The sequence below is a fragment of the Nelumbo nucifera genome, chromosome 4, assembly GCF_055504915.1.
Source record: "Nelumbo nucifera cultivar China Antique chromosome 4, China Antique-T2T, whole genome shotgun sequence".
Lineage (NCBI taxonomy): Eukaryota > Viridiplantae > Streptophyta > Magnoliopsida > Proteales > Nelumbonaceae > Nelumbo > Nelumbo nucifera.
Genome location: NC_142652.1, coordinates 24,859,273 through 24,981,168, shown reverse-complemented (window position 1 = coordinate 24,981,168; position 121,896 = coordinate 24,859,273). Strand labels below are relative to the sequence as shown.

The 121,896-nt window shown below is 36.3% G+C and overlaps 2 protein-coding genes and 2 pseudogenes across 34 annotated transcripts; 2 read left to right on the top strand and 2 right to left on the bottom strand.

Moving 5' to 3' along the window:
* Positions 1–24,767: 24,767 nt before the first annotated feature.
* On the top strand, positions 24,768–63,580 carry HDA15 (histone deacetylase 15). 27 transcript variants are annotated; one of them, XM_088902532.1, is made up of 19 exons: positions 24,838–24,976; positions 25,191–25,402; positions 25,526–25,711; positions 25,806–25,920; positions 28,568–28,644; positions 30,954–31,029; positions 31,181–31,245; positions 31,481–31,536; positions 34,457–34,580; positions 34,683–34,808; positions 34,913–34,963; positions 36,337–36,405; positions 40,275–40,383; positions 43,385–43,464; positions 43,712–43,794; positions 43,883–43,928; positions 52,479–52,650; positions 63,010–63,174; positions 63,364–63,580. In XM_088902532.1, the coding sequence occupies exons 2-18, from the start codon at positions 25,202–25,204 to the stop codon at positions 63,144–63,146; spliced, it is 1,773 nt and encodes a 590-aa protein (XP_088758658.1). In that variant the 5' UTR covers positions 24,838–24,976; positions 25,191–25,201; the 3' UTR covers positions 63,147–63,174; positions 63,364–63,580. The 27 variants fall into 27 exon arrangements, 24 of the variants coding, with proteins under 24 accessions (XP_088758663.1, XP_088758653.1, XP_088758647.1 ...); XM_088902533.1 differs by having other exon boundaries at positions 24,970–25,092; XM_088902537.1 differs by lacking the exon at positions 63,364–63,580 and having other exon boundaries at positions 24,768–24,976; positions 25,087–25,402; positions 52,479–52,665; positions 63,010–63,282.
* A 2,524-nt stretch (positions 63,581–66,104) lies between these two features.
* Positions 66,105–67,894, bottom strand: LOC104603045 (transcription factor MYBS1-like). The gene is made up of 2 exons (XM_010266970.3): positions 67,086–67,894; positions 66,105–66,983 (listed from the first exon to the last, which is right to left on the bottom strand). Exons 1-2 carry the CDS (start codon positions 67,502–67,504, stop codon positions 66,527–66,529), a joined length of 876 nt encoding a protein of 291 aa, XP_010265272.1. The 5' UTR covers positions 67,505–67,894; the 3' UTR covers positions 66,105–66,526.
* An 8,994-nt stretch (positions 67,895–76,888) lies between these two features.
* Positions 76,889–81,085, top strand: LOC104603046 (ESCRT-related protein CHMP1B pseudogene; annotated as a pseudogene). 5 transcript variants are annotated; one of them, XR_016068667.1, is made up of 2 exons: positions 76,889–78,087; positions 80,005–81,085. The product of XR_016068667.1 is annotated as an ESCRT-related protein CHMP1B pseudogene, transcript variant X5 (transcript). The 5 variants fall into 5 exon arrangements; XR_016068666.1 differs by having other exon boundaries at positions 79,197–81,085; XR_016068665.1 differs by having other exon boundaries at positions 79,183–81,085.
* A 4,422-nt stretch (positions 81,086–85,507) lies between these two features.
* Positions 85,508–89,406, bottom strand: LOC104603121 (SUPPRESSOR OF GAMMA RESPONSE 1-like; annotated as a pseudogene). Its single transcript, XR_016085648.1, has 7 exons — positions 89,393–89,406; positions 89,164–89,305; positions 87,384–87,569; positions 86,806–87,292; positions 86,488–86,640; positions 85,924–86,325; positions 85,508–85,807 (listed from the first exon to the last, which is right to left on the bottom strand). The product of XR_016085648.1 is annotated as an SUPPRESSOR OF GAMMA RESPONSE 1-like (transcript).
* Between the last annotated feature and the right edge of the window lie 32,490 nt (positions 89,407–121,896).

The window sequence follows — 121,896 nt, the reverse complement described above, 5'->3', positions numbered from 1 at the left end:
TTTATGATTTTCTACATTTTTCTAATTTTTTTTGCATATTTCTTTGTTTTTTGTAATTTGGATTATTTTCTTTAGTTTATGTGTTTTTTCATAATTATTTTGTAATTTTTATTTTTTCTTTAATTTATGTTATTTTTCTACATTTCATATTTTTATTTATATAGGTATATTTTTTCTAGAATTTATGTATTATGTGAAAAAATAATGGGTTGGGCAGGTTAGGTTGGGTTATGGTAGGTTTGGGTTGAACCCAAAATGGGTCCTTAGTGAGTTGATGGGTCCGGTGGGTTGGGTTAAAGCTCAACCCAAACCTAAGCACCTAACCCACCCAATTTCTTTTTAGAAAAGACAATTTTTTTTTTGCCAACAACTATCATGCACCCTCATATAGAATCGGGATATGTCAGAATAACCAAAAAACTAAGGGGTAGAATTAGTATAAAAAATCAGGGTCTTTCGACCACACTAACTAAATCATTCTCATTTTTTATATATGGTAGTAGATATAAATTTTTATTTTATTCTACAATTTTTGTTCATTTTTTCTATAATTTATGGCCTTTCTTTCTTTTTTGTAATTTGTGTTTTTTCTTCAATTTTTATGATTTCTATATTTTTCTGTAAATTTTCTATTTGTTTATTTGTTTTTTTTTGTATTTTATATTATTTTCTTCGTTTTATGTGTTTTTTCATAATGATTTTGTAATGACATATATATATATATATATATATATATATATATACAATGGGAAAAAATAGAAAGTTGAGGGTAAAGTTGGAAAGTAAAATCAATGTGTTTTGATCAAACCAATTGCAACATTCTCATTTTTTAGTATGTTATAGAAATTTCTATGATTTTCTATATTTTTTTGTAAAATTTCTATGTATTTCTATGCTTTTTTGTAATATATATTGTTTTCTTCATTTTTATGTTTTTCATTATTATTTTGCAATGACAATATATACAATAGGGAAAAATATAAAGTTGAGGGTGAAGTTGGAAAGTAACATTAGGGTGTTTTGACCAAACCAATTGCAACATTCTCATTTTTTAGTATGGTATAGATATAGAAATTTTTATGATTTTCTATATTTTTTGTAAATTTTTGTCTTTTTTTTGTAATTTATATTGTTTTCTTCATTTTGAGGAGAAATGTGTGTAGGATAAGAGAGACGCCATTTATTCTTCCTCCTTCCTACTGTAAAGTAGGGGGAATGGATAAGATATACATTATGCAAAGAGGGGTTTAAAGGAGAGAACTGGGGTTTTAGAATTTATATCTTCGCTTTATGTGTGAATGATGACATTTGGGCTTTTTGCCTTCTGTCATTCTACTTGTCAATGTGGGGTTATTATTTGCATATCTAACAGTTAGCACCAAGATATAGGTTGATCTTGATTCGTTTATATTCGGATTCGAATCGAACATACGTTCGATTTATATAGAAGAGTCTGGATCTCCTGCCAACAAAATGCATTCCAAACCCCGTATGACCGTACCAAATATTACTCCTATGGTATTACGTTGGGAGGGTGTCAGATTACTGGATTGGCCCGATGATCGTCAAGAAAGAAATACCCTAAAACGAATCACTATAATGAACTTAAGAGCACTTCTTGATCCAATACATCTGATTACATTAATTGGAGACAATTGAAAAAAAAATGGAGAAAGAAAAAAAAAGCTTCATTTAATTATCTAATTGATTGTTCCGTGATGAAAAGAGAGAGGTTGAAAAAATACATTACTCCCTTCAATTCAAATTCGTGGTTTGGGCAAACCATCCGATACTTGACACGTGTTGGCTCTAATCAATGAAGAGGTTCGTCGGGTAGGTGCTTCGGGAGAAGATCAGATAAGGCAAGGAATAGGTTCCATAACACTCTTATAATAATAATAATAATTATTATTATTATTTATTTGCTTTTTCTAATTACAAGTGTTAACCGTTAATTAAATAAATTTGAAAAAAAAACATAACAAAGGGTAAAAATAGAAAGTGAAAATCAAGCTTTAAAATAAACAACATGATAAAGGGTAAAAAGGGAAAGTGAAAATTAGACTTTTTTATGAAACATTGTCACCATCCTCATTTAAATGGTATAGAGATTATCCGATTACAAGTGTTAACGGTTAATTAAATAAAATTGGAAAAATAAAAAACATAATAAAGAGTAAAAAATTGAAAGTGACAATCAAGCTTTAAAATTCAAAAAAAAAACACGATAAAGGGTAAAAATGGAAAGTGAAAATTCAGGCTTTTTGACGAAATGTTGTCACCACCATCATTTTTATAAATGGTATGGATATGGATTTATGAAATTTTAGTGTTCTTAAATGTTTTGATGTATTAGTAAATATACGTGCTTTGCACGTGGCAATTTTAGACGACGACGATGATGATGTGTACAGGTACTTCTATAAAATTTATGTATTTTTTATTTTTTATTATTCAAATATAACATCACGGATTGACCCATTTGACTCGGATAGATAAATTGTTTACCCACCATGTGGATCAAAGAAGGTTTCGTTTTTTGCTCAATTAAAAAAAACACGGGTTTTATATTATTAAAAATATTGGATATAGATGTAATTAATGGAATTTATTGATGAGAAAAAAATGCCTTAAATAGAGGATATAATGAGAGAAAATGAAAGTTAATGTCTTAAATGTAAGATTTAATAAGAGATAATTGAATGAAGTGAATAGTATAGTTCAAACTTCAAATTATACTTTTGCCCTCGTGGTTAAATGGGGAAAGAAAGTTTCACAAGCTAATTCATACTTTTAATAGTAGTGTAGATATGTGTGTGTAAAATTTTCTATAATTTTTCATAACATTTATTTTTTGTTTAGTATGATGAATATACAATATTAGACTTGCACCCAAATGTTTTATACACGTATCTTTTCTCTTTTTTTTGGTGTTTTTATCCTTTAATGGTTTTTAATATTTAATTATGACACGAACGTTAATACATTTGACCCAAAAACTAAACTATTGACTCACCACCGAATAAGAAAACTATTTCGTTTTTGATCAATTTTAAATTTTGTATCTCATGTTCATCGTCAATAAAAGCAATTACTGTTTATCACACACATATCTTTCTTTAATTTTATTAATATAGAATACAAAAAATGTGCCTAATTTTTTTTTACATTTTTATAATTTGCTATATTTATTTGTATTTTAAAAATATATTTATTTGGCAATGATATAATGGATTCATGGGTTGATAGATTTTTTATTTTGATGGTTGAATTTCATAGTCATCACCACTTGGACATAAGAATTAAAGGTTTTGTTTTCTAGTATGTCATGTGTTTTACATTCGTAAAAGCAATGAGCATAAATCTAATTATTGTGATTTATTAGTGAAAAAATAAGTTAAATACATGATTTAATGAGAAGGAGAATAGGAGTTAATACGCTAAATATAAGATTTAATGAAAGGGGATTAAATGAAGTGAAAAATAATAGTTGAAATTACATTTTCAGTCCTCACAATTAGATACAAACTAAATTCATAAATATGGGTATTGTAGTCAACAAATCCATACGTTTATTGGTACTTTTAATTTAATAATAGTTTAGATAAAAATATAGATTAGTGAATACTTATGCAGCTTTAGTTTTAATGATACTTGAGAATGTCATTCCATAAAAGCATCATTTTGATTTTTGTCATGCACTAGTAATTAAGTAAATGCGTTGCACATGGAAAAATTTTCTCTATATTAATTATTTAAATTTTAGATATATCATAGTTAAGGTAGAAATTGAAAATTAACAAAAGTAACAATATGATTAAAAATATAATTAAATGCTTGTAGCAAATAACAATTATTATTATTATTATTATTGTTGTTGTTGTTGTTGTTGTTGTTATTAAATTTTGTATTACATTTTTATCATAAATAGAAAATAACTTTTATTTTAACAATTATGTTATTTAATATGATGAATATATAATATGAGAAATGTTCTCAAATGTTTTCAACAAAATTCTACATTTTCATTTTTGGTGTTTTATCATTTTTTAAATATTTATTACTCAATTATGGCATCATGAGTTTATTTGAAAAGTTGGATCATTGACCCACCATCTAGATAAGAAAAATTGTTTTACTTTGGGATTAGTTTTAAATTAGAGAAAAATGTAGCCCGAGCCAGTTTTACATTTAAAATTGGGCTATAAGTTGGTCCATAAAGCACAAAACTCTGACACCCGGCTCTACATTTCAAATTATAAAAACCCTCACCATGTCACCGGAGGCTTATGTGGTTGTAGCCAATATGAGACTCTTAATCCATATTAGACACAACAAAAAGCTTATATTGAAACTGCCATTTAATGTTGGGTGACTGGAAAAATAAAAAATAAAAAGGTTTTTAGTCTCTCTCTCTCTCTCTCTCTCTCTCTTAATTTCCCTCACACTCTCTCACACCCAGAGTCATCTTTATGTGCTCAACAACTATGTGATTTGAAAATAAATAAAAATGGTTTTTGGTTTCTATATTTATGTTATCTATATCAATTTCTCTCATTCTCTTTCTCCGTCAATCTCTCTTTCTTCTTTAATTTATATCGTTCCCCCTCAGTTTATCTCCCTCTCCCTCTCTCATTATTTTTTCTATTTTTCTTACACACTTATATGGTATTAATCAGATTGTATAAAAGAACATGAGAGCAACTTGGAATGGTTTAAAAATCATTACACCAATTTGATAAAACTTCACAAAAAACTCTTGGGTATGAAATTTACACCAACTGGAGAATGATAGAGATTGAAGGAGAAGGAGATATAGATTGAGAGGGAGAATGAGGGAGAATAAAATGAAATATTGAGGGAGAACGATATAAAGAGAAAGAGAGAGATGTTCTGATTTGGTTACAGACCAAATTTGAAAGAGTGAGAGAGATAGAGGGAGTGGAAGATTGAGAAATAACTATGAGAGTGATATAGAAGGGTGGGAGATCAAGAGAGAGATGGAGTTAGAGATAAACTATAAACATATTTTCGGTATAGGTTTTTTGTTGTGTCTAACATGGACTAAAAGTCCCTTGTTGGCAACAACAACATAAGCCTTCGATGACATGGTGGGCGATTTTTTATAATTAGATTTGTAGAACCGCTTGTCAGAGTTTTGTTGGTTTATGGACCAACATACAACATAATTTTAAATGTACAACCAACTTTGACTATAAATTTCCCTTTAAATTATATATTTTATTTACATTATATAAAATATTTTTTACTTATCGCACTTAATGTTTGTGTGCCTATGGTACCATTTGACTCAATACACTAACCCACCATTTAAAAATAAAATTAGTTTGATTTCTAGGTTGACATTAAATTTTATATTACATTTTCATCATTGATAAAATTATTTCTTATGTATAAAACTTATTTTTCTTCAATATAATGAATGCATAATATTAGAGATGTACCCAATATTTTATTTTTTATAAATATATGTTTATATATTTAACATTAGATATGTGCCAAAAATTTCTTTATATATATGTATATATATATAATTTTTGTGATTCTTTGTATTTTTTTATTATTTTACTATGACATCTTTTCATTTCTAGTTAGATTTTAAATTTATCATTCCATTTTCATTATTAATAAAAATACTTATTTCCATTCATAATTATTTATTTTAATCGTTTATTATTTAATTATATCATTATTTATTAATCCATTTGACCCCAAATGGAAGAATTGCTTGCCCACCACCGAAATGGAAGAAAATGGTTTTGTTTTGGTTTTAAATTTGTATTCCATTTCCATCATTAATAAAAACATTTCTTATTTATCATACTTATTATTGTTCAATATGTATGTTAAAAATGTTCTATTTTTTTATTTCTATATTTTCATTTTATTATTTAATCGTGTCAACATGGATTGACCCATTTTACCCAAAATGATTTAATTTTTTACCATCACCTAGATGAGCACACTATTTTTGTTAGGTAGACTTTAAAAGTATAAGCTTTTATGTTATTGGAATTATTAATTTATTAAGTATGGATTTAATTATAAAACTCAATGATGATAAGAAACAAAAATGACTTAAATATATGATTCAATGAACATGAATGAAAGTTAATAACCTAAATGTTTTTTGATTTAATGAGAGAGGATTGAATTCATTGAATATCTTAAAATTACATCTTTTAAACTCATTTAATATCAATAACCAATTACCTTATTTTCCATCATTTTTTTATCAATAAATTTAAATATAAAGGGATAAATTTTGTCCTTAGAAAATTTCAGATATATTCTTGAGACCATTGGTGCTTTGTAAAGCAGTATAGATGTATTGGGCTCATCTAACCTTTTGGGCTAGGCCCATTCAAATTTTGACAAAGCCAAGCCCAAATCTGGCCCATGAATAGGTCTAATCCAGCCTACTTACGAAAGTTGTATCACCCAGTTAAATCAGGGTAACATTTTAAGGTGATGTTATGGTGTTATGCTTGTTGAGTTGAGGGTTCGGTCAAGTTCAGCTTAAGATACCCTTTGTCTTGGGTTCATTTGGTATCATAGTTTATGGTACTCTTTCTACAATTGTAGCTCAAGACCAACCCTCTATTGATGCATATTATTGTGTAATATTTTTCTTTTATCTATCTACTACTATGTAAAGTGAATACCTAAATTGGGGTTCATGTAGATCATAAAAGTTAAAACCAAACACAATGCATTGTAAATAGTTATTACTTATTTGCACATGCACATATAGCATGTGTTCTTACATACACTGTTCAAAAAATAAAATACCCCCCAAAAAAAATCAAGACTTGAGATATAGTGGATAAAGTGGAATACTCCTCCATTCAACTATATAAAGATTCAAGATAAATTTTGAAGCCCTAGATAATGTCCAAGAATCCTATAGTATAGGATGCATAGCAAGGGACTTTATGGTAACATAATAGAGATTGTAGCCAAATAAATAGGTTTGGCATCAATAGTTATCGTTGAGTCACAGGCAATAAAGTAAGAAGAATAAAAAAGTTATGGGGGGAACTAAGGGCTGTTTGGATCGAGGGAGAAACAGAGATAATGATAAATTGCCTAAATGATCAAAGAACCCTTCCTCATAGAACAAAGAATTAATGTAATTGGAGCGAGACTGCAATAAGATGATTCAGGATAGTGGTTTGGTTGTGAAATATAACCACACCCGAGTGGGCAACAAACTAGCAAGGACTAGTGAAATAAACAAATGCCATAGTTCTAACTATTCATTAAGGAAACAATTTTTCCTTTGGAGCTTGTGTGTATCATTGTCTTTTAATATAGGGAAGGGAGAGCTCCCTCCTCCTTTGCTCCCTTCTCCTCTGTAAAAAAAAAAAAAAAAAAAAAAAAAAAAAACATAAATAAATATCTAGAAATTATTGTTTATACTCCACTTCTTTAAAATGCTTCAAAATACAAAAAAAAAAAATCATGACGACGATTAATACTAAAACTCACCCAATGGTTTCTATATTATTAAAACACCCCTATGGTTGCAATTATCAGTTACATGACAGAAATACAAACAGTTCCTGACAAATGGTCAATTAGATAAAAGAGTTGCAAATATCTTACCAATATGCATATGATAGGGTAAGTACATATATTACTAAATATGTGATACATAGTATAGGGGAAAGATCAGTTGCAAATATCTTACCATGCATATGATAAGGTAGGCACATATATTACTAAATATGTGATACATAGTATAGGGGGTGTCCAAATTAAGCAGATCTCTTATCTTTTCCATGCACTATTAGGGTGTGTTTGATTTGGAAATAAGGGAAGAAAAAAAATAGGGATTCTCCATACCAAGTTTCCCATGCATTAAAGTCAGTACGTGCAATATTACAAATCAAAAAGTGGGGGAAAGAGGGGGTTAACTTTGGCTGTTGGGGCCCAACAGCATAGATTGTTGACACAGTTTCTAGGTTGGGCAGGTTATGAGCAGTTCACACCTATTCACGCCTATGCCTTGGTTTGTAGTTAAAATAAATTAAGATGTAATTACTAATTTACCCATTCTCATGGCAACGTGGCATTTCCATAAATTCTCTCAACAACATAGGTTGTTGGCCCCAACAGCTAAAGTTTTTCTAGTCGGTGGAGAGACATATAGTAGAGATATAAGTAGGGAAAAACTTCATCCAATAAATTTTTAATAACATTTATAACTTATCCATGGAACAATACATACAAATGACAGTCAAATATCATCATTATTATTACCATAAGAAGGTAGTAATTCTCTTATAATTTCTATTTTTTTGTTGGATATAAAACCACCCATCACTCTTGCTAATTATTGTATACTGAACGAGGGCAAATAAGATATTTCAGAATGTATTTTTTATAACATAATATAATATAACAAAATCTTGTCAAATTTCACCATTGAATTATAACTGGTTACACCTGGAAAAACCTTGCATCTATTTTCTCCCCTCAAAATTTTGACTTTCCTGGCATTTACGTCGAAACAAAACCAGATGTACCAAAAAGCAAAGGAATTAATAACCGAAATATTTCTTTCTGAAATTTTCAAACATATGTATAATTGTAGGTAAATTTAAGTTGAAAAGCCCATGGATTGGCTTAGATTTAGGCTGCACTTGGCATTCCTTATATTTTAACTATTTATCTCCTTTTTACAATTAAAATGCCCTTAAGAATACTGAGTTTTTAACAGCAAAAAAAAAACAAAAAAAAAAACAAATAAGCCCCTTAAAATAAGGAATGCTAGATGCAACTTTTGTAAAAAAAATGTAGGGCCTATTTAGGAGCACCTCTATCTTTGTTGAGTAGCCCAACCTTAAATGTATTTTGTGTATTATATATAATATTTCCAAATTATATAAAACTAAACCAAGTAATTTCAATTACTTGTCTTTGTTGCATGGATTATGATATATATTGGGATTGATACGCCTTATGACTCATCCATGACGATAATAATCCTAAATTACAAGTAATTAAGCACGTGATAATTTTTTATATTAATTACTTGAATTTTAGATATATCATAGTTAAGATAAAAATTGAAATTTGACATAAGTAACAATATGATTAAAAATAAACTCAAATGCTTATAGTAAATGTGCACATGCATTGCATGTGGAAATTTTAAATTACAATAACAATTATTATTATTATTATTATTATTATTATTATTATTATTATTACTATTACTATTACTATTATTATTATTATTATTAAATTTGGTATTCCATTTTTGTCATAAATAAAAATAGTTTTTATTTGAACAATTATTTTTATTTATTATAATGCATATATAACACTATAAATGTTCTCAAATGCAACAAAATTCTATGCATATTCATTGTTTGTGTTCTATATTTTTTAAATATTTATTATTCAATTATGGCATCATGATTTTTTTTTTGAAAATGAAGGGATGGGATATCCATCACATGGACGCCCAAGTCTTGCGGAATGGACTGGGCGAATTTCAAAAAAAATTTCTCCCATCTTTGTAGGGAATCGAATTCCCTATTTTAGAAAACATATTTTCAATGATCAATCTTGAACCATGAACCAAACTAGATCTGAACCAAAAGGAGTAGGAGGGAGGATGTACTTGATACGGAGAAACAGTATCTCCCAATGGAGGTGTTCACGCCCAAGGAAAGATCCAAAATCTACTCCTACTGAAGATGGCGCAATGCAGGATGAAGAGAATCAGCAATGTTCTTCCAAAAGAACTTGACCCTTCGCAATAATCAACTGGATGGCTTGTGAATACAGCTCCAACCAATCTTTTCCGAAAAGATTGGAATCAAGATCAGATCTTGATTTCTCCCAAGAACTGGAGATCGAACTGAAGGTAATGGCGGCGGCAGGAAGGAGGCGGCAAGAGAGTATTCGCAGGGTGCAGAATTCTCTCTTCTTGTGATTTCAGCTCTTAAGAGAATTGGACATCAATCACTAACCGTTTTCGCCCCTTTCTCCTTTCATAATCTTAAAGGGATCAGCTCCTAATCCCATTAGGAGTTGCTAATCCAAATCATATTTGGATTAGAAGTCTCTTTAAGTGATAAGGGATAACCCTTATCTTATCTGCAGATCAGATCAGTCATCTCCTAATCTAATTAGGAGGCTTCCAGATCTAAATCTCATTCAGATCTTGGACTCTCTAAGTGGATAGGGTCTAGGCCCAATCCTATCAACAGACCCATCTCAGAATTCGCCCCTTTTAATTGACTGATCAAATCAGCTCAGTTTGAAATGGGCTTAAGGCCCATTTAAGGTTATGTACTCACTTAGCCTTCCAAACTGCTGCCCAGTTGGGATTCTTTGTATGGTGTGAGACCCAAACATTGATCTACACATCAGCCACATGGGTTCAGCCCAGCCTTTGTTACAAGGCCTGGCCGAATACACTGTTATGGACAGTGCACCCCTTGAAACCCATCTTATGGGCTCTATGGGCCCAACACTTACCCTAAGTGGTCCCTGGGCCAAGCCACCTTGTAACACCCAGGGATTGTGGGCAGATGCAAGATTAGCCCATCAGGTATTATCCTCAATGGTCTTACACTTAACCTCTCAGCCCATAATGATCAAACACTGCCCGACAAGGGAGGACCTCTCCCTCGACTACAAGGAACAGTGTTGCACTCTCTGCTTACATGGATCCCGGGAATTAAAACCTTTTGCAAATCATTTCGAAACATAACATATATATATATATATATATATATATATATATATATATATCTTTATATAAATATATTTTGCAAAACAAAATCTCAACAATTGAAATCAGCTGCCGGTAGTCTTGGTTTCCATCAGAGAGAGTGCATCCCCGATCATTACCTTTGTCCGACAAAGGGGTTGATCCTGTTACTATGATCATCCACTCAGATGAATTCTTAGACTGTCCCAACATACCCAGGTTTTGACCCTCGCTAAGGATCTCACTAATTGGTACATCAAAAACAACCCAATCCGACATCTAGTGTAGTATCATAATCGAGTCTAGGGATTAGGTGTAACTTTCTAGTTTTGCCCATCTATCTCCAAGGTCCAGGGCAATACTGAAAATCTGGTCCAGTTCTAAGGTTCTATTAATCCTACACTGCATGTGCTTCGAGTCTCACCTTGGTAGCTGAGACAAGCCACCCCAACAATTTCCCGCACACCAGTGTCAGCCTTGGCAGGATAAATCTTCCCAGACTTACCCAATGGCTGCGAACATTCTAAACTAACACAAGTCTCATTAAGTGTCCAGTTTAAGGGTATTACACAGAAACACACCACAGGAACATGAATCAAATGTGTACTTTATTCATTTACAATAAATTCATAATGTACATAATTCTGATTGAAGCTAAGGGCATACAACTGTCTAACAAAAATGTTAGATCATTGACCCACCATCTAGATAAGAAAATAGCTTTGCTTTTGGATAAGTTTTCAATTACATATCATCTACATTATATAAATAATTTTTACTTATCACACTTAAGTTTTAAATTACATATCATCTACATGATTTCTTATGTATGATACTTATTTTTGTTCAATATAATGAATGTATAATATTAGAGATGTACTCAATATTCTTTTCTATGAATATATAAAATTTGATATGTGCCCAACTTTTTTTCTATTTTTTATTTGTGTTATTCTTTAAATTTTCTATTTTAAAAAAAAATTATTATTTGACAATGACTTCATTTCAATTATAGGTTGATTTTAAATTTGGCTTTTCATTTTCATCATTAATGAAATTACTTCTTACATTTCTAATGTATTTTTATTTAGTATAATGAATATACAATATTATGAGATTTAATGAAAGAGAATGGAAAATTAGTTTTATTTCTAATAGGTTTTAAATTTTACATTCCATTTCCGTCATTAATAAAAAACATTTCTTATTTATCATACTTATTATTGTTTAATATATCAAATATATGATGTTGAAAATGTTCCCCATTCTTAAATTTCAATATTTTTTGCATTTTATCTATTTTGAATTTTATTATTTAATTATGGCAACATGGATTGACCCATTTGACCTAACACGGTTTAATTTCTTACCACCACCTAGATGAAAACACTATTTTTTTAAGTAGTTTTTAAAAAGTATGTTTTTTTTGTTATTGGAATTATTAATTTATTATGCATTGATTTAATTAATAGAATTTAATGACGAGAAGAAACAAAATGCCTTAAATATATGATTCAATGAGGGTGAATGCAAATTAATACATTAATTGTTGGATTTAATGAGAGGGAATTTAATGCATTGAATATCTTATAATTGCCTCTTCTCAACTCATTTAATATCAATAATTGATTAGTATTTTACCCTCATTTTTATCAATAAATTCAAATATGGAAGGGTAAATTTTGTGCTCAAAAAATCCAGAAATAGTCCTAAGGTTATTCGTGCTTTTTAAAGTAGTATAGATTTCTATTATGATGTATTTTATTTTGCACTCACCCTTTTCTCATTTAAGCCCATTGTTTCTAAAGTTTTGACTCCAAGGAATTTTATATTTTAAAAATGTGTTTATCTCATTGAAAACAAATATCTTATTCCATTCATCGGATTATTTATTTTAGAATTCGAATTAGTGATGCAGCTTGATCATACTTTGAATTTTGTCAAAATTTGAATGGGCCCAATGCAAAACCTGAATCCAAAGCAGTGCAAAATGTTAGGTCGGGCATTTGAGCTGCACCCCTTGTCCGAATGTTGAAACTTTATCAAACATCAATTTATATAATTAGTTTTTAATTAATGTTTTCTCCAAATAGTAACAAATCCATATAATCAGTCATGTTTTTAGAATATATGTGACTTTAATAGCATTTTCCATCCATGATATCATTGATGTTAACTATAGGAATTGATCTAAGACAAAAATAGATTGTTTCCAATCACATTCCTCTGAGATCGTGGTCAATGGTTGCTTGTTGGGTAACTTGGTTAGTTGTTGCTTACTTGCTTCAATCCATGCATGTTTCTTCTTCTTCTTCAAATTAAATCAAATCAAATACCTTTAAGAATGCCAACTAAATGGCTGTTTAAGTCATAAACTTCAGTCACTTCAACTGTTCTCAAATGGCCCCTAACTAAATGTTCATTCATTGTATATGGAATTAGTAATATCATTCAAAGTTATAAATTGTGAAATTTCACCCTCCAAATTGATCAATCCCCCATCCCTCCCAATTCCTTTTGTTGAGATCCTTTGTAAGGATGGAATAAGTCAGCCAGGTTCTGGCTCTTAATGGAAGTGCTTTTACCAGATAAAAAGTATATAAATCTTTTCACCTTATTCACACCCAAACTCTATGTTGAAATTGGGATCTTCTCCTCATAGAGTGAGTCTCTCATAGACCTTACAAACTCACAAGCACATCCCACCCTGTATGGGAACATCTCCTCATAAATAATAAATATATGTATAGGAGATGTTCCCGATGTGCAACAAGGATATGCTGTGAGGTCAGTGTGAGGGTCGCTTTGTGAGGAGCAGATCCAAACTCAACAATGACTGCTACAAGAAAAAAAATGTGAACTACTGACATTTAATAAAATATAATTAATAATCAATCTCTCATTTTTCTTACTCACATTTAGCATGCATATTATTTACATTTCTTTGAAACCCTTGTATAAATTACCTTGTAAAACTTATTTGCACCAGCATGGCAGCACTTTTGTTTTTTGCCTTTGTCCTAATTATATAATAGTTGTGTTTGATTGCACATGAGAGAAGGGAAATAAATGGTTTTTCTCAAAATAATTTTATTCGTTAAGGAAATAAATTATTTTTCCTAATTTTCTAGTTGATTCACATTTCTTGAAAAAATAAACCTAGATGTATGTGGGTGTCGTGACATTTTAACCAAAAGGATCAAGACATTTTTTTATTTGAAAAAAGGGGTATAACAAAAGTAATGACCACTATTTGAAGAAATAAATTTGTTCTATTGAAAGTGATGTTGGCAAAGGAAACATGAACCTTTTTTCTCAACATGAATCAATTTAGGTAGTGGCAGGTTTGTTATTTAGGTTATCTGGTTGTAATGCAAATAACTTTGCATCGATGCAAAACTATGGCAGTGCAAATGATTTGAGTGTAAATTATGACCTGCCTTTGTTTTAAATTTTAGCTTATTTTGTTTGATTGCAGTACAAATAAAGTCAATTAAGACATGAAGCAGGATAAAGCAAAACCCAAGATACAATTAAACTAGAATTTGCATTTTCTTCATTTGCACTCCCATTCATTTGTACTAATGCAAATAAAATTGCACAGCAACCAAACACAGCCTTAAAATTCAAACCAATAAGCATAGCAACTAAGCTGAATTGAGTGAATGGGAGAATAGTTTAGTATACATATTAGTTATATTTGTCTCAATTGTCCTCGTAATTAACATAATACCGAAATGCAAACGAATGATGTTATCAAAAACATACCCAACAACAAATGCAATTGCACATGAGACAACTATTTTATCGAACATAAAAGTAATTTATATATCCTACTGGATCCTAAAGGCATATATTATCCAACATCCATAACCATTTTGTGTGAAAATCAAACACCGAAAAATGCAGAGTAGAAAAATAGTTTTCAATTTGTGATGTCCTACTAAAAGTATCGTTTATCATTGGACTGATTTTGTGTGGACCTTGTTCAGGCCTAATATAAACCTTGATCCTGTACTAGCTAAGAGTTGACTGAGAGGTGTTTTAGTATTGTGGAAATATCACAGATTACTTGGTTCTAATCCATGTCATATTATCCATACATTAGTTTAACGATGTAGCTAAAGTTCAAATCATACTAAAGTGTTGATTGAACCATGTTATATTGCAATTTATTGTCAATGGTTAAATCTTGTGGATCAATCTACATCACATTAGATTCAATCATGATTATAAAGTTGGGAAAATTCTCGATTAGTACCTTGTACTTTAGGTCTAGTGCTACTTTGGTTGCCGAATTTTAAAAGGCGACAATTTAGTACCCAAAATTTTAAAACGTGACAATCTAATACTTGCCATTAACTAGCTATTAACTAATCATTAAGTGACATTTGAAAATGACACATACCATTCAAGTGTTATTTAATTTTCTTTATCAACCATCTAAACATTGATAAAAAATTAATAGCCCCAAATCCTTGCCTTTTTCATTCAAGAAAGTTGGGGTCATGTTTGAGTGGGCATTATAGTGACCCCAACTTTCTTGGATAGAAAGGCAAGGATTTGAGTTTGTTAGTTTTTTATTAATGTTTGGATGGTTGATAAAGAAAATTAGATGACAATCGAATGGCATTTGTGTATTTTTCAAATGCCACTTAACAGCTAGTTAACAACAGGTATTGGATTGTCATGTTTTGAAAATTCGGGAACTTAATTGTCACATTTTAAAGTTTGGGGTCCGAAGTGGCACTAGGCCCAAAGTACAAGGTACTAATTGAGAATTTTCCTATAAAGTTTTGCAATAAATGATCATAGATATTTTGTTCAACATCTTACCACCAATATATTCATACCATCTACACCATAGTTAGTAACACACTATAGAGCTTGATGTCCACACTATATTGGGCCTCAACGAATTCAAATACATCATGCTTTATCTTTATCTAGTCCACAATACCAAACTCCCCAATATCCATTCATGAGGAAAGTTAATTGGAGGAATTTTATGAAGCTAGTTTATGCAACTCTCGAGTGATTCACCTTATTAATACCCCCCCCCCCAAAAAAAAATCACCTTTAACAAGAGAAGAGGGTGCAAGTCGGGCTAGGTTTATGGTCAAACCAGGCCTAATTCTAAAATTTTGGTCTTAAGGCCTGAGTCCGAGGTTAAGCCTGGTTTTCACAACCGAACCTAACCTACACTGTAATTTAATGTACTTGGCTTGGATTCAAGCCTGGGATGGGCTCAAGTTGGTCAATGAACCCGTTCTAAAATTATATATGTTTGTATACAATTATATAAACATGTTTATATATGTATATATGTAAATATATATGCACGTAGGTAAATATGTACACACATGCATGTGTGTGTAAGCAAATATAAAAACTTGAATTCTTGGGCCCAAGCCCAACTCAAAGACCGAAAATCAAAGCCCAACCCATATAAAACTTCAAATTGGGTCTATTCGGACTTGGGCGGAGCTCGCCCAAATTGCACACTACAAATTAGTTGAATTTGATAACTATTTTACTCGGTTATGGAACCAGCGAATTTATTCCACAAACAATAAAATGATTGGTCCCAAAACCAACTAAACAATAATCAATTTACCATTTTCCTTTGTCATTAACTCATTATTAACATATTTCATTGGATTGTCAAAATATACCATATAAAAAAGGCAAATTTCTTAAATTCCCCAATGGTTTATGAACTTAACTAACTATACCCCCATTGTTTCAGTATTGTCTTAAAGTACCCCTACTAGTTCTAACAATTAACTAAATCTTCCTTACCGCCAGTGTCCGTTAACGGAAGGATTAAAAAGACTAGTTTGCTCATCACTTGGAAAACTCAAACTCATGGTTCAACGGAAGACATCGTCGATGATCTTTAAGCTCTTTGGTTCCGATAAATGTTGAGGATCAACCGGCTTTGAAATCTCAGGGGATGTGATCAGAGGTGTAGAACAAATTGAGGTGGAGGGGGCCGAGCAACAAAGGTGGTGCTCAAGAATGGAGGCTAGGTCTTGGGGGCAATTGGGTGTTTGAAGGACTTAGGTGAAGTTAGAGAGATTAGACTATCTCATATTGAATTGAACCATTCTCTCTCTCATTTTTTTCTTCACTATTCTTATTATTTTCACGGTATCAAAGCAACATTTATAACCTGAATCCGTTTCTTTTTTTTTCTAATATTTCTCATATTGGCAAAAAGGAACACAACTAGTGCTGGTGTAACTGATCAAATAAGGGAAAAATAGTCTTTTTATGCCTTAGATTGGTTCATATTGTATGAGCCAGGTGGTGGATTAAGTCCCTCTGTGTAATGGTTAGTTTAGGTATGCTTTCTACATATTATTTATTACTTTTATTAGTGGGTACGATGTGCTTGAGAAAACTAATATAACAGGGGTTGTTCTTGATTATATGAACATTTGCAATGGCGGTGGCAGAGATGGGATAATATAGGGGAATTGGAGAGAGATGAGTAGGCACGTACCCACCTTGAATCTAGCACAAATACATATTTCTGAAGAAGATCCTACTTATTCCTTTTCTAACTAGAGGGTTCGACAAGAGCATCCTTGGATTTGGAGGTGGGTTGTTTAAATAGTTTGAGGAAATATCTTCGCAAACTTATGAGTTTTGGCCCTCATATTCATGTTGGAAATCTACGAAATTCTCTCGCTCTTCACAAATTCTCTCTCTTTCATACAACTTTCTTCCTCCACTACGAAATTCTCATCGCCTTGTGCTACTGGCACCCATCATCTCCCTTTTTTTTGTCATTCAAACTAAATCATTGTCATCATTGCAACTTCCGACGGGGTGGCCCTCCTTCCTCCGCACCCCCTTTTTCCTCTGTTTGTTTTTCAATTGACCAAAATTGTCATCGTCGATACTTCTACAAGTTGTTGACTTGTAAGAATGGACTCAAAATTGCTAGGTTGGGTAAGCGAAAAAGGGTATTTTGGGTATAATTTAAAATGAAATCAAACACGTAAATTCACATGTAAATGGTCTGTGACAGAGACTTAACGGGAAGGAATTGTACGTCAATTGTCATAAATAATAGGGGTACTTTAAGGCAATACCAAAAACAGTTGGGGTATAATTAGTTAATTTCTAAAATTTTAGGGGTAATTTAAGAATTTTGCCCAACTTTAACTCAAGGTTTTTCTAAAAAAACCTTTACTCAAGGGCGAGGCATTGAGAATTGCATGCAGTCGTTGTTTTATGCATTTTAGCATGCACCCATTGTCCCAATTGGCACAGATTCGATTGACACGTTTTAAGTTTGTAAGCAAACTCACTCAGCCTCGACTCGTAAGTCGAATGCTTGTCGACTCGCTTTTTTGAAGCTGTAAATGATGATCTTCAAAGACAAGCTAAATGAGTTGGATGCGAAGGCACTGCTGATTGCTTAAGTGTTTAAAACTATGCTAATGGAATAGTGTATTCAAGCATAACAAACACACAAGTATATAAAATTTAACATGCATAACTCATAGAGTAGAGAAATGGAAGAGAGATGGAGAGAGCACACCAGGTTTGCATGGTTTGATACTATGGCCTACGTGAGGACAAGAAATCCACTATAGAAGTTTCTAATAGATTTACAATGGCTCTCCTTCTATAGCCATTCTTGCTTTTACATTGATGTCCTATTTTTCTCTATCTCCTTTTTTTCACACACATTTTCTCAAAAAACAAAAGATAATAATAAGGAAAACATAAGAGATACCAGCCCTTGGATCTTTGTTATCTCCAATGACTGAGATTACAAGACATAACACAACACTTCCCACCTTGATGAAACCCCATAAACCCAACACTCTCCACCTTGGCTTGTAATCGAAGTAAAGTAAAGAGGTCCTTCATGTCAAGTAACCTTCTTATCCATTCACAGGTCACCAGTGAACTCACACCTCAAAAACCATGAGGTGCCATTCTTGCTTCATAGGAGCATCTCCTCTTATCTCATATTTGAGACAAACTGCCCAATGCCTAAACTTGTTTGTTGTAGTAGGCTTGGTAAGAATATCAACTATATTTTCATGTGTACTCACCTTATCCAAGTGTACTTTGTCGTTGGAAACTATCTCTTGAATCCAATGAAACTTCACATCTATATGCTTTGTTCTTCCATGGTGCACTTGATTCTTTGCTAGGTGAATTGCGCTTTGACTATCACACAACAAAATTGATTTATTTTGTTGCAAACCCAATTCATTAACAAAACCTATTAACCAATTAGTCTCTTTAGCACCCTCAATTGTTGCCATATATTTAGCCTCAGTAGTGGACAAGGCAACAACAGGCTGCAGCATTGCCTTCCAACTAATGGGACCTCCCGTTAGAAGAAATATGTATCACATCATTGAACGACAACTATCCAAGTCTCTAGCATAATCAGCATCAACAAAACCGACCAAACGATTTTTGTAAGACCCTTTGTCAAACAATAAACCCACATCAGCAGTACCTCTTAGATATCGAAAAATCCATTTTACTGAATGCCAATGTTGTTTCCCTAGATTCTCCATATACCTACTCACAACACTAACTGCGTGAGCAATATCAGGCCTAGTGCATACCATTGCATACATAAGGCTCCCAACAATACTACTATATGGTATGTGTGACATATGCTCTTTATCTTCATCAGTTCTTGGTGACAATTCTGCTGACAACTTGAAATGTTGTGCAAGTGGTGTCTGAACTGGTTTAGCATTTGACATCCTAAACCTTTCCAAAATCTTTAGGATATACTTCCTTTGAGAAACCCATAGCTTGCCTTTGTTTATGTCTCCGGTAATTTCCATCCCACGAATCTTCTTGGCCCTTCCAAGATCCTTCATATCAAATTCAACACCAAGCTTGGTCTTCAATTCCAATACATTCTCCATGTTTTTACCACCTACAAGCATATCATCAACATATAACAATAGAATAATGGGTGAACCATCTTCTAGAATTTTTGTAGTAAACACAACAGTCATAAGAACTTCGCTTGTAATCTAAATTAACCATAAAAGCATAAACATACTTGTACCACTGCCTAGGTGATTGCTTTAAACCATAAAGTGATATTTTTAATTTGCACACTAAACCCTCATTTCCAAGCACTTTAAAGCCTTCTGATTGCTCTATATAGATGTCTTCCTCCAACTCACCAATGAAGGAAGGTTGTCTTAACGTCAAGTTGTTCAAGTTCTAAGTCGAGTTTAGCTACCATGGAAAACACAGTGCAAATAGATGAGTGTTTTACTACTGGAGAGAAAATCTCATTATAGTCCACACCCTCCTTCTGGTTGTGCCCCTTTGATACTAATCTAGCTTTGTACTTCACCTCTTCATTATTAGTTGTTCATTCTTTCTTGCGGAATACCCACTTGCAACCTATCACCTTTTTGTTCTTAGGTGGTTCAACCAAGTCCCAAGTATGATTTCTGTTAAGTGACTCAATTTCTTCTTGCATTGCAGTTAGCCACTTATCTCTGTCATCTTGGTTGAGTGCACCCTTATAATCATAAGGGTCACCATCACCACATATGAGAGCAAATGCCACAATGTCTTCAAATCCGTATCTCACAAGTTGTTTGATAGACCTTCTTTCTCTATCCCTGACCAATTGGTAGTCAGTCTTTTTTGCTCCACCTGCTCATATTGACTTTCTTCTAGGCCCAATGATCCCTCTAGTGATGAATGTAATGAACTATTGTTCTCGTCATTAGAGGAAACATCATTAGATGTAGGCTTATGTACTTGTTCTACAAATAGCTTTTCATCTTCTTTGCTGATTTCTTTCACCATGGATTGCTCATAAAAAACCACATATCTACTATATAGCACACGTTGGGCTGTTGGATCCCCATAACTTGTACCCGTTAATTCCCTTATCATACCCAATGAAGATACAAGGTTCAAACTTTGCATCCAACTTGGATCTTTCCCCTTCATGTACATGAACATATGCAGGACATCCAAAAACTCTCAACTTTCTATAATCAACTAGTTTTCCATTAATCCAAACATCTTCAAGAATTTTGCATCCAATTGCTGAATTTGGTGATTTGTTCACTAGATAGCAAGCTGTATTTATTGCTTTTGCCCAAAATACCTTAGGTAATCCAACATGCAGCCTCACACACTTAGCTCTTTCTGTCAATGTTCTATTCATTCTCTTTGCCACTCCATTTTGTTGGGGTGTTTTTGGAGTTGAAAAATGCCTTCTAATTCCATGGCTTTTATAGGATTTTAGGAACTCTCCATCATTGTATTCCATCCCATTATCAATCTTTAGGCATTTCACCTTTTTTCCTGTTTGTAATACCACCTCGGCCTTCCATTCCTTAAATTTAGCAAATACCTCGGATTTGTGCTTCAAGAAATACACCCAAACCCTCTCGGAGTAGTTGTCAATGAAAGTTACAAAGTAATGAGCTCCACCCTTAGATGGGACAGGGTCTGGACCCCACACATCAAAGTGAACATACTCCAAGACTTCTTTGCATGCATGTTGTCCTATCTTGAAAGACACTTTATGTTGCTTTCCATACGCACAATACTTGTAGAATTTTAGCCTATAAGTCTTTACTCCACTTACTACCTTCATCTTGTGGAATTCTAACAAGCCTTTCTAACTCATATGGCCTAGTCTCATATGCCACAAATCTGTATCATCTACATCTGCATCAACTGGGGTAGTAATCGCAGCTCCACCTGTCACTGTATTCCCTTCCAGGATGTAGAGATTGCCTTCTCTTCTACCTTTCATTATAGTCATGGATCCTCTCTTAACCTTAAGAGCGCCACCTATCCCTGTAAATGAACAACCATTTGCTTCAAGTGTACCTAAGGAGATAATATTTGTCTTCAATGTTGGGACATGTCAAACACCACTAATTGTCCTTACACATCCATAAAACATTTTTATTTTGATGGTACCAATCTCTACAGTTTTTCAAGCTGCATAATTTCCCATGAGAACAACACTACCAACATGTGGTTCATAGTTGTCAAATCAGTCCTTATGTGGACCCATGTGATAGGAGCATCCAGAGTCAAGTAACCAAGTTCCTACAAATTCCCTTTCCTTATCAGAAACCATAAGTACATCTACATCTTGTTCTGCTGCAATACTTGCTTGCTCTGTTTTATGTACTTCTTTGTCCCTTTTTCTTTGTTTACAGTCCTTCTTCATATGCCCCTCCTTATGACAATAAAAACACTTGGATTCTTTGGCCTTGGATTTTGATATTGACATTTCTTCATTCCTTTTTCCTCTTTCTCTAGACCTTCCACTTCCTTTCCCCTTTTCTCTCACCACTAATCATTCTCCATGGGAATCCTCAGTATGTTTCTTTCTCAACTCATTTTCCAATAGTGCTACTGTAATTTCATCATACTTGAGCTTGTCTTTCCCATATACCAAAGTGGTGACAACGTTATCATAGGACTCTGAAAGTGAAGCCAAAAGTATGATGGCTTTGTCGGTATCATCAACCTTAACTTCTACTCTCAAGAGTTGGGAAATAATTTGATTAAATTCATTTATATGGTCAAGTAAGTTTGCTCCCTCCTCCATGCGAAGTCCATAAAATTGTTCATTTAAGAATAATATGTTTGTCATTGACTTTGACATGTATAAGGATTCCAACTTCTTCCAAATTTCTGATGTTGTCTTCAAGCCCGATACATGATCCAAAGCTACTAAAATATATTGTCCTGCAAAGAAATCCTCCACTCTTGTTTGCCACAAGCTGAACCGAATAGTAGAAGAGCTTCCCTTCGAGCTCATGGTGTGTTCTTTCGATATGTATGTTCAAATTTAGTAAAACAGCCTCAAACACATCCTTTTAAAATAACCCATAAATTTAACAAACACCTGGAGTGTTAAAAGAATATCGTAATGTTTGTGACATAACCTTTATGGGTTTAGAGTTACTATAAGTGTTTGAAACCTACATAAAACTACTCCACCTTCTTAACAACGAACCCAAAACCAAAAAATATGTAACTCACGAATTAACAGGGCTGCCAACTCCCCTCTGTGATCCAACAATACATACATCAAGACATTCCATAGCAATAAAGAAAACCAATAGCTCTGATACCAGTTCTAAGTATTTAAAACTATGCTAATGGAATAGTGTATTCAAGCATAACAACACACACAAGTACAGAAAATTTAACATGCATAACTCATATAGTAGAAAAATGGAAGAGAGATGGAGAGAGCACACCAGGTTTACGTGGTTCAGCCCTACGACCTACATCCACAACGTTTAAGAACAAGAAATCCATTATAGAAGCTTCTAATAGAGTTACAGTGGCTCTCCTTCTACAGCCATTCTTGCTTTCACGTTCATGTCCTTTTTTTTCTTTGTCTCCTTCTCTTTTTTCACACATTTTTCTCAAAAGACAAAAGACAACAATAAGGAAAACCTAAGAGATACCAGCCCTTGGATCTTAGTTATTTCCAATGGTTGAGATTACAAGACATAACACAACTTACATTTACAAGATTTCCAATAATACCCTTGATGAAACCCCATAAACTCAACAATACCCCTTTTATTTCTAACAATTAACTAAATCTTCATCACCGTCAGTGTCCGTTAACGGAAGGATTAAAAGGACTAGTTTGCTCATCACTTGGAAAACTCAAACTCATGGTTCAACAGAAGACATCGTCGATGATCTTCAAGCTCTTTGGTTCTGATAAATGTTGAGGACCGATTGGCCTTGAAATCTCAGGGGATGTGATCAGTGATGTAGAACAAATTGAGGTGGAGGGGGCCGAGCAACAAAGGCGGTGCTCAATAATGGAGGCTAGGTCTTGGGGGCAATTGGGAATTTGAAGGGACTTTGGTGAAGTTAGAGAGATTAGACTGATCTCATACTGAACTGAACCATTATCTCTCTCATTTTTTTCTCCACTATTCTTATTATTGTTTATACTACCATTTCTTTCTCTCCATTTTCCCTTTGAATATCGATTTTAGATTATTTTCATGGTATCAAAGCACCATTTATAACCTGAATCCGTTTCTCTTTTTTTTTTCTATTTTTTTTTCTAATATTTCTCATATTGGCATAAAGGAACACGATTAGTGTTGGTGTGACTGATCAGATAAGGGAAAAGTAGTCTTTTTATGCCTTAGATTGGTTCGTATTGTATGAGCCGAATGGTAGATTAAGTCGCTCTGTGTAATGGTTAGTTTAGGTATGCTTTCTACAGATTATTTGTTACTTTTATTAGTGGGTATGATGTGCTTGAGAAACCTAATATAACTGGGGTTGTTATTGATTAGAGGAACATTTGCAATGGCGGTGGCGAAGATGGGATAATATAGGGGAATGGGAGAGAGATGGGTGGGCATGTACCCACCATGAATCTAGCACAAATACATGTTTTTGAAGAAGATCCTACGTATTCCTTTGTTAACTGGAGGGTTCGACAGGAGCATCATAGGGTTTGGAGGCGGGTTGTTTAATTAGCTTAAGGGAATATCTTCACAAACTTATGAGTTTTGGCCCTTAGATTCATGTTGGAAATATGGGGCTTACATAACAGTATTCTAGGTCATCGTTCCTGTTCATCTTTGACCTAAAGAGTAGTGGCAACGATCTCTCTCTCTCTCTCCCCCCCCCTCCTACAGCTTTCTTCCTCCACTACGAAATTCTCATCGCCTTGTCCTACTCGCACCCATCGTCTCCCTTCTTTTTGTTTTTCAATTGATCAAAATCTTCACCGTCGATATTTCTAAAAGTTGCTGACTTGTAAGAATAGAATCAAAATTGCTAGGGTAGATAAGCCAAAAAAGATATTTTTGGTATAATTTAAAATTAAATCAAACACCAAACGGTCTTGATGGGAAGGAGTTGTATGTCAATTATCATAGAGAATAAGCGTACTTTAAGACAATACCAAAACAATAAGGGTAATTTAAGAATTTTGCCCAACTTTAACTTAAGGTTTTGCTAAAAAAAACCTTTTACGCAAGGGCGAGGCATTGAGAGTTTCATGCAGTGGTTGTTTTATGCATTTTAGCACGCACCCATTGTCCCAATCGGCACGGATTTGATTGACACGTTTTAAGTTTGTTAAGCGACCTCGCTCAGCCTCAACTCGTAAGCCGAATGCTTGTCGACTCGCTTTTCCGCTTGGCGGAATAAGGAGCTTCTTTTCATTCAGCCCCTTTCGTGGTAAGTGTTCTGCTCCCTTCCTCGTTCACACTCTCCAATCCCTCCAACCTGCCTGCTGTCTGATATAATCTTTTTCTCTTTTGTCTTCTGATATATTCTTATTCAAGCAGAAGATCGTAAAACCTCTGACCTACACTCCTTTTTCGGGGATTTCATTTCTTCTGTTCTACTGTAATTTCTCATGGATTTCTCCGCCGTTTGATGGCGTTTTTAGGGTTATATAGGATGGACTCTGAAACCGAGCAAACCAGTTATTTTAAGAGCGGCGAAGCTGCGAATGGTGATCTTCAAAGACAAGCTGAACAAGTTGGATGCGAAGGCACTGCTGATTGCTTAAGTAATGGAAGCCATGGAAACGCCCAGCCTGAAGGAACCACCACCACCACTAGAGATGCAGATTTCGATGCGGATAATCACAATGGGACTGTACGACCTGATACTTTATCTATAAAGAGGCATAACGGATTAGCTCTATTAGAAAGGGTTATTAAGAAATTTGGCTTCTGACAAGCAGTAATGGTTTGATTTGGTTTCATACTTTCTTTGCAGAAAAAGAGGCCTAGGCAGCGGAGGGAAATGACATTGCAAGACATGTATAACCAGCAAGCGGACTACGACGACGACGACGACGACGACGATAGTGACTGGGAACCCGTGCAGAAGCATGTAGTGAGCGAGAAGTGGTTTTGTGTTAACTGTACAATGGTTAACTTCGATGATGTTGTCTATTGTGATGTACGGTTATGTATTGAGCCTCTTGCTTTGAGTTCAGTGTGCGTTTGTTTGTGGTTTATGGAGATATGAAGTGACGCCCTTTGGGTTTCTGCAGATCTGTGGAGAATATAAGGAGTCTGGAATAGTTAAGCATGGTTTTTTTGCGCCTAATGATGCACAAGAAGCAGCTCCTGCTCAGGTTGAAACAGTGGCGACCAGTAAGGGCCAAGGTATTTGCTTACAGATTGCTGATTGTTAGATTTTATTCGAGTCGTTTGACATGCTTGTCCTTGGGTTGTATCCCCAATGTGATCTTTGTGGAGTGTTCTATGGAAATGGCCTTGTTGCTGGTTGCAGAATACAATGCACGATGTTGTTTATATCAGATAATGAAGTAGTACAATTCTTTTTTTTTTGGTGATAAGGCCTATTTTTTTTCCTGTCACTGTAGGCATTACTTTTAACGAGACTATAACTTGTACCTGTAGCATAGATATGGATTTAATTTGGTATAGCAGCAGGTTGTTCTTAGCATCTCCTCCATTATACCATGCCATCAAAATACCTTGTTTTCTATATTCTGTGTCTTGAGGAATAGCAATTCCTTTTTATGTGGTGGGAAGGATTTAACAATCCTTTGATAACTTTTAGTTGTTTATCATTAGAAAGAAACCAAACAATAAAAGACCTCTTGCAAGTTTCTTATCCATACAACCAAAAGTTCCTAAAGAAACTTAATAGTCTAAAAGGCAAATATTCATTTACCAATTCAACCTTCTGCTTGCAATGTTCTTAACAGATCTAACGGCATCTAGATTTAATAATAAGCTAATGCTATGATGTATGATTCATTTGTTAACGTGAAGCCACCAGTTCTATTTTCCATAGGATCTATATATATATAATTTTCCTGTCACCAATTTGTCAAGTCTATTATTGGTTATTTCTGCTTGATTTTGACCTCTAACCACCCAATGTTAAAGGCTCATTGCTTAGGTCCATTAGAAATAGGTATTTCAAAAGTGTTTAATTTTGCTATTGATATACTTTCATCTAAAACTTTAACCAGCAAAAAAGTTAATCCATAAATATCTTTTAAGTGTTTAAGTGTGTTTTCAAGATATTTACATTTTTTTTTTTGGTTATGATGTTAAAAATCTTCATATATCTTATATTAGGGTGCATTTCAAGGTCCCAACAATTCTGCATTTGACTCTACGTTTGCCTGAGAGTCTTTGCTTTGAATGCTCATGTTTTGCTTGAAGAAACTTCTCCTTCATTTTCTCTCTTTGAAACCTAGGTTTTCAGTATAATGAAGGTCATTTTCTACCCCAGTGTTCAGGGAGTCGGTTTTTCCACTACTTACTATAACCATAAGGAGCTGGATCTAAGCACAAACATGCGAAGTAAATGCCTTTATACCCTTATGCCCAGTGTTTTAAAAGCGAAAGGCGCAAGGGAGGCGCATGCCTTTTCGAGGCAAGGCGCACAATTTAAAAAAAGCTAAAAAATAAAAAAGTAAAAAAAATCAAAAAATTATAAAACATAATATTAATAAAAATATAAACTTAAGTTTTAAAATAAGTGTTTTAAAAAACCTATTATCTAAAATTAAAATTCATAGACATAATATGTAAAGCATATTCAAATGAGAATTTACAAAATGAAATCAAACATATAAAACATTTTCAAGCATATAAAACCCACAAATCTCTTTTTTTCTCAATTGCATCAAGTAGCTAATGTGACATATTACATTCCTAATTCTACGAGCCACCTTTGTGCCATGCCCCTCAAGGCAAAGCCCAAACAAGTCCATGTTAGGGTCTTAAATTCTGAGTTTCACACAAAAATAATGATTTTATAGTTTTAATTGCTTTTAATAAGATATTTTATTAGGATGAATGAATGGGCAGCATTACCAAATAGGGATTCTCGAAGCTTCGGTTGGGCTTGCCTTGAGGGGCGTGGCACGGGGGTCCGGGGGCGGAGTCCCAGCCCCGCTGCCAAACTCAAAAAAAAGGAAAAAACGACAAATTTTCAAAAGGCACATTCCTGGGCTAAGGCACAAGGCGCACGCCTAGGACCTGGGCGAGGCGCCTACCCTAAAGTGCTCCTAGGCGCGCCTTTTAAATCATTGCTTATGCCTATAGTAGTTCCTTTGAGTTGCAATGAAATCAATAATTTGGTGACTTGTTGCATCTCAAATTTAGTTTTATAGTAAGAAAGCTGGCATTTTTATCAATACCTGGAACCTTGCAGTGTATATCCTCTTTGGGAAATCATTTTATGATGGTGATGATAATCATTCTCATGATTAATGATTGTGTTATTACAGTATTTAGAACAAGCTTGAGATGAATTTCTTGTACTTGATTTTTCTATCAACACATCAATGTTGAAGTCCTATGATCTTTCTTTTCTGCTTTTTTTCCCTTTCCTTTTTTATTTATTTTGAATCAATAACATGAAATCCTACAATTTTGCATATGAACTTATTCTTGTTTAGAAGCTTGCATATGTACATTCATAATGTATCTCATGTATTTTCCTGTTGCTATGACTCATTTGCTTACATGATGTTTTTAAAGGAACAATATTGAGTTGCTTAGTATTATGGATATGCAAGTATGGATAAGGTTTTGCCCCACATATAGGATCTTATGGGATGCTTGTTATCAAATTTAATCACTTCCAAATGATTACTACAATTGTTAACAATATCGTAATAGGTTACTGGTTGGTTGTATTTTTTTTTTTTGAGTAATAAGGTAATGTGTAAATTTTGATTGGCAACAAGATCAAAATATTTTGATAATTGAAGATTATTATAATGTAGTTGTGGGCTCATAACTTTTTGTTTTAAAATCGATGTAGAGTCATGTGAACAGAAATCAGCATTGGAGAACTTCACTGCAGTTGGTTTTGATGAGAGAATGTTGCTTCACTCAGAAGTATGTTTCTGCACTGTTTCCCTATTATTTCTTTTTGTTAACTGCTTATGGCCTTCAGAACCAACCCGAGTTATGGGTGTGAGGTATTGTTGAGTTGAGTTGACTAGAACTGTGTTCTTATTATATTTTCTTATGGTTAATTTCTTTTATCATTTAATTTTCTCAAAGGTTAAACACACCGATTTTGCATTTTATATCTGTGGAGGGTGGACACATCACACATGGTGGTTGTTTTCTCAAGGGAAAATAAAAAACATATTTTAGTGTGCCAACTTTTAATCATCAGTGCTTGCGAGTTCTTTTAATGGGTGTTTGTCGTATAGTCTCATGTTGTTCCCTTTTTTTCCCCTGAAAACATGAGGCGTTGAAATATTGCTGCCAAAAAATTATTTCAGCACCCATGCACACCAAGGCACTCTACAATGGGAATGTACAAAATGAAAGAAGCATAAAAAAACGTTGCTGCTTATGAAAAAGGTTTTCAACATTTGTATCAAAATAACCCCTACTGTACAATGGGATTTTTTTTTGAGAAAGAAGTAAGGTATTGTATTGAAGTTATACTGTAACGAACAAAAAAATAGGAAATTTACAAAAAGAAAGAAGCATCAAACAATATTGCTGCTTACTAAAAAGGTTTTCAAAATATGTCTCAAAATAAGTGCTCTATGGTACCCCTTTTAAACATTTTTGTGAACTGCCAATCATGCCCATAAATTTTCTATGGTTCTCCTTACTATTGATTCCTCAAAGCTTACATAGTTTTCAAAGATTCATGATTCATGATTCATGAATTCCTTTTGCTCCATACAGACCGAAATATTGCAGCTGGAACCACCCCAAATTAGTAAGATAGTTGGCAGACATGGAAGCATGTTTTTAACCTCTGACAAACTTTTCAGCATTTCTATGATTTCATTCCATTTCTGCAGATGGAACTGCCCTAAATTAGTATGATTGTTCACAGACACAGGAACAAGTTTTTTAACCTCTGACAAAAATTTTGGAGTTTCAATGATTTCATTCCATTCTGTGGATTGCCTGAACAAAGTATAGCTTGGCTCTGAAAATTGTATTACATGGAATGCAAGAAGAAGTGGAATTTCGCCGCTTGTCCATCAATTTACTGGATTCTGGAATCCAATAAATTGTGGATTCCACTCCATGTTTTCAACTTGTTGACCTGACAGGTCAGACTGGTCAACCCATCACCCGAACCAGGATTATGTCTTATTTGCTTGCGGTACAAATGTTGAAATTTGGTTTTTAAATTGTTTTGTTTGTGTCAGACGTGCATGCACTGATGCACATGTTGCTCAAGTGTCATACCTTAGACAGCAGGACTGCGTGAAAGGACATAAATTGATTTAATGTGCACTTTCAGAACTCAAGAATTGTATTTTAAATGTCCTGACTCACAGTTTACTTTTCATGAACTTCTTAACTGAGAATTTAAGATCCATATATTTTTCCATTTTAAGCCTTTCACATTAGTTTGTTTTGAATTATCTTACATCTCTCTCTCTCTCTCTCTCACACACACATGACACATCTCTCCTGCTCTGTTTTTCAGCACAGTCAAATGAGTATATAGGAGCACACCCAGGAGCTTGCACCTATTTATTTAGTACAATTTATTTTAATGAGATTTTGTACTTGTTACTGATAGGAAGGTAAATAGAAAAATGAAAAACACTAGATTAATTATCTTATCATCACACAAGCTTCTTGGTTTGTTGATATCATATCATATTGGCTAAATTGTTGATCACCTTTAATACAATTTTATGATGTTGTGGGTCTCTTGAAGTGTTTATATTATGAAAAGATCTATCTAGGCTGGGTTTAGAAAATGGTTGTGAGAGGTTATGGTGTTTTCATTTATTATATTTTCCTTTTCTTTCTGTTTGTGTTTTTGTCTTTGGAGTTCTTCTGGCAACTAATAATCTTGGTTTGCACCTTCCATAATTTTTCTTGTCTTGTTTCTTCCCTGTAAGAACATTGGCTTATGCTGATCAGAGAAGTTCCATATAATTGCCTTGTTAAGAAAAAAAGATAATTTCTGTATAATCATGTTCCAATTTCATAGCATGGTGAATTTTCTAACAGTGTCAAGCTGTTTAGAGTATTTTTCTATGGTTAGTTCGCTGTATAACTATTGCAGCACTTGAGTATGATGATGTTGTTTGGGATCCAATTTATACTAATCCATCTGTTCTTGTTATATTGGAAATTCTATTATCTGTTTCCATTCTTTATGGTTATGAAAAACTTCCATTTTTTTAATGGTTCTGCCTGTGCTAGAATAGGTTGATATGAAGTCCCATCCACATCCAGAAAGACCAGATCGCCTTCGAGCAATTGCTGCTAGCCTTGCTACTGCAGGTTTGTTGTCTAAATTTTCCCATCTGTTTAAAATTGTTAATGCTTCAGTGTTGGTTTGCTATGCTATTGTTTTAATTTTCTAAAACGTTCTTTTTAAAATTGTTAATGCTTTGCCATCTCCCCCTCTTTCCCCTCCTTTTGGGATTTGCAGGTATTTTTCCTGGAAGATGTTTATCAATTCCTGCTAGGGAAATTACTCAAGAAGAGCTCCTGCCAGTGAGTTCACACTACACACTCGTGCTATTTCGAATTCAATTCATGCATCTAGATCCATGTTTAGGTGCAGGAACGTGCATGGATCTAAGGCCCATTACTTGAGGGTCTTGGACATTCACTAAATATGCCTGAGAATAATTCTGATTTTCTTGTATTTTGTGTAATTTTTCCTCTGATCAGATCATCCAAATCCTCTGTTGCCTCCATTTGTTGATTTATGACTATGAATCTTCAGGTCCACTCCCTGGAGCACATTGAAGCTGTTGAAATTACAAGTTGCATGCTGTCTAGGTATGCCATTTGGCTTCTCTCTCTTTCTCTCTCTCACTCTCACTTTCACTCTCATTCATGTGTACACTTGCACAACTTGTTTGTGTTGTTTTAAATCATAAAGTTGTTTTGATTTTGGCTTGTAGTGCACAGAAACTAATAGTATTTTGCTGAAGGGCTTGCTGAAGAGACGTTTAAGCTCAGTTTGGTGGACAATCTCATTGTAGATAATATGGAAAACCTTGCTCTTCTCTAGGTGTACCAGGATTAAATTGTTTTTCCCGGGAAGAGAGAATGGATTTATTATAAAGTTTGTTAGAATCAGAAGCCTGATGCATAGGGAATATCTTTCTAGTTTCTACATCGGTGAAGCTTGAGAGATATATCTTTACATCAGTAAAATCATTAATGGAACAGAATTTTCTATTTGTTCTCTGTGAAACTGTCCCAATTAGACAAAGGGGGATAATCTCCATGCTAAGAGAAATTTCAAAACAACAACAGTGACAACACAAAAGAAATTTACATGTCTTGACAAAGTTGTTCTCCCTTGTGAAAATAATCCTGATTGAGATCTTTGAATTCATTTGAAATATTGGATGATTCAAAGATTCCATGTCTGTACATATTCCAGGTCTTGATACCCCAAAGAAGAACAAAATGGAGAATCTTTTGGAAAATGATCTGTGGTACAGAATGATCTGTGGGTCAACATAAGTAAACATTCTTATGCTCTGTTGAACTTGTCAAATTCTTATCATAAAGGGAAATGAGGGAGACCATCTTGAGAATATGGCAATGAATGAATTAATGGATATTCTCTCTGTTGATATCCTTGACTTGGAACTTATAAAAATTCATATCAGAAAGGGAAAGGAAGGAGGCCATCTTAGTAACATGGCAATAAATGAATTAATTGTGCTGCTCTTCATTATCCTTGGACATGATTGGCTTGGGTTTGCATGGGATAAGATGATATAACTTGTAGGCATTGTAGACTGTACCTTTTTCTTTTTTACCCTAGAGTATGCTATCTTTCTATTATAACAGTAGTTCTATTGCTAGAACTGACGAAAAGGAAGGGAAGGAAAAATGGATTTAGGTGGTGACCAGGTATAAAAACGGAAGGAAAATAAGAATCCAGGAAGGTGAGGAAGACAATAAGACATTGACAAGTTTGGTGGTGGAAGATCAAACTCAGAAACAAGGAACAGAGGAGAAATCAACAAGGGCAGAAAGAAGCTGCAATGGTGTTGAAGTTCAGAAAGTTGTAGGAGACCATTTCTCTCAGTCGAGTATCAGGGAGTCTGAACTGCGCTCAGAAACTGATAGCAACAAGAAAGAGACCATCCCAGGTGGCGACGGAGAGCAGCAGCTCAGTTTAGAGGAGCAGAATGTTACGATCCATTTGTCCCATGTTGGTAGTATGGCATGCTAATGTGAGGTATCCCACATCGGTAGTCTGGGATGCTGTTGTGGGGTATACATTGTGCTTGGGTTCCCTCCCTGTAACAGCTAGCTTTTAGGGGTTAGTTCTCCTAAGGCACATAACACAGAATCCTGTCAAACCAACTCCCACATTTAAGGAGAACACAACAGAGGAAGCGGAACCCGAAAAGATTGAAAGAAGCAAGAGAGGATTAGTGAAGAGATCCGGTTCTAATATCCTACAGCTTTCTCCCAGATCTGAAGAGGTAAGTCAAGTTGTTTTGCTGAACACCCCCTCTTCGGAAGGACTGAACAGGAGGGAGTGGGAGCAAGGAGAGAGGATAGAAGAGGAAGTAGGGGAAAAAACAAAAGAAAAAGGAAAGCAGCAGGAGGGGGAGGAAGGAGGAGAGCTACAAAACAGGGCGGGCATATAAAAGAAAAATCAGGCAATCAGGCCTTCTTCAGAGACCAGAAGAGGAGAAGGGAAGGGAGGGGAACGAAGTTGGAGAAACAGGGGACAAGGTTAGAGAGGAAGAAAGAGCACAGAAATTTCAAAATGCCCAAAACATCTCGGAGCTAGTATAAAATGGAGAGGTGAATATCAATAAATTGGTGGAAAGGGAGGTTGAGATAGGGAAATCCCTCACCTTAGTGTTCTGGGGAGGGGAAGGCTTTGTGAAGATAGCATTTGAGAAATTTGAAAGAAAGAAGAGAGAAGAGGAGGGAGATTCTAGAAAAAAAGGAGTGGGACAAGGAAGGGGGAGAAGAGGAGGGTCTGGACCAGAACGAGTGAAGGAAGGGAGTTGGGGGGTAGATGGTGGGAGGGGGATAGGGATGAAGATTAGTAGGTGGAATGTGAGGAGTCTGAAGGAAAGAAGAAGGGAGATAGTGAGAAATCTGCTTAGAAATCTCAAACCAGAAGTGCTGTTGTTACAAGAAACAAAACTGGAAAACTTTGACTTAAAAATGAAGAATGAAACCTTGGGAAAGGATGGAGGAGAATAACTGGAGCTGAAAGCTTCAGGACTTTCAGGAGGAGCTGTATTATTTGGAATTCATGGGTGTTCAAAATTTTGGGAAGGAAGTGGAACATTCTCGGTATCAGTTTGTTTGTAAGAAGTAAACGGGGAGTTGAAATGGGGTTTATCAGATTGGGTGCTTAGACTTCCAGTCTTGACCAAGTATCCAAAGATGATTTCTTGGAAAGGTTCTGGTGTACCCTTGATTTACAGCCTTGTAATGAAGACTCTTCTTCAGTTTGATTTCTAGTGTGTATCTGGTGTGTCAACTTGACAACCATTGGTGTTGAGGTGTACATCCCTTTTTTCAATTTAATGAAATTTCTTTTTGATTCTTCAAAAAAAATCTTTCTATTATAATACCATGCTTATTGCTTATGGATATGATATTGGAATTTCTGGGGCCAATAGATTGTTATGGTTGATTTTTGCATTGGTTCATTGTTTTTTGTCAACAGCGATTTTGACATCAGTTCATTGCATTTGATCAACAGCTATTTCACTCCAGACACATATGCTAATCAACACTCAGCATGTGCTGCAAGGGTTGCGGCAGGGTTGTGTGCAGATCTTGCTTCAGCAATTATGTCAGGGCGAACCAAGAACGGTTTTGCTTTGGTAAGGGACTTCCTTTATTTTCCCCAGTCAAACCTCTTTTAGATACCTTTCAATTGACATTGAACACTTACTAATATTTACTTCCTTGTTTTTGTAAGTCAGGTTAGGCCTCCTGGACATCATGCGGGTGTAGGACAATCGATGGGCTTCTGTCTCCACAATAATGCAGCAATTGCTGCATTGGCAGCTCAGCGTTCAGGTGCCAAGAAAGTATTAATTGTTGATTGGGTAATGACAGAGAGTTCCTATTAATCTGGTCTCTGATTTCGTTTCTTGGTCTATGCAATGTTTCCAAATAATACACAATAAAGTTATATGCATTCTATTTGCAGGATGTACATCATGGAAATGGCACACAAGAAATATTTGAGGGAAACAAATCGGTAAGCTCTATGATGAGCACAACCGAGCTTATATGTATTGACATGTATGTGTGTGTATTGTGGCCATTCTGGATCGTGCACCAGATGAGCTATGGCTTGATTCCTGCAGTCCACACCAACTCTATGCTAATTTGGGTGGCTGCCTCCTGGAATGGGAGATTGTAATATGTAAACAAAAAGATGGAGTTAGTTGGGTGGGTGGTAGGAGCTTGTCCTTGCCTAAAAGGGTGTTTTTTTGCAAATTTATGATTGTCTTTATCATTTTTTTAAACTCACAAGTTAATACAATCTCTGAAGAGCTACTAATAAATAAACATTGCATTAGAGTTTTACCCTATTAATACTATGCATCCAATTTTTAATTTTTTATTATTGATACATGACAAGGTCTTTTTGGCCGAAATTTATTCCCTGAGTGTGAGGAGATGAACACTGAGTATCCTTGTTGTCCCAAACTAAGTTGCCATGCGGAGGATACCTGTCTCATTTGGACTTCTTCACTAGGGGCCAACTGGCAAACCTGTTCCCATATGTTATGTTTTGGCAGGGGGAAATGAAATGAAAGTTGTCCTGGCTGGATTGGACCATTTTCTTCTTGGATTGAGGACAGAGTTTCAATGCCAGTTCTCTAATTGGCAGCTAATGGCAATTCTGTAGGTCTATAGTTCTGAGGTTTCACTACATTAAAACAAGTAGATTCTCAATTATTATCTTTTCTTGGACCACTTCCATTTTGTTTACCGTGCATAACAATGTTGAATGTTCACTTAGAAAATGGGTTTTTATTTCTCTGAAAAGATTTGCTATCCTGAATAATGTTTTTAACCTGTGGTTGAACATGGCAGTCAGGTTGGTTAACCTATCACCCAGCCAGATTTCTGGGTTTGTTTCACCCCTGAACTGCTTTTTTTTTTTCTTTTTTTTTTTTGTATTTCAGCCATTTCTATCATTAATAATGACAAATGTGATTTGTCATACTTATTTTTGTTTAATATGATGAATATATAATATTAGAGACATACCTAATTTTTCTGTAAATTGTTTGAAAAATTTTGTACTCTTTCCTGTAAACTTATCTATTTTATATTTTTATTATTTAATTTATGATATCAAAGGTTAATTTGTTTGATCTATAAGGCTGAACCGCTAACCTGCCACCTGGATGGAAAAGCACTTCTGTTTCTGAGTTGGTTTTTAAAATACTAATCCTGAATGATGTCAATATTTATTTTTATTGAGTGGTAGATGAGCTTTAACTGTGTTATTTTGAAGTTTGTGATTGCTATTGTTTGCTTTCTGACATGTTTATACTATGGAAAATATTGGGTTTTTTGTATCAAATTGCTTGCTGAATGAATTGGATTGTTCTTTAGGTATTGTATATTTCCTTGCATAGGCATGAAGGAGGGAGGTTCTATCCAGGCACTGGAGCAGCAGATGAGGTACTCTGGAATTTTCTGTTGTTTGAATTTGGAGATCACCTGCTAATTATAAAAAAAAAGGAAATTACATGCTGAACAGTTCAGCAGATGATTTTTACATCTGATGCGCATCTAGGATCTGCCACCTATACAAGGGTGGTGGGCTGCTTATCTTTGGGGATGGCTGGAATCGAAGTGTTGAATACTATAGTGGTACCCTGAGCCAATTGGGTCATGAAGCTTTGTCCGTTATTTGACAAATTCTTCTTATATGATGTTTTATATGGGTTTTTCAGCATACTCTTATTTTCCAGTTTTTTATGTCAATGAATTCTTTATTGCTGTTTTAGAAATTTGTTCATTAAAGTATTCAATTGTTTGAGTCTCACTCCATCTGGTATGAAGAATTCTGACTAAGACAAAGTTGCACGTGTTTTGGGAGTTTTGTTTTGCTTTATTGGGTTATGGGAGTTTTGATCCAACAAATAGAGGAAGGAATGTGATAATTGTTTGCTATTTCCTTTTTCTGGATGATTTCTTATCACCTATACCGTGTCCTGTATCCCTTTCTTTCTTCATACGTTTTCTTTTTGATTTATCTTAAAAAAAATGCACAAATCAAATCCAGTCAGACCCATCCCTCTAATGAATGCTCTGAATTTGTCACATCATCCCTCTATATGGCTGACAGGAGAGGTTCATTTGTGGATTCATGTATCTTGCTGTATTTGTGATTGATGTATGCACATTTCTATTGTTGTTTTTATGTATTTGCATATAGCAAATGCAAAGGTGTGAGGTGAAGTGCTAGGATTGTCCAATGTGGCAATGTGTAGGTTATAATCCTCATGACATCTCATATTTTTTGATAAGTAACTTCAATTTTATTAGAAGATTCAGTATATATACCAGTACAAGTTCCCAAAGAGAGGTGTCAGATGCACCTCTCATAATAGAAAAAATAAGAAAATAGATTACAACATAGCCCAATATAACTGATCCCTATTAACCCCTTGCTTAGTTAAGAAATCAGCCATCCCATTGGCAACCTTCTCTCGCACTATATCCTCATTGTCATGTTGCTAGTAAGCCTTTTGAACTTTTTTATGTCATCCTTATACTCTCAAAAAACAATCTTTTGGCTTTTTTAACCATCCCACCACTATCTTTGAGTCAGCTTCAATTACAAATTTACAACCAATTTGTCTGAGTTTAGATCTTTTGCTATCTGCACTCTTGAATTACTACTGCCAAGAACTCAACCCTAATTGAATTTCCTGTACCCAAGGATCAAAATATCGATATACTCGACACCAAAAGTTGGGTACTGGTGTGTATTGATATGACTGATACTGTTATTTTTATTTTTTATTTTTTACCTTTTTATTTTATAAACATTAGAGGGATGAAGTCCATCATCTTGAAGTATTAAATATCTTAAAATACTTGTGTATTAGTGTATCCATACATATTTAAGTGGATCGATATGGATATGATATACCCAATATGGGGTGCATTGTATTGATATTTTGATCCTTGGCCATACCCAATGGTACCAAGAACAAAGTGACAATTATCCATGTTTATTTCTAAACACACCTCTTATGCCAAATGGGCCTAGATTTCCTTGGCTGCTTCCATCACAGTTTAGTTTGATGAAGTCTTTAGTCAGAGGCAATGATTTAAAAGGTGCGCCTAGGCGCATTTTAGGGTATGCGCCTTGCTTAGGTCCTAGGCGCAGTCCTTTCACATGCGCCTTGTGCCTCAGCCCAGGTGTGTGCCTTTTTAAAACTCTATGCTTTTTTTTTGCTTTATTTTTTGAGCCTAGCGGCTGGGCCGGGGGCTTTACCCCTGGATCCCTGACCACACCTCTTGAGGCAAGCCCAAACAAGACCATGTTAGGGTCTTAAATTCTTAATTCTCACATAAAAAATAATGAATTTATAACTTTAATTGCCTTTTAAGAAGATATTTTGTTAAAACGAATGAATGAACATCATTTTTTTTCTGTGAGAATAAATGATTTAAGACCTTAACATGGACTTGTTTGGGCTTGCCTCGAGGGGCGTGGTACAAAGGCGGCTCATAGAATTAGGAATGCATTATGTTTTACATCACTTTCGCTACTTGAAGTAATGCAATTGAAGAAAAAAAGAGATTGTGGGTTTTACATGCTTGAAAATACTTTATATGTTGCATTTTATTTTTAAAATTTTCATATGAATACTCTTTACATGTTATGTTATGTATTTTAATTTTAGATAATAGGTTTTATAAAACATTTATTTGAAAATTTAAGTTTATATTTTTTATTACTATTATGTTTGATATTTATTTTTGTTTTTTGGCATTTTTTGAATTTTCTGACATTTTTTTTTATTTTTAGCATTTTTTTTTTGCATTTTTGCGCCTTGCTTCAAAAAGGCGTGCATCTCGCATTGTGCCTCGGGCGCAAATTGGCCCTTGTGCTTTTTTTGTGCCTTGCACTTTTAAAACAATGGTGACGAAAGAAGTCAAACTTGCTCCTTTTTTGGAGGGCTCTTTGTTACCTCACCCAAATTCCTCCATATATTATCAAAGGATAGGTGTGGGAAGATGTCCATGGTTCTGACCCATTGTATCACCCTAGTCATTACACATTCCTTCACAGCCTCCCTCCTTCCTTTCTTTTTCAAGAAAAAATCTTGCATTCCTCTCTTCCCCGATAGTCCATAATACTGCTGCCCTTGTGCATCTCAACAAAACTCTTCCCCTTCTCTTGAGCCGCTAAAATGTAGCTATACTGCTGCCCTTGTGCATCTCCACTAAACTCTTCCCCTTCTCCTGAGTCATTGAAATGTAGCTTGATCAAAGAATCTGGTCATCTCCATAGACAAGTTTCACCTACACCCAAAGAAAAGAAACATTCCAAAGGTCTGCAACAAATGCATAGGAGGTTAGTAGGTGGTTACAGTCATCATTAGATGTCATGAATATAAGTAAAATGTTTAAGTGAACTAATCATCATGCATTGTTTTCAAGGCGCCAAGACGAGGCTAGGCGACAGGGGGCGCCTTGTCACCTAGACGCCTAGGCGATGGATTTATGTTAAAAACATAGGTCCTAAGGTAGTTCTCTAGGTACCATAACCATATTTCCTTAATAATTATTCGTAAGAAAAGTATAAAGTTCAAAGTATAGAAAATCAACATATTCATGAGAAGAAAAAAGAGGAAAATAAAATTCAAAAAATATAGGGGCTGAACCCTTAGAAGAAGAAGAATTTGGTATATAGACACACAAAATGATTATTTTAGTTTGATAATGTCTATTTTATAATTATAATTTCAAAAAAGAATGAACAAAAATGTATTTTATAGTAGGAAGTAAAAAACTGCTTGGCGATTAGGTGAGACGAGCCTTAAAGGGTGCCTTGTCGCCTAGGTGTCTCATTGACAACTATGTCATCATATAAACAGGGACTATAAGTATTAAGAGCGCAAAAGAACTAATTTCATTGCTAGAAATCCTTCAAGGCTACTAGAAATATTTTAATGTAAAATAAAATAAAATAAATTCTTAAACGGGTGCTAAAGACACTATATATTAAATAGGGTGCATATAAACTTATGCAAAAAGCTTAGAGTTGTTTCTAAGTTCAATCTTGAAACAAGAGCCCTTCTTACGGGTGATGTATGAAACACTTGTTCTTGACATATGGCATCTTGATGCATGGGCATATCTCTTAAACTTGGTATGCCCATCAAGGTTGAGCCTCCAATACTTGGGGTGATCCTGAAACATAAGCTTCATATTTCTTTCTAAAAGATTAGCACATAGCTTTCTGGTTTTCTATTCTAATTTGTTGGTTTAGTGTTTATGTACTCTATTAAATGATATCTGTTATGCAGGTAGGGATTTTGGGCGCAGAAGGATATTGTGTGAATGTTCCATGGAAGTGTGGGGGAGTTGGAGACAATGATTATATTTTTACGTTCCAACATATTGTGATTCCTATAGGTTAGTCTCTTATCTTTGACATGGAAAGGACCTTTTTTATTTGAATTTTTTTGATAATCGAAGAGGAATTTTATTAACAAAAGATGAGAATTATTACAAGCATATCATTCTCTAGAGTTAAATAAATTTCTTAGAACTTGCTTATATTTTTTGATATTGCCAAGAGCAATGAAGTTTGTGGCAAATTGTATCACCCTTGGCAAACAATGTCCCCTTTACACTATTCTCTCATCATAGCGAGAAGCTCACCATGGTTGTAGAAAAAAATTGTTACTTTTCTTGCATTATCAATGGTGGTCTTCATTATTTTTTCTCTTTCTAATATCTTCTAGTATCAACTCACTGTAATGTGTAGCACATGGAATCCAAAATATGTTATACCTGTTCATCATTCTTTTTCCTACCTTCTAGTAATTACTTCCATTGTCTATCACAATCTGCACCTCATTTTCAGGTCCTACCTCATTAACAACACATCAACACTCGTAAAAAACAATACATGCCATCAATTTATAAATATATGGTGAATCTTTTTTTTTTTTAAAGAAAAAAAATCTCTCAATGCATCAATGGATGTGTGAAACATTGTCTTGCCATTGCAATACATCATAAAATTGATAATAGACAGCCTTATAGGACCTGTCTAACCATCACACTTAATTGTTACGCTATATTTGGGCTAATTTAGCTTAAGTGATACTGTATACATTTTTATTTCATATTCTTCTTCATCCAAATAAGGGCTCATTATCTCAAAAGGGGTAGGTGGCTTTATACTTGAGCCAAGTTTTGCCACTTCATTACACATTGTCTTATAAACAAGTGAGTTGGCAGCATTAGCAGAAATATGATTGAAATGAAAGAATCTTGCCAATGCTTTTTCCATTTTTTTCCTCAAATCTTCACCACTAAGCGTTGATTTCAATTTCTTTTGACCTACATCTTTGTATCGATATAGGTGTGCGTCTATAGGCATTTCTGCGTCTCGTACATTGTATCATTGTATGAACAATGCATTCTACTCTGCCCTTGTTTACTATTACCATTGATACTAGATCCTTGATTACTATCACTTGGTCTACTTAAGTTAATTCTTTGTAATTGATCACTGTTCCATCTATTTGCATTTTGCAAGAGACTCTCTAACAACTTTTTTGTATGCTATTCTATTTTTTTTGTCACACAATCATTTGGGTACGTTATGTATTGCATCTTGAAACTCTTTTGCACATGTTGCTTTGTCCTGCTTAGATGCTTTTTGTTCCCATAGTACTATGTGCATAGCCAAGCTCACATCTCTTGGGCATTTTTGGCATTAGGCTACATTTTTAAAACTACCTGTCTAAACCAACCGTGGGCTGGCTCGTTGGTGTATGCTAGGTTTGTTCCAGCAATGATGCAGAATCAAATTCTGCAACCAGCATTATGGGGAAAAGGGTCAGGGGGGAAGTTATTAATGGTGCATAGCACCGAATACAAAAAAACCCACCTGTCTAATGCTATTTCATTCTAGGAACACCACTACTACCAATTATTTTGCCACAATAATTATAGATAGACTTATTCGTCTTACCTTTTTATAGGTTTTCCATGTTGCCATCCAATATCATCCAGTATTGGCATTTTATATGTCTATGAGTCTGCATAAAGAAAACAAAATATTACAATACAAGCTTTACTTACAACAAAACAAGCATACTGTATTAATTTTACTATTAAAATATTACATTTTTGCTATATTTATTATGTTTATACACATTTTCATTAAAATATCATTATTTTTTTAGACAAGCATTACTGTTTGCAGTAATTACTATGGATTTTTAGATAAAATATTTCAATTTTCTAAATTTATAATGAATTTTGACATTCCTATAAGGCTATACTAACGCTCTTATATACTTATAATGGATTTTAATAAGTTTATTATAAATATTAATTGTTTATTTATTTAAATAATATACTGATTCATTTTAATAAATTTTAAACTATATACTGATTTATAATGAATTTTTTCATATTACAAGGTTATCCTATTTTTGATTTTGTTTAATTCTGATTTATTGTAAAATTTAATCAATAATAAGAATTAAATCATATATTAACCATTTAATATTTTTACTTTTATTAGTGACTTTAAGAGTAATGTATAATAGTATACTAGATATTAATACTTTTATAATTAATATACATACATACATACATACATATATATATATATATATATTATGTGTGTGTGTGTGACATGGAATAAGATTTTCAGATGTCTCTCTCTTTTTCTCTGTTTTGACATGGAATAAGATTCTGTACTTAGTTGACATTTCTGAAATATAGGAAATGTTTATGGACGTATTGTATTTTTTATATCCACCCCAAGTTTATGTTGGTAAGTCCCGACACTGACATATGTTGGGCAACATTACCAAAATTTTGCGACGTCTGAAACCATGGGTGGACTTGGGAGCTGATTAATTTGTTAAGTAGGTTGGCTTGTAAAAAATGTGACGATAACCAAGATTTTTACAATCTGTTTTGATTTTTCCAGAGAGGTTCCAACTTTATAGTGACTAATCAAGCAGAAGATTGCAATATAATGAACAGTCTAGTGTCACATTTTCTTAATGTGTTGGAAGAGAAGTCATGTATACTTGATTTTGATGAGTACAGTTCCATGTAATATGAAAAGAGTGTAGTTCCTAGTTTCTAGGGCCATCTTTTAAGGGCTTGTTCTGGCATGCACTTGGCACAAAATGATGTGGACTATCTAGCTGGATGTGGGTTTGGAGGGAAGTTAATGCAAACAGACTTGGCCTTGCTTGTGTTTTTCAGATTCACTTTTGTTTGTTCTTTACGTCCTGTATTCTTGCAAAATTTGTATCATTTATTTCTTGTGAAATGTCCAGTTGTGGAATGTGATCATACTACATTCGTTAATAGGTACGATCATCCTTGTTAATGGGTTTGAGCCATCTAATGATGTTTAAATTGTGTCTACTTTCAGCTTTGGAGTTTTCCCCTGACATCACCATTATTTCAGCAGGTTTTGATGCTGCAAGGGGTGATCCCCTTGGATGCTGTGATGTAAGAGTTTTCTTTCTTGGTTAAAAATCCTTTTTTCTTGATCCTCATGTTCTTCAGAGCATAGTTTCAATTTCCAAACTCATACTTCAATTTAGAACAGTTGTATATGTTCAACAACTTGAATATATGGAGAGCATATAAAAGTGCTGTAACTTTTTGATAAGCCTAACATTCCCAAGGTTTATGGTGTGCACCCTGTGTCAGATTTCTTGTCCCTTTACATCTTGGTGATATTATCCTTGCACAGGTAACTCCTACTGGTTATGCACAGATGACACATATGTTGAGTGTACTTTCTGGTGGAAAGTTGCTTGTTGTTCTTGAGGGCGGGTTGGTGGTTTACTTCCACATCTTTGGTTTACAAGTAATTATTAATCCTTTCCTGAAAGTTTAACCAAACATATATATTTATTTCCAGCTACAATCTTCGGTCGATATCATCATCAGCTACAGCTGTTGTAAAGGTTAGCATCTGCCAAATAATGTCCTTCTAACATCCTTTGTTGTATTATTCATTGATCTATTGCTTGACAACTTTTTTTGTTTTGTTTTTGTTTTTCGAAAAAGGTAAAGTAGTTCAATAAACTGAGTAATGGTAGTTTTTTTTCTTATTTACTGCAGATGCTGAACTAAATTATTGCATTGGTGGTTTCATCTGATTTGATTATTTGATCATGATTTTAAGGGATTTTAAAGCCACAAAAGTGTAAAAGTTTCATTGTGTAAACATTGCATCAGATATAACACATTTCAAATTAAAAGTCCAAAAGAATTGATGAAAAAATAAAAAATAAAGGGTCTGCTGTCAAAGAGAAAAAATGTTGAGAAAATTTAGCACAGAGGGTAGGAAGTATAATGATAATTGGAATGGGTTTGTAGGCCAAAGAAGGCAAATGGATTGGGATTTTAGGTTTGTGTTCAATGACAAGATTCTCCAGGGGAAATCTATCAGGGAAAAAAGGTTCTCCATGGGAAGTGGTTATGGAAATTAAATCTATGCACCTTATCTGGGTTACTAAGTTTTAAATATGGTGTAGTTTGCTTTGGGTGGGATTTTAGAGCAGCCTCTTCTACTTATAGGGTATGTGCATAAAAGGGAATAGTGGAGTTTTGACATGACTTCATCTCCAATGAAAGCATTTTTGAATAGCGGAGGAGTTTGACATTAGTCCTTTTTATTTGTACTGGTCATAGATGACTTGAGTAAATATATTCAAGAGGTTCCATGGTGCTTGATGTTTTCTGATGACATAGTATTAATTGATGAAACTAACAAAGGATTAAATGCAAAATTAGGTCTATGGACAACCATATTGGAAACAAGAAGTTTTAAAATAAGTTGGACTAAAACAGAGTATATGCAATGTGAATTCAATAAGAATAGTAGTGCAAACCAGGGTACATTTAGGATTGGAGACCAAGAGATAGCTTAATGTAACCTCTTACGTTACCTTGGTTCAATAATTCATAACAAAGGAGAGATTGAGGAGGTGTTTCTCAGAATTAGAGCAGGGGGCAAAATGGTGTGGTGCATCTGGAGCTTTATGTGATAGGTGAATACCACTTTAACTAAAAGGAAGGTTCTATAAAATAGTTGTTAGGCCAGCTATGTTGTATGCCCAGAAAATGAGTGTAGCAGTGATGGCTGGTCAGTTTTTGTTCTATTGGGATTCTTATGAGTTATGAGTAACAGTTTGATTACCAGGATTCTTATGAATATAGAGTCTATGCATATGTATGGACTTTTTACACAAAGGTCAATGAAGTTCATTGAGTTTTCTTGAGCTTGTTCCAATTATGGTGAATGATTTCCATACCCTAGAGTTATTATATAGGTACCTGTGAGTGATTTTGGGTATTCTCTCTATTTCTTTTCTTATTTATTTAAGAAGCCACTGCAATCATCAAGAGCCATATGTATATTTTTTAATCGAAGGACTAATATTGAATCGTTTTTCTTTCCGGTTCTTTCCTGTGGTTTTGCTGGCCTTTTTGGGCTGGGTTTCTGTGTACTTTTTTTTTCCTTTTTAATAACTTTTTTCTTTATCACTTATCAATTTTTTTTTCTTTATCTTTCAAAAAAGAAATAGAAAACTAAAAAAGGATGGTGTGAGAAAGGAAATCATATGAAAGAACCTGTGGGTAGCTCTAATAGGTGATACAATGAGAGGAAACTTGGTCACATGCATAGAAGCCCATCTACAAAACTTGTTAGATGAAGTGATCAATACAAGTTGAAGGTGCTAGAAGAGCTAGGGCCGATCGGAAAGGACTTGTGCGGATGTAGTAAGAAATGATTTAGCTGTCCATAAATTAAGAATGGATACAGAATTGAGCAGAATGGAATGGTGAAACAAGATTGATGCATCTGATCCCATATGGTTGGGACAAAACTTAGATGATGTTTATGAACACTATGTGAGCTATGCCCTAGACAATACCAGCTTAGTTCTAGATACCTTACTATTGATGTTTCAAGGTTCAGTATGAAGCTATCTGGTTTCATGTTCTATTTTCTGAAAGTTCATTCCTTGATATAGAGGCAGATGAAAAGATTAGACTTCATAACTTGGTAGATGACAATGTAAGGTTGGTTGAAAAGATCCATGAGTGGTGGTGAAAATAGTATTTTGAAGCCTCAAACATTGATAATTGTAGCACAGGAGGTAAGATGGAAGTTTCTCATGTAAAAGGCATATGGTGCAACCTAGTGCCTCCAATATATGGTCTTTGAGCGTTGGCCACCTCAAGAAGGGACGTTATAGTATGGTAAGCAGATGTTCTGTTTTCAAAGAGAAGAGTAGAATGCTATTTTAGTTGGTAGGGGCATTAGTTGGATTTGTGTTTCCCAACTATTAGCACACGATTCAATTTGGCTAGGTATAAGTTTGGTTCTTGAGTTTTTGCTTTTTTTCCCTCTCTTTTAGTATTTTTGGTAGTTTTGGGGCATTTTTTTTGTCATTTTGCATTCTTTCTTGAGTTCAAAAAGAAAGAAATTTGAGAATATTTGAAGGTAAGAAGGGTGCAATCAAAGGGTGAGGCATCTCAGCCTTAGCTATGTGCAGCTTCCGCTCCTTGCACAGAATGCAGTGCTTAGAAGGGACACAAAGAAGGTGATTGGGTTATCTCACACAGTCTTTCACTTGGTGCTTTGTGTTAATATGGTTCTTTTATCCCTACTTGGCTTTAGGCCTAATTTGGAATCAGTGTTTTAAAACACGGAGGTGTGATGCGAGGCATTCTACTACCTAGAGGCGTGAGGCGTAGTTCAGAACGCAAGAGGCGTAAGCGTCCTTAAGAGGAGGGGGGTTAGGATGAGGATGAAGAGGAAGGGGGGATTTCATTTTTTCTTTATTTTTAATAAAAATCTTTTACATTAAGAAGAACAAATATACATAACATTAGTTGAAAGGCAGGGGGGTGCAAACTACTTTCTTTCCCCCTATCTTTTCTTCCCTTCCCTTTCCTTTTCTTTCCTTTTTTCTTTTTTTTTCTTCTCTTTCTTTTTCTCTTCTTTTCCTTTCATTTCCTTTTTTTTCTTTTTCTTTTTTTTTCTGTCTTTTTATTTAAGATGTGCACGAGGCATACGCTTCATGAAAAAGCGCAAGAGGCATACACCTCTTGCACCTGAGGCGTACGCCTCAAAGGTGTTAGCGCCTTTGGCATACGCCTTAGTGTCACGGGGGTAATCGTTGGCCCCGTGCGGCACTCGAAATGGGCGAGTAAGCCTACGAAACAAAGCAAACACACACACAAAAGCAACAAGATGGCACACGAATTAGCAAAAGGCTACTTGTATTGCATTAATCAGTGGTAAGCACAAGCACACAGTACAGTGTCGAGGGGATCTCGTGCTTAACCTTTACACGCTTATGAGCTCACTCGACTACCTACCTCCCCTCAAAGAGTACGTTAAGCTTTTGGGGGAGTGATAATAGGAAACATCAAAATGATGGAAAAGCATACTAAGTAATTACAATAACGCCATTGGCGGTCCCCCTTACAAAATACAAGCAAAGCCCACCCATGACACCCATGTTGACACCATGAAGGCACGCGGTTGGCACTCGGGTGGCTCACTGTAGGTGCTTGATGGCGCGATGAAGGAGTCACCTGTGACATTAGGGCGTTTTGGGAGCGCCTCGCCTGGAGGGGGAGGCGCGCCTCCAAGCGTATGCCTCCCACGCCTTTTGAAACACTGTTTGGAATGGATATCATCTTCTTGCTTTGACTATTAGGATTGCTTGGAGGTTGTCAATTAAACTATTGATCATAGTTGTCAAGGCGACACCTAGGTGATGCCTAGGTGGGGTATGACAATCAAGAAATGCCAAGGTAGCCTAACATGTGTTATGATGTTTCCATATTGTCACAATGCTTTCTTGTGACATTCTAATAAAACACTAAAATGCTATCAATCAAAAGAAAAACCAAATCATCCAGTGAGGGCATGCCTAGGTGATTTGATTTCAATGAGTTCATGTAGTCACAACACTTTCTTGTGATCCTTCAATAAGTCACTAACATGCTAACAGTCAAATTTAAATCCGAACCACCTTGTGAGTGCCTAGGCGATTTGGTTTTGATTTGCCCACATGGTCACAAGATGTTTTTGCAACCCTCAAATGAAGACATTCTATCAATCAAATGAAAGATGAAATTACTCAGTGAGTGCATGTTTGTTGTTGCTACCCCAAGTGATACACTACCTGCTATCATATGATAAAATGGAGGCGATCTCTAGGATCCACTACCGTAATAGGAATATTAAGAAATGATACTTTCATGTGGTCTTTAAAAGACCTAGACATGCTATAAGTCAAAGGATAACTCAAATCACCTAGTAGTGTTGGGTGATTTGGTTTTCCAGGGTTCAAATAGTCACAACAATTCAATCATCCAATAAAATACATACATGTTGCTTTCAATCAAATGAAAAACCAAATAACCAACCGAAGGCATGCCATCTATTGTTACACCCAACGATACAAGAATAATCCACTATAAAATATTGACTACCTCTAGTATGTACTACCTAACTATGACAATCAGGTAATACCAAGGTGACCCAGCGAAGACATGTCTTCTATTAATTGTAGGGATATTTTTACATGGTGCTCTTGGGTACTTTTATATTCTTAATTTTTTAGATTATAATAATAAATAACAAATTGTTAAACTAAATTATTTAGTTTGAGTTAATATACTAGTTTCTTTTTATTATTTTCCTTATTTGTTAGGGTTCAACCAAGATGTATACTATCCCGAACCCTTGAAGACTTAATAAATATAGAAGAACTCAAAATATTGTCCAATCAAGACATATTGATCTTCTTCTTCTTCTTTCTTCATTTCTTTTCTTTCTTCTCTTCCTAGGACAAGAATAGAGGCTCAGTCCCTCTATTTTTTGAAATTTCTTTTATTTTTTCCATTTTTTCATGAATATATTAATTTTTTTTTTATGTTTTAAATGAAGTTTATGCATTTTTATGAAGATTATAGACCATTAATTGTGAAAGATGGTTATTGATTGTTATGCAACCTAGGGAATTACCCTTGGATTCACGGTTTTTATTAAAAACATTCCATCACCTAGGTGATGCCTAGGTGCCTCCGCCCCCCTCCCCCTCGGCAATCATCTATCATCATCTCAACACTTTGCAAACCATGTTAATGATGCAGGATGGGTGGTCCTACAAGAGTTAGGTGGGCTGATTAAAGGAATGACTCGAAAAGGTTGGAACTCCATAATATACACAACTGATCCATAAAGGTTTCTGTCAGATTCAACAATGTCAATTTCTCTCTTAGATCGATGAAATTCGTCAAAACCAAGAAAATAGGTTTAGGAATAGATTTTGTGTGCAGACCTAAAATGTGGAGATGCATGGGTCAATTTAGGGGGTGTTTGCTAATGTGGTCTTTATCTCCTGTTCTGTGTTTGAACCTACATGGCCGCACTATGGTGCAGTTGAAACCACATGATTTGAACTACACTACACTCTGTAGTTATTCTGGACTGTGGTATGTATGTATTGACATTAAAATTTTAAATAAAATATCTTAATCATTTATGGCACTATAGTAATAATTTAATCCATTGTGGTGTGGAGTAATCCATGTGGTCTTTATCTCCTGTTCTGTGTTTGAACCTACATGGCCGCACTATGGTGCAGTTGAAACCACATGATTTGAACTACACTACACTCTGTAGTTATTCTGGACTGTGGTATGTATGTATTGACATTAAAATTTTAAATAAAATATCTTAATCATTTATGGCACTATAGTAATAATTTAATCCATTGTGGTGTGGAGTAATCCATGAGGTTTAACCGTGGGATGAGAAATTGCAATATTAGCCCAGTTCAATCCACGCTTGTGACAGTGGCATGGATTGAAACCAGGTATGCTATTTCCACAGTACTGAATACCCCCTTATATTGAGGAGGTTCTGCATAGTTGGAGTGTTGAATTGAAATTTGGTACGAAGAATTATAATGGAGAATAATGAGGAAGAGCTAAATTTGAGAGGAATCTGAACTGATCTTGCATAGGAAGATGAAAACTTTCCAAGGAGAAAACTAAAGGACCAGGATAAATTGATACCAAGGAAATTGAAAAAGATAATGGGAAACTTAATTAGGTTGTAATATGGAGTGTCATAAGGAGTGATTTGAAGCCTTGTTGAGAGCTAAAAGAGGTTCTTACCAATAAATCTTAATTAAACTTGTAATTAAGGTTCAAAATTTCAATACGATACACCGATACAGGGTATATCGTATCTTTTGGGTCCCGATATACCTGTTTACAGGTTTTTCGAGACCCCACTCTTTTTATTGAAAAATACGTGTATTTAACTCCCCAAAAACCAAATTTTGAATAAAACTAAAAAGAAACATGTTTCCGCCTGAATCTAAGTACCGATATGCCTTCGCCGATACACAGAGGCGTATCAATACTTTGAACCATGCTTGTAATAGAGAATTATAAGAGGAGAGAGGATATAGAAATAAGGAGAAAAAAGAGAACTAAAAGCAGGAATAAAGGTTTACATTGAGAAGAAATAGATGAGACTTGCACCACTTCAAAAAAAAAAAAAACTCTTTCAATTCATTCTCTTGTTCTAAGTCCAAAATATGGCTTATGAGGTGTATTTATAGAGATGGTGGAAGGAATGCAAGGATGGAAAATTTACAGTCAAGTCAATGTACTCCATTCTGATCAGAAACCTGGTGGAAGCTGATTCAATCAAGGGGAGTGTGGGGGAAACCAGTGCCCCCAATGGTGGAAGCCTTTGCCCGGCTAATAGCCAGGGGGTACTTAATGACTCACTCAGGACATCCTAAAGGGTAGAGGATTTCAATTTCCAACTAGATGTGCTCTTTGCTTGTCTGGAGCGGAAAACATTATTCATCTATTCTACCAATGCAGATTCAGATCCCCAATATGGTTCTACTTTTTCAAGCTGTTTAAGGTGGATATGTGGTCAATTTCAGATAAGTCTGAAATCTTTGGTTGCTGGCCAAGAATTCAGGGTGGTACTAAAGTCAAATTGATGTGGAGTTGCAGTCCATTTGCCGTGTGTTGTGAAGTATGGGAGGAAAGAAATAGAAGAGTATTCGAGAATAAGAAGAAAAGAGTGGAAGAGGTGGTGGCTCGGATCAGCTCTTCAGTGATTTGTTGGGTGTTGATTCTCTGCCAGAATTTCATGGATTAAAGAAAAAGAGTTGGGTGCAATTTTTTATATTTGTTGGGTGTTTTAAAAATCTGTATTTTTTGTATTGTTTTCTTTGAAGTTTGCTATGTTTTTATCTTGTTTCTTTCTTCTTTTGGGGGCGACCTCTTGTCACCATATTTAAGCTGTAATTTTTTATCTTAGCAATAAATTTTTTTTCTTTATTTATCTTAAAAAAGATGCATTTATAGAGAAATAATAGAGCTTGGGTTACTGTTCACCCAAATTATAAATTGAGCCCAAAGAAAAATGTAATTCCTATTCTATTACCCTATGATCATAAAATGATAAAGACAACTCAAGTAAGGCACAAATGACATAACTATCAAGCTAGACCCCATTTACCTATAAAACAGAAAACTATTCAATAAACAGAAAAAAAGGAAGGATACTTCTCGATTTATTCTACAACCATTTTGCTGACCACATCAATTAGATGTGGTCTTATTTTGCATATAAATTCTTCTGTTAATACTGCAACTTGTACATTTTCTTTGCCAATAGCTAATCTTTATTGATTATAGAGAAAGAAAACAGAAAATACAAATAAACAAGTCAGAATATAGTGCCAAATGCACCTTTTTACAATGTCAAGTTCTAGCTCTTGGGCTACCCTCCATACTATGATATTTCTATAGAATATAAATTACAGATTCCCTGGGGAAATCTCCGTATATCTCTTTTTTGTTATTACCTGTTATGAGAAAGTGTTTGCTGATAATGTGTACCCAGCAGAATGTGTTTTAGGTTTCTTGCTAGATATCTACCTTCTTTATGTTGACTGCTGCGATGCCAGGGTGCCTGGACTATTACTAAGCAACCATCCTACAGCCACCTGAGAATCCCTTTCCACATTGTAGTTGCTTTACCCAAATGAACTTCCCACTGTCTTTAAAGTAGGGATAAGCTCATCTTGGATGATTCCTCATGACCTATTTAACCTGTGTAGAGTACCTTTGTGGTCTATAAAAACTCCTTCAATTTTACATCTTCACACTTGTACATTATTTTTTTTTTCTTTTTAATATTTTTTCTATAAAAAATTGGAAGAAAAATGGAAAACTGCTTTATATGCACCAGGATTTTGGTTTCTCATATAAATTTGGTTTTCTAGTTTTTTCATTCAATGCTTGTTGCATCTTTTTAATTATGTAGATTGTTTGCACCTTTTAAATTTGTTTTGCCATATTTTATCCATGTTAGAAGATCAGTTCCATAATGCAAACATTGGTCATGAATTTTGGTTTATAATATTGATCAAGTTTTTTGTTTAAAGGTGCTTCTTGGTGAAAGTACTGGATGTGAATTGGATCGTGTTGTACCTTCCAAAGCTGGCATGGAAACTGTTTTGGAAGTATTGAAAATTCAGAAGAACTTTTGGCCTACCCTGCAGGCCAGCTTTGCTCAGTTACAATCACAATGGGGATCATTTCCTTTCCAAAACAGAAGTGCGTGCCCTTTCTGTATGAACTCTTGTCCTTATGCCATGTTCTTACAAATTAAGTGTAGAGTTTTTCAGCCTTTTTCTTTAACTGTTCAATGTAGTTGTAAGTGTAAATGTACAAAATTAGATGGGGGGGGGATCCAAGAGCCACAATATGAGAAGTTAGCATGAATCACTGACCATGGATCATAGTTTTCAAGGCGCCAAGGCGAGTTTAGGCGATTGGGGGGCGCCTTGTCACCTAGGCAATGGATTTTTTATGTTAAAAACATAGATCCTAGGGTAGTTCCTTAGGTACCATAACCATATTTCTTTAATTATTATTCATGATTTTCATAAGAAAAGTGTAAATTTCATATTAAAGTATAGAAAATCAGCATATTCATGAGAAGAAAAGGAGGAATGAAAATAAAATTAAAAAAATATAGGGGTTGAACCCTTGTTTTTGTTATAGGAAAAGAGGAAAATAAAAAGCATTGGTAGTAGTAGTAGTAGTAATACAACATTTAGCAATACTACATTTAGCAATGTTTGAGGGTTCAATACTTATTGGTTCAGGTTAACAATGTTTGTGTTGATTAAACCCTTGTGAATAAGAAAATAATAAAAAGAAATTAGTATATAAACACACAAAATGATTATTTTAGTTTAATAATGTCTATTTTATAATTATAGTCTCAAAAAAGAATGAATAAAAAAGTATATTGTAGTATGAAGTAGAAAATTGCTTGACGATTAGGCGAGGTGAGCCTCAAAGGGCGCCTTGTCGCCTAGGTGCCCGCCTAGGCGTCACCTTGACGACTATGCCATGGATTTTGCATTTTGTGGATATATACTCAAAATATTTCTCAATCAGGGAATTTTGGGAGCTTACCTAGAATCCCTACATGTCCTAGTTTATTTCTTCAATGTGGATCCTTGATGTGGCTAATCTAAACCATCCATCCAATAGGGGACCCTTTGGATCATTTTTGTGCTTAATGATAATCTACAAAGAACATGTTGTAGCCAAATAGTAGTGTACGACCTCATATAGCAAATGGCTTTTCTCCTTGATGGAGGACAAGCGTGGATAGGGTCTTGGTGGTATTGCATCTCTTTGCTATTAATTCTTGATGGTGCATGATCTGGTAGTTCCTTGTTGGAGGACAGATCGGACGTCAGGCTGTTGAGGTCGGTAGGCCGAGTTGCAAGAGAACAGTCAGAGTATTTGCGGTGCTTTACCCGGGGTGGGCTATCTGCTCGCTCCCTTATGTCAGTGATTGGGCCCAAACCAAGTTATGATCTAGCAATGCCGAGCTATATTGCCGAGCTGGAAACTGTAGGTCCGAGCTGAAAGGGACTGTAAAGAGAGAAGGATTAGAGTGCCTGGGTAGGTTTTACCCAGGAGGACACTTCGATGCTTAAGTCAGTAAGGAGATTTTAGTAAGAATATGTGAGAGAGTTCAAGGGATGAGATATCCATCATATGGATGCCCGAATTTTGCAGAATAGAATGGGCGAATTTCAAAAAATTTCTCTCCATCCTACTGGGAATCGTATTCCCTATTTTAGAAAAATCATATTTTTCAAGGATCAATCTTGAACCAAGAACCGAACCAGATCTGAACAAAAGCAATAGGAGAGGGATATGCTTGATACGGAGAAATAGTATCTCCCAATGGAGGTGTTCACGCTCAAGGAAGGAACCAAAAATTGCTCCCACTGAAGATGGCGTAGTGCAGGATGGAGCAGAATCAACGACATTCTTCAAAAGAACCAGATCCTTCGCAAGAATCAGCTGGACGACACGTGAGCACTACTTCCAATCAGCCCTTTCACAAAGGACTGATATCAAGATCCAATCTTGATCACTCCCACTGAGAATAGGAGATCGAACTGGCAAATATGGCGGCAGCAGGAAAGAGGCGGCAAGAAAGAATTTAGCGCAGTGATGCTGAATTCTCTCTTCTGTGATTTCAGCTCTGAAGAGGATGTGAATATGAATGTCTTCTTAAGGCTGCCGCCCCCTCTTCCTTTTATAAGCTTAAAGGGATCAACTCCTAATCCCATTAGGAGTTGCTGATCCAAATCATATTTGGATCAGAATTTCCTTTAAGTGATAAGGGTAAACCCTTATCTTATCTGCAGATTAGATCAGCTCCCTCCTAATCCTATTAGGAGGTTTTCAGATCTGAATCACATTCAGATCTGGACTCTCTGAGTGGATAGGGTAAAGACCCAATTCTATCTGCTAATCTAATCTCAGAATTCGCCCCTTATTTAACTGATCAAATCAGCCCAGTTCGAAATGGGCTTTAGGCCCAATAAGGTTATGTGCTCACTTAGCCTTCCAAACTACTGCTCAGTTGGGTTTCCTTGTATGGCGTGGGACCCAAACATTGATCTATACATCAGCCACATGGGTTCAGCCCAGCCTTTGTTATAAGGCCTGGCCGAATACACTGTTATGGACAGTGCACCCCCTGAAATTCATCACATGGGCTCTATGGGCCCAACACTTACCCTAAGTGGTCCCTAGGCCAAGCCACCTTGTAACACCCAGGGACTGTGGGCAGATGCAAGATTAGCCCATCAGGTATTACCCTCAATGGCCATACACTTAACCTCTTAGCCCATAATGATCAAACACTGCCCGACAAGAGAGAACCTCTCTCTCGGCTGCAAGGAACAGTGCTGCACTCTCTAATCACATGGATCCCGGGAATTAAAACCTTTTGCAAACGTTTAGAAACTGTAATATATATACTTTTATATCTCATATAAAATATATTTTGCAAAACAAATCTCAACAATTGAAATCAGTTGCCGACAATTTTGGTTTCCATCAGAGAGTGCGTCTCTGATCATTACCTTTGTCCGACAAAGGGGCTGATCTTGTCACTATGATCACCCACTCAGATGAATTCTTAGACTGTCCCAACATACCCAGGTTTTGACCCTCGCTAAGGATCTCACTGATTGGCATATTAAAGACAGCCCAATCCGACACCTAGTGCAGTATCATAATCGAGTCTAGGGGTCAGGTGTAACTTTCCAGCTTTGCCCATCAATCTCCAAGGTCCAGGGCAATACTGGTAATTTGGTCCGGTTCAAAGATTCAATTAATCCTACACTGCATGTACCTTGGGTCTCACTCTGGTGGCAGAGACAGGCCACCCCAACCGACTTGGCGGCACACCAGTGTCGGCCTTATCAGGATAGGTCTCCCCAGACCGGCCCACTGGCTGTGAACGTTCTAAACCAACACAAGTCTCATAAGTGTCCAGTTTAAGGGTATTACACAGAAATATACCACATGAGCATGAATCAAATATGTACTTTATTCATTTACAATAAATGTCATAAGTACATCAAACTGATTGGAGCTAAGGGCATACAAAACTGTCTAATAATTCCCACTTGCACTTAGGTCCGATCTGGAATAAGCCGGAGTCCCATACTTTCCACGTGTTTCTCAAACACTTTCTGTGTGAGTGGCTTAGTTAATGGGTCTGCAACATTCTCCACTGAAGCTACCTTCTGAATCAGGACGTCCCCTCTACCAACAATCTCCTGCAGTACGTGGTACTTCCTCTCGATGTGCTTGGACTTCGAGTGGGCTCGTGGCTCCTTAACCTGATCAATGGCCCCATTGTTGTCGCACAACAACGGGATGGGTGATGTGCTGGATGGAACTACTCCCAACTCTTGGATGAACTTCTTCATCCACACGACTTCCTTGGCAGCCTCACTTGCGGCAATGTATTCGGCTTCGGTTGTGGAATTCGCCGTGGACCCCTGTTTGTTGCTTTTCCAGCAAACAACACACGATCCTATCGTAAATACATAACCAGATGTAGACTTTCTATCATCTGGGTCTGACTGGAAGTCAACATCAGTATACCCTTGGATCTGTAGTGATGCACCATCTGGGTACTTAAGTATGCATTTCACAACGGTCCAATGCTCCAGCCCTGGGTTGGCCTGAAATCTGCTTACTACACACCGCGTGAGCAACATCGGGGCAAGTGCACAGCATGGCATACATGATGCTCCCCACGGCAGAGGCATAGGGAACATTCTTCATGTCCTCGATCTCCTTAAATGTCTTGGGAGACATCTTCTTGGAGAGAGCAACTCCATGCCTGAAAGGAACATTTCCCTTCTTGGAGTTTTCCATGTTGTATCTTTTGACGATTTTGTCAATGTAAGCAGATTGGGATAATCCTATTATCCGCTTCGATCTATCTCTATAGAGTCGAAAACCCAGTATATAAGACGCTTCTCCAAGATTTTTCATGGAGAATTGCTGTGAAAGCCATACTTTGACCGAAGTCAACATTCCCACATCATTCCCAATGAGTAGGATATCATCCACATACAAAACCAAGAACGTAACCTTATCCCCACTGGTCTTCCTGTAAACACAGGGCTCATCCGGATTCTACTCAAAGTCAAACGTTTTGACAATAGAGTCAAATCGGATGTTCCAACTCCTAGAAGCTTGCTTAAGTCCATATATGGATCTATTTAGTTTATATACCATGTGTTCCTGACCCGCAACTATGAAGCCTTGTGGCTGCTGCATATAGATATCTTCAGTAAGATCTCCATTCAGGAACACAGTTTTGACATCCATTTGCCAAATCTCGTAGTCATGGTATGCTGCTACATCTAGCAGGATCCTAATGGATTTAAGCATGGCCACAGGCGAAAAGGTTTCCTCATAATCGATGCCCTCTTTCTGAGTGTACTCTTTCGCCACCAGACGAGCTTTGCGGGTCTCAACCCTGCCATCGGGGCCCTTCCTCTTGTAAATCCATTTGCAACCAATTGCTTTTACCTCGGGGTGCGGATCTACTAGTCCAGACTCCATTGGTCTCCATTGAGTCCATCTCAGCTTTCATGGCATCTACCCACTTAAGGGAGTCTATGTCCAACATAGCTTCCGAATAAGTCACGGGATCCTCCTCATTAGTCAAGGCTTCCACTAGGTAACTATCCTGGTCATAACCAAAACGGACTGGTGGCTTGGATACCCGGGTAGATCTTCTAGGTTGGTCACTACCTGGAACTTGTGGGACACCTCTCACTACATCCGAGCTCTCATCAAGAACAACTTCCTGACGATGATTGTTTAGGATGTAATCCTCCTCCAAGAAATGGGCATTCCGACTACAGAACACCTTCTGTTCTCCTGGGTCATAGAATAGATAGCCCATAGAGCTTTTAGGGTAACCTACAAATAGGCAACGACTGGTTCGGGATTCCAATTTGTCCGGGCTCGTTCTTTTAACGTGTGCCGGACAACCCCAAATCTTCAAGTGACTGACACTTGGTTTCTTTCCGCTCCAAAGTTCATATGGAGTGCTCGGAACCGATTTGGTTGGAACCCTATTCAGCACGTAAATCTCAGTCTCTAATGCGTATCCCCAAAAGGATGTGGGTAACTCCGAGTGTGCGAGAAGTGACCGGACCATATCAAGTAAGGTCCTATTCCTCCTCTCTGAATCACCATTAAGTTGTGGTGTAACAGGAGGAGCTAACTGCGATACTATCCTGTTGACCTTCAAGTAAATTCTGAATTTGTCCGAGAGATATTCGCCACCTCGATCGGATTGAAGGGTCTTAATTTCTCTCCCCAACTGTTTCTCGACCTCTTGTCTAAACTCCTTGAACTTTTCAAAGGATTCAGACTTGTGTCTCATTAGGTACACGTAACCATACCGCGAATAATCATCGGTGAAGGTGATGAAGTATGCGTGTTGGTTACGACTCCTAACATTCAGGGGCCCGCATACATCACTATGTATAAGGTCAAGCGTGCCCGTATATCTTTCAGGCTTGCCGCCAAATGGCCGTTTTGTCATCTTACCACGAAGGCAAGGCTCACAGGTGGGAAGATCTTCTACGGTTAGAAAATCCAAAGGACCATCCTTTACCAACCTTGTGATTCGATCAATACCGATATGGCCAAGATGGTAATGCCACAGGCACGTGGGACTAACTGTATCACGAGTTCTCTTCGGAACGCCAATCGACGTAGTTTCGGCTATGTTGGATTCTAGAGAAGGATGCAGAACATAGAGACCGTTCTCCAGTTCCCCGCATGCGATGAATTTGTTGTTTCTTTTAATAGTAATCGTATTACTAAAGAAAACAGAATATCCATCAGCACACAATTTTGAGACAAAAATCAAATTTCTTCTTAAATTCTGTACATAAAGACAATCTTTAAGTAGAAGTGATCATTCTCTAAAAAACAATTCTACGCTACCGATGGCCATAGCTGCAACGCTTGCAGAAGTTCCCAAGAAGAGCGTCACCTCTCCCTCACTCAGTCTTCTGCTTATTCTGAAACCCTGCAATGTGTTACATGCATGAGGCGAAGCCCCGGAGTCAATACACCAGGAAGCAGAAGTAACTAACAAATTGGTTTCTATGACACAGGATTCGGGATTACCTTTCTTGGATTCTAGGTAGGCAGGACAATTCCTTCTCCAATGGCCGGTCTAGTGACAATGGTGACAGGCATCGGATGCTTTGTCCTTCTTCTGTTTCTTGGATTTGTTGCCCTTTTTCTGGGGCCTCTTCTTAGACCTCCTCTTCTTGCCACACTTGCCTGCTTCCATAAGCATGGCGACGGGCTCATCCTTACGAATTAGTTCCTCAGCTCGTTGCAACATATTGCTGAGCTCTTGTAAGCTGACGTTCAACTTATTCATTTTATAAATCATGACAAACTGATTATAGGACGGAGGTAAAGAATTCAGAATGGCGTCTACCTTAGTGACGTGGTCTAGCCCGGGCCCTAGGGCTTCCAGCTTGTTTATGTATCCCATCATCCGAAGACAATGGTCATTTGAGCGGTCATGAACTGCTTCAAGACGTTCTGCCGAGTATAACGATTATGCTCTTCGTACATAGTTTTCAGACTGTCCAATATGTCCTTGGCCAGTTTGATCTGATCGAACTGCCTCTGTATTGGATTGTCCAGAGAAGCTATGATATAGCAACAAGCCAGGGAGTTCTTTTCCTCCCACTCTAGGTAGTCCCTTCTGCGGGCCTCAGAAGCCCGATCACCTGGATGCTCCGGGGTGGGGTTTTTGGCAACTTTATCCAATTTTTCAGAAGTCAGTACTATCATGAGGTTACGATACCAGTTAGTGTAATTAGGGCCCTTAAGTTTGTTGTCATCAAGAAGCTTGGCGAATTGTTCGTTAGCCATTTTCTGGTAAAACAACAAACATTAGTCCACAACATAATTTGATTCATGTTCATTACATAGATATGGCTTTTATTCCTAATGTTCCATTCCCATTTCTTCATCTCTGAGATTTTCCTCCCATCTCAGTGACAGAGACAACGACTTGTCTCTGGAAATGTGGGAAACCACATAGGGTGCATGGAGCCAACTGTTTCAGTTGCAAAACCCCACCACCTTTCTGTGAAGGATCATATCCACTCATCATATGAGTTTTCCCTTTGGCCTCTGTTAGGCAAGGTTCAGAGCCGTTTTCAGGTAAACCTTTCTGTCCAGTTAGTGCTCACCCATCATATTCGTGAATGCCAAGGTACCGTGAGAGAGTTCCCATTTTCTGGTGAAGCCCCTCCCACATCGGTCTATGATGCCCCTATCATCTTATGAAGCACTCGGACAAGCCCAACAACAAATGAATAGCCCATTTTCTGGTGTGTTTCCTCGTTACTGAAGGACCCATCCTCATTACTGAAGGACCCATCCTCATTACTGAAGGACCCATCTTCATTACAGAAGGAGGATCTCTTGCTTAAGGAGGAAATAAGCTGGAGACAGAAATTCAGGTGTACATGGTTAAAGGAGGGAGATAGAAACACTAGGTTTTTCCATTCTGTGGCAAATGATAGCGGAATAAAGAATTTCATCTCAAAATTGTAAGTTGAAGGAGCAGTTGTATCCCACTTAGTAGAAATAGTAGAGGCCTTTGTAAATCATTTTAAATCTATTTTTAGAAGGCCTTTAAATGAGAGGGTTTGGTTGGAGGGTTTGAAATGGCCAACTCTAAGTGTAGAGAATAGAGAGTGGTTAGAGAAGAATTTTGATATGGAGATAAAGGAAGTAGTGTTCTCAATGGATAAGACAAAAGCTCCAGGCCTAGATGGTTTCACAATGGCCTCTAATCAGGATTGTTGGGATATTGTGGAGGGAAACAATTAATCCGGGTCTGAACTCAACATTCATTGCTTTGGTCCCAAAGAAGAAAGAGGCATCACAACCAATGGATTTTAGAAGGCCTACCATTTTCCATAGAATGAAAAAACCTAGTGTTTTTGTCTCCCTCCTTTAACCATTTACACCTGGATTTCTGTCTCTAGCTTATTTCCTCCTTGAGCAAGAGATCCTCTATCTTCCTCCTCAAACTCCATCTAATCCCCCTGTCTTCCTCTCCAAAAGATCCACTTTCTTCCTTCAGATCCAATTCCTCTATCTGCTTCATCAAGATATGCTTTCTTTCCTCCAATCTTCCAAACTCCATACGATTCCACTCCTTTATCTCCTCTTTCTTAGTTCCTTCAAAATCTACTTTGGTTTTGGGTGGAACCTGAGCCTAAGAAGGGCAATTAGGGATACAGTATTGGGCTGTATTTTGTCTTTGTTAGCCATCCTTGAAAATGTTTTCTTGGACCCAAATAAGGAAGACACCAGATTTTGGACCCCTTCATCTTTAGGTTCTTTCTCTTGTGCCTCGTTTTTTGACACCTTAATTCAGCCTCATGTTCCTCTTGGGTTGTCCTTCCTTGTTAAAGTGATTTGGAGCATGCCCATTCCTCCTCAGGTTGGTAGTTTTTGTTGGGAAGCTTTCTTGAAAAGAATTAACACAAATGACTTGCTTCAGAAAAGGAGACCTAGTTCTTGTTTACTTCCCAATAGGTGTACTCTCTGCAGAGTTGATGGGGAAACTGGTTACCCCCTTATGGTTACTTGTCGTTGCTAAAACTGTTAGGAGTGGGCTTTCTCCCTTTTTGGGTGTATTTGGAATCCCTCGTGAGTGTGCAAAGTTTGTTCTCTCCTTTGTTCTTCAAATGACCTAAGAAAAGAGGGAAGATTATGTGGAAAAGCATTAGGGCAGTAGTGTGTTGGTCCTTATGGAAAGAGAGATACTTGTGAATATTTTAAGACAAGGAAAGAACCATGGAAAACTTATTAGAACTGATACACTCACTTTAAGGGTAGCCCACTGGCTGAAATCTATGGAGCTGTTCTCAGATTGTTCCGTGGCTGACTTATTGAGAGGACTCCTAGGCCCTCTTGGTCCCCTCCTCCCTCTGGATTCATAAAACTGAATTTTGATGGTAGTAGCTTAGGGAGTCCAGGGCCTTCTGGGATTGGGAGAGTATTCAGGAATGAGGATGGGATTATTACTGCCATCTTCTTAGGCCCAATCGGAGAGGGTGGCTCTCTTAGGGCTGAGATTCTTGCAGTTCTGGAAGGAATCCAATGAGTAAGAGAATTAAACATCAGACATTTGGTCCTTGAAGGTGACTTGGAGGTGGTGATTAGTTGGCTGAAGGGAGAGAACAGTGGTTTGTGGAGCTACAGCAATGTAAGGAAAAAATTCAAATGGCTGAGTAGGGATATTGAGGTCAAGTACAGCTGGGTGAAGAGAAATGCTAACTCATTTGCCGATGTGTTAGCCAAGCAAGGGGTGATTAGGGAATCTTTGTTTTGGGGAGTTAAGACATTTTACCTCCCCTTTTGTAATTAAAGTTTCACAAAACTTCATTAATAAAGCTTATTGTTATTGATAAAAAAAGCATGGATATAACTTTTATGGATGAGAAATAGATGCAATTAGGTTTGCATCCTTATTGTTGAAAGTGTAATAAGGAAGCAAACAGTTTTTGGTGTATTTGGCTAGCAAGAAACCAAAAAATATTCCATGGCTGAGCTACCCATTATAGATGGATTGGTGAGAGAAGTGTTATACACTATTAGCTTGTATACGGTGATTCCAGAGTACAGGGACTCGGAGACTATTTTTGTGGATGATGTTTTGAGCTTTCTTTCAGGTGTTAAGTGAGTGGAGGTTTCACTTCGAACATCATATGTACTTGATGATAGAATGAAAGAAAAGATAATGTAAAATCTAGAGCAGAATATGTAATGTACAGTCTATATCAGCATGGAAACCATTTTTGCACATTATGCCGTCACATACTAGTAGTCTTTTAGGCACCTCTTTAAGATGTTCATTTTGGATGCACTAGGTTTAACCGTCGTGGGTCAAGCTGTTGTCTTTAAAAGTACACAAAGTAGCAAATTCAAAATGTTTTATCGGCGTTTCAAGAAGTAAAGGTCTTCTCTCAATTCCCTAATAACTAGTTTCTTTGGAATGTGCAGAGAAATCGACAAAGAAGAGACGACGTGTTATTGGGCCAATATGGTGGTTATGGGGAGGAAAGCGGTTAATGTATAATATCTTGTATGGGCAACTTCGTATAAAAGCAAAAGTTCGTCCCAGAAGATCCTGCTGCTGATCCAACTTGTCGTTCATTCCACTTTTTGGTAATTATATTCTTGTGCATTTCCTGGAACTGCGGTTGGTCTCATGACCATTTCATCTTTGTATAAAATGAAATTTACGATAATGAAGCTTTTTTTTTTTTGGCGGCATTGGCTTTACCAAGTTTTCTCTAGTTTAAACTTATTGTATCTGTTAAAAGGTTAAAGGAGCCACATCCAATTTTCATGCAGTCTTCGCATATTGGATTCCAGATGGAGTTTTCACTTTTCAGTGGTGATGCCCCATGTCTCCTCCTTGTACATTTACTGTTAGCACTTCCTCTGTGGCAGCCGGGTGTCGTGTCACATTATTAAGAACCGCATCGATCTACGCTGTTGGAAACAAATCATGCAAAAACTAAAGATGGTTTTTTTGCCGTTAATGATTATCGTCACTCTTTTTGGTGAATTGTAGTGATTGGTTTGGATGCATGCAACACTCTTTTTGGTGATTTGCCGTTAATGATTAGTGTCACTCCTCACTCCTCACTCCTCACTCCTCACTCCTCACTCCTCGGAGGTCAGAATCAAAAGGAACCCAACAATATCTCAGCGGGCATCCGAACATGCTGTTGTCTATGGTACTTGGTACCATTATGTTTTTCGGTTTTTGTTCATATTGTATTCGTATAGCATCCAAAATAAAAAAAAAGAAAAGAAAAAAGGAACGAAACGTCGTACCACACAGTGGAGTTTAAAGAATTGAATTCAAGTAAAATTTGTAGGTAAGGCTCAGTTTGGAATAATGCAAAATATAATGCTTGCCACTCTACATTTGTATTTGTACTCTTTCCAAACTAAGCCTAAATAAGGGTTGTCTTGTGTCACTAGACTCCCTACTAAACCCAAGGTAAAAGGCTCATGTCTTTTGGACAAGCCCGAACGCTTTGGTCATTTTCTAGTGTGAACATAATCAACGATGATGATGAAGCTTATGTTCGGTATCACGTTCGAGATCCTTGGCTGCTCTTATCTTTATCTTTTGCTTTTCCCTGTTTTTGGGGCTTGTGCTGTTACGGTTATCCAATATGATCTGTATCCGCATATCGTATAGTCAGATGTGCTTTGGGGCAGTTTATGTTGGGAGGAGATTCCAAAATCCGATTTTTCTGTGAGGATGATTATGAACACTAATTGAACATACTGTTGTCAATTTCATCAATATATAATTTTTTCTTCTTTCTTTTTTATTTGGCCACACTATGCAGTTTACAACATGAAATCCCCCAAACCCATAACCTCTCGTGCCCATGTGAGATGTGAGTAGGGGTGGTTAATTGAACCGTGGGCCTATTTTCCAAATCGAATCAATACACTGGATGATCGGTTTGGTTGGTTGCTTTTTTGATTTTTTAATATTTATAATATGTATTATAAATATATAATAAAAATACTAGAAATACATATAATATATTATACTAAAAATAATAAATAATATATTATGTATTGTAATTAAATATATATGTATATATTTATTTATAATATATAGGTAATAATATATAACGTATATTATATACCAGGCCGTTTGATTAACTGTCAATTTTTTATATCGATTAATCAAAACTGAATTGGTACCTACAGTTTTCCAAAAATACCGAACCCAAACCAGTTCTGTTAACCAAACTTTTCAGTTTAGTTTTGTTGGTTTGGTTTGATTTTTGATGATCACCAATTCACCACTACTAGTGACAGTGGAACTTCATCTATATGCTATAATCAGCCATGGACCTTAACAACCGAACCGTGAATTTCATTCATGGTTCATTGGTTTTATAGTGTATATACTATTATTACCACAAAAAAAAGAAAAAAAGAAAAAAAAAGCACTAATAGAATATGCTGAAATCAGCCATGGACCTTAACGACTGAGCTGTGAATTTCATTCACGGTTCGGTATATACAATTATTACCAGAGTAGAAAAAGCACTAATAGAATTTTACTTCTGCAATTCTTAAATTTGCGTTTTGTTCGGGGAATGTTTAAAAAAGCTATTATGTGGTCATTATTTCATGTAGGGTAAGAAAATCTCCTTGCTTCTTAAAATGCTACTGGCCTTCAATTCTTCTTCTGATTGGGGCTTATAAGATATTTTGAAGAAATGATTTGTGATAGATGTAGACTTATATAGACTCAACAGGTGAAACAATGGCAATTCTTTTTTCTGTTTTTTAATCTTTATCAGATCAGTGAGAAACTGTGGCAACTTTTGATAGGTTTAATTAGATTTGTTAAGACGTACTATATTTTGTTTCACCAAATGCAACGACCCTTGTCTCTTGCCGTCCAGAAAGGTCACTACAGATTGAACTATTGGGACCATTTTTCCTTGGGGAAGATGTCTGGTATACAACTTCTCTTGGGTGTCTACCCAAAAAAAGAAGGAAAAAAAAAAGAACTTCTACCTGGGTGAAAATTTGAAATCAATCAAATGAAGGGCCCTGCTTTTCCGGGAGGAGACAATAGCAGCTATAATTGAGGTGCCTATGGACGGCGATGTATCCTCCTCAACCACGAAACAGTAACAGTTTTCTTTCTCTGGTGTCTGGTCTTCCACTTTCAAACTCCAGAAATCAATCAAACACGTAGAACGTTCACTTATATATACCATCAATTGATATATAAAACTTGAATAAATTGTGCGTCTGAGTTCGGCTTCAACTGGGTTGTTTCTAATTCAAGGATTGCAGCAGTACCGAAAGCATTTGGTAGAGTTGTGCAATGAGTCATTAGTGGTTACACAACCAGATTTGGCATGGGCAAATCTTTGATTCCTAGTTCAGTTTTGCGGTCTTTGATTCCTGATCTGTAGTTAAGAAAGTCTTATTTCATTTGTTTTAATGGAGATCGATCCTATGATGGTTGTTCTGTCCTGCTCCTGCATAATTCTCATGGAATCATGCTTCACTAACCAAACGACCCACACAGTGCTCCATGTTTAAATCTGAATATCTGATTAGTTAAAATCATAAAGGCTCAAACCAGCTTGAAGATAGCTAGATGATGTCAAAATCCCCCTTCCCCTACAAATTTACAAGATTTAGTAAAGGAAGTGACAAACATTATGAGTCCAGGAGCTCTACGTAATGAATTAGATTCATTTGGAAAGTAGAGATATCCAGTGAACAGGACTGCATAATTCAATGTGGGGGGAGAGAGAGAGAGAGAGAGAGAGAACAGTTCTACTGGTGCTTCCTGATGGAAGAGCTGAGCAGTGAGCACTCCCAGCCCTTGCTCCATGGTCTTCACCATCATTCCTTAATCAAGTGAAGCTCATATTGGATAGGAGATTCCTCTCATCAGATGTGGGGGAGCCAAACAGTGGTAGATTCACAGGTTGGATGCAGCAAGGAGCTGCTATTGGTGCAGTGTGGGCGGCGCCACCGGATACGCCATTGGGACCATGTAGGGGGGATGGTGCCCGGGAGGAAGCATAACTGGAGTCCCAACAGCTGAAACCATATGGGGCGGTGCGGCAACCGGCTGGCCTATTGGAGGTCCATACATACCTACACCCGGCATGTTGGGTTGAGGGGGCCGATGCTTGGCGGACGCCGGCGCTGCGGCTGCGGCGGCAGTGTTATGCGGTTGTTGTCCAGTAATGGGAGCTTGGGGTGATGAGACATCTCCACTGTTAACGCTGGTAATGTCGTGGATGCTGGATCTCCTCCTATCTCTGTTCATAGAATTCAAGCGAATGAAATACTTCTGAGCATGGCTTGCCACCTGAGTAGGCGTCCTGGAGATGACGAAGTTCCTTGATATGCTTCTCCAATCTCCTTTCCCGAATTTGTCGAGACCAAGCAGGAATAACCTGGATGATAAACATGAAGCAGCAGTACCCAATTAGAGATATCCATGATTAATCTGAAACAATTAAGCTTTTTTGTTACTGGTCTACGAAATTAAAAGATACCTGTGCTCTTCTTCTGTCCATGGAATTCCTTTTCGTCGCTCCTGGTCTGATCTAGACCCGGCTTTCCCACCTTGCCCCCCGCCTGAATCAGTGCCCAACCCAGAAAACCCAGTTCCAAAATTACAGTTCAACCTCTTATCAGCAGCCCCAGAAGCAGAAGCAAGAAAGAGGTGCTGATCTTTGCTGTTGGCAGCCGCCTCCTTGACGTAAGTGGGAATCGGGATTCGACCCGATTCAATTGCATCTACATCCTCGACCAAAACCTCGTAGTGTTTCTTCAGTTCGGCTACAGTCTTACTTGGAACCATGGAAGCAATCTTTTCCCATCGGTCTTTTGAGTCGTCAGAAGCCCAGTGCATCGCAATTGCAGTCTCGAACGCCTTCTCCTCCTCTCTGCTCCAACCTCCTACACTAGCCATGTTCGTTCGTCTAGAACTGTTCCAATCAAGCTCAGTCTATACCAAACAACGACGATGACAGATTAATTACAAGAATCCGGTTTCTTTCGCTAGCATTGCTATTTGGCAATTTTGGGACTCAGGGAGGGAAGAATGAAGGAAGGTGCGGAGGATAGGGAGATGGGTATCAATGGAGGTAAAGTTTTTATGGACCACTTGGAAATTGAATGGATGGATCAGTTGTCATGTTCAGACAATACATATACTCTCTCTCTCTCGTGACTCTTTCTTCACTTACATAGACATAGTAATCATGGAGTGTGTAAAGGGGTGACTGGTGAGGAGAAGACGAGAGCAAGAGAATCTTTCCAACAATCCAACTACCGCCCATCGCTTGTAATCACAGCCATGAGCCAATCAGCCAAACCTTTTATAAATTTGTGAATGTTTAGGTCTCTCTCTCTCAGACATACTTTTCACACGCATATGATACGGACGTGGCCATTTCTCCATTACTCGTTAAGGCTAAAATGCAGCCTGAATGAACCCGGCTTTTTGGCTTTTCCTTCTGCTTTTTTTTTTTAAACCCTGTTCACACTGCAGGAGGCCATGGCCCCCATTATTGTCTGCATCTCTCTCCACAGTAATTAAACACAGAAAGTGATGTCATGACCCTTAAGCCATTGCATTCTAAACGCTTTGATCATTGATGATGCCAAATTGCCAAGTAGTGCTTCAGTTAGTAGCCAAACTTGGCTCCTCCTCTCACAGTCACAAATCAGAGATGGGTTAATATCATAATAATGAACTCAGATCATGGTTGTTGTTGCAACTCTATATAATCATCAGATGAACTGATCTTTTAAGGGAACATTTTGGGTTGACTGAAAGATGCTGATTCCTAGAGTATGCACAACATATTGTCCGTCTCTTCACTTGATCTGGAAATATTTTACCACTGTAGTTCTGTTAGTTTACCAATCTTTCACAGCTTGGCCTTATAAAGAAAACCCTAACATGTTTGGCAAATGGATTCTTCTACTCCCTTACAAAGTACTTATTTTGTGGGTCTCTCTCTCTGACAAAGACAACGGATACACACACACATACCAAGAAATAATAATCAAAATTTTCATCTAGCAGTTGCATCAAGGAACCCAAATGTGGGAGTATCCCTACATACTTTGTGGCCAGTAGGAAGCCACGTAGACTGAAACAATTTCACCTAACTGGGAGGGTGATTTCAACTACAAAATTATTACATTATTGTTTTGTTTTCTTTCAATTTGTTTTCCTATTTACATCTCTCGACTCTACCTACAAAATAAAAATTTGATTTCAGAGTCTACTTTCTGTTGATTCTGTAAGGTTTGGAGTTTGTGTTCAACTTTTCCTCCCTTGAAATGGATGATACAACTGGATATAAAGATTGAAGTTAGCCCATATATTTAACTATGTAATTTTCTTTCTTGGAATTGAAGAATTCCTTAAAACCTAGCTAGCTTAAAATGGCTATTGATTTACTTTGAAACATGGGCATTTATTTTTTTTATAAACTATCAGATATCAAAAGATTATGATGCAATGATTTTAAGCTAACGGTGTCTATTTCTTATAGGCAATGCTCCGAATCCAATTACCAACATTAGAAAGTAGAAGAAAGGCCTAAAATACACAATTTATCCAGTTTTCTAAAATGATTTTGAAATTAAATTAAGATTTTATTATTATTGTAAATAAAAATAGGATTGCATTTAAACTTCGCAGGAAGGAATGAAACTTCCCACATTTTTCTTTGTAAAAGTCCCCTAAATCATCAGGCATGTTTGGTATCGAAGCCTAGAACAATTTTACCTAGAAAATGGGGAGAAAAGTTGAATCCAATGGTTAGACTTAGGGTTGAAATTTATGAACTCAACTTTGTTTCGGGTTGGGTTAGGGTTGACCCCTTGGACAATCCAAACCAACCTGAACCCAATTCTATAGTATATGTCATATATAAATATATGTTATATATATTATATATCATACATTGATTTGCTTGGATGTATGATAGTTGTATAGCCCTCACTACATACTATCATGTCTTTCTTTTAAGATAATCCCTTCATCTCCTCTTTGAAACCTTAATAACATATTTTATGTTTTTTGAATATTTTATTCTTCATCTCCTTTCTAATGTTTGTTGGGCATAAAAGAGCTATAATAAGTCATCTCATAATAAAATATAGTCATTTCAAACACTTATTTTTTAGAAAATTGTACTAAAAAATCAATAAAAACATCAACAAACAAATACTAATAAAACATAGGATTAATATATATATATATATATATATATTTATTTATATATAGTGAAAATTGAGTTAAGATTTGAGATTAAATAGTTTTGTGAGATTCTAAGGGATGGGAAGAAAATATTATATTAGGACCAATCCGAAATTGACTTTGGGTTGAAGGAATTTAGTTAGGGTTGGGGGTTTAGAACCTAAGGTTGAATTAGGTTTGGCCTCAACCCGCCCTAACCCAGCCCAACTTACACCCCTAATTCCAATACCAAACACCATACTATTTGATTAAGTAAATTTCGGAAACTAAATAGACAAAAATGTTACTTTAACATATATGAAACTTCAACTTCATGGATAGAGAGATGTAATTACACGAGTCCCTACTATCATAAATGGACATCCTTCAGTTTTGCTTAGCATTTTCCATGCTTTAGAATATCATCATTCATCAAAACTGATTCTTCAACTTGCGCGCCCTAGTCAACAGGTAAAGGAAAGCCTTATCTATTGCCATTTTCTAAATGGCATAGAAGAGTTCAAAGGTGTTATTTATTGACATTGGATTTGAACCACTTTACGCCCACAATCCACTCTCACTCACTGATTCCATTCCAACACTAATCCAATTTGAGGAGGATGAATATGGTCCAGTTTGTTGAATTCACTGTCCAAACTGATCATGGGGATTTGGGAAAGAATAAGGATTTGGCCAAATTCAGAAACTCCGCTAGAAAATATTGAAATGTTAGAGATTCACTTGAACCATTTTCCCCCATTTCTTCAGGTTTCTTTTCCTTTATTCATTAATGTAGGCCACAGAATGCGCGTGTCTCTTACTCCCTTGGCTGGAGGTAACCTTCACATGAATATACTGAATCAAGTAATACTATAAGCCAAATAGTCATAGAGATTAGAGACAGACCCTTGATCTCATGTTCTCGTTTCTAGATAAAGTTGGCCAGGGCCCACCAAATGGGCCCGCCAAGGAGACTTCCGATGCCCAATTTTAGCTAATGTTGATGTAATGTCCTGACCATTGATCTTCTTCTCACGTACGTGGGACCATTAAAGCCGTTCCTGATCCACTGCACGCCAGTCAACACCTTCATGGATCAAGCGCCAATATAGACCAAATTTAGCTATATGTGAGCTTCTTCTGCTTCAAGTGCTTTGGCACCACACGGCTTACCTTGGTGGGCCCTTACTGAATGCTTGGCCCATGCCTCGGTGAACCCAGATGCCAGACCCACCTGTTGGTCACTCCTACCAGTCAGACTCTTGCGTTTTCAGTGAAGGAATTTAGACCCAGTTTTCTCTCATGGGGTCAATGGGCCTGTTTACATAGCCCATGGCTGAAAATGATCAAAATTGAACCATAGATGGGACCCAACATCCTGGAGCCTGGAGGTTGTTACTAAAACAAGTCTGCCATTGCAAGAGGACTTGGATGGTAGGAAGGTGACAGGCCACTTGGATGGTTGCTTGCAGCCCACTTGATTGCAAATTTGACATTCAATGATTAAGCTTCCTATGTTTTGATTATTTTCATGGCCAATCCATTCAGCCTTTCTTTTCTTTTTCTTTTTTCTTAACAAGAAAGAACAACTCTTATAGATTCAAAATTTTTAGAAAAAAGATTAGTACCAAAGAAAGCTTCACCATGTGATTCCTTAAATAACTCTATTTCTAAAATTCTTCTTTTCTTTGCAAATTGTTCTAATGTGAATTTTTAGGTATAGATGTTGAACTTTGAGATCCAAAGGCGTGAAGGAAGGGGAGTCTGCCAACATTATGAATGAGATAAATTCCAAAAAGAAATGGAGGGCTTCAGATATGACCAACTCCAAAACATTGTCATGGAATTTGGATGAATCCTTAAACAAACAGGAGAGACAGATACATATGCACAAAGAACAAGTGGGCGGTGACTAAAGAAGTTGAGCAAAACATAGGATTATAATAGTGATTTCAGACCACTAAGGAGGAGGAAAAGAACAAACACCCCTCTCCTAAAAAAAGGAAATTAAAAAAAAAAAAAGAAGAGTGGGTGCAAAATAAAATTGGGGTTTGCTTAATTGGCTGGTTTTCACCAACAGATGATTTTGACACCATCAGCTAAGATGATGGAAAGGACATGGGAATATGACACTATGGGATGTATTTTAGTTGAACATGGATTTGTCTTTCTGTTGGGAATTCAACTTCTCCTAGATATTATGGGTAGAATACTAGTCTTATCTGATAAAGAGGAATTTAGAACCAATAACCAAGCAACATGAGGATCTAATTCAATAAATGCTAATGGGTGTGTCCTGTTCAAACATTAAGACTAATAGCAGTAGTGATAGTTGGGTAATAACCATTTCCATGTGGTCTGTTCCAAAAAATAATCTCTCTCTCTCAAGAATTACAACCTATGTTTAAGAGGGAAGAAAACAGCAAAGAAGGAATGTTTATATGAGGACACAAACTTCCTAGCTTCCACAGCTTCAAGTGGTCTAGCCCAGTCATGAAAGTCTGATATCAGCCCACCACTGTTGAAGGAGACTCCAAATTAATGATTGATTGCATAAAACCGCAAGGCTGATGTCCCATAGAGGTTCAGATGTACCTATTATAAAACATATATTGCACATCAGTCCATGTTCTTCTTTGAGCAGACAGTTCATCTGATTGCCTATTTTGGCAAGCCAAATTGATGGTACAATTAATGGGTTATGGGGTGACCCTCTTCAATTCTTTCCAAACCCCTCAAGTAAGTTGAGATTGTTGAATTCAGTGAGGGGGCTACTTCCCATTTCTGTGACTGTGTCCTTCCTTCCAGTCCAGTTGTACCCATAAACAAAGAAAAAAAAAATGAGGAAGATGGACACTTGGGCTTACATTTGATGATTCCTTTATGGCTCGTACAGACAGACATTTTTATCTGAACGAAGAACTGATATTTTAAGTATTAATGGTTGTTTTCAAAAGAACAGTAGTGAATATTTAATGGGGTTTTGTTGAATCAGACAAATGGTTTCATGCCATGTAGTGCCGTTTCATTGTATGTGACCTTGATGTTTGTTGGTTGAAGAGCCTCTCATCATTTTAATTTAATACAGTGGCGCCTAACATGGCCAATTTTTAGATAAACTCCACAACCACCGCATGCATGTAGAGAAAAAGAGAGCAAATGGTTCAAGTACACCAAGTGGGCTCTCCCCCCCCCCCCCCAAAAAAAAAAAAGAAAATTGAAAATGACCTTCAATGGGAATCGTTTCGTTTTGGTTTTGGCTAATTAACATTTGAACCTGTCAATCATCATCTGAAACTGATGACCCATCATCCTAATATTGTCAAAACCATAAATAGTTTTTCTTGAAACCCTAAAATGACTTTGCTTCTATTTAAGACAAATCTTATATGAAACACTTTCTTTCCTTTGTGACTTCTGAAAACACTGGTAAGATGAGAGATGATATATATATATTATCATTGTCATTGTTATCAAGTGTAGAAGACACAGACCGTTCAGTTTTGTAAATACATGACTACTGCCCATATAAAACAAACGTTTCCTTTTAATACATTATTATAAATCAAATTTAGGGAATGCTAAAAGCATGAATCAGTTATGGGGTAATTAAGGAGGCATCCCTCTTAACCAAAGTTTAACGTATCAATACTCTCTATACACAAAATTGCTTTTAACATTTAAAACAATGGATATGTCACTCACCTAACTCTCATTATTTAGAGTCTCCATAATCCTGAAAACCTATCTATACGCTAGAATACATATGATAAGATATTTTTGAGCCTTGATTTCATCTAAATATCTACTTTTATAATGATCATAAAAATTAAATAACCTAATCTGCATTACATTATACATATAAACTAGAGGTCTTAATATAAAGCTGTAGTTGACTGCTTAACTACTTCCAAACTCCAATTTTCTTCTTGTTGTGATATTATTTGGTTTTATTAAATTTATTTATTTGTTTCGTTTCTCTTTTTTGGTGGGTAGTCACCAGGAAATTAAATTCCATATCACTTGATCCAGTTGTGAGGGTCCTGGGCAGCTCAGAAGTTGAGATCAAAGCAACCCATCCCAAGCATGCATGCTAGCTTAAATATTGTTCTTATAATACCAATTCCTCTTTTATATTTTACTTTTATTATTCTTCATTTTTTTTTGAGGGGTATTATCCAATCTAATACAACCATAGATCCAATCCGGCCGGATCTTACAAAAATTGATTCGAATTGAGCCCGCTAAGGATGTTGGATATCTAAATATGATTCGATCCGATTTAGTTTTTAAAAATTTTAATAAATTACTAAAAGAAAAAGAAAATCTAACAGTTTATATTAAGAAAAACAAAAAAAATATTAATGTTTTTTAACTATTCTCATCATATATATATACATGTTTTTTGTTAAAAATAAACAATATAAAAAATGATATAAACATATTTATAAATAAATAACATATGCATGTATGTATGTATGTATGTATGTATGTATGTATGTATGTATGTATACCGGATCGAATATGGAGTGATTTAGGTTCTGATTCAATTTTTAATCGAATCCTATTACCCGATCCAATCTGAAAATCTGAAAGGGATACACCTGAATTCGATAAAATAGGATCAAATTTCGGATTGGATTAAATTATGATCGGAACCATCTCCACCCCTGCCAACAGTGTTGCATTTAAATATAATTGATATTTAAAAACATTTTAGCTGAATTTCTTTATGTGTTTTTTTTCAATTTGATATCTTAAACAATAAGATTAATTGCATTAGCATATATTATTAAATTTCCAGGACCCACCATTTGCATTGCAAGAGTTAAGATATTTTTCATGAAAAAAAAAAATCTTCAATAAAAATTAGGAATGTTTTTCTTTTGTTGTTTTACAACAAAAGCAACTGTCTCATCATAAAACTTATATGTATTTGGTGATGTAACAATTGCTTCTATTTAAAAGAAAAAAGCAAAATCGCACACGTTGACAAATACCCCTAAAACTTTCAGTTGAATTGTATTTCTTAATATAAAATATGATTATTTTTTATTCTAAATTTAACCCTTAGAGTTCATTAATTCAATCCAACCCAAATCAACAGGGTAACATTTCATATTGGGATTAAAATGTGGTGGTAAATCTGGCTCCTCGAAGTACTAAAAACATAATGGTTGCTAGGTCCCATTATCTACATGTCGAATTTGAAAAACCTCCTCCACTTATAACCTTTAGGCATTTTTTCCCCTCTCCAACTAAATGGACCAAGCTTGCTTTCTGTAATCATTTATGTAAAAGGCCAAAAGCTGCTCTCAGACTTTGAACCCACATTCTCACATTAATTGATTTTACAGAGGTCCCAGCACCACGAGGGAGGTTGTTCCATACATTCAATATATGACCAACCTAGAGGTCCCATATCTGCTCAATGCTTTGTATTGCCCACAGTAAGCATCAAAACACCTCGTTCATAGATATACAAGTTACCCACTTAGACAACTTTTTACAGTTAACCATCTTTCCCATGACTCTGGTCGCATGCATTCATAAAATACATATAAAACCGAAATAAAATATTTATCTTCATAAAATGGAATCAAAGTGAAATGTGAATATACCTAGGAGTGAGCATTATTCGGTTAATACTAAATTATCGAACTGAAAATTTCGGTTTCAGTTTTTTTTGGTTTAGCTTTTTTAGTTTTTGGGTAATTCGGTTTGGTTAATTCATTTTTTAATAATTTCAGTTTTTGGTTTTGGTTTTCAGATTTAGAAATTCGGTTAACCAAAAAGTCAAATTAGCTAAAATTTATTATATAATATATAATCTGCTATATATTTATATATTAATATATTATAATGAAATTAAATTTCATAATATATATTATAGGTTATAATATTAAATTTCATAATTTGGTTATTTTGGTTTTATTGAAAAATAGTTTCGGTTTCGATTTTCATTTTATTATTTCAGTTTATTCAATTTGATTTTTAACCGAATAAACCGAATGCTCAACCCTAAATATACCAGTGTTTGAAACCAAATACCAATTGATGTGATATTGGATATTATTAAGGGTTCTTGGTTGCAGGAAATGTGATATTGGATATTTCTACATTTGAATTGAATTGAATTTTGGCCATTAGAATCAGATTGGATTAGGATATTATTAACATCATAATTAATACATTAAATAGAAAATGACCAAAATGTTGTATATTATTAATAAAATAAATTAAAAATGAATTTGAAATTGTATATCATGAATAAATGACTTTGAAATAATTTTTATGTGAGTGAGAAGTCTGGGATGATAACGAGACCTATGACTGTTTAGTAAATACCTAACATTCACACAAACATAATAACTAATAGATCCATACTAATATTAATGGATTGTTAGATCCAATTGGGGCGCAGAATTATACATGGATTGATTTCGGTCACCTTAAGGCTGTGTTTGATATTATAAAAATGATGACCACATGGTATCATAGACTTCCTTTTTTTTTATTTTTTCTTTCAATCAAGCCAAATACAGCCTCAGTGTCAATCGGGTTATAACTAACCAAATTTAGGGTCATACCTAATTATGGATGGATGGAAGGACAAATACAATGTCAATTTTTGAAAGCATGGGCAGGGGACCATTTTGCACCTCAAAGGCTCTACTGGAATTGCACTAAACAATTATGCTTGGGGTCCAAAATTTGTACTTGTACACCCAAAGCATGGTTCCAAGTATTTATAATTTCGAGAGTTTCATTCATTTGAAGTCTTTTTTTTTTTTCTTTCGTTTTCTTTTTGGTCTAATATTTTATTAATAGTGGGTATGTCAAATCATGTTTTAACAATAAAGTATATAAAAACACATTTGATTCTTGAGAATAGGGATCTAAAATTGGATCATTCCTATTTCAATTGTGTGGTTGTACATCCTAAATCCCATTTTTGCTGGAATAATAATATTCTTTCATTTGAGGAAATGGACAAGCACTCCCCTTCCAACTTATTCTGATTCTGATTCTTATCTGACCCAAATATACATAAATCATTTCAATTCCGATTCCCAATAAAGTATATAAGCACCGTGTATACCGTATAGAGATTTACGTTTGAATCACACAAGTTCTTAACTTTTTAATCCAAAAAAACCAGGGTAAAGCCATCCGATGTTCTTAACTCTCTCTCTCTCTTTTTCTTGTTGGCTTTCACCGTGCTCCTTCTTCTTCTTGTTAAAGCCATCCGAAGTTCCGAACGCCGGTGAAGCTCTTCGTCTTGCAATCACCGCCCCACACCACTGCAATTCAACTTTCGTGATTTCAATGTTAGCTAGCGAGGATGTTTTTGCGAATGACTCAATCGAGCTGCTGCGCCAGAGCGGGATGGATTTCAAGAAGAACAACGAGAAGGGTATCGACGCGCATCGGTTCGGAGAGCTCCTCATGTCCTCTGGAATTGTGTTGAACGACAGCGTGCTTTGGATGACCTTTAACAGTGGATACGATTTTAGCTACTTGCTTAAGCTCCTGACGTGCCAGAACTTGCCGGATACGTAGGCTGGGTTTTTCATCAATGCCACCGCCGCTGCAATTCCTAGCAGCGGCGGCTAAGTCTTTGGCCATTCTCTCCGTCTCCCCTCTTTCTTTCTTTCAGCCTACACCTCTCTTCGTTTCCTAAGGGGGTCGCGTAGCGGCGATCTTTTCTTTATTTTTCAACCGTCGATCCGTGTTCAACCCGCGTTCGTCAAGACTCAGGACTGAGCAAGGTAGAGACAGAGTGCTCTGTGCTGATATATTTTATTTTCAACTTTTTGTATACAAAAAACTCGTCAACCTTCCGCCATTGAAGCGTTTCTCTGTTCCGATCGCGTGTTTTATCATTAGATTTGAAGCTTAGACCTTCGGTTCAAGCCGATTTCCCGCTCCGGATAGGAGAAAATCGTTTTAAACAGTTGGACTTTTATCGAGATATTATTGGTTTCTAACTTTCGATTGAGCCTCGTGGTTTGATTCGTTTAAAATTATCGGACTGGTTCCTGTTATGATTCCTGTTCGAGTTTTATGGTAAAGAGAGATCTGAGGACCTTGCTTGAATAAAAGAGGAAGAGATCGCCTTGTGGAGGCGATTGGGGGATTCAATTTTTAATTTTCCAAGGAGCGGCTTCTGTACACTTGTTGATCAATTCATCGGTTGTTTTTAATGTCTGCCTCAAACGTCTGGTTGTGAAGTAATATGGAACTGATTGCAAGATACAAAAATGACGTTTTATATTGCTCGCGAGGCTTCCGAGGTTCATTTCTTCTCCCTTTCTTTCCTTTTCTCTTCATCCTTTTCAATTCTTCCAAAATTTTCTCCGCTCTTTGCTTTCTTCTATTTCCGCTTCACTTTATTTCTGCTACGTTATTCCGTGCCTTTTGATGATAACTTGTTATTTGATGATAATATGGAATTTGATGAAGGAAGATTTGGCCCGACCTCGCAAATTACGACACGTGGCAAAAAAGGCAAGCAGCTCAGAACTCAAGACAGCATACTGAGGGTACAAATGCCAAAGGGAAGGGACCAGTAGGCTCGAGTTCCCTACTTAGAGCTCGGACTCCCTAGCAAGAGGCCCGAGCTCCCTACTTAGAGCTCGAACTCCCTAGCAAGAGGCCCGAGCTCCCTACTTAGTGCCCGAGCTCCCTACCTAGAGTTCGAACTCCCTAGCAAGAGGCCCGAACTCCCTACTTAGTGATCGGACTCCCTGCGAGGAGCCCAAACTCTCCCTTTTGACCCCGTCACACAAAGCAGAGACCCGAACGGGCCCGTCTTATGACAATTCGGGGCCTCCCCTTCTCCAAACTCGAGACTTTGCCTTACGCACCACTCTAGGCACTTCGCTTCCGGAGCATTGAACTGGACGAACCACGCCGTATCTGACACCGAAGGAGTCTGTATCCAGGGGCGGCGCACCTGACTGACTTGGGATCTGACGCTTGACGGCCGCATTTCCAACGGCCACCTGCCACCATCACCTGTCACCATTGCCTCGAGTTACAGAGACGGCTTCGACAAAAGGAGCAGTGACGGTTCTGCCCCAGCAAAGGCGATGACGCCCAGACTGGCAAAAGCACGTAAATACTCATTCCCGACCTGACAGGAGTCTAGGAGTGAATGCGCGAGGTGGTTATAAAAGACGCTCTACCCCCAAAGAGGATGTATGCAAACCTTGCGTTATCTGGTTTATCTTGCCTTCGAAAGATTCTAACTTAAGCTTCGGAGCCTTTACACCGGGTTCTCCCTAGAGCTTCTTCATCTCCTCCGTTTCAGGTCCCCGCTATTCGATTCAGAGGCAAGGTCATTGACAACTAAGACCGGGCGGATTGCGCATCATCAGAATGTTAAGCGTGGGTGCTTAAGTGAAGGTGAGAGTGAGAGCAGAGAAGGCCCTTACTTGTGAAACGGGAAAAGGATGTGGTTCGATTGTTTGGGGAAATTGCAGATTCAGATTAACCGAAGACAGAAGCAAATGGTCCGTGAAACTAGTAGAATTTTCACAGAGAAGAAGAGGGGGAAAGAAAGAGGGAAGAGGAGAGAGAGACCGGGGAAGGGACCTGGTCGGAGGTGGAGAGGGTCGTGCCGCTGTGCCGAGAATTGGAAGAGACGATGAACAGTATTTTTTTCTCTTAAAAGTAAATTCGGGATGAGGGAGGGGTAATATTGGGTTTTTAAACATCACTTGTACGATTTTTGACGGAATAATAACGGTAAAAAAAGTGTTAATCAATTATCGAAAACAGTAAAAATAGCGTCAGTCAATTTTTAAACAGTAAAAATACATTTAGTCATTTAACTAACCCATAAGCGTAATTTACCATTAAATTTTCGTCACACTACCCGATCATGATTCATGCCTTAATTGGGGTTGAGGGTTGAGAGTTGTGACACTTGAGATTTTCGGAGTCCATTGACAACGGTTTATTATGAGTTAGTTGCGAATGCGAGCACGAGCAGAACGGCAGAGATTCGAAGAAGTCGGAGCACAGAGCTTTCAATTGTTCCATGCTCACACAGGCCGTTGGATGGGTGCTAAAATATCAACTTGCGTAGAAATAAATAGCCACGATTTATCAAAAACAGTATAACTGCAAATCACCAATTATTGGACGGTTTGGATTTGGTTACACCAAATTAGACCTAAAATAATGAATGCTTCCTGGACGATCAGGATCAAGCAAGGAGGATCGCGATCCATTTCATTGTTATTGTGTAGAAGCCAGCGTCTATTGAATTGGCATCCCCATTTGATTTACGTGAGAAGATCAGAAGAATCGCATTTCACCCAAATCCTAACCCTAGCAGCAAGCACACAGATCCATCAATAATCCATCGCGATTCGTCATGGGAAACGCAGAGAAGCTAATGAACCAAATCATGGAGCTCAAATTCACGTCCAAGAGCCTTCAACGTCAAGCTCGCAAGTGCGAGAGAGATGAGAAATCCGAGAAACTCAAGGTCAAGAAAGCCATCGAGAAGGGAAACATGGACGGTGCTCGTATCTATGCTGAGAACGCAATTCGCAAGCGCACCGAACAGATGAACTATCTCCGTCTCGCCTCTCGCCTCGACGCCGTCGTCTCTCGCCTCGAAACGCAGGCTAAGATGACCACCATCACCAAATCCATGGGCTCCATTGTTAGATCCCTCGACTCGTCTCTTGCGTCTGGGAACCTTCAGAAGATGTCGGAGACGATGGACCAGTTCGAGAAGCAGTTCGTGAATATGGAGGTTCAGGCCGGGTTTATGGAGAGTTCCATGGCCGGAAGCACTTCTCTTTCCACGCCTGAAGCGGAGGTTAATAGTTTGATGCAGCAAGTCGCGGATGATTACGGTTTGGAGGTCTCGGTTGGACTTCCGCAGCCAGGCTCTCGTCCTATTTCAACTAAGGCAGAGGAAAAGGCTGCTGAAGATGATTTGTCCAGGCGCCTCGCCGAGCTCAAGACCAGAGGGTGACAACCTTGGTTCTTCATCTCTCTCCTTTACATTGTTCCTAGCTTTTGTGGCATCTTTTTCCCAGTTATGTTAATTCAGTGTGTATAGTTTTTGGAGTTATATATGAATCTTAGCCAATAATTGTCATGAATTCTGGATTGAACATGTACATCTGGTGTAAGAATACAGATATACTGTACAAAGATAAAGAAAAAAATGACTTTCAATTGGATTTGGTGTTTAATGTGCGTTGTCATTTTTACTGGTTAGGGAGATTTGTGAATTGTGGTTGATTTTGAAATAATTTGTTTCTTTCACTTCTTGTGTTCTTGTTATCAGAAATTTGTGTTTAGGTCCTCTAGGATATGTTAGTTGACCCATTAGTTTTTGGTTGTGGGTTGATTTTCCATGAATTAGTATGCTGGGGTGAACGATTTCACATTGGATCAGAATGTGTTCAAGGTTAATTATGCATAAGCACCTGCTTAACATGATCTGTAACGTGTTTGTCCCAACTCCCAACTATGTTTTGCATTTCAACATCTTGTTTGGGTTCAATATTTGTAGGTTGGTAGGCGTGACTGGGGATTTCTTTCACAAAATTCTGTTAAATCTTGCAGACCAGTTCAGCTGTTATAATAAATCCAACTTCCACTTGTGTCGTGTTAGGTTGAGGGACCTTTTTGTTTGAGAAGGGAAGTTGTGCTAAACAAGGTGCTGCCTAGGTGATAAGGTGCACCCGTCTAGGCCACAAAAATCACAATATAAGGTGCCTTATTATAATACGTTTACTGTGATTGCACTGTAACATATACATTGTTACATTCTGTCGTATATTATATATTATTTATAATTGTGTACTGTGTTTTAGGGTTTCCTATTGAAATAAACAAGATCCAAGGGCTTTGAGAAGAGAAAAAGAAATAAAGAATGGAAGGATAAAGGGTTTATTCTTCTTCTCTTTTTTTTTTTTTTTTCAAAAACTACTTTTTCTCATTCTTACATTAAACAGAACAAAATAGATGTGGGGCTCTGCCCTTTCTTATTTCTCTACTTTCATTACTTTTCATCTTTAAATTTTTATGTTTTTTTTTTTTAATTATAACATTCTTGAGTTGTTAATTAGACATGAAATTGCTCTATTAAATACTTATTATACTATAGTTTCATGTTTAAAGTATTTAAATTAATAGATTTCAAATGCTATTGTCTTTTAGATAATGATGATATGCTATGTTTAGAGAGGAAAATCAATCTATTAGTAGAAAGTATTTCCCTTTTTTCATCAAATTTATGTACATGCTGATTGGTATGTAAAACTAGGGAAGTAACCTAGAATTGAACTTTTGTCTTGTAAAGCTCTATTGCTTAGGCATCCATTGTTGTTTAGAATTGCGTATATGCCCTAACAACTATGATGAGATCCAAACATGATTGGGGGGACCTGCCATGGTTGATCAATATTTGTTATCACTGTATGATATGTCTTAATGAGCTGAATGAGCATGCAGTTGTCCGTCAAACTGAATGAACCAAAATTGGACTTATCACATGTGCAAGGAATAACAGGGAAAGTAACCTACCATTATACCCTTGTAACAAGTGATGACTCTTATCTGTCTCTAGTCAAGACCTTGCATCTTTAATGATGGCATAAAAGACAAAATTCAAATTATCATGATGCAACAATCTAAGATTTGTTTTTTTTTCGTTCCTTGGAAAATAAAGATCAAAGATTAGTTGTTTCACAATGAAAAACAATTTCACAATCAAAGAATTGTTTTTCATTGTGAAACAACTAATCTTCAATTTTACCAAAGAAATAGAGATGAACAACACATTTAACCTTTCATGTGATTGCACAACTGCAAAGTGCAAAGGCTGGTTTGTAGTGCAGTGCAACTTGGGAATTTGGGCAATGTTGCTTTATTTAGAATGAACCCTTGATAAAACTTGGAGATAAGCAGGGACAAGAAGGAGGACATAGTGATGCTAATAACAGAGAAAGTGTTTGCATGTTAAGAGAAGATAGGAATGATTTTTTTTTTTTGATCAATAACAGAAAATTCAAATGATTAAGGAAAATAATACAACAGAGGGAAGCTAAAGTATCTTAACTCCCCACAACTGTCAATCTATACCCAAAATACAAAATCAGTTACAACTGGACTCAAAAAACCGAATTCCTAGTGTTGTCTTCTTTTAACCAGCTCACTACTGACTCATCTATGATCATCTTGTTTAAATGCAAATCTTTGGCCCTTTGAAACCCCTTCCAGAGCTGCTAATATCTCAACTCTCAGCGAGTCTCCCACTCCAATTGGACCAGAGAACAAGGCTAACACATTCCCTTTTTCATCCCTTATAACTCTCCCTATTCCAGAAAGCCCTGGATTACCTATGCTGCTGCCATCAAAATTCAGTTTGGTAAAACCAAGAGGTGGGGTGGGGGATCCAGAAGGAGCTTAAGACCTTCCTGACTGAAGCTGAATTTGCAATTTCCTTTCACTTTCTAATCAGATCATCTACTGAGAATTCTGCAAACAGATCCAAGGTTTTCAGCCAATGAATTACCCTTATATGAGCATGGATTTAGTCGAATGATCATGGACCCAGTTACCATAATACAGAGGATAAAGAAACAGATTGACTGATGCAGTCATGATCTTAGGAGACTTGGACAAATCATTACTGGTGTAAGTTAACAGAGTTGACTGGAGATTGTGAGAGGCAGGTGAGGGGTGAGATGGTCTGTCGGGCCCAAAAAAAAAAAGAACAAAACAGTATACTATATCACAAGCTAGATGCCTAAATGTTTTTTTTTTTAATTTATATATGGCCTGACGCCCCAAATACTTTTTTGATGATCACCTCAAACAAGAAAAGAAGAAGATAAAAAAAAAAAAGCTTTTCCTAACTGTGCTTAAGGTTCAAAATATTAGTTTTGCAAAGCATACTTGTAGTAGGATATGTATCACGATACCATTTGGACAGGCACGAATAAGAAAATTCATATAAATCCCAAAAATGCATTGATAAGGCTAAATCCGAGGCTCAAATGACATTTGAACCACCGAGATGCACATAATTAAGAGTTCAGACATGCATATATGACTTTGGTAACTGCTCAAAGTTTATAAAATTAATTTAAAAACTGAATTTATGCCGTTTTAATAGAAAATTATTTGTGTCTAGTGGTGAGATTTGCACTCGTTAATCGTTATGTGTAGGACTAGGACTAGGGGTAGGGATCTAATCGCTGTAGTCGCGTATTTTGTATTAAGAGAACAATATCCATAGAGCTTATAAGGCGTTTACAGATGAGTACAAGAGTGCGGAGGTGCATCTTTTGCAGAGTGGATTCGCTCATACTTTACGAAGGTTTGCTTGTTGGGTCCTGATGGATTCTAGCAAAGTACACATGCTAATGAATAACGATATCAATGCTTTATCATGGTGCGTGTTACAACTTACAAGAAACCAATGAAGCTCGCAAGATTCATTCATACACATTTTAGATGATTCAAAATAAATTGGGCAACCAATGTACATTTGCAGGCTTGCTATGTTTAAACTAGTGCATCATTCCAAAGATGCAGAGATTATAAGCAAAAACTTGCTGAAGCAATTTTGACTAAAGAAAAACTTGGGATCCTCTACTAATGCTTCAGTGAGGATTTGTCTATTTAACAAATCGGAGGTACATGCATCCTTTTTCAACTTGCAATAGTGCGTTTCTTCAAAGCCTTTATATGAGTGTGTTGATAGCATGAAGAAGCTTAGGTGCAGCCAATAAATTAATTAAATAAGATCTGTCTATGTATTAAATAAATGTGAGAATGCTGCTTAAGTTTCTTTGATTTTATCTGCTACATGCCTAGGGTGTTCACGGCACACAACAATCAACGGCTCACTTCAATGACTGCTATTAACATTTAACAACCAGGGTGACCCACAGATGCAGATGCACGAATCCTTTTAGAATTAGGATCAAGTGCCCCTGCAGGAATGCATGAATACAACCGAGTTCACCTAACCAGTAACCATATGGGGTCCGTTACAGAGGTGCATGAACCAACTAGGAAAATGCTACTGAAACTTCTACAGGAGACGATGAATTCTTTGTAAAAGGTTATTTTGATACATGACGATGCCTATCCACTGAACCACCACCCTCCAAGAGGCATAAGGTCACTGTAATGGTGGTCATATCAATGATGCGCGGGGAAAGTTTTCCCTCTGGATGTTCTTTCTTTCGTGTATATCTAGCAGACTGGCACAGTATCACATTCTACAAGACTACAACCTAAAAGTATACAATCTTCTGAGAAAGGCAGGCATGCTGATTTAGCGTCTGTTTGACATTGATGCTGTTGCTCCAGAAAACAATGATACATCAGTGCCACGTTGAAAAAATCAGTGCTGCAGGAAATGTTAATATGTTTGAAACCGTTTTTTATTCTCCAAACCATGCTTTGGAAATTGAGAAAGTGTGATTTGGAGCAATGCCAAATTCGACGTTTTCTCAGATTGGAGCTCATTGCTGCCAACAAGGACATGATATGACAGTGACGTGGACTTCATATAATGGGTACCAGTGCTAAAAATAGATATGGAGCAGTGATACCGAACAAGTGTTACTGTTGCTCTAAGAAACGTCCTACCTGGCAGCAATGTTTCCAAACAAAAAAGAAGACACCGTTTTCAATCCACACATCAGCAGCACCATTTTCTCTGCAGCATCAATGCCAAACATATACTTAGTGATTCATCAAGAATTTTTTTTTTTTTTCTTACAGCAACATTACAAGTGATTTCACCCAAATGCAATATGATGTGTTTTTGGTTTCTTCAGAATAACTGTTGTTAAAGCTGTCTTCTCAAATGCGTTAAGCTGAAACAGCTCCAGTCGATAACAAAAAATATTACAAATTTGCAAATCCACTTGACCATCATGAAGTTGAATTGGCATCCGTACTCCATTCCTTTGCCACCTTGGTCCCAACCCATGGGGTAAAGCTGTCTTGTGATTCAAATTCCTACAAAAGCATTTTTGAAATTCTTTAGAATCTTAGGATTATAATTAGACAATAACATTCAAAACTTCCATATAAAGAAACATTGCATAAATGGATAGAGGGGGACATAAACATACAAGCTGGCTCAGCCGGAATTCTGGAGGTGTATCAAGCTCAATATTAGCAGGATCAATAATGCTCAAATTCTGGCACTCCTCCAAGTCCTTTTTAAGACCTTCTGCACCTATGAGAGCATAATCAGATAGGCGGGGTTTTTCCTTTCTTTCTTTGTCATCTCCATCCCTACTGGAGGTCTGGCTCTGAAGAAGCTCATCACATAGAGATAAACTTTCCACAAGCTGCTGAGAATCTAACAGAAACTGTGATTCACCTTCCCACCATTTTGGATCTTCCTCATTCTGATTATCACGATCATCCACCACGTTATTATCATGATCTTCCACTTTGTGGCAATCTTGATCAGTAAACTTTTCCAATCCAGTTTGCATCTCATCTTCCAAGTATCTTATCTCAGGATGCTTAAGTGAAAGAAGAAAAAATGAATGAGTAAACCGTTCCAATCATAAGCAAACCAACATGAATGAATAAGCAGGAACCAGGAAGGAGAAAGGGGTGGGACTTTGACCAAAATTTCAGTGACAAAACATGGGAGCAGAATTCGACAAATGAATTTTATCTACCTGGGAAGATGGTACCAAGCAACTATATGCAGGTTCTTTTCCAATGTCAAGATCAGAATGCCACCTTTCATGATCTTCTCCCCTGTCAACTTGATTATTAAGCTCCCCCTGCCCAGGTGGCACCCCAGCTTCTACAGATCTTGCTGCATGGACCTTATATTGCAGAAATAAATAAATAAATAGCAGAGATTAACAATCCTAAATGACTTTACATGAAAGGTGTATGATATATGATTGATCCGAATAATTGCATGGTGAATAGATTACACTGAAAAGTTCTAAATAATTTCCTTTTTCCATTTATTCTTCTCTTTTCACCTGGCTGCAGGGTTGAATACAATTAAATGCAGGTTCTTGTCCACAATCAGGATCAGGATGTAGTCTTTCAGCACGAGGGGGATCAGGGATCACGGATTTGGGAGTGACTGGATCCACTTTTCCAATCGCTTCATTCATTATATCTTCTTCAATTTTGTCACCCTGCTTTGCCTGTTGCTGATAAAATATTTTAGAAACAACAAACTCTCCATCCTTCTCATCCTCTCCTGTCTCAATGTGATATTGGTGCATCACCCAATTAGTTTTCTCAGGTTTTCCACCCTTAGTCGTGCTCATATAGAGAACCATTATCTTTTTGCACCCTCTTTGCACCCCATCCAAAATCACAGGTTTGGTTTTCCCAGTCTAGTGCCACGGACATCACCAAGGTCATCACCTAGTATTTTCCTTCGCTTCCTTGTTCCTGTGTTGTAAGCTCTGATTGCTCTATGGAAGAAGTGAGATACACTTCCATCGTGCTTAACACCTAAAAAGTTGAGAATTTTTTTTCCACAAAAGTCAGTTGGAAGTAACAGAGGATCAGAGAAGAGAGAAGTATACATTAACTTATGATTGACCTGGTTGGTTCTGAGGGTGGGTATAACAGATTCCATCGTCTTCATCAACAACTAGAATGAACTCATCAATAAAGGGACGAGGTTTCACACTGGTCCCACCAATTTTTGCAAGTAAATGCAAATAATCTCTTGATCAGTTGGATCAAATTTCACGCCTCTGGGTAAACCTGGCCACTCCTGGGTGATCTGAAAACAGAAAAGTAATACTTAGGTTTTGATCCCCATTGGGAGCTGCCAAACTGGAAAAGAATATATAAGTTTTATCTTATTTTTACTTCTTTTTTTTTTGAGAAAATTTAACCAAATTTCATTAGAAAAAAAGTACATGAGAAGATGTACAATACAGGGGGTGGGGGGCAAAAACTTATAGACTAAGCCTATCACTATACCAAAAGAGCACCAAATTTAGCTAAGCTATCTGCAATGACTTTTTTTTTTTGATAAATGAAAATAAACTTGTATTTAAATGCAATGGCTTATTTTTACTTCTCCATTTTTTCCTTTAGTATTGATCAATAGTGCATGGTATAAATAATAAATAATCAAATTGAAAATGATATTCCATTTACAAGATATGAGATGCTTGATGAATTAAAACAAGAAAACAAGAAGATAGTCGTTGACTATTATTTTCTTAGTTATAACACCGTTACAGCTAAGAAAACAAAATGCAGGGATGGAGGACAAACTTGATAGAGATTTCTCTATTCTATATCAATCAAAAGATCAGAAACTCCTGGTTGACTTGCTTGGTTCTTGCAGCTCTTTCTAAGAATTAAGATCAGAATGCAGACAAATATATATTTCTTATGCCAGTGGCTACTATAAATTCTACAAACTTGTTCTATCTACTATAACAATCAAATTACTAATACACTTTCTTAATTCAAGAAAGAAGTACATACTTCTCTCATTTGCATAAACCAGATCCTATAACAGAATCTCAAGAACCAAAGACTTTACTACTAGAATTTGTACAGATAATGTGTGGTACCATGGTATAAATACTAAGACACATGTCAGCAAAATTTTCCACTAGTACCTAGTCAAAAGGGACACGTACAAACAGAAGAAAGTTGATCAGGAGCGTAATGGAAGAAATACAAGGAGTAACTTAACAAGCTGAATCATCCACCATCTCATTGGCAGGTCCAGGTACCACTCTTAACAGGCTTTTTCGCCTAGACACCATAACCATAGGTTCCCTAATAATGTTTTGTAGAGGTCAAAAGCCCTCTGTAGATCCTGAAAATCATCCAACCACCACTTGGCAGTCATCCTCCACCTGAATACCAGACCAGCCATGAGACTAGGTCTATTCCAGACCCTTTAAGAATTTACCTCTTAATGAGCTTCCCTCTCCTATAGGGCATGAAAAGCTTAGATTGATGTTCCCCAAATGATCCTGAAAGCATTCCGGCCCAATTTTCCCTGGGTTTCCAATTAGCCATCAAAGATTGAACTTGATTATCACTTTATCAGGACGTTGCCAAGAGTGAATTATGTCTTCTCTGTCCATGCATCAGTACTGTCAAGAAAATATCATGTGCTTTGACAACAATTTTATCATGTTGTTGTAAGATAAATAGCATGTCAATATAATTTGAGTAAATGCCACAAATAGGCATATCCCATATAGAATTCTCATGTCCTGGCATCTAAATGTGATAATTATGATCAAGAAAGGAAAACCACCAAGATCACTAACTAGAGTCTTGTTGTCCACATAGAGGAAGGCATGTTAATTATCAGAAAACCCATGAAAGTTAAGGAACCATACATCATTGTTATCTATCACATGGTTACAGTTTGGACAGGTTCTTGTTGGATTTGTTTTCCATTTAATGTTTCTAGGATCACATGTTGCAGATGCATTTTTGATTTTTGTTGCAATTCTTTGTCCATCAACCAACCACGATGTTCTGCATGGTTTACATAAAAGAATGATAGTCAGCAATCAAAAGCTACTCTAATCACAATATTTAAAAAAATATATTAGTACATGCTACTCTCCAGAGATCATGAACTTAAACTTTAAGCATGTTAGGCACAGTAACCAGAACTGTAGATGACATATTAACAAGAGAAAAATTTTCAGATGTTCAAGATCCATTGAAATTTCAACTATTTATGATAAAACGTGATTTTTATAATAAGAAAAGGAAATTTTATTAAAACAAAAAAAAAAAACAGAATACAACGAAGAGCATTGAGGGACTCAAATATTCCAGTAAAACAAACATTCCATTGAAGTTGGGTTCATCACCAAATTCTCCCTTAAATACAAAGACATAAACTCTACATAAAAAATCAAAAAAGAAGAAAAAAATATCAGCTGCACATGGGAAACTAATTATCCAGTTTCTTTATTTTCAGTATATCTAGACTAATTACAAGGGGTTATCTTTAATGAGGAATGCTATGAATGTATATATACCACTATCATTTTTCTTTCTTTTTTTTTTTATTTTTTATATTTCACTATCACTTTTCATTTGGCATACAATTATTGTACACATTTATAGAAGCCTAATCTCAACAGCCAGTTCTTTGAAGGTATCATTAAACGAGTTAAAAATTCATGGTAGATGTCCTACTTATTTCTTTTCTTTTTTCCCTCAAACTTAATGCTCTTTTAACATATGGAAATTGCTAAATCTGCATAAAACTCGAGAGGACATGAAAGCTAACACCGACTCAAAAAGAAAACTCAGAATGAATGCAACCATACACACTACTTTCCTCAAGGTATTGAATCAAATTCTCCAATTAATAAATTAGTTATTCATCATCATCCAAGCCTTATCCCAAGTATATGGGGTTGGCTACATGAATCCTGTTTCACCATTCAGTAGTATATTAGTTATTAGTTGGAGCAAAACAATCAGATACCTACAAAGACAACATATTAGTAGTGTTATGGAACGGGAATGAATATAGCAGTTATTAGTAAGCTGGAAATTTTTGCCATAGGTTTTAATGCACAGACATCAGACTTATGGAACGGGAACGAATATAGCAGTTATTAGGAGTTCTGATCCTCCTTATTCGTTTTTGTGTTTCTTGGGCTCTGCGAGTTTTCTTGTTTCTGTTTGTTTTACCATAATTTGTATGTTTTTCTGACAATCAATATATATAAAAAAAAAAGTATTTATTTAACCCCTGTACTAGAAATTTAAGATGCCAACTAGCATATTGATAAAGCTTCTAACTGATTGTATATAATTTTCATTTTCACCCCGGCCCACAATATATTTTATATAAATATCATATGATAACACATATAACATATACTATATTGTATATAATTCTTTACATTTATATAAACTATAACATATTATATGGTACATAGTATTACAAAAATCAAATATAATGTATTAAATGGCATAGACCCAGAATCCATGACCACTCCTACCTGAACATCTAAACCTTGTCCTCCATGTTCATTGTAAGCCTGATATTGTTCATATCTAACGGTTGTGATTTAATTCATAAGCTGTGCTTTTTGAACTTTCTAATATAAACAAGTAGGCCATATCGTTTATGTATACATTGGACAAAATTTACTATCCACTTACTTAGAGGTGCAACTTCTTTGTGGTCGTAGGTGTTGTTAAATGGGCCAGTTCATAGGTCCAGGCCCATGAAGTATAAAATTTCTAAGTAGGGTACTTGAATTGCACCTAGAGGTGTGAATCGGGCCATGCCACTCGTGGGCTGGGCTGGCATGGATGGCACCGTGCTGTTTACAGTCTGCATGGCCCATATATATTTACATATAATTTATTAATATAAGTTATATATTATAATTATATAATCATATATAGTATACAATATATTAATAAAATAAACAATTGTATATATCTAAATTCATATAAAATAAAAATTTTAAGATTTTTTTTTTTCAATTTTTTAAATAAATAGTTTTGGTCTAATCCACAGTCTGACCTGATTTGGATTGTGATTTTTTAAATAAAGTGATTTTGAGCAATGAAACAGAGATTTGGATTGTGATTTCCTCTGTTAAGTGATTGGGAACCAGTGATTAGCTTATAAAACCTGGATCCTACTTTGCTAAAATTTTCTCTGTTAAGTGATTGGGTTCTGTTTCGTATATTTTATTTTTAAGAGTAATTTTGATATTTTCAAAAATCATGAGATCACCTAATATACTGACGGTCTATTAACGATTACATTGTTGCATTTCGAAAGTCTGGGCACTGTGTTGGAGTAGTAAATTGGCATTCAAACCAAAGTATAGAGTAACTATGTGGAATTTTCCCTTTTCATACGTCATAATGCATGACCCCACATATTCCTGCCAAAGGGTGGTTCTAGGTTTTGGTGGATTTTGATATTCCGAGTTGGATTGTCACAGGAATGCCAGAGAATGTGTACCACCATCACATTTTAGATGCAAGAACTACAAAACTGCTCTAGGTAAATTCTCTGGAGCACAGAGGTACTCTCAATCATCTCAACTCACAAGCCATATCAAACGGACTAACAATAGGGCCTGAGGGGCCACGACAGTGCTCGGTTCTACGCTTACACTTAATGGGTTGTTTGAGAACAGTTTTGATTGGCTGAATTAAAGCACTTATTACTTAATTATTATTTATCCAGTAAAAGACAAAATAGACATGTTAGGTAACGTTAGATTTTTCTTTTTAATTATTTTAACAAAAATAATAAAATAATAGATAATTTCTAGGGAGCAAAAATACATCCACATCACAACACAAAACAACTAGACTCGGGTGTGATTCAAACCATGTTATTTAAATAACACCACATGAGTTCTAGTAAATCCAAACCAAACGGTTATCTTCCAAATAGTCTTGAAGGAATCTCTTGGGATGCTACATGTCGGACTGTTAAATCTCCTTAATTATTAGTTATGCTTTTCTACAAACATTAGATTTTAAAATTAAATCTCGCAATCAGTACTTTAGGCTTCGTTTGTTTGAAGTGTAAATACAAAAATATACCAGTGTAAATGAAAAACGATCAGATGGATATTGAACCGGTTCTGTCTTGCTTTTACACTTGTGTATGTTTGGAAGAATAGTGGTGTAAAAGTCCACTGCAACCGAGATATTGCAATTTTTGTGTCGGCCAAGAAACAGAGCACCGCGAGTGGCGGTGAACGCCGGTCCCTTTTGTCAGTTCTCCGCCTTGAGATCTATGCGTAGAACTCCTCCGTTTTCCTCAGTTGTGCCAGTTCTCCGCCCTGAGATCTATGCGTAGAACTCCTCCGTTTTCCTCAGTTGTGCCAGTTCTCCGCCCTGAGATCTGTGCGTAGAACTCCTCTGTTTTCCTCAGTTCCGGCAGTTCTCCGCCCTGAGATCTGTGCGGAGCCTCCATTTTCCTCAGTTCTGGCAATTCTCCGCCCTGAGATCTGTGCCTAGAACTCCTCCGTGCGTAGAACTTGGCTATGAACTCCTCCGCCCTAAGATCAATCCCTTCTTCCTCTTCTCCGCATGGCACCAATTCGGAGTTTTGCATCGTTGCAGAGTCATCCCTGAAATCGGTTGCAGAGCAGTTGCAACTTCTCCTGGAAAACTTCTTCTTCGCCATTTTCAACTGGGCTTTGGTAGATGCGGAGGTCCAGACACAATACCGTTTGCGGAGCAATTGCAGAGGTCCATCTTCGCCATTTTCAACTGGGTTTTGGTAGATGTGGAGGTTCAGACGCATTGCAGAGCAGTTGCAAAGGTCCATCTTCGCCATTTCAACTGGGTTTTGGTAGTGTCATAAAAGCAGTAGCAGTTGCAGAGGTAACCGTTGGACAGATGGGTCTTATCGATGAAGCGAACGAGAGAGAGAACGAGCCTTATTGATGTAAACACATGCAGCCGGAGACGTGAGTAACCGTTGGACAAAGACATGCAGTCGGAAACGCGAGTAACCGTTGGATAGAGAAAAGTAAAATTTACATCGATAATTTCGATGTAACATCGATTATCGGTGTAAAAAAAATGAGAGTGGGAATTTTACACCGATTTTCAGTGTAAAATTACATGCTTACCAAACCAAACATGTATAAAATCGAATCGTGAATGGCACGGAGTAATAACTGTAATAAGAAAATGTTCCACTGTCTTTTTTTTTTTTTTAAGCGAGAAAGTGAGTTTTAATGTAGGATAAGAAAATGTTCCATCACAAATTTTGGATATGTGTACGTGATGGCAAGAAGTTGAAACCATAAATCATGGTTTTCAAAACTAGATCAGACCGGATGGTTGGACCGGAAAAACCGGAAGTATGTCAGGTGATCGGTTTCGGTTTTCTCCGAAGCTGGAAATTGCACTACAATCATTGATTTTGGTCAATAAATCGCTGATCCGGATGATTAATCGTTTGAATGGTTTTGACCATTTTTTATTTTTTATTGTCAGAACGGATCGGCTGTTCGACCCAGTAACCGACTCCTTAACCAGTTCTATCTCTGGGTCAATTTTAAAAACCATGCCATAAATCACAAAAAGTACTGCTTCTATCCAATTGCGGTCTAGTTTCAAACAGATGGTCATTTTCTTTGTAGAACCGGTCAATGAAGGTAAAACCTCTGGATGCCAATTTGTCCAAGTTCCACCACCACCACCTAGGCTGTTCTTACCTCTCCAAAAGGCTGAAGGTGATAAGGATGAGTAGTTATGAGGATGATTGATTAAAAAGTGTTATCTCTTTAGTCATCACTCAAAATTAAATGGTATGATATGGTTTGACTATGATATGAAAAAGATATGATATCTGAAAATTTTCTGATGGATCAATTAGAATCATAAAAGTGGTAGTCAAACAAACAATCAAGTGCTCTTTATCAAAATTCATGGGTGAGTTTTGATTGGTCAAAACTCTTCCCATAGCATGCCCTTTTTGCATCATAGATTTTTCCAGTAAAACAAAATCAACTTTCTTGGAGCAGATATTATTTGTTTTCTTGCTTCTTACCATTTTCTTGGACCTAACGAAATAGTTGGCATTATGACTTTGTTGGGTTTTCCTAGATTAGGGTAGGTAGGCAAGGAGTGAACTTTTCAGTTTTCACCCCATCCCGAGCTAGAAAGAAAAAGGAAACAAAACAAAGGATACTTGTGGTGATATGGAGAAAAAAGGAAAAGGCCAGGGGGTATAAATGGATCAAGTTTGAATCAAATCAAACAATATCTGAATTTAAATCCAATATCCGAATTTGATTCAAAATCTAATGGATATTGAAAATTTATATTCAAATTCAAATTTGGTTAAATGTTTGAATATTTGATTTGATTCGCATTCGATCAATTAATTATTTTAGAAAATTAATAAATATTTTGTTTATATAAAGCATATAAACATATAAGTTATTTATATAATTTAATTATTATATATATTAATTATAATTTAAATAGTTTATATATTATATATAAGAATTAAATAATACATCGAATTCATATATTTATCAAATCAAATAAGGTTATATCCAAATTCGAATCCAATTAACTATTCGATACGAATAGTGACCAATTAGATATTTGAATTATCCAAATTCGATTCGATTATATTAAATTTCAAATTTAAAATCAAAATTTTGAATACAATTGACACCCCTGCAGTGAAGCATAAATGATAGATCAGCCTATTCTTCATAATTCAAAGGATGAATTATCAGCGCAAGACCAAATAATTGAAATGGTCACATAGGCACTCCATTTTGGAGAAGCGGGGTCAAACCCGTAATCTGTGGAACTACAGGCTCTACATGGTATGGCCATTGAGTAATGGCCTCATGTAAATTAACCTTACTTTGCCCCATAACCAAGGATTAAAAATCAATACACACCAATACCCAAATGGCCAAATATCGGTGTACTGATATTCTCCTTCTTTTCATTTTATAATCAATGGGCCATGGCCTACATTTGTAAGGAATAGAACAAGAAAGGTGACTAATGAATAGAACACACAAGAAATACGACACTCCGGTTCAATGCATATGAACAACTTCATATAAAGTAAGAAAAAACTTACCCCCTAAATATTATTATTTTTTGGTATTGATTTACCTTATGGAGTCATAATTTAATTTTCCTTGGTATAGTACAATATTTTCTTAGCAATATTAATAACTCTTCCCAAAGGTAGTGGGGTTTGAAATCGTATCTCACCTGGGGATACTTAGCTTACGTGTCAAACAAGCCACTACTCACTTGATGCACCCCCAAAAATTATTAAAGGATTAAAATGAGACACTTCCCTTGACTATATGGAAATATCCAATCTTGTTAGGATTGTGTTAATATGGAAAAATGATAGGTTCTATGTAGAAGAGTTAAGGCCTGTTTCTATTATTAAAAACAATGCAAACTTTATAAACAACAAAAGAAAATAAAGTTGTAGTTTTACCTTTGAGATATTGATAAGAAGGGCAAATTTGAAAAATAAATCAATTTCAGATAAAAAAAAAGATGGAAGGGTTTGAGCTTGCTGGGGCAACAACAACACCTTCTGTTTGGAATTAGTGCTCTATATATGTTTTCAGCACTGGTACCTATTAAAGGAAGTCCACGTCACTGTTACATCATGTCCTTGTTGGCAATAACAAGCTCCAAATTGAGAAAACATCGAATTCGGATTTTCCCCAAACCACGCCTTTTTGATTTCCAAGGCATGGTTTGGAGCACCATTTTTTTTATGGAAAAATGGTTTCAAACATATTACTGTTTTCTGGAACACCGATTTTTCCAATGTAGCATTGACGTGTCACCATTTTCTGGAGCAACAACATTGATGCCAAGCACCGCCCTGATGTTTTGGAACTGATTTATTACTTCTCCAAAATCCAACAAATATATGATTCATCATGTGCTTGACCGTTAGGTTGAAGTATAATTTTATTTGCACTAATGCAAATACATGGGAACGAAAATGAAAAAAATGCAAATTCTTATTTAATTTTGTTTTTTGTGTTTTACTTTATTTTGTTTCATGTCTTAATTTACTTCATTTGTACTACAATCAAACAAAATAAGCTAAAATTTAAAACAAAAATATGTTAGAATTTATATCCAAATTAATCATTTGCATTCCATAGTTTTGTATCAGTACAAATTTATTTGCATTGCATCCAAACACAGCCTTAGCTTCTTTTCTTGTACATGAAACAAACTAGCATATTTTGGATCTTCTGCATTATCCACTTGCATATGGAGGATGAGAAAAAAAAGAACCATTTCACTTGACAGATTCAATTTGATAAAGTACTCATCGGATCAGCCACATGTACAAATGAAAATTCTATATATATATATATATATATATATATATATATATATATATATTTCAGATAACTAATGAAACCCATGCAGAATTACAGCCTGAGGTAGGGAGGTATACAACATTTTTTTTTTCTCTAGATTATTAGCCATTTTATTATTTCTTGAAAGCTTAACCTTCCAAATAAGCAATAGTGAGAAATGTTGTCTGAAATTTGCCACATGAAAAAAAAAAGGTGGATGAATTGAATGTCACCTCAAGAAATAATAAATTGGCTGATATATGATCAGCAGCTCACTGGACACTGATGCAATTATTGATCTGAATAATTGATCCATGTGAGCCATTTTCTTAAGGCGTGGCGTGTATTATTGATAAAATACCAGTCAACTAATAAATTAATTGTCAAGTACAGTTGGAATACGTGTCAGCTCGGAATTGATGTTAATTTATGGACAGGCATTGACTTATTAGGTGGGGTTAATTGACCTTTTGAAATGTTGTAGATTTGCAGTGAAAATCAGAATTCTGCAATGAATTTATCTATACTTCTCCTTATATTATATGCTTCATATCTTTTAACAATACTTCACCCACCTCAAAAAACCAGATGTTCTCCATTAAAAGTGAGTGATGACTCTCAATGTATTGACGTGGCCCTATGATTCAGTCAATGCAAAGCCCGTTCCAATAGTCATTATAGCCTTGCATTTAGAATTATGAAATAAAGCATAGAAGTACAGAGATATTTCCTCCACTCTAAGACCGTAAAAAATTGTTCAAGTTAAGATGAAACCACAACAATGCATCAAAATAATTTCAGGTTGCAATTCAACTACACCAAGTGGTATAACTGGATGCTGGTCATTGGTCCAAATCAAAGTGGAGCCATTTAGACAATGCCATGCCAGGGGGCAAGGGAAGTAGCACACATTGCTCGGTCCTCCTCTACGGTACAATTATTGATTCTCCGATAACATAACAGACATTATTGATCTAACTGCAAAAACAAGTCTAAATGCATTACTCACTATCACTCATTAATAGCTAGAGTTAGAGCTACTTTCATTTCACGTGTATTTGTCTGGGGATCTAAAATGTAAATGGAGATCGGCTTCAGTGCCCACAAGACTGTTTATACAGCCTTTTAGTCTTTCATTAGGAATATCTCTGTATTTGCATGCATTTTTTTTCATGGGAGATATTTTCAATACAAGGCTGTAAGGGACCATGAGCCGGTGTGAGCACAGCCTTGTGAGGATTAAATCTAATTTCTCTAAATATAGGCTCACGTCACATCTGAATAATTGCATCAGTGAGCTGCTGCTCTTATTGGAAGAGCAGATTTGGTGCTCATAAAATTGTGCTCACACTATTTTCATGAGTTCAAATCAGCCCCCCCACAAGATAGTTTCCCACAATGTCCCACAGAACATCCCCAATGATGTGGGGATGTGCTGTGGGACATTGTTGGAAACTATCTTGTGGGGGGCTGATTTCAACTCTGTTTTTACAGCCCTTTTCAGTCATACATTGGGAATATTTTGTTGTGCAAAACTTAGAAATGCAGATTCGAATGATACCTAAAATCGAAAGAAAAACATGGATAAAGAGAAGTAAACAGAGAGGACACACAAATTTATGTAGTTCGCCTTATAATCTACATCCACGGGTGGAGTAGAAATCCACTATAAAATGAGTAATGGAGAAAAATACACACAAAACCTTATTCACAAAAACCCTAATATCCAAATATAACTAAAGTCTCTCAACTTCACTAACAAGACAAAGACCTAGTATACAAGAGAGAAACCCCAAAATACATAAATCTTCATATTTGGACCCATAAGTTAAATCTGGATCTGCACTTTCACCAAAAACCACTATGAAGTTTTGCCTCCAAGCTTTCATCAACTTAATTCGAAGCGGGTTTATGAAGCGGATTGCAACAAAACATTCAAGGCACAACTACAACGCATTTCCATACTTGTATCTTTTTTATTCATGGGAAGATGTTATCGATGCATGGCTGAAAGGGGCTGCGGTAACATTTGCACTGATGTAAAATTACGAGGGTGCAAATGAATTGAGTCCAGATTTTGGTTATGTCGATTTGCAATATGGATGGAGAGTAAAATAAAAATAAACCAAAACTTGCATTTTTATTTTCATTTGCAATATTCCCATGCATTGGTATAATTAGATGCAAATTAAGCAAATAAAGTTGCACTACCAACAAATATAGCCATTTTCACTCTCACTCTCTGATGGGTGGTGGGTGTTTGGCCCCGTGATGTTTACCTTCCCTTTTGGAGTCCATGTAAATACTCTTTATGCATTTTGAGATCATATCACCAAATCATGCTTTAAGTACAAACCTGTTAATTTGTACCACAGTTTATGTGCCTGGGCGCGCGTGTTGGGGAAAATGGATTCTGGTCCAATAAAGGGAGTGTTTCCACTTCAATTCTTTAATGTGGTCCTGTGCTTATGTGTTTTAAACTAGAATGTGCCAAACACCACATGTTTTCCTAATTTCCAATGTTCTATAAAATGTTTGGAAAAAAAATGGTGCACTTCTTTTCCTGAAAAAGTTGCACCAAAATAGGCAAATAGGTTTTCGGAGAAGTACAAAAACACACGATGCAGAATTCTGAATTCCAGCCCCCCCCCCCTACTACTAGCCCTCTGCCCCCTATAAACCACATCCTGTTCGTGAATTTGACCTTAATTCACGATCAGGATGCATTCCCCCTGTACTTTGGGGCTAGAGAATTCTAATCTGGGCTGATTGGTACTTCTCCCATAGGTACAGAAATGTAGTTGGTATTGATTTGGTATCTTCTTTGAAATTATGATACTAAATATCGCCCTAGTTGAAATTATGATACCAAATTTGGTATCTTCATAGGTTTTTGACATCTATGCCGTTGCTCCAGAAAATGGTGACACATCAGCACCACATCGGAAAAAAACAGTGCTCCAAGAAATGCTTGTTTGTTTGGAACCGTAAAACGGTGCTCTAAGCTATGCCTTGGAAATTGAGAAGGCATGGTTTGGAGTAATGCCGAAAATGGTGTTTTCTCATATTGCAGTTCGTTGCTACCAATGAGAATGTGATGTGGATTTCCTATAATGGGTACCAATGCTGAAAATAGACATAGAGCAGTGGTACCAAATAAAAATTGTTGCTATTGCTCAAGGAAATGCCCTACCTGAAGCAACGTTTCCAAACAGAAAAATAGACACCATTTTCTGAGAAAACGGTTCTGTATCTGCAGCATCGATGTCAAATATATACTTAGTGAAAGCATTTCCCATTAGGCTCAATTTAGAAAGAATATAAATAAAAATATATACAGTGCAAATATAGAAAATAATATAAAATATAAGGTTTTGTACTCTACATATTTGCATTTGTAGTACTTCCAAACTAAGCCTTTAAGTGCAAATTATTTAGATTGTGGTTTCTATAAAGGGGTGTTCGTTTTTGGGATTTTGAGGGGGGAAAGTTGGTCAATCTCATTGACCAAGAAACTCAAGTTTTTTTTTTTATTTATGTGGGGACTAGGGAAAGTTTATTTTTTTGGGTATGGCTTACCCATCTCCTAAGTGGGTAAATTAACTTTCTCATCTAGGGAAAATTGCAAACACTTGGATAGAACAAAAATGCCCCTTTTGATAATGAAATTTTTATAGCTGAAATGATCATTATTTTGTTTATTTGAATAATAGAAGAATATGGGTAAATGCACTTACCCACATTTACTTGGGTAAATAATTTACCGAATAGCGAAGGGGCTAAAAGCCAAGGAATTTCAAATTCAGAATTTCAAAAGATAGCATGAGACCTTGAACATGGCATGGTATAGCACTGTGTGATAGTAATTCAGAATTTCAAATCTCCTACCCAGCATGAATCCTACCCACATGACATTAGAGCTGCACATTGAGAACATCTCCCTGTGAATGGTAATGGTGCAGGAGCTTTTTCTTTGAACCCATGCCCTTCAAATGGAGGGATTTCAATTGCCAAGTGACCAATTGGGTCATGCTGTAGGGTAGGGATGCTGCCGGTAAGGGTGTCAATGAACCGGTTTTGGACTAGACTCAATTTGGATGGATTGGACAGACAAGACATATTGGATTGGACCAGTCCAGTCCAAAATATTTATTAGATTGAATTGGGTTAGATTAAGCCAATATCTGGTCCATTGGTATAAGATAAGAATATAAGTGTCAATGGACCAGATTTAGGTTGAAACCAAACTAAATTAATTCTTCAAAACAGCCCAGTCAAAGCTAAATCCTTCCTAGACAGGATCTTATATAAGAAGGGAGGTGGAATTGGAAGTGGTGGGTGGATTTACGTCAGTCTAAGGAAACTATGTCACTGTTGAATGAAAAGCAACAGTGACCATCTTTTTAATTAAGATATATGGTTTCTAATCATACAATGAATTTCTGATTACACAGTACTGTTTGGCAGTAGAGCTTCAATTCAATACATTGATGATGAATTAATCTCAAAGAGTACTAGAAATTAATTCAAATTAAACCACCCTTCAGGAAATAAGACTCGGTCATGGCTTATGGGGAAAAAAGGTTTGATTTTTCCATCTGACGCTATATAATTAAAAGAGGTGGGGTCTTGCTAGCATTGCTCTATGAAGATACAGTCATACAGAGAACCTGGTGTCTATATATGAACCGTTGATATTTCCGTCTGTATGTCTAACAATAGTTGTTAGGTAATTATAAACCCAATCCCATATAACGTATCTCAACTCTACATTCGAGTCAGCCTAATTGAAAAGCTATTATATTTTCAAAAGAACTAAATAAAACCACCCATTTGAGCTTGTAAGCCTTTCATTTGTTTTTTGTTTGTTTTTTTTTTTTTTTTTATTTCGAGAAAGAAACAAGTTGACGAGGGCTTCAGTGTTCTCTCTTGATTTGAGTGTAAGCTAGAGATCTAGTGATCTTATTGTTAAGTTGGTGGAATGAAGGTGCAGAAATCAATTCAATCCAGGCGTTTAAAAAACAAAAACCAAGACAATGGAGACATGTCATACCAAAAATGCCGCACAAGTTGTCATAAAATTTGTATCGATCTGCAGCAGACTTGGAGTCTAGTTTTAGTTTGAAGTCTTCAAGATCTCCCTTTACAGGCAACAATGTCCAAACAATATTAATATTAATTCAATGGTGGTGTTATATAAGTCCATCAATGGTGATAAATGACTCAGTTTGGTAAGGCCTCTGTCCCCCCTTCACCCGGGTTGGGGGGTATTAGGATAACCTACTCGAATAGGCTCTCAATGGAGCACACCCCACAGGCGCCCTATAGTCCATCTTCATCATCGTGCATTGAGAATATCTCTTGTATTTGTCTTGGAAAAACCCCAAAAAAAAACATTGATATTAATGGTGAATTTAGCTGCTACTTTTCTTTATTGTAGAGTAAGAAATACTCACCCCCTACGGTCTTCGGAATGTGGAAAATTGAGGAGAATCGATTTTACTTTCTCATGCATGCTTTACTTTATTCCTTGTCGGGGAATGTGGAATGTGGCCTTGTCATTGAAGGAGCAGTTATTTTTTTGACCTTTCCTTACATTCACCTATTTCTACTGAATGGACAAATAATTTGGTAAGGAATAAGGTTAAACAGGGATTGAATAAATTTTTTTTTTTGTTCAAAATTCAAAACATCACATGATCTACCTTTTGTTATTTCCATTACTATTACATCCATATTAAATTGGGAACATCTCATAATGCAGCGATTGCGACATCTCCCAATGCTGCAATATCTTTATCTTGTAGGTAAGAGTGGATAGGGTTTTGTGGACAAGAGGTCCTTAGCGGAAGCTGTTGGACAACCCATTCCTGTAGGTCCTTAGGGTTTTGGTTTGAAGGCATATTATTTCTTAAAACAAAAACATGAAAAACATGTTATGATTGTAAATGCATTTTTTGTTTTTTAAATAAAAGTGAAACTAAAATAGGTGTTTCTTGAATTCTGCTTTGAAACTAAAAACATGTTTTTATTTCAAATAATACAATATATCCCATCAATGTTTTCCATAAATTATATAACATTTGTCTTTGTTTTAAAAAACCATCATTTTGGAGGTTCCAAAAGCAAGAAGTAATTCTTTTTTGAAATAAAATCAACTTGTTTATTGTTTCTCCAAAAAAAAAAAGGGAACAAAATATTCATGTTGTAGAATACCTCTTAAATTATCAATGATTATACAATTAGGTTGCATTGGGATTGATAGAAACTAATAAGAGGGAAACATATAGTTATATGGTCAAGGGAATGGGGCATGTGGTATAAAAATACCAATATGGATGGTTGAACTGTCAACCCATCTGACCCATTGAAGGGGTTAATGTCTGACTAAGGGTGTCAATTGGACTGAATTTGGTCCAATCCGATTCAGTCTAATGTGAGTCCATTATAAATGGATCAGGTCCAATTCAATCCAATGAATATTTTGAATCAAGTTGGACTGATCCAATTTAATGTCTGGACCATCCAATCTGTTCAAATTCGTTGTGATTTAGATTGATTTCAACCCAAACCCGATTCATTGACACCTATATTCTTCTCTTATATCAGTGGACTAGATATTGGCTTAATCCAACCTAATCCAATATCAATTTATTATGGATGGACCGGGTCCAATCCAAACTAATAAATATTTTGGACCGAATTAATCCAATCCAATATGTTTTGTTGGTCCGTGTAATCCGTCCAAATCCAGTCCATTGACAATCTTATGTCTGACCCATTCAATGTCTTCTTTTTATTAGTTTGAAATGCTTTTCTATAATGAGTTGGAGTTCAATGTAATGCTTGCAATATGTGTCAAGCGTCAAGAAAAGTGATAATTAAATAAAATTTAATTTAAAAGACAATAAGCCTCACTCTAATTTTAAAATCATAGATTAACCTTGTGAAAGTAAAAACTCATGTCTTAGACAATAAAATAAGTTAATTGAATATAAATCAAACTTGATTTAGGTGGTGTTTGGTAGTGTGTAAATATTGTGGAGGGGACTATTTTGGTCCTGTCCATAGTAAGATATGATGTTATATTATGTGTGGACGGTTCCCATCTACAAAATAGCATGGACAAGGACGGGCCACACCCCAATTTATCATTCATAGTATTTTCTCATGGATGGTCTACATTATGGTGTGAACAGTTCGTGAAAGTTTCAATGTAACTCATATGTGTTACATTGGTCGAATTACTCTCATTTTATTTAATCTTTTAATAATTTTTAATATTTTATCAACAAAATAATAATTTTTAATGTTAATTCTAGCACAAGTTTGATGATTCTCCTTCTCCACTCTTTTTTTTATTTAAATATTAATTTATTTAATATTTTTATCAATAAAATATTATTTAAAATATTATTTTTTAATAATTAAAATATATTTTTTAATTATTTAAAAATGCAATTGTTGCCTATACATTAATTTAATGATTTTTTTTTCAATTTATTTACCATATAAAATACAAAATTAAACATTTATGATCGAATTTATAGATCTCCCATAAAATGTATATGAGATACATGGAATCAAAATGTGTGGTGGGGACTGGTTTACACCACACCTATAGAATGCCACTGTAAGTGTAGAATGGTCTGGTCCACACAATCTATCTACAGATCAAAACAATTGTGGATTGTGGTGTGTTGTTGATTGATCTCTACCACAGAGTATGGTGTGGACCAATTTCTCATCCACACTACAGAACATGCCATTAGTCTCTTAAGGGGTGTTCTATAGCGTAGATGAGAAATTGGGTGGTGTATTGATGAAAACACACCACCCCCCCCAACAAGATAGTTGTTCTGCACCGTGGACAAAAATGTGTGGATTGAACCACACCACACCTTTGTATGCGTTCTACAAGGTTTGTTGCATTTCAGTCCACACCTTGTGTTATGATTCCATGCATCTCGATTACAATATGAGTTAACACATGATGTGATGGTAATGGGAAATTAGGAATGCTTCTCACAAAATCTTGCTAATTTTACAATAACAGGTGCATAAATTCTTACCAGTGGTGACGATAGTTGTTGCAATGATAGATAACAAGGGTAGGGGTGCAAATGGATCGGGTCACGATCCGATTTGATTCGAGATCTGATCATATTTGGTTGAATTCAGATCACTCCTATTTGGATCTTCGAGTCAAATAATAGGATCTGATAAAAAATCAGATCAGATTCGGATCACCCCTATCTGATCCGAGAAGATCCGGTCCGATATATATGTTATATTTTTTTTATATAAATATATAATACATATATATATATGCTATTTATTTATTTATAAACATAGTATTTATATTGTATTTTTGTAATTTTGTTATATTATTTATTTTTTATAAAAAATGTATATATATGATGAAAACAATTAAAAAATACTTGTATTTTTTGTTTTTCTTTATTTAAATTGATATATTTTATTTTTATTTTAATAATTTATTATTTTTAAAAGAAAACAAATCGGATTAGATTAGATCTGAATATTTGACTTCTTGATCGGATTTCAATTCAAATCCTTGCCTATCATATCCGATCGGATCGAATCTGTGTCGGATCAGATTCGGATATACTTTGTTTCGAATTCGATTTGATTCATTTACATCCCTAACAATGGGAAATGGAGAACAATGGCGAGCTTCTACCTAGCAACGGATTAGCAATGGCAATCCTTGTAATGACCAATGAAACCAAACGGTAAGAGGGAAATATTGCACAAAAAAAATAAAAACAAAATGACAGTGGAAAATAGAGATGAATCACTTACATCCAAGGTTTTTAAAACCAACCCGAATAATGAACCGGTTAGGGGTTTGGTTCCTAGGTCGAACGGTCCGACCATTCTAAAAAAATAAAAAATAAAAAACAGTCAAAACCGTTGAATGGTTCAACCACCTGGGTCAGCAGTTTGCTAACCAAACTACATCTGATGGTCTAATGATGCAATGGTGTTCGGAGTAACTAGAATGCCCAACGTGAGATAAAGAAGTAGCAGACACGGGTTTCATAGTGATGAACACTAAATGCAACGGTAATATATTGAGAATAGTGCGAAACATTGAAAGACATACTATAAAGTAGTGCAGAGATAAATATCCATGATAGCAATGAACTGTCCACGAGAAATAACCTTAGACGATATTTTACCTTATAATATAAACCAATCGTTTGATCTACTATTAATTAATTTTGGAATGGCGTCTTTGAAAATAGAATATATCGTGATGCTTCCACACCACCTTAATGACCCATCACTCTCATTCAAGAATAAGAAGATTTAAAATAAAGTTAAAATTGATGGATAACAAAGAAGATGACAAATGGTTCGTTCTCAAGATTCAACCCTTAAAATGACAGAACGAAATGCTGATTCAGTGTATGTAGATATTTTAGGCGACTGTCTACCAAAAAAATGAGTACCAACCAACATGAAATTGTGCATCTTATTTATTGGATAAATTATATTACAACTGCTGATTGGTTCGTAACTTGAAAATAAACTATATATTTTGTGTGATAGATAAACAAACAAAAGAAAAGAAATACAGTGTGAGCCTAGCATAATCAAGCCCCTTTTTTTTGAACTTTTGTTATTTTTTTTTTTTCCTTTTAATCCTCTTTCTACTTGATTGACAAATAGAGTTGGTGAATGAATTGTTCTGGTTCAGACTTTAATATCCTTTAATTAAGGTTTTAGAAACTGATTTGGAATTGGAATCATTTTGGGCACCAGTTTTCGGGTTGATGGTTTGATCGTCTAGTACGAATAGATGGTTCGTTTTGATGAAAAATAAAGAAATAATTAAAATAAAAAATGGTCAAAACCATTGAACAGATCAATGGTTCGACCACCCAAATTAATGAATCGTTTACTAATTCAATGATTTTTTGCCAGAAACCAGTTCTGGAGTAAAATAAAATTGATTGCTTGAACAATTCATGGGCCGAATGGTCTGACCATCCAAGTCAATGATGATTCAAAAAGATTGGTTTAATTTTCGATTATGATGGAGATGTGAGCAAGACGATTCGGAGTTATTGACGCATGGGTTTGTGTGTGCAAGGGTGCACTCCCAATCAAATTGTGACGCGTTAGAATTTGGATAGCAGTCCAACTCAAATATGCGAGCCATTTAAATGGCCAGTTTACCTCTATTAGTTTTTTTAATAATACTTAGAAAATAAAAGAAAGGGTGAAAACTTTCCGCAACCGCAAGACTATTCCATAACAAACTTTAATATTGTCTGTAAAACCCTAATCCCTTTTTCTTCGTTTAGCAGAGAATGAAGGAAAAATCGGAACTCCAAATAGAGAGATTTACACTTTACATATCTCATGAAACATGGGATGAAGAAAATAGAAAAGTTTATTGTCAATGGGCACAAATCTATCACTCCATGAATGCCGATCTCCACAGCTATAGAAAACTATCAAGGGATTAGTGAAGCATATGAAATCTTGACCGATGAGTATTGAAAATCGAAAATAAAGAAACCTGTTGCAAACCAAACCAGCTCTAATTAACTTGGTGCCGATGCATTAATAAACGATTGCAGACCAAATAAGGGTGGAAGTCATTTGCAAGAAACTGTTTCAGGTGCCCATCGTTTCTTATTCACTTGAAGTACTCTGCTTTTTTCAAAACACTTGCAACCCGTTATGAACTGGATTCGGTAATGACTCTCTTTTTAAGTCAAATTTATAAAATGTCAACTTTATTTTCTAATGATGGTTTTGAGAAAAAAAATCATGAACAGAAAGACAATGGAGACTTCACAAATTAGGAGAGTAATTAACGTCCACTAATATTGCTTTTGAACTTATCTAAACTTGAAGATTTCTGAATCTTTACCTCAATCAATTGCCGGCTTGTTGCTTCAGTTCTCATTTGCAGAATAAGAAACACTGAACATTGACTTAGAGAAAGCAAGTTTACCATGGAGGAGCTTTGCTAGCACTTCAGTATGAACAATTCAACACCAGAATTTTTTTTTTCCCCTGCAATCGTTCGTTAATGGCATCTGCTCCATGGAAGGGCTAGGTCTGAACAGTTTTCTCTATATTTTTTACCGTTTGTCTAACTGGGCGGTCAAAGTATTTATTTTTATTCTTTTTTTTAAATTTCTAGTTTGAAAAAAATTGAGATATTAAAAAAATGTAAACGGTCCCGTTAAATGACTCGCACATGTGACCTGGGATACCATACAAAGTCTGACGTATTTCAATGTAATTGGGAGTGCACCACAGCACCAACATAACCCAAGTGCAGACATCCGTACTCGTATCAATAGGCCAGTTTATTTGAATTTGAGAAGAGAGAAGGAAAAATCAAAAGTTGACAGATCAACCACCCCTATGCACCAACTTGTCTAAGACCCATGTTTAGTTTTATTCTATTAACACACTTTGGGTGCTGTGTTAGTGTTCATCAAAACAACTTCACTGATTAGCTCCAAAATGATAGAATTAAATAAAGCCTGTAAGAAGTTATGTACCAATAGTGTTATTGGTGGTTCTCCTTGGCACACCATAGGATGGTGCCAATTGGTATGGTCTCTTGCTGGTTGTCTTCAACTATTATTTCTATCCTAAATATAACAGAATGGTAAAACAGAATTCATGTAGCCCTCATGCTAACATGTCATGCACATGAAGAAAAAAAAAAAGAAAATAAACAACAAAATTTGAGAGTAATGAATAAAAAGCGTTTAACAATCTTTTGTTAAAAAGCCCTACAACCAAAGGCAGCCTAAAGATAAATATAGGTCAATATTATATAATTAATTTTAACTTTTATGACTTACACAAAAATCAAAGCAAGTATTAGCATTATATATTATAGATCATTAATTGATGGACACTAAAAAAATTTGCTCCTTCCATGAATTTTTATTCCAAAAACAAATTAAAACCATTTGGTTTAAAAACATACTGTTTCTTAAAACAAAAACATGTAAAACATATTCTTGGTTAATTATAAATGTGTTTTTTAATAAGACAGTGAAAACCCAAGACATGTTCTTGAATTTCAGGTTTTAAAAAATGTTTTTTAATTTTAAATCATACAATAAACTATATATCTCTTCATTTTTCATGGACCATACAATATTTGCACAAGCAGTGGTGGAGCCAAGAATTTTCTTCTTTTTTGGGGGGGGAGAGATATTTTGGCTTATAGTAATGAAAAGGTTATATTATATAGGTCGATTACATTATAGAAATTTCCAACATAAACAATACAAATATTGTTACATGAAGTCGGAAATGCATATATGATACCAAGAGTGAGAGGACTACTATATCTTTTGGTTATAGAAGTTGTGACAATTCTCAAATCTCATAAATACTATTTAATTTTGGGGGGAGCTTGCTTTATGCTTGTCTCCACCCCTGCTAACATTTATTTTTGTTTTAAAAACCATATGATGGAGGGTCAACTCACCAACCAGGCGACAACTCATAGTTAGAGAGGCACATGCTTCGGATAGTGCCATTTAGCGAAAATCATGCAAAGGATAATAGGACTACTCCATGCATTGGATAACACTGGGAGATGGTGGCTATCGGACGGTGGATATCAAGGCAGCCAGAGGAAGACTTCGGAGATGTCTAGAAGTCCAGATGTTTTAGTTGTTTTTCTTTTACAATTTTAACTCTCCTAGTTATTCTACAAATCTACCAGTTGTATTATAAATATTGTTGTTCTGAGTTAATAGAGGACACACAAGAGTTTTCTTTAGCAATTCTCTCTACTAAGGCTTTACGCCTAGCCTTTTACGTGAGGCTTCAAGTTCGAAGCCGATTCGATCGTCCGGGTGCTTGCATAGTCAGCCCGATCGAGTGCGTCCCGCTGCGTCAGGTGGTATCAGAGCGGGAGTTCGCCCAGTTAGATGGCCAACCAAGACGGTAGCAGTCACAACCAACCCCGTGATGGAGATAGGGGTTACAAGTTGTTTGGAGACCGATCGAAGAGCAGCGCACAGCCACGCGTAACATTGAGCAACAGTTGGCAGAGATCGCTGGACAACTGCGGACTTTGTTACGGGAGGATGTTCCAAGGAACTGGGATAACCCGTACCCAACTGTAGGAGACGACCACGATAGACCACTCATCGATCCTACACTCTGGAATCCTGTTCTTGATGATGATAGCGACGACGAACTAGAACTCAGCGTTGCTCCAGATATTCCCAGTGACGGCAAAAGAGGTAGGAATTGGCAAAATCCCGACAATTTTAATCACCATCGGAATAGTGATGAGTTTAAACTCAAGATGGATATTCCTACTTTTAGTGGAGATCTGGATATAGAAAGCCTTTTGGATTGGATTACCGAGGTCGACCGTTTCTTCGAGTACATGGAGATCCCGGAAGAAAGAAGGGTGAAATTAGTAGCTTTTCAATTGAAGGGAGGAGCATCTGTCTGGTGGAAACGAATGAGGGAAACTCGGATCAGAGAAGGAAGAGGTCCAGTTCGAACATGGAGGCATATGAAGCAATTAATAAGACGTAGATTTTTACCCCCTGATTATGAACGAAACCAGTTATCAGAAAGTGACAATCAACAGGTAGCTCGTTATTTGAGTGGTTTGAAACCTGCTATTAGAGAAAGAAACTTAGCTTTGAAGGCTGAGTTACTGTTCCAAGAAAGGACCCGAGCTGATAACTATCGACGGTATAGTGGGAGCGACAATAGACCGGCAGCAGTCGACAAGAGCAAACCAGCCCCAGGAGTACAACCCTCCCACCCGCCGAGTACAGCTAATGCCAATAAAGCCGCCATGGGAGGAAACACTCGAGTTGGGCATAGGTCTAATGACTATCCCAGAAGAACGACAATAAACATGATAGAGAGAGAGGAGGAAGAAGAGGGAGACGATGAAGTATATTGTGGACCCGATGGAGAAGATGAAGAAGGTACCTATGATCATGAAGGGTACACGTGCGTTGTGAGGAAGCTAATTCTATCTCAGAGAAGCGAAGATACCATACAACGACACCGATTGTTTCACACTAGGTGTACTGTACAGGGTAAATTATTTGATTTAATTATTGATAGTGGCAGTCTGGAAAATATTATCTGCAGGGATGTGGTACAGAAACTACAACTACTTCTTGAGAAGCACCCGAACCCGTACACAATTGGGTGGATCAAGGAAGTCGGCGGCGTACGTGTGGAGGAGCGCTGCAAGGTTCCATTTTCTATTGGTAAGTACATTGATGAGGTATATTGTGATATTGTGGACATGGATGCTTTTCATATTTTGCTTGGTAGGCCTTGGCAGTTCGATGCAGATGCCAAACACCTGGGCAGGAAGAATACATACCAGCTCGAGAAAGAGGGTGTACGCTATACCTTATTACCCATGGCAGAAAAGAACCAACACAAGACTCCAAAGGCAGAAGAGAGAAATTTCCTTACCATAACACATCACCATTTTGAGTTTGTAAAAGAATGTAAGGATATCCGCGAGGTCCACTAGTAAAGGGAGAGAGCCTGAATGAGTCACTAGAGGGGAACAAAATCCCAGTGAAAGTACAAGGTCTACTCGATGAGTTCCATGATGTGGTTCCTGATGAGTTACCTAATGATCTCCCACCCATGCGAGATATCCAACATCATATTGACTTTGTCCCTGGTGCTAGCCTACCTAATCTACCACACTACAGGATGAGTCCTAAAGAGAACGAGATCTTACGGGAGAAGGTAGAAGAATTATTGAGAAATGAGCATATTCAAGTCATCATGAGTCCTTGTGCAGTACCAGCATTATTAACACCCAAGAAAGATGGGAGTTGGAGGATGTGTATCGACAGCAGAGCAATTAACAAGATCACTATTGGCTATAAGTTTCACATTCCCAGGTTGGACGACATGCTGGATCAACTTGATGGGGCTATGGTCTTTTCCAAAATCGTTCTCAGGAGTAGTTACCATCAGATCAGGATCCGTCCCGAAGACGAATGGAAAACAACTTTCAAGACTATAGATGGATTGTTCGAATGGTTAGTCATGCCTTTTGGACTAACTAACGCACTCAGCACCTTCATGAGGCTAATGAATTAGGTACTACGCCCTTTTATTGATAAATTTGTTGTGGTATATTTTGATGACATCTTGATTTACAGCAAATCTATCACTGAGCACCTACGACATATCAGGGAGGTATTGAGTGCATTAAGGGAGAACAAATTATATGCTAATTTAAGGAAGTGCACTTTTATGAGCGATAATTTGTTATTCTTGGGGTTCATTATAAGTAAAAACGGCATTAAAGTGGACGAGGAAAAAGTGAGAGCCATTAGGGAGTGGTCGACCCTAGCAAACATCACGGACATAAGATGTTTCCATGGGTTAGCAACTTTCTACAAGCGGTTTACCAAACACTTTACTAGTATCATAGCTCCCATCACTGAGTGTTTGAAAAAGGGAAAGTTTCACTGGGGAGAGGAACAAGAGCAAAGTTTCGCCCTCATAAAAGAGAAATTATGCACCGCTCCTATCCTAGCACTACCAAGTTTTGACAAACTATTTGAGGTTGAATGTGATGCCAGTGGAGTTGGCATAGGGGCTGTGTTGTCACAAGAAAAGAGACCAGTTGCCTTCTTTAGTGAAAAACTATGCGAAGCCAGGAAGAAGTGGTTCACTTATGATAAAGAATTTTATGCTATTGTAAGAGCATTAAAGACCTGGGAACACTATTTGATTGCTAAAGAATTTGTCCTCTATACCGACCATCAAGCTCTTAAGTATTTAAGTAAGTAGAAATAGTTGGGGAGTGATCTACATGCAAGGTGGTTTACTTTTATTGATAAATTCCCATACAAAATTGTGTATAAGGCTGGGCAGTAGAACACAGTGGCCGATGCTTTGAGCAGGCGTGTGGCCCTCATCAAGACTCTTAGTATTGAAATTGTAGGTTTTGAATGCTTAAAACATCTGTATGCCCAGAATGAAAACTTCAAGCTGGTTTGGGAAAAGTGCATGAATCGACAGCCAACAGGTGATTTATACATACATGATGGGTTTCTTATGAAGGGGGACCAACTGTGCATCCCTTGCACCTCCCTCCGCGAGAAGATCATCAGGGATTTGCATGGGGGTGGCTTAGTAGGACACCTCGTGAGGGACAAGACAATTGAGGCTATCAAGGGACGTTAATACTTGCCTAAATTAAGGAGAGATGTGACCACTATTGTGAGTAGATGTTATATATGTCAGACAACTAAGGGACATACCCAGAATACTGGCCTCTACATGCCTCTACCTATTCCTACTGCGATTTAGGAAGACTTGTCCATGGATTTCGTGTTAAGCTTGCCAAAGACTCCAAGAAATATGGACTCTGCCTTTGTAGAAGTTGATCGGTTCTCCAAAATGGCTCACTTCCTCCCATGCAAGAAGACCGCAGATGCAACAACGACATCTAAGCTATTTTTCAGGGAGATTGTCTGTTTACATGGGGTACCAAAGACCATCACGTAGGACCGAGATACGAGGTTCTTAAGTCACTTCTGGATGACCCTTTGGAGACTATTTGACTCATCATTGAATTTCAACAGTACAGCTCATCCATAGACAGATGGACAGACAGAGGTAGTGAATCGAACCCTAGGTAACTTGATCCGCAGTATCTGTAGGGAGAGACCGAAGCAGTGGGATTTTGCCATAGCACAGGCAGAGTTCGCCTACAACAACGCAGTTCATAGCTCTACAAGTAGATCCCCGTTTTCAATTGTTTACATAAAGGTACCTAACCATGCGTTGGAGTTAGTGAAGCTACCCAGAGTACCCAACCTCAGCACTTCTGCAGAGTAGCTGGCAGAACAGATCCAATCAGTACAGGAAGAAGTACAACAGAAACTTCAAAGGACCAATGTAAAGTATAAGCTTGCAGCTGACAGGCATCGCATGTACCAGGTGTTTAACATTGGTGATGAGGTCATGGTATTCTTAAGGAAGGAACACATACCCATGGGGAAGCATAACAAGCTACAGCCTCGGAAGTTCGGTCCATACAAGATCATTAAGAAGATCAACGACAATGCTTACATAGTGGACTTACCAGATCACATGGGTATCTCCAAAACATTTAATGTTGTTGATCTTCATCGTTACTTACCGGAGACAACACTTGCATATCCCAGCCATGACTCGAGGTCGAGTTCTTTCCAAGTGGGAGAGAATGATGGAGGGCCAACTCACCAACCAGGCGACAGCTCATAGTTAGAGAGGCACATTCTTCGGATAGTGCCATCTAGCAAAAATCATGCAAAGGATAATAGGACGACTCCATGCATTGGATAACACTGGGAGATAGTGGTTATCGGACGGTGGATATCAAGGCAGCCTGAGGAAGACTTCGAAGATGTCTAGAAGTCCATATGTTTTAGTTGTTTTTCTTTTACAATTTTAACTCTCCTAGTTATTCTTCAAATCTACCAGTTGTATTATAAATATTGTTGTTCTGAGTTAATAGAGGACACACAAGAGTTTTCTTTAGCAATTCTCTCTACTAAGGCTGTATGCCTAGCCCCTTACGTGAGGCTTCAAGTCCGAAGCCGATTCGATCGTCCAGGTGCTTGCATAGTCAACCCGGTCGAGTGCGTCCCGCTGCGTCACCATAGCATGAATTAATTGTTTTTTGAAATAAAACCGCAACTTGTTTCTAATTTGTTTCTCCAAACAAAAACAAACGTAGCTCAAGACCACGCTTTTGTTTATTATTATTTTTGCTGATGTGATAATTTAAAAAAATGAAACAAAAAACATTATTGTGATCCTTTAATTAGCATTAATAAGGTTGTATTGGTATGGAGAATCTAAATTAAAAAAAAAATAGTAACAATTTGGATGATTGAACTATTAATCCCATTCAATGGGTTAATATTCTTTTAATTAAATACTTCTTTATAATGATAATCCATTGACCTGTATGGTTGACAACAAGGGTTGGGAAATGGTTCAACCTCTGAACTGGGTTTCAAAATAATGCTTCCAATATGTGTCAATAAGCCTCAATAAAAGAGCTAATTAATCAAATTTAATTTAAAAGACAATAAGCCTCACTCTAATTTTAAAAGCATACTTTTCGTAATTCAGTTAAAAAGGTAGCTCGTATCCTCTAATCACATATCAATTTTAACTACCCTTTACAAATTAAAAACTCATGTTGTACATAAAATAGGTTGATAGATTATAAATGAATTAAACCTGATTTAGTCTCTTAATGACAAATAAAGGACGAATATTCCTTGATGAAGATGACAGATGGTTCATTCTCAGGATTTGACTTTAAGATGACAGAATGAGATGTCAACTGATCAGTATAGGCAGATATTTTCCGCTGGTCTCCAAAAAGATGAGCCCTAACAACCATGAAATGAAATTGTGGATCTTAGTTTGATTGGATGAATTACAATTGTTGATTGGTTCGTAAGTTGACAAGTACAAAAGATGATGAACTGAATGGTTATGGTTCAGACTTATCCTTTTATTGCTTCATCTTCAAGAGATGTGAGCATGACGTCCATTAGTTGAATTTGGAAAAAGAAGGAAAAATCAAAAGCTGACTGATCGATCAAGCACTTAACCCTATGCATCAACTACTCGAATACCTATTTGTAGTTTTTATTTAATTAAACACTCTTGGTCCTGTTAGTGTTCACCATAACAACTTCCAGTCAAACTGATTAATTAGCTCCAAAGTAATAAATAAATCCTGTAAAGAAGTAATCTAACTAACAATATAATAGTGTTGTTATTGGCCTTCTCCTTTCCCTTGGTTAAAAGTGCACCACATGAAGGTGCCACCTCACTAATTACCTTCAGCTATTATTTTTGACCCCAACACTATAAAAAAAAAAAAAAACGGTTTAATTAAGCCGACAGATATAAGAAAGCTACAAATAATTTGTATACATATGTCTCATAATTCAATAATTTAGACTTTTGGGTTGTATATTACGTACATTTTTTTGTATCTAAGTTTTATGTACATTTGCACATATGAGAGCCTTTTCAAACAGTTAAAAGTTATCCCAATAAGAAAAGGAATTAAACACTGTTGGAGGAATTAAGAATTTGTCTCTTCTTTCTCTTATCTTTGATTTTTCTTTTTTTCACTCTTGAGTGCATGGAAAGATTCATTGTCCGACATTGTATGGAAAATGAGTAAAAATAGAGTATATTTGTAGTTTTGCTCTCTCTATGGGTAGGGACCTATAGGAGGAGAACACTATAGATATTCCATGCATGTGAGGGGGGTTGGGGGTGCTTTTAACACGTGCGCGCCAAGCCGGGCCAGTTGGACGACCCACTTTTTAACAAAAATCACATTTTTGACTATCTGTCTTCTCTGCATATCTAAGCACGGAGGCCTATGGACTATTTTATCTTGGCAACCGATTCTAGTTGCACCGTAGGGGGCAAATGCGGTTTTAAGGAGGGTGACCAAGTGGCATGACAATTGATGCAGCGCAATCCGGACACTCCTAGTTGAAGGATTCCCGGGGAGCTCGCCTGGTGGGAATACTCTGATGCTTAAGTTAGAACACTAGAGAGAGCTGTAATGGATGCAAAGAGGGCTAAGAGTGCAGATAGCGCTAGATCAGTAAAATTTCAAATTACCTTCGCCCCTTCGACCCTAGAGCCTTTAAATGCAGGTGTTCTTGTCAAATCGGGCGTAACCGCCACTAGCCCTTTGTCGCAGCCGTTATTTGCCAGGGCTGTGCAGGTAACTGTCGCAGAGTACTGCCCAATCGAATGAGAAACACGTCCCGGAATGGACAAACACGCCACCACCTGTCGAGAGACGTGGGTGCAGTCTGCTGGGCTGGCAGGGGCTGCACCGTCAGTCAGGAGACGTGATGCAGTCTGACGGGTACGGTCTCGTCAGATAAGAAGCTTCCTAAAAATGTCGTGTTGCTTAACAGCGAGCTATCCCATAGCGAGCTGCCTTGTAGCAAGCTCCTGTATGTGTCCCGAGGTGATTCCACATGAGGTTGCCTTTGGGGCAGTCTCCTTGCCTAAGTATTGGAGCGAGCTGATTCTCTCAGCTTGCGAGCTGGGATAGACTTGACTTAGAGTATTCCCTTTCCACATACCGGGGTCCTTGAGCTCGTGCTGTAACGAGCTCATTCTGTGGCGAGTTGTAATGTAGCGAGCTGCCCCGTGAGGACCTTAACGAGCTCGTTACTCAGTTGTAGCTAGGCTGTCATGCTGAGTCATTGCTTATGCTGAGTCACATCCATGTGTCGCCTTCTAAGGATGTCGGGTCAAATCACCCTCCGTCAACAACTGTTCTGAAGAGGCTCCTGTCTGAAAGGACACCTTTGTGTCCATTCGGATCTGAGAACACTCTATAAAGGGAGTGTTAGATAACCTAGTTTTTATCAAAAATCACATTTTCGACTCTATGTCTTCTCTACATATTTGAGCATCAGTCTTGTGTGGTTCGTGGAGGTTTGGTAAGCAAGTGTACGCCTACCAGTAGTCTGTGGGCTATTTTATCTTGGCAACCGATTCCAGCTGCATCATAGGAGGCAAATGCGGTTTTAAGGGGAATGACCAAGTGGTACAAGTCAGTCCTCTTTGCGATTCCTAGTTTCGAGATTCTGCAACAATACACCACTAAATTTAGTTTAAAAAGCGATTACCGATAAGTTCCATTTTATCTTCTTTATTATTTTTACAACAAACACATTTGAATAAAAAGACGTTCAACCAATATAAAACAAAAGCAAGAAAATAAAAAGCACGCCCCCTACAACTTTGGACCAAATCTTTCAACTATAGTTGAATAGGAAGCAATCCCTATCACCTATCATTGTTAATGTTCTCAATAAAGCTATTTGAACAGCTGTAAAGAGGCTTAATTGAATGATCTATTATTAAATAAATTATCGAGGTTGTGAGCTCTTTAATGACTGAAGATGAAAAGCAAAACCACAGCCCAACCTCAGAATCAAAAGTATATCCAAATGGTAGTTTTAAAATAAAGAACTGTTTTAGGGCTTTGGAGCATTAAAACTACTTCGTGCCTTATCATCTTAGTGATGATGTCAGGGTTGTGAACTATTCAAGACAACAATCGGGCCACAACATTGAGTCACAATATTGATCATACTTAGGCTAAGTTTGGGAGTACTTAAAAATAAGTGATTATTTGAATAAGCACATACTTTGGTCGGGATTACACCAAATACTTAGGTCCTGTTTGGTTCCCAGGAATAGGGGTTTGGAATTAGAATATGAATGGGCTATTCTGATTCCAACTGTTTGGTTGAGCAGAAACAGAATCCTATTTTCATCCCTGCTCCTCCCTTGGGAATGAAATCGTATTCTTACTGATTCTAATTTTCATTTTCATTCCTATCTGAACCATAGACTATGGAAATAGACCATTCCGATTCTAATTCCGAAAGATTTTAATAATGATCCGATCGTAAACCAAACGGACCCTTATTTGCATTTGGGAATTTAGAAAGCCTAAATTTTGGACTTATTTTTAAGTGTTTATTTCCTTTGCGGCCTATCTTGGCCGGTCATGTCATTTTAAAAATACATATACTATACCTGTTTAAGATAAGTGTTTTTGCACCAAACACTCATAAGCTAATAAGCACTTATTTTTAAAATAAGTACTTCCAAACTTAGCCTTAAATCATTGCGTATGGTCTCTCAACTTTTCTTTGACTTTTATTAATATCAAAAACTTTTGCCATGGCATAGGTCGAATTAAAAATTTCCCGTGCTCTTCAGATATTGTGCTCTCTTCTCTGGTCATGTAAACTCTTTCTATTAAACTTACATTTGGTTTGAAGGAAGAAGTAGGGAAAGGAAAGGAAACCTTTACAAATTTTAAATATGTTTTCCTACCATTCCTTTCCTTTCCCTACCTTTTCCTTCAAACCAAACATAGCTTAAGAGAAAAAGTTTTATGCCAATGAAAAAAAGTAGCTCTTGTTCCCCAAGAAAAATGCTTTTTCAAAAACTAAAAACTGAAAATTATAATTTGAGGCATCAAAATCAAACCATGGAGAACCTATTACCAGAAAGAAATAGAGAACCTCTAGAATTCTCACCCGATCTGTAAACAATTGTTTTGTTATCTAGTATGACATTTTTTATAAGACTGTTTGTTTCAACTAAAATGTTTTTTTTTTCTTTTTTTTTTCAGGTTGAAGCATATTTGAATCATACCTTTGCCCGTAATAGTATGAAGAGTTTGTCTTCCATACAATTTATATCAAAACAAATTAGAAGGGATAGGCAAACTGACCCTAAAGTTGAATTGGACACGTCCCTTTCTGTGTTGTTCTAGTGGATCCTACGTGCATTCAATGACTAACACTAGCTATTAACCCACAAATTAGGTCTAACGTATGGCACCTCGCTCTTGTGGGGATCAAAGCCACATTTAAACATCAAATAAAAGAAAAAGAAAACAAGGTTTTCATTGCAAAAGAGCATAAACAAATTATAGCTGAAATGTTTCACTCTGATTTTTTTTTTTTTTTTGGGTGGGGGGGGAGGGGATTTTTAGACTGCACTCTACCTTAGAATTCTGATTTAAATTGTAGACATACAATAATTCAAAATTATAAACAACTCCACCTATAACACTCATACCCGCCCCTAAATTAACATCAATTCCAAGCCGGCACCTACCCCCAACTGTATGGTGAAAATAGGATTTCTGGAGTGGACTGAACAATAAAAGTCCCTTTTTTTTATTTTTTTTGTCCACCTTTCGTAAAGCAAATGCAGTTTAAACATTTTGTGACAAATTTATAGTTAGAGGAAGAATTTAAACAATCTAGTAAAAAAAGAACCTTAAGACACAATTATATATAATAGTACATATAATAACTGCAATGCATGACATCTTGTAATCGAATGTAATCGAGGACTTCATTATTAATTATGTGGCACCTTTGACATTCCAATTCCATTATTGAGTGGGGCAGTTGATTCATGTCAAATGAAGGGAAAATCAAATGAGAAAAAAAAAAACACAACACAACAAACAAAACAAAAGGAGGGGGAGGGGGGCTCCATTGGCCATGGTTTCTGCAATCTATATATTCATGCAGATCCTACTGCAATCTTAGGATGTTGGATTAAATGACAGATGGATTCAAATCCCATGCATACTTCAAAGGAATTGGAATTTGCTCTCACACAGGGCGTCTCACACACACATTTCATCGTATATTGGGAACATCTCTCATAAATAATAACTTATAAGTACAGAAGATGTTCCCAATACATAGTAGGATGTGCCTATGAGGTCGTGGTAACTTGTAAGACACCCTGTGTGAGGAGCAGATCCGGTCTCACTTCAAAGTAGTAGAAAAGAAAGTTGTTGTTGTTGTGATTAGACCAGCCAGCTGCCAAGACAATTAAATCTCTCATTTGGCCCATGAAATAATTTTCAGAGAAGTATGGACAAGTCCAATGCAAATTTCTGATTTTCACTGTAGAGTTATTAGCATTCAAAATGGCAACAGCCCACACTTTATGCACTAACGTACGCTCATGAATTGGCATCAATTCCGAGCTAGCACCTATCCCAACAATACTCTATGCCTATAAATTCTGACCCTGGGCTGAACAATTTTTCTCCCAATAAATTTTCATCCACTCCTAACATCAAGTACGAAGAAATTATAAGGCTTGGATTTTTATAATAGAGAATATAAATAAAAAATAGGAGAAATAATAAATGATGCATAGAGGGGAGGACGTAGCCCGTAAGTCATCAAAATAAACAACTTTACAGTCAGGTGGAAGAGATCAAAGGTGGTCAAAAGTGTCAAAAGATTTGGTGAATAATATGCCTACAAAGATTATCTGCCACCAAGCTACAATTCCTTAGAATTTGGTCCCTCTCCAATTATAAGAATATAAATGTAATTTGAGCAATAACTTTTTCCGCATTCAAATCCCTAACTCTCATTAGCATTCATTAAATTCAATTATTAACTAATATACCCCTGTTTTTGAATTTGATCTCTTTTTAATTGTTAATGCACAAAATATAAGTTGAACTACTATATTTTTTCTCATTCAATTCTTTTTCATTAAGTATTACATTTAGGGTATAAGTATTACATTTGGCCTCTTTTGAAGATTTATCGTCTTGTAATTTCGATTTTCAATAGGTTTTTATGCAAGTGTTCCAGAGATATTTGTTGAATTTTCTTGAAGGAATTCATGAAATGGTATCCCAGGCACAAGGTGTGTAGCATTCTATTAGTGGATTACGAGGAGATGAAGCAACTAATTGGGTGTTGCTGAAAATGTTAATACTTGTATTGTGGCTGTTGCATACTGTGAAGAATGTTTGTATGATAAGACATTGGATTTTCGGAGAATGACAATTCTGCCCAGGGTCAGAATTTAGCACAAAGTATACTTGGAGTAGGTGTCAACTGGAAATTGATGTCAATTCATGGGTCAGAATATTGTACATTAGTACATAGGGAGAGAGTAATTGACATTTTGAAATATTGTAGATTTGCAGTGAAAATCAAAATTCTGCAATGGACATATCCGTACTTCTCCGTTGGATGTTTAGGGAAGATTTGAAATTCTGGACAAATCCAGATTCTGATGTTTAGAATACATTGATTGATGGATGGATTTTATAAAATTGGAGAGACTGGAAGAGCCAAGATCTTGTTCATGGAGACGGGCAAGAAAGGTGTTTCACATGATTCATGCCTTAATAATGTTTTGATTAGTTGCTTTAATTTGTGCAGAGGGTTTGATAGAAGAAGCGCTACTGTTGTTTGATAAGATGGCACGGGCTTTGTATAAGAAATCAATGTTCTATAGATGAAATAATAATAATTACAATAATATTAATATTGATATTGATTTATTATTCTTACAAAAATATATAGATTAACTGTTAAGTTAGGGTTATAATTGTTATTTTTATAAAAATAAGTATTTATGGATTAATTGGATCACCAAACCTACATCCCAAACAAGTACTTATAAATTAAAATAATTATAAGTGGATTGAGAAAGGACGACCAAATACTAATAAGTATTTATTCAAATAAATACTTATAAACTTATTTCACAAACCACTTATTGGCCAAGCATATTATTATGAGTCGTTTTCATTATTAAAGAGTGGTGGGATACGCGGCCTAA

What these genes read in the sequence shown, in the direction of transcription:
- HDA15 (XM_088902520.1), top strand. Translation starts at nt 25,178, where the DNA reads ATGGCGTTTTTAGGGTTATATAGGATGGACTCTGAAACCGAGCAAACC. An exon ending in GGCGACCAGTAAGGGCCAAG is followed by an intron (nt 25,921 to 28,567) that starts GTATTTGCTTAC and finishes AAATCGATGTAG; the next exon opens with AGTCATGTGAACAGAAATCA. An exon ending in CTTGTTGTTCTTGAGGGCGG is followed by an intron (nt 43,795 to 43,882) that starts GTTGGTGGTTTA and finishes ATTTATTTCCAG; the next exon opens with CTACAATCTTCGGTCGATAT.
- LOC104603045 (XM_010266970.3), bottom strand. Translation starts at nt 67,504, where the DNA reads ATGGCTAGTGTAGGAGGTTGGAGCAGAGAGGAGGAGAAGGCGTTCGAG. An exon ending in TGGACAGAAGAAGAGCACAG is followed by an intron (nt 66,984 to 67,085) that starts GTATCTTTTAAT and finishes TTTATCATCCAG; the next exon opens with GTTATTCCTGCTTGGTCTCG.